Here is a 144179-nt window from a genome sequence, read left to right as displayed (position 1 = left end):
TAGAGGTGTACCGATGGATGTGGTGTATTTAGATTTCCAAAAGGCATTCGATAAGGTGCCACACAAAAGGTTACTGCAGAAGATAAAGGTACGCGGAGTCAGAGGAAATGTATTAGCATGGATCGAGAATTGGCTGGCTAACAGAAAGCAGAGAGTCGGGATAAATGGGTCCTTTTCGGGTTGGAAATCGGTGGTTAGTGGTGTGCCACAGGGATCGGTGCTGGGGCCACAACTGTTTACAATATACATAGATGACCTGGAAGAGGGGACAGAGTGTAGTGTAACAAAATTTGCAGATGACACAAAGATTAGTGGGAAAGCGGGTTGTGTAGAGGACTCAGAGAGGCTGCAAAGAGATTTAGATAGGTTAAATGAATGAGCTAAGGTTTAGCAGATGGAATATAATGTCGGAAAATGTGATGTCATCCACCTTGGGAAAAAAAACAGTAAAAGGGAATATTATTTGAATGGGAGAAATTACAATATGCTGCAGTGCAGAGGGACCTGGGGGTCCTTGTGCATGAATCCCAAAAAGTTAGTTTGCAGGTGCAGCAGGTAATCAGGAAGGCGAATGGAATGTTGGCCTTCATTGCGAGAGGGATGGAGTACAAAAGCAGGGAGGCCCTGTATAGGGTATTGGTAAGGCCGCACCTGGAGTACTAAGTTCAGTTTTGGCCACCTTACTTAAGGAAGGATATACTAGCTTTGGAGGGGGTACAGAGACGATTCACTAGGCTGATTCCGGAGATGAGGGGGTTACCTTATGATGATAGATTGAGTAGACTGGGTCTTTACTCGTTGGAGTTCAGAAGGATGAGGGGTGATCTTATAGAAACATTTAAAATAATGAAAGGGATAGACAAGATAGAGGCAGAGAGGTTGTTTCCACTGGTCGGGGAGACTAGAACTAGGGGGCACAGCCTCAAAATACGGGGGAGCCAATTTAAAACCGAGTTGAGAAGGAATTTCTTCTCCCAGAGGGTTGTGAATCTTTGGAATTCTCTGCCCAAGGAAGCAGTTGAGGCTAGTTCACTTAATGTATTCAAATCACAGATAGATAGATTTTTAACCAATAAGGGAATTAAGGGTTATGGGGAGCGGGCGGGTAAGTGGAGCTGAGTCCACGGCCAGATCAGCAATGATCTTGTTGAATGGCAGAGCAGGGTCGAGGGGCTAGATGGCCTACTCCTGTTCCTAATTCTTGTGTTCTTATGTTCTTATGTAAATCGAAAGGGAAGATTTGGCATTCATTTTTTGGGTCAAGAAGTTCCACAAATACTTGTATGGTCGAACGTTTACCATCGTTACGGACCATAAGCCCCTGACAGCAATCCTCCATCCAAAGTCCCCAGTTCCAACATTAGCTACAGTCGAATGCAGAGATGGGCTATGATTTTGTCAGCATATACATATGATATTGAATACAGACGATCAGCTGATCACAGTAATGCTGATGCTATGTCTAGATTGCCTTCCCCATCACAAGTTACACCCGATAGGGAAGAAGTGTTTTATTTTTCATACATTGATTAACTGCTAGTCACAGCTGAAGAGATTGGCAGAGCAACCAAACGTGACCCAGTTATGTCAAAGGTGTACGATTATATTGCAAATGGCTGGCCAAACCAGGTAACATACAAAGATTTCATCCATTCTTCATTCATAGGAATGAATTATCAGTCGATAAAGATTGTATCATGTGGAGTGCAAGAGTGGTTATACCAAATAAATACCAAATTATTAGGAGACCTCCATGATCAGCACCTGGGAATGTGCTTGACCAAGAGTTTTGCATGCAGTTACTTATGGTGGCCAGGTCTAGATAAAGATATAGAGTACATCGTCAGTCAGTGTACGACACGTCAATCGGTAAGCAAGAAACCACCATCAGTACCATTACAGCTATGGAAATGGCCTCCCAGGGTGTGGCAAAGGCTACATATCGATTTTGCTGAGCTAGAAGGACAACAATTGTTCATTGTGATTGATAGCCATTCAAAGTGGATCGAGGTATTTCCAATGTGGAAAATAACAAGTAAAACATTAGACATTTTACGAAGATTATTTTCTTCATTTGGCCTCCCAGAAGAAATTGTTTCTGATAATGGACCACAATTTTGTTCAGAATAATTTGCACAGTTCACAAGCAAAAATGGTGTGAAACATACCAAAGTTGCACCGTACCACCCTGCTTCAAATGGTGTAGCAGAGTGCAGAGTACAAATTGTAAAACGTGCCCTCATCAAACAGATGTTGGATCCAAATCCAAAGAAACGACACGTTGTCATTGGACCACAAATTGGCTAATTTTCTAATTACGTATCATAATACTCCTCAACACCAGCAGAGTTGTTTTTCAAACGACAGCCACAAACCAGATTCTCGTTGTTGAAACCAAACTTGGCACTGTCCGTAGAAGAGAAACAATTAAGACAGAAAGAGAATCATGATAGAGGTAGAATAAAAGAGAGAAGTGTGAAATTAAATCAGAAGATGAAAGTGAAGAACCATCATCATAAAAGGTTAAAGTGGTTACCAAGAAGAGTTGTGAAAATATGTGGTCCTCACACATATTTGTCAAGATGTTTGATCTGGACAGCTTAAGTTTGTTCACATTGATCATATTTTACCTACAGACTTGAAAGTAGTTGAAGGTGGGAATGATTCAATTATTTCTGACTCATCAGATAGTTTTGATATAAGTAAAGTACCAGTAGCAAATCCTACATCAAATGTACTGGAAACAAATCCAAGAGGAAGTCAGAATTTAAGTCTGAGTCCGAGCCAGGCAGACAAACAGTCTGAAGTTAGAGAGAGTTCAAATGGAAATCAAGGCCATCCCTTGGAAGAAAACTTTCCTCAGGATCAGCCGAGAATGAATCTAAGTTCGACACCATGTTTGAAAGGTTCTGTTCGAGAGCGAATGTATCTTCATCGAAACAGAAAACAACTGGTTAAGCTTGATTTGTAAATATGGCAAAATAAGTCCATATCTTTTGTTATGTATAACCATACAAGTTATGTATGATGATTATTTTGTTATGAGTACTTCTTCATTAAGGAGGGAGAAGTATAACATATATTTAGCTTCATCTGGTAGACCACTGTGACACTGCAGCCAGTGCTGTTTACAACAATAAAGAGGGAACAGGTCACCTGACTAAGGTTCTGGATGTTAGCAGCCATCTTACAGCTTGTTTGTGTTTGTGAGTTTTACTGAAGATATAACAGTTCTGATTGTAATTCTCATCAGTTTAATCTGTGTAGTGAGATGGATTCTTAGACAATACGTTAAAGACTTGTATGCTTTGCGTCATGAAAAATTGTTATGAGAGTTTGGTGCAGCGTGATTACTTAATGCAGTATTGGATGGAGAGTTGTACTCAGGAGGATCGTGATGAAAGCGGATATTGGACATGGCCCATTCCCACTTGAGGAGGGATTGAAGTGTACCTGGTCCTTCAGTAACATCAGTGAACATGATGGGCTGCTTGTCTGCTATGTGCAAGAGCTTCTTGTTACTTCATGAGGAAATGCTGAGATTTCAAAGCAAATTGATGTCAATGCCACATACAACAATCAATGGTCCAGATGATTATCAAGAGGAAATGTGTCAACAAAGCTATACGTGTGGTGAAGTCATGTCTTTCAATTAGCACCACTGGAATAGATTGTACAAAACAATGACTACAGAAGATTTTAATCTATCCCTTTCTTAATCGGAGCTAAAACGAGAGATGAGGTATAAAGAAGGCATGACAAGCTAAAGTGGGCACCCATAACCAAGAGATTCTGAAGAAGAGGAGACATCAGTGGATGTCTGGAAACACTGGTAAAGAAGCAATGCCATTTTGAGACCAACGCCCCTTCCAGAATCCTAGACAGCTCCCAAGACTGAGAATCTGATCAACCTGAGGTCTTAGAACATCCATGTTAAGTTATGTATGAAAAGAATGGATAAAGGTAATGTGCTATCTTATAGCATGTGAGCTGTGTTATTCTCCATTGTCTACAGACAGTGTGGGCAGGGTTGTTCTCCATTCTCCAAGGACTTGTAGTGTCTCCTTGCCTGTAGAGCACAGCTGTTTCTGGGTGTTCTCTTGCTTTAAACGTGCTGTTCAAATTTCTCATTTCCTGAAACAAGATTGATAAATTGTTTTATTTCAGGCAAGGATCCAGTGGACGCCTGGTATGATGAAATTAAAGATTATGATTACAGCAATCCAGGATTTGCTATGGCAACTGGTAAGTGTTCATCTTATAACCTGCCTCTGATTACAGCCGTTCTCAGTACATCCATTTGCGCCTCACCATTGTAGACCTTGGAATACCCTGGGAATGGCAGCATCCTTTGCTCACTTGCTCTCGACATTTCCTGAGATCTACGCGTACTGCCATGCGCCGCCACATTCACACCTCCACCTCTTCAGCAGCCGCGACTCACTCTATCTCAGAGCTGACCTGGTCCTCAGTTCCATTTCATCCTTCGGCTCAACAGGTGCTTTAACAAAAAGCTTTTCCTCTTCCTGTCAGGATCGCAAACTGCAACGCCACCTTGAGACCAACACCTCTCCTGGTCCTTCTTAGAATCATACAATCATACATTGTGTCCGCACCGGATGACCAAGAGCTATCCAACCTAATCCCACTTTCCAGTTCTTGGTCCGAGGCCCTGTAGGTTATGGCACTTTAAGTGCATATCCAAGTATCTTTTAAATGTGGTGAGGGTTCCTGCCTCTACCACCCTTTCAGGCAGTGAGTTCCAGAGCCCCACCACACTCTGGGTGAAGAAATTTCCCCTCATAATCTCCTCTAAACCTCCTCTAAATCTATGCCCCCTGATTGTTGATCCCTCTGCCAAGGGAAACAGGTCCTTCCTATCCACTCTATCCAGGCCTCTCATAATTTTATACACCTCAATCAGGTCTCCCCTTAGCCTCCTCTTTTCCAAAGAAACAGACCTAGTATCTCCAATCTTTCCTCATAGCCAAAATTCTCCATTTCAGGCAACATTCTTGTAAATCTCCTCTGCACCCTTTCCAGTGCAATCACATTTTTCCTGTAATGTGGTGACCAGAACTGCACACAGTACTCCAGCTGCGGCCTAACCAGTGTTTTATACGGTTCAAGCATAAACTCCTTGCTCTTGTATTCCACGCCTCAACTAATAAAGGCAAGTTTTCCATATGCCTCCTTAACCACCTTATCTACCTGCTACCTGGCCTGCTACCTGCACTCCAAGGTCCCTCTGTTCCTCTACACTTTTCAGTGTTGTACCATTTAATGTGTATTCCCTTGCCTTGTTAGACCTCCCCAAATACATTATTCGGATTGAATGCCATTTGCCACTGTTCTGCCCACCTGACCAGTGCATTGATATCTTCCTGCAGTCCGCAGCTTTCTTCTTCATTATCAAACACAGTTTCATCTGCAAACTTCTTAATCATACCCCTAATATTTAAGTCCAAGTCACTGATATATACCACAAAAAGCAAGGGACCCTGCACTGAGCCCTGCGGAACCCCACTGGATACAGCCTTCCAGTCACAAAAACACCCATCAACCATTTCCCTTTGCTTCCTGCCTCTGAGCCAATTTTGGATCCAACTTGCCACTTTGCTCTGGATCCCATGGGCTTTTACTTTCGTGACCAGTCTGCCATGTGGGACCTTATCAAAAGCTTTGCTAAAATCCATATACACTGCCCTCATCAATCTTCCTGGTTACCTCCTCAAAAAATTCAATCAAGTTAGTCAGACACGACCTTCCCTTGACAAATCCATACTGACTGTCCTTGATTAATCCATGTCTTTCCAAATGAAGATTTATCCTGTCCCTCAGGATTTTTTCCAATAATTTTCCCACCACCAAGGTTAGGCTGATTGGCCTATAATTACTCGGTCTATCCCTTTCCCCCGTTTTAAACAAAGGTACAACATTATCAGTCCTCCATCCTCTGGCACCACACCTGTAGCTAGAGAAGATTGGAAAATGAAGGTCAGAGCCTCTGCTATTTCCTCTTTTGCTTCTCATAACAGCCTGGGATACATTTCATCCGGGCCTGGGGATTTATCCATTTTCAAAGCTGCTAAGCCCCTTAATACTTTCTCTCTCACTATGTTTATCCCATCTAATATTTCACATTCCTCCTCCCTCATTGCAAAGTCTGCATCACTCCTCTCTTTTGTGAGTATTCATTAAGAATCATACGCATGTCTTTCGCCTCCACACACAGATTTTCTTTATGGTCTCTAATAGGCCCCACTCTTTCTCTAGTTATCCTCTTGCTCTTAATGTATTTATAAAACATCTTTGGGTTTTCCCTGATTTTATTTGCCAACATTCTTTCATGCTCTCTCTTTGCTTTCCTGATATCCTTTTTAATTGCACCCCTGCACTTCTTATTATCCTCTAGAGTTTCTGCAGTATTGAGTTATCGGTATCTGTCATAAGCTTTCCTTTTTTTTTATCTTACCCTGTATGTCCCTTGACATTTGGGGGGCTTTAGATTTGTTAGCCCCACCCTTTTTTTTTAAGGGAACATACTTGCTCTGTACCCTCAGGAGCTCCTCCTTGAAAGCCTCCCACTGCTCTGACACTGATTTAACATTAAGTAGCTGTTTCCAGTGCACTTTGGCCAAATCCCATCTCAGCTCAGCAAAATTGGGTTTACCCCAAATGAGAACTTTTATTCCTGGTGCCCCTTTGTCCTTTTCCATAACTTACCCTAAATCTTACTGAATTGTGATCACTAGCACCATAATGCTCTCCCACTGATACCCCTTCCACCTGCCCCTCTTCATTCCCAAAACCAAGTAGAACCGCCCCCTCTCTTGTTGGGCTTGTTACATACTGGCTAAAGAAGTTCTCCTGAATGCAGTTTAGGAATTCCGCATCCTCTGTACCATTCACACTACTTTTTTCCCAGTTAATATTAGGGTTGTTGAAATCCCCCACTATCACAGCTCTATAGTTTTTGCACTTCGCAGCAATTTTCCCTCATATTTGTTCTTCCATCTCCCTATGACTGCTTGGGTGTCTATAGTACACTCCCAGTAATGTGATTGCCCCTTTCTTGTTCTCTATATGGCCTCGTTTGATGATCCTAACATATCATCCCTCCTCACAGCTGTAATTGTTTCTTTAATCAATAATGTGACCCCCTCCTTTTTAACCTCCTCTCTATCCTGTCTGAAAACCCTGAAACCAGGAATGTTGAGCTGCCATACCTGTCCTGCTTTCAGCCATGTCCCAGTAATAGCTACAATATCATACTCCCAAGTGTCAGTCTGTGCTCTCAGTTCATCTGCCTGATTTCCAATACTCCTTGCATTGAAATACATACCATTTAGTATTGCCAAACTCCCCTGTTTTCTATTTTCCAGCCCTTGTCTCCTCTGTCTTCCAAATTCACTTCCTACTTCTACTTCTCTGCTGCCCAATTCCAGCTTTGCTTCACTCCCACTGGTTCCCATCCCCTTGCCAAGCCAGTTTAAACCCTCCCCAACAGCACTAGCAAACCTCCCAGGAGGCTATTGGACCCGGCTCTGTTGAGGTGCAACCTGTCCGGCTTATACAGGTCCCACCTCCACCAGAAATGGTCCCAATACCTCAGGAATCTAAAGCCCTCCCGCCAGCACCATCTCTTCAGCAGTAATCCGGAGATTATTATCTTTAAGGTCCTGCTTTTTAATCTCTCTTAGTTCCCGAAACTCTGCCTGCAAGACTTCATGCCTCTTTCTACCTCTGTCATTGGTACCGATATGGACCACGACCTCTGGTTGTTCACCCTCTCGCCCCAGAATTCCCTGCAGCCGCTCGGTGACATCCCCTTGACCCTGGCACCAAGGAGGCCACATAACATCCTGGAGTCACGTCTGCGGCCACAGAAACGCCTGTTTGCTCCCCTGTCGATTGAATCCCCTACCACTATTGCTCTTCCGTTCTTCTTCCTCACCCCGCTGTGCAGCTGTGGACTTGTCCCTGGCCGCATTCCCCAGAGGCACCATCGCCCTCACCAGTATGCAGAACAGAATAATGGTTGGAGAGCGAGATGGACTCGGGGACTCCTGCAATACCTGCCTAGTCCTCCTCTTCTGTCTGGTCGTCGCCCACTTCCTCTCTGCCTGCACATTCTTAAGCTGCGGGGTGACCACCTGCTGAAACGTGCTATCCACAAAATTCTCAGTCTCGCGGATGCACCACAGTGACTCCAGCCGTCGCTCAAGCTCCAAAACGCGGAGCTCGAGTTGCTGCAGCTGGAGACACCTCCTGCACACAAGGTCGTCCAGGCTGCGTGAAGCGTCCAGAACTCCTCACATGCCACAGGATGTGCAATCCACGGGACTGAGCTGCCCTGCCATGTCTCTAGTTAATAGACTCGGAACTATTGAGCAGAAATAAACTGTAAAATTTAGCGAAACATACCTAGCAACTACTCTGCATTCAGCTGATTTAATTAATGAGGTTTTTTTAGATTAGAAATATCACTTATCTATGTTTACTTTTTAAATTACAGTTCTTAACTTATACCAGTGCCCAAGGTTTAAAAAAAAGAGAAATGGAGAAATACTCAACAACCAACCAGCCAATCACTTACCTGATTGGCTGAAACATCACACTTTGATTTTGTCCCCCTCTTTGCTCCTCTCGCGCTGCTTCCGGCTCCAAGCTCCCAGCAGCTAGCTCCTTTTATCCCCATCGCTCGGACCTCGAGTTACTGCTCCTTTTATCCCCATCGCTCAGGCCTCGCTCTCGCTCTGATCTCGGGCCTCGAGTTACTGCTCCTTTTATCCCCATCGCTCAGGCCTCGCTCTCGCTCTGATCTCAAGCCTCGAGTTACTGCTCCTTTTATCCCCATCGCTCAGGCCTCGCTCTCGCTCTGATCTCGGGCCTCGAGTTACTGCTCCTTTTATCCCCGGCGCTCAGGCCTCGCTCTCGCTCTGATCTCGGGCCTCGAGTTACTGCTCCTTTTATCCCCATCGCTCAGGCCTCGCTCTCACTCTGATCTCGGGCCTCGAGTTACTGCTCCTTTTATCCCCGGCGCTCAGGCCTCGCTCTCGCTCTGATCTCAAGCCTCGAGTTACTGCTCCTTTTATCCCCATCGCTCAGGCCTCGCTCTCGCTCTGATCTCAAGCCTCGAGTTACTGCTCCTTTTATCCCCATCGCTCAGGTATCGCTCTCGCTCTGATCTCGGGCCTCGAGTTACTGCTCCTTTTATCCCCATCGCTCAGGTATCGCTCTCGCTCTGATCTCAGGCCCCGAGTTACTGCTCCTTTTATCCCCATCGCTCAGGCCTCGCTCTCGCTCTGATCTCGGGCCTCGAGTTACTGCTCCTTTTATCCCCATCGCTCAGGCCTCGCTCTCGCTCTGATCTCGGGCCTCGAGTTACTGCTCCTTTTATCCCCATCGCTCAGGCCTCGCTCTCGCTCTGATCTCAAGCCTCGAGTTACTGCTCCTTTTATCCCCATCGCTCAGGTCCCTCTCTCGCTCTGATCTCGGGCCTCGAGTTACTGCTATTTTTATCCCCATCGCTCAGGCCTCGCTCTCGCTCTGATCTCGGGCCTCGAGTTACTGCTCCTTTTATCCCCATCGCTCAGGCCTCGCTCTCGCTCTGATCTCGGGCCTCGAGTTACTGCTCCTTTTATCCCCATCGCTCAGGTCCCACTCTCGTAATCAGCCCCTTCCCTTTTGCTGATTTCACTTTTGGTTTCTGACTTCACTCCTGTGTTGAGTTACTATCGGCTCTCCACCTGCTCGCTGCTGCCGCTGCTCCAGTCTGCCCCTCTTTCTTCCCCGAATTCCCACTCTTTCCTTCGCTTCACTTTTCTCCAACCCCATCCCTCCTTCCACTCTCACCCTTTGTCGTGTTTTCACCAGAGAGGAAACCTTCCCCTCTCTGACCCCAAACAATCAGTCCTTAGGAAAGGCCTCAGCTTCATCCCCTTATGCCTCCACCTTAATGAACTTCAAGCTTGGCACAATGCTGAGCTCTTCTTCCATTGCCTCCACTTCCACTTCCTCCCTGTCCGCTTCCTGTAAGGGTTCTCTCTATTCCATTCTTCCAGTTTCTCTGTCTCCATCGCATCTGTTCCGACGATGCTACCTTCCATACCAGTGTTTCTGATATGTCTTTCTTTATCTTCACCCAAGGATTCCCCTCCACCGTGGTCGTCATTGTCCGTCCCATTTCCCACACTTCTGCTCTCACCGCTTCCCCTCTCTCCAAGAACCATGATAGGGATCCCCTTGTCCTCACCTTGCAACCCACCAGCCTACACATTCAATGGATCATCCTCTGCCATTTCCACCACCTGTCCCATCTCCAGCGCAATGCCATCACCAAACACATTTCCCGTCCCCTTCCCTCCTCTTTCAGCATTCCTTCTGCGACACTCTAGTCTACTCTTCAATCACCTCGAACCCATAGCACCTTCCCGTGCAAGGGCAGGAGATGCAACACCTGCCCTTTTACCTCCTCCCTTCCCACTGTCCAGGGCCCCAAACACTCCTCCCAGGTGCAACAGCGATTTATTTTACTTCATTCAATGTAGTCTACTGTATTCGCTGCTCACACTGAGGTCTCCTCTACATTGGGGAGACCAAAAGCAGATTGGGTGATCGCTTTGCTGAACACCCACGTTCAGCCTGCAAGCATGACCCCGAGCTTCCGCTCGATTGTCATTTTTGACATTTTACTTCCCCATCCCAATTCCACTCTGACCTCTCTGTCCTCGGCCTCCTGCACTGTTCCAATGAAATTCAATGGAAGCTCGAGGAACAGCACTTTATCTTTTGGTTCGGCACTTTACAGCCTTCCAGACTCAACATTGAGTTCAACAACTTTATTTGCTTAAAAGCTGTTAAATCTTTAACATCTTCCAGTTTTGATGAAAGGTCAAGGGCCTGAAACATTAACTGTGTTTCTCTCCCCACAGATACTGCCTGACCTGCTGAGTATTTCTGGCAATTTCTGTTTTTACGTCAGATTTCCAGCACCCACAGTATTTTGCTTATTGTATTCCTCTGCTCATAGTATGGCCTCCCCCTCACAGAGTGGCTGCTCCACATGCTTCTGGCCTTTTCTACACACCCGTCCTTCCAGTCCGAGAGGCTCGGCTGCTCTCTTGTGTGCGAAAAAGGCCCCGTTGACTAAGAATGGCCTGTCTGCTGGGGCTGGAGGGGTAGGGATGGAGGGAGGTGGTAGGGGTTTGGAGGGAGGGGTGGAGGGGATGGAGAGAGAGGGTGGGGGGGGTTTGGAGGGAGGGGTGGAGGGGATGGAGGGAGAGGGTGGGGGGGAGTGGAAGGGTGCTGTTGCTGTGTAGTCGTACACCTCGATGCAAAGTCATCGCAGCACCATGGGGTTGGGCTTACTTTCACACACATCCTCACACACACGGCGTTGAAATGGGCTCAGACATGCACTTGTGGCCACACATGTACACACATATGTACACGCACAAACACATATACACCAATGCATATGTACACACCTGTACAGGCACACATATGCACTGACGGATTCATACATACACACCAGTCATCATCATAGGCAGTTCCTCAGAATCGAGGAAGACTTGCTTTCACTCTTAACATGAGTCCTTAGGTGGCTGTATAGTCCAATACAAAAACCACAGTCTCTGTCACAGGTAGGATAGATAGTCGTTGAGGGAAGGGGTGGGTGGGACTGGTTTGCCGCAGTCTCTTTCCGCTGCCTGCGTTTGATTTCTGCATGCTTTCGGCGACGAGACTCAAGGTGCTCAGCGCCCTCCCAGACGCACTTCTTCCACTTAGAGCGGTCTTTGGCCAGGGACTCCCAGGTGTCAGTGGGGATGTTGCACTTTATCAGGGAGGCTTTGAGGGTGTCCTTGTAACGTTTCCGCTGCCCACCTTTGACCCGTTTGCCGTGAAGTAGTTCCGAGTAGAGCGCTTTCTTTGGGAGTCTCGTGTTTGGCATGCGGACAATGTGGCCTGCCCAGCGGAGCTGATCAAGTGTGGTCAGTGCTTCAATGCTGGGGATGTTGGCCTGGTCGTGGACGCTAATGTTGGTGTGTCTGTCCTCCCAGGGGATTTGCAGGATCTTGCAGAGACATCGCTGGTGGTATTTCTGCAGCGACTTGAGGTGCCTACTGTACATGGTCCATGTCTCTGAGCCATACAGGAGGGCGGGTATTACTACAGCCCTGTAGACCACGAGCTTGGTGGCAGAAAAACACACCAGCGCACACTCACACACATAAGCATACAGTCACACGCATGCACGCACCTACTAACACACCTCACATTAATTGTGAACTTGTTTTGTCTCCACTAGGCCATTTTACCCAGCTGTTATGGAAGGATACCAAAGAAATGGCAATTGCCTACTCGGTGAGTGGGCAGACAGCAATGTCAGTGGCCCATTACTTCCCAGCCGGGAACATCACAAACGAGGGGTATTTTGAGAGCAACGTACTGCCCCTCGCCACCCCCGCTGAGCCGCCAGCGGAGACTGCAGCCGAGAGCGAGGAAGCAGCCGCACCAGGTAGGAGCTGGAGTGGGTGGCAGTAGGGGCAACCGCACCCTCACAGTCGCAGACGAGGAACAGTTCAGTCCAGGTCCCGCTCGTTGGCTTGACCGCCACCACTGACCCCAACCAGTGGGAGATTATCATAACAGGCAGCTGAGGCCATTGCTGGTCATCTGACGCACTTGTTGGTCATCACTGATACCATCCGGTCCCTGGGACAGAAGACGCTATGGCCACTTAGAACCCCTTTATAAGGGGGCGCCAATATCAGCAACAAAATTTAAATATACCCGAACAGTTTTCAGATCTTCGGGTGTCCACTGCTCAGGCTGGCCCCCGAATGGTGAGGCAACCTGCTGTCCTTCAGCAATAGCGTCCTTCAACTCATGCAGCATACCGGCCTCTAAACTGATGCCAGGTCTCCTTAAAGCTAAGGAACTCCGAGTGTAGAGAGGCTCTAACATAAGAACATACATAAGAATTAGGAACAGGAGTAGGCCAACTAGCCCCTCGAGCCTGCTCCACCATTCAACAGGATCATGGCTGATCTAGCCGTGGACTCAGCTCCACTTACCCGCCCGCTCCCCGGAACCCTTAATTCCCTTATTGGTTAAAAATCTATCTATCTGTGACTTGAATACATTCAATGAGCTAGCCTCAACTGCTTCCTTGGGCAGAGAAATCCTCAGATTCACAACCCTCTGGGAGAAGAAATTCCTTCTCAACTCGGTTTTAAATTGGCTCCCCTGTATTTTGAGGCTGTGCCCCCTAGTTCTAGTCTCCCCGACCAGTGGAAACAACCTCTCTGCCTCCATCTTGTCTATCCCTTTCATTCTTTTAAATGTTTCTATAAGATCACCGCTCATCCTTCTGAACTCCAACGAGTAAAGACCCAGTCTACTCAATCTATCATCATAAGGTAACCCCCTCATCTCTGGAATCAGCCTAGTGAATCGTCTCTGTACCCCCTCCAAGGCTAGTATATCCTTCCTTAAGTAAGGTGACCAAAACTGCCCCCAGTACTCCAGGTGCGGCCTGTCAGGTCACCCCTCAGGCTTCTCATTTCTAGAGAAAACAGCCCCAGCCTTTTCAGTGTTTCCTGACAGTTACCCTTGTAAATATTTTTTGCACCTTCGTCACTGCCTCTATATCCTTCTTATAATATGGAAACCAGAGTATTGTGTACACAGTTATCAGCACTCCAATATAAGGAGGGCATAGCAGCGACAGCAATGGTCCACTGTATTTCGACCTGGAGGTTACCAGGGATGAGGAGCTACATTTATGAAGAGAGAATTTGGGGGGTTTTCATTCGAAGTAAGAAAGCTAAATGGGCAACTTTATGGAGGCCTCTCAGATCCGAGATGAGGTTAATAGTGAGAGACTGGGCACTGACAAAGAGGGCACATGTTCAAGATCATCAATTAAAGGCAAGGTTAGAAAAAGACCTTTACACAATGGGAATTAGAATGTGAAATTCACAAACTGGTCGAATCCATCCATTCTTTTAAAAGGAATTAGGTAATTGTTTGAAAAACGGGAATATGGAAAGTGTGTAGGCGAGCAGGCAGGCCTTGGCATTCGACTAGATGATTCACCTGGAGAAAATGACCAGCACAGAGGCAATGGGGTGAATGGCCTGTTTCTGTGATGGAACTTACTATGATTGTCCATGTGTGTGTCCACAGCTTCGGCTGCCCCAGAAGCTGAAGTCCAACAAGAAACAATTGAACCCGAAGACAAGGAGGAAGCTCCACCAGCTGAGCCAGAAGCTGCAGGTAGGGACACAGATAATGAGGAGCAACTTGAGCAACCACATAAAGACCGTGGCTACTAGGTCAGGCTATTCTGTGGTGAGTGACTGATCTTCTGACTCCCCAAAAACTCGCCACCACCTACAAGGCACAAGTCAGGAGTGTGAGGGAATATTCTCCACTTGCCTGGGTGGGTGCAGCTGCAAAGACACTCAAGAATTTTCACAACATCCGGGTCAAAGCAGTCTGCTTGATTGACACTCCATCCACTAACTTAAACATCCACACTCTCCACCACCCTGGCTACAGTGTGTCCTATCTACAGAATGCATTGCAGCAACTCTCACAGGCTTCTTTACCACTCCCCAAACCTGCAACCCCCTAGTACCTAGAAGTACAAGGGCAACAGGTGCATGGGAACACCACCGCCTCCAAGTTCCCCTCAACACCACCCACCAGCCTGACTTCAACATGAATCGCTGTTCCTTCATCGTTGCTGGGTCAAAGTCCTGGAACACCTTCTCCAACAGCACTGCGGAAGTACCTTCACCACACGGGCTGCAGCAGGTTCAAGTGGACAGGGCGGGTGCCATCTTCTCAGGGGGAACTAGGGATGGCCAATAAATGCTGGCCTTACCAATGACACCCATAAGGCAAATAATTATGTGAAGTAATGAACACCTTGACAGGGAATATCAAATTCTCGGAACATAAAACATTCTAGCAACATGAAAATTGCTGGGGCCAATCAACACAACTCTTCACCAGATATCAACATAATCTAGTCACCCATTCATGCGCCCAAAGACCCATCTTCTCACCCACTCACCCTCCCACTCACTCACCTTCCACCCACTCACCCTCCCACCCACTCACCCTCCCGCTCACTCACCTTCCACCCACTCACCCTCCCACCCACTCACCCTCCCACTCACTCACCCTCCCACCCACTCACCCTCCCACCCACTCACCCTCCCGCTCACTCACCCTCCCACTCACCCTCCCACTCACTCACCCTCCCACCCACTCACCCTCCCACCCACTCACCCTCCCGCTCACTCACCTTCCACCCACTCACCCTCCCACCCACTCACCCTCCCACTCACTCACCCTCCCACCCACTCACCCTCCCACCCACTCACCCTCCCGCTCACTCACCTTCCACCCACTCACGCTCCCACCCACTCACCCTCCCGCTCACTCACCCTCCCACCCACTCACCCTCCCACCCACTCACCCTCCCACTCACTCACCCTCCCACCCACTCACCCTCCCACCCACTCACCCTCCCGCTCACTCACCTTCCACCCACTCACGCTCCCACCCACTCACCCTCCCGCTCACTCACCCTCCCACCCACTCACCCTCCCACCCACTCACCTTCCACTCACTCACCCTCCCACTCACTCACCCTCCCGCTCACTCACCCTCCCACCCACTCACCCTCTCAATGACCCATCTTGCCACTCATTCACCCTCCCACCCACTCACCCATTCTCCCAACAACCCATCTATCCACTCATTCACCCTCCCATTCACTCACCCTCCCACTCACTCACCCTCGCACCCACACACCCTCCCACCCACTCACCCTCCCACTCACTCACCCTCCCGCTCACTCACCCTCCCACCCACTCACCCTCTCAATGACCCATCTTGCCACTCATTCACCCTCCCACCCACTCACCCATTCTCCCAACGACCCATCTATCCACTCATTCACCTTCCCATTCACTCACCCTCGCACTCACTCACCCTCCCACCCACTCACCTTCCACCCACTCACCCTCCCACTCACTCACCCTCCCGCTCACTCACCCTCCCACCCACTCACCCTCCCAATGACCCATCTTGCCACTCATTCACCCTCCCACCCACTCACCCATTCTCCCAACGACCCATCTATCCACTCATTCACCCTCCCATTCACTCACCCTCCCACTCACTCACCCTCCCACCCACTCACCTTCCACCCACTCACCCTCCCATTCACTCACTCTCCCACTCACTCACCCTCCCATTCACTCACCCTCCCAACCACCCATCTTCCCACTCATTCACCTTCCACCCACTCACCCTCGCACCCACACACCCTCCCACCTACTCACTCTCCCACCGCCTCACCCACCGACTCACCCTCCCACTGACTCACCCTCCTACAAACTCATCATCATCATCATAGGCAGTCCCTCGAACAAGGATGACTTGCTGCCACGAGTGCACAGGTGTTTCGATGAAGGACCCGATGTTCCAGTCCTGAACTCCAATTGAGGTAGTGGAAGATGCCTGTGCGTGAATTTTTTTAACGTGTGGTGACCGTTGCACACCAGCCACCACACGGGCTTGACAAAGCTAGGTCTTGGTCCAGTGGCAAGGATTAACCAAGATGACTGGAGACCTGCTCTGCTGCACAGACCTAGTGCACACGTATCGCAGTGTGGGCTGGCCTGTGCTGCCCCTGGCCCCTCGGCTCTTCTGGGCCCCGTACCCTCATCTGTCGCACCTCCGCCACGATCTCTTGCCGCTCCTCTGCCACAAACATTCACCGCATCTCGCCACAAACACTCGTCGCTCATCTGCCCCGACCTTCCCACTTCTCCATCCCTGGGCCCTGCCGATGTTCCTGCCCACGCTCCAAAATGGCAACCAGGGTTTTGATGACGTCACCTAGTCGCCCATCTCAAAATTGTTGTACACTTGGGGCAGCTCGCACTGGAGGTTGAAGTGGTACTCCGCTCCAGCTCTTTTATGGCCCGACCTGTGGAGCTGTTCTCTCGCAGGTCGGGGGGGGGGGGCCACAAACTCACCCTCCCACCGACTCCCCCACCCATCACACACCCACCGTCTCAACCTCCCATCTACTCACTCACCGACTCACCCTCCCACCCACTCACCCTCCCACCCACTCACCCTTCCACACCTCACCCTCCCACCCACTCACCCTTCCACCCCTCACCCTCCCACCCACTCACCCTCCCACCCACTCACCCTTCCACACCTCACCCTCCCACCCACTCACCCTCCCACCGACTCACCCTTCCACACCTCACCCTCCCACCCACTCACCCTTCCACACCTCACCCTCCCACCCACTCACCCTCCCACCGACTCACCCTTCCACACCTCACCCTCCCACCGACTCACCCTTCCACCCACTCACCCTCCCACCCACTCACCCTTCCACCCCTCACCCTCCCACCCACTCACCCTCCCACCCACTCACCCTTCCACACCTCACCCTCCCACCCACACACCCTCCCACCCCTCAGCCTTCCACCCACTCACCCTTCCATCCCTCACCCTCCCACCCACTCACCCTCCCACCCACTCACCCTTCCATCCCTCACCCTCCCACCCACTCACCCTTCCACCCCTCACCCTCCCACCCACTCACCCTTCCACACCTCACTCTCCCACCTACTCACCCTTCCACCCCTCACCCTCCCACCCACTCACCCTTCCACCCCTCACCCTCCCACCCACTCACCCTTCCACCCCTCACCCTCCCACCCACTCATCCTCCCACCCACTCACCCTTCCACCCCTCACCCTCCCACCCACTCACCCTTCCACCCCTCACCCTCCCACCCACTCACCCTTCTACCCTCACCCTCCCACCCACTCACCCTTCCACCCCTCACCCTCCCACCCACTCACCCTTCCACCCCTCACCCTCCCACCCACTCACCCTTCCACCCCTCACCCTCCCTCCCACTCACCCTCCCACCCACTCACTCTTCTACCCCTCACCCTCCCACACACTCACCCTTCCACCCCTCACCCTCCCACCCACTCACCCTTCCACCCATCACCCTCCCACCCACTCACCCTTCCACCCCTCACCCTCCCACCCACTCACCCTTCCACCCCTCACCCTCCCACCCACTCACCCTCCCACCCACTCACCCTCCCACCCACTCACCCTCCCACACACTCACACTTCCACCCATCACCCTCCCACCCACTCACCCCTCCACCCTCACCCTCCCACCCACTCACCCTTCCACCCATCACCCTCCCACCCACTCACCCTTCCACCCACTCACCCTCCCACACACTCACCCTTCCACCTCTCACCCTCCCACCCACTCACCCTCCCACCCATTCATCCTCCCACCCACTCACCCTCCCACCCACTCACCCTCCCACCGACTCCCCCACCCATCACGCACCCACCGTCTCAACCTCCCATCTACTCACTCACCGACTCACCCTTCCACACCTCACCCTCCCACCCACTCACCCTCCCACCCACTCACCCTTCCACCCACTCACCCTCCCACCCACTCACCCTTCCACACCTCACCCTCCCACCCACTCACCCTCCCACCGACTCACCCTTCCACACCTCACCCTCCCACCCACTCACCCTTCCACACCTCACCCTCCCACCCACTCACCCTCCCACCCACTCACCCTTCCACACCTCACCCTCCCACCGACTCACCCTTCCACCCACTCACCCTCCCACCCACTCACCCTTCCACCCCTCACCCTCCCACCCACTCACCCTCCCACCCACTCACCCTTCCACACCTCACCCTCCCACCCACACACCCTCCCACCCCTCACCCTTCCACCCACTCACCCTTCCATCCCTCACCCTCCCACCCACTCACCCTCCCACCCACTCACCCTTCCATCCCTCACCCTCCCACCCACTCACCCTTCCACCCCTCACCCTCCCACCCACTCACCCTTCCATCCCTCACCCTCCCACCCACTCACCCTCCCACCCACTCACCCTTCCATCCCTCACCCTCCCACCCACTCACCCTTCCACCCCTCAATCTTCCACCCACTCACCCTTCCATCCCTCACCCTCCCACCCACTCACCCTCCCACCCACTCACCCTTCCATCCCTCACCCTCCCACCCACTCACCCTTCCACCCCTCACCCTCCCACCCACTCACCCTTCCACCCTCACCCTCCCACCCACTCACCCTCCCACCCACTCACCCTTCCACCCACTCACCCTTCCATCCCTCACCCTTCCACCCACTCACCCTTCCACCCCTCACCCTTCCACCCACTCACCCTTCCATCCCTCACCCTCCCACCCACTCACCCTTCCACCCCTCACCCTCCCACCCACTCACCCTCCCACCGACTCACCCTTCCATCCCTCACCCTCCCACCCACTCACCCTCCCACCCACTCACCCTCCCACCCACTCACCCTTCCACCTCTCACCCTCCCACCCACTCACCCTCCCACCCACTCACCCTTCCACCCCTCACCCTTCCACCCACTCACCCTCCCACCCACTCACCCCCGCACCGACGCAGCCCTGACTCACCCTCCCACCCACACCCACCGACTCACCCACCCACTACTCACCCACCCACCGACACAGCCCTGACTCACCCTCCCACCCACACACCCCTTGACCTATGTACCTTACCATCTACCCATTTACTCTCCTTCACAAGTATCTACTTTGCCACCCTACCCTTCAATATATTCTCCCTTTCGTCTTTCGGATGAGACATTAAACTGAGGCCCCATCTGCTCTGCCAGTTGGAGATAATAGATCCCATGGCACTATTTCAAAGAAGAGCAGGGGAGCTATCTCCGGTGTCCTGGCCAATAATTATCCCTCAATCAACATAACAAAAAAACAGGTTATCTGGTCATTAGCATGTTGCTGTTTGTGGGAACTTGTTTGTGCGTAAATTGGCTGCCGCATTTCCTACATTACAATAGTGACTACACCTCAGAAGTATTTCATTGGCTGTAAAGCGCTTTGAGATGTCTGGTGGTTGTGAAAGGCGCTATATAAATGCATGTCTTTCTTTCTTTTTTCTTTCTCTAATTGTATGATTGTCCCTGTGTGTTCACCTCCTGCAGAAACAGAAGCAGAACCAGAATCAGCCGCCGAAACCGAGGAACATACACCAGCAGGTAGTGACTGATACTGGCAAACACTTTAAAAACTAACAGAGGCTGACATAGAACATCAAATCCTCAGAAAATGAACATTTCTTGGATCAGGACTTATTAGGGCCAACCAGCTCAACTGTTTTACAGAGATCAACCTGAGCTACTCACCATCCACCCAACTGAGACTCCAACTTATGCATCTTCTCAACTACTCATCATTTTCTCTACTCACCTTCTAACCTAATGAAACTGCGCACCTTCTCAGCTTTTCGCCAACTCACCTAATCACCATCTCACCCACTAAAACCACCCACCTTCTTAGTTTATCGCCTGCTCACCTACAGAACCCTCCTAACTACTCAGATTCTCAACTACTCAGATTAACATTCTCACCTACGCACCTTCTCACCGACTGAACCTTCCCGTCTACTCATCTTCTCACCTACTCACGTTCTCACCCACTCACACTTACTATGATTATATTTCCCTCTTTCTCTGTGGAGATACAGTTGCCTTGAACTCCCGAACACAATACATAGCCTACATTCTCATGCTCATCAGAAAGCTGTTTGAACACATTATGCACTGGTCCCACAGACAGCTCAGGACATTGTACTCAGGTAGTGTTCTCGTTCCCATACTCTCCCGATTCGAGTACGCAATCCACAGTAAATCAAAATTATCAGCCCAATTAGCTGAAACAGCACCAGCATAAAACCGGGTGTATCATTGTGTTCATCACATAAGTTGCTGTCGTGCTCCATCTCACCAGCTCACATGTCCAATCTGATCCAAAGTTGTGTGAACATTTTCAATTTCAACAGTGTGATGGTTAATGTCCACAACAATCGCTTGAGTCAAACGCTGAAGCCGCTGAAACCTTGTTATTCATTTCCACATCTCTTTCTTCCAAATAGCAGCACGATTAGGGTCAAAGTAGGGTTGCTGCAGACTGAGATTCTCAGGATGTAACTTTAAAGTCCGTCGATCTGTGACTACGTTGTGTCAATAGAATTACAAATTACCACACGGCAAAATTAGAAGGAAATGAACTAGAACAGGAAGATACAACTTCCGACATATATTTATCTGTATCTGGTCATTAGCGACAACAAAATCCTTACAAGGATGCAAATGATGTGCATATAATCACCTAAATCCCACATCCACAATTACCGGCACAATTAACTGAAACAGCACCAGCATAAGAACTGGGTGTATCATTGTGTTCATCACACCAGTTGCTGTCGGACTCCATCCAAACAAGCACCGAACTTCAACATTGCACGAATGAGCTTGTTCTGTGCAGGATGTTAAATTACCATTGACCTGATGGATATGTCACACGCATACTTGTCCTCAAACTTCTGATCAATTGCTGAATATGACCAAATACCTTCATTGTATAAAGCGTACATTGGGCTCTCGGTGGCTCTCTTTGTGACATTGTCATTCAAATATCCAAATATCCAAAATTTACAATGGGAAATGCAACTCAAAAGTCCCGACATCACCCATAGCCACAAATATCAGTTCACACACCGTGTCATAGTTCCCGATCCTGAAAGGGTAAACATGTAAAAACAGCATAACCCAACATTTTCCGCCTCCTCGCTTAATTTACCACATAAATCCGTGCACGCTCCAGCATTTTCCAGAAGATTTCAGTTGCATCGCATGTTTCCAGACAAGTGCAGTAGCCATCTGGATCAAACACATAGAGCAACCCAATTTGTCAATCACTCTGTAAAGCCCATCCTAATCTTCCTTGGATCCTATCTTTGATCACCATAACCTGATCCCTGATCTGACAGGCATGAAGGTCAGCCTTCTGATCAAATTTCTTTTTCATGCATGCTACCTGTTCAGCATCAATGTGTCCTGCCAATCCATTGATCAAATATAGGTGCCTCTGGAGCGAAATGACCTGACCGCATCAGGAATATTCCCTGATCCTCCCATCGTTAACTGGAGATCCCTTTAGGTCGCAACTCTGAAGAGAATACTCACCTCGCGAACTGATGTGTGAGAAACACTTCCTCGAACCAAATCCAACTTAATGAAATTTGAAAATATCATGTTGCGGTGACCAAGATGTTGGACTGCTTTCTTGTTCGAATTTGTCTCATCACCTTACACAACAACTCACACAACACATGCAGTTGTAGCAATGCAAGATCAGGTCTTTATTGAGATAACCGTACTCACGATTCCCATATGAGTACTTCTATACAGTGATTCACTCATTCATATACCATTTTTACCACTGATTACTACATTCCATGCATACCACCAATAAATCATAGTACAACAAAGATACATACATGTGACAATAGAAGAACAAACATGGACCCAGCAAAACTGTACTTAACCCATCTGATCTCTTCTAATCATTTTATTACCTTGGTTATATTGCCCTTTTGAATCTGTAGCGATACATTTGCCTTAAACCCCCTAACACAGAACATAGCTTACAATCTCATGCTCATCAGAAAACTGTTTGAATTCAGCGTGCACTGGCCCCACAGACTGCTTAGGACATTGAGATCCACAGGTAGTGTGGAATCTTGTTCCCAGCATCTCAATGTTTCAGCTAGTCAACCATCTCACTTACTCACCTACTCGCCCACTCACCTTCTCACCCACTCAGTCTCACCGACTCATGTTGTCACCTACTTGCCCTTTACACCTACTTACATTCTCACCTGCTCAACATTTTCACCTGCTCACCTAATCACTTTTTTCACCTATCCACCTTCACACCTTCCCTCATTCTCTCCTTCTCATGTTCTGAACAACATACTTCCTCACTAACTGACCTTCTCATCTACACAACCACTCACCAAATCATCGACTCCCCTTCTCATCTATTGAATCCTCCCATCTACTCAGCATCTCAGCTTTTCACCTACTCAACCTTCTCACTTACTCACCTACTGAACCCTCCCACTACTCACCTCACATACTGAACCCTCCCCCTACTCACCTCACCTACTGAACCCTCCCCCTACTCACCTCACATACTGAACCGTCCCATCTATTCACCTCACCTACACAACCCTCCGCCTACTCACCTCACCTACTGAACCCTCCCCCTACTCACCTCACATACTGAACCGTCCCATCTATTCACCTCACCTACTGAACCCTCCCCCTACTCACCTCACCTACTGAACCCTCCCCCTACTCACCTCACATACTGAACCGTCCCATCTATTCACCTCACCTACACAACCCTCCGCCTACTCACCTCACCTACTGAACCCTCCCACTACTCACCTCACCTACTGAACTGTCCCATCTACTCACCTCACCTACTGAACCCTCCCATCAACTCACCTCACCTACTGAACCCTCCCCCTACTCACCTCACCTACTGAACCCTCCCCCTACTCACCTCACCTACTGAACCCTCCCCCTACTCACCTCACCTACTGAACCCTCCCATCTACTCACCTCACCTACTGAACCCTCCCACTACTCACCTCACCTACTGAAACTGTCCCATCTACTCACCTCACCTACTGAACCCTCCCCCTACTCACCTCACCTACTGAACCCTCCCCCCTACTCACCTCACCTACTGAACCCTCCCCCTACTCACCTCACCTACTGAACCCTCCCATCTACTCACCTCACCTACTGAAACTGTCCCATCTACTCACCTCACCTACTGAACTGTCCCATCTACTCACCTCACCTACTGAACCCTCCCCCTACTCACCTCACATACTGAACCCTCCCCCTACTCACCTCACCTACTGAACCCTCCCCCTACTCACCTCACCTACTGAACTGTCCCATCTACTCACCTCACCTACACAACCCTCCTCCTACTCACCTCACCTACTGAACCCTCCCACTACTCACCTCACCTACTGAACTGTCCCATCTACTCACCTCACCTACTGAACCCTCCCCCTACTCACCTCACCTACTGAACCCTCCCCCTACTCACCTCACCTACTGAACCCTCCCCCTACTCACCTCACCTACTGAACCCTCCCCCTACTCACCTCACCTACTGAACCCTCCCCCTACTCACCTCACCTACTGAACCCTCCCATCTACTCACCTCACCTACTGAACCCTCCCATCTACTCACCTCACCTACTGAACCCTCCCATCTACTCACCTCACCGACTGAACCTTCCCAACTACTCACCTCACCTACTGAACCCTCCCATCTACTCACCTTACCTACTGAACCCTCCCCCTACTCACCTCACCTACTGAACCCTCCCCCTACTCACCTCACCTACTGAACCCTCCCCCTACTCACCTCACTGACTGAACCCTCCCCCTACTCACCTCACCTACTGAACCCTCCCCCTACTCACCTCACCTACTGAACCCTCCCCCTACTCACCTCACTGACTGAACCCTCCCCCTACTCACCTCACTGACTGAACCCTCCCCCTACTCACCTCACCTACTGAACCCTCCCATCTACTCACCTCACCTACTGAACCCTCCCCCTACTCACCTCACCTACTGAACCCTCCCCCTACTCACCTCACCTACTGAACCCTCCCCCTACTCACCTCACCTACTGAACCCTTCCCCTACTCTCCTGACCTACTGAACCCTCCCCCTACTCACCTCACCTACTGAACCCTCCCCCTACTCACCTCACCTACTGAACCCTCCCATCTACTCACCTCACCTACTGAACCCTCCCCCTACTCACCTCACCTACTGAACCCTCCCCCTACTCACCTCACCTACTGAACCCTGCCCCTACTCACCTCACCTACTGAACCCTCCCCCTACTCACCTCACCTACTGAACCCTGCCCCTACTCACCTCACCTACTGAACCCTCCCCCTACTCACCTCACTGACTGAACCCTCCCCCTACTCACCTCACTGACTGAACCCTCCCCCTACTCACCTCACCTACTGAACCCTCCCCCTACTCACCTCACCTACTGAACCCTCCCCCTACTCACCTCACCTACTGAACCCTGCCCCTACTCACCTCACCTACTGAACCCTCCCCCTACTCACCTCACCTACTGAACCCTCCCCCTACTCACCTCACCTACTGAACCATCCCAACTACTCACCTCACCTACTGAACCCTCCCCCTACTCACCTCACCTACTGAACCCTCCCAACTACTCACCTCACCTACTGAACCCTCCCATCTACTCACCTCACCTACTGAACCCTGCTATTTACTCATTTTATCAGCTACTTACATAACCTACGCACCTTCTCACCAACTCAGCCTTTCACCTACTAATTTTCTCACCTATTCACATACTCACCGACTCAACTAATCACCTTCTCAGCAACTCAATTTTCTCACCTTCTCACCTACTCCCTACCTACCTTCTCAGCCATCTCAGGCTGCTCAACCCACTCATCTACTCATCTGCTCACCATTCTCACCCACTCACCTATTCTCCTACACAACCTTCTCAGCTATTCAACCTTCCCACCTTCTCACCATCTTATCCACACCACACTTTCTCACGTTCTCCCCACTCACCTTCTCGGCCCTCTCAGTCTTCTCACCTGGTCACCTTCTCGCCTTCACAGCCTCTTCTTTCGTATAGTAGTAGCAAAGCAAATCAAATGTCAATATCCAAGTCAGAAATCCAGGCCAAAGCTTTCGGTGTAACAGCGTGGATATCTTGTCGGCTGCCTGCGAATTTCCTCTGAGAGCAGTGTTCAATGATGTGCTCCAAGTTTAATTAGGAGCTCCACAGTCGCCTGATGGGGATGCTTTAAACTGGCAGCATCTACCATGACCAGTTCTGAGGCGGTTGATGGTTACCACTGTTTGCGAGGAAGGTTTGCCTTGTCAACCGAATAAACCTATTCACCTACTAAATCTGCTGAAACGTCTCACCTTCTAACTAACCTACACACCTGACTCATCTACTAAACCTAATAAACCTTCTCATCTGCTCACCTACACAACATTCTCATCTACACAACCTATTCACCTACTAAACCTTCTCACCTACTAAACCTATTCACCTACAGTATCTAATCACCTTCTCACCTGCTCACCTATAAAACCTACTCACCTACTGCTATCTAGAGCTGGTCTTCAGTCGTCTTGGTTAACCCTTGCCACTGGACCAAGGCCTAGCTCTGTCAAGCCCGTGTGGTGGCTGGTGTGCAATGGCCACCACACGTTAAAAAAATCCACGCACAGGCATCTTCCACCCTTCATGATTTAGTTCGGGATCTGAAATTTTAGGTCCTTCATCTGTGAACTTTTTGACATGTAAGCAAGTCATCCTCGATTCGAGGGACTGCCTATGGTGATGGCTCATCTACTAAAGCTACTAAACGTTCTCACCTACTAAACATACACAACCTTCTCACCATTAGAACCTTCTCACCTACTCACATACTAAACCTTTCCACCTCCTCCCTTACTAAATCTTCTCACCTTCTCAACTGCTCATCTACACAATCTTCTCACCTACACAACTTCATCATCATCATAGGTGGTCCATCAAAACGAGGATGACTTGCTTCCACGCCAAAAAAGGATGAGTTCACAGGTGTTTCAATGAAGGACCCGAACTACATCCTGAAGGGTGTTAGATGCCTGTCCGTGGATTTTTTTAACATGTGGTGGCCGTTGCACAGTGGCAAGGATCAGCCAAGACAACTGGAGACCAGCTCTGCTGCACGGACCGAGTGCGAACACATATCGCACTCCACAGTCTACTGGGCCCCGATCACGTCCCTCTACATTCTCTCGCCGCTCCTTCGCCCTGACCTCGCCACTCCTGCTGTATCTGCCCACGCACCAATCACCCACCTGGACCTTGATGACGTCACTTCTCGCTGCTGTCACCCTCCTGCACCAGCTCGCGCTGCCCCGTGGAGTAGTTTGCCTCCACGCCGCTCCCGAGGCCTCCACTCCTCTCCTTTTATGGCCCCGACCTGCCACTGGTGTTCTCACGCACGTCGGGGTGACACGCCGCTATTAAACCTACAAAACCATCTCACTTTCTCGTCTACTCATCAGAAACATTCTTCTCACCCACTTATCTCACGAAACCTTCTCACCCTATAGTGCCCTACTCCCCTTTCTCAACGACACAATCTACACAACTAAAATATATTTTTGTCCACTCACCATCTCACCTTTCTCTCCCATCTAATCCTTTCAACCTTCGCACCGACCTACCCCCTACCCCTCTCCCCCCACTCCCCCAATCCCCCCACGCCCCCACCCCTCACTCCCCAATTCCCCCCACTCCCCCCACTCGCCCACTCCCCACTCCCCCTACTCCCCCACATCCCCACCCCCAACTCCCCCCACTCGCCCACTCCCCATACTCCGTCCACTCCCCCACTCCCCCCACTCTGCCACTCCCCCTATTCCCCCACCCCGCCAATCCCCCAAATCCCCGCCCCCCCATCCTCACTCCTCCACTTCCCCACTCCTGCACACCCCTCACTGCCCCACCCCCCCCCACTCCCCCCCACTCGCCCACTCCCCACTCCCCCTACTCCCCCACATCCCCACCACCCACTCCCCAACTCCCCCCACTCGCCCACTCCCCATACTCCGTCCACTCCCCCACTCTGCCACTCCCCGCACTCCCCCTATTCCCCCACCCCGCCAATCATCCAAACCCCTGCCCCCACACCTCACTCCTCCACTCCCCCACTTCTCCACTCCCGCACACCCCTCACTGCCCCACCCCCCGCCCCACTCCGCCACTCCCCCTACTGCCCCACTCCCCTTCTCCCCCTAATCCCCCTAATCCCCCCACTCCCCTACTCCCCCCACTTCCCCTCCCCCTACTCCTCCTACTCCCCTCACTCCTCCACTCCCCTACTCCTACTCTCCCCCACATCCCCACCCCCCCACTCCCCTCCCCCACCCCTATCCCCCATTCCCCTCCCCCACCCCTACCCCCACTCCCCCTCCCCCACTCCCACTCCCTCCATCCCCCTACTCCCCCACTCCCGCCACTCCCCCACCCTCCCACTCTCCAACTCCCCCACCCCCCCACATCCCCAGACCCCCCCACATTCCCACCCACCCACATCCCCACTCTCCGCAACCCCCACTACCCCACAATCCCACCACCCCCACTGCCCCTACTCCCCCACTCCCCACTCCCCCTACTCCCCCCAGTCTACCAACTCAACCGCTCCCCGCACTCCAGCAACCCCCCACTCGCCCCGACTCTCCCCGCTCCCCCCACTCCCGCATTCCCCCCACTCCCCCACTCCGCCCTCCCCCACTCCCCCGACTCTCCCCACTCCCCCACCGCCCTCCCCCACTCGCCCCACTCCCCCGACTCTCCCCACTCCCACACTCCCCCCACTCCGCCCTCCCCCACTGCCCCACTCTGCCACTCCCCCACTTCGCCCTCCCCCCACTCCCCCACTGCCCCACTGCCCCCACTCCCCCCACTCCCCCCACTCCCGCACTCCCCAATCCGCCACTCCCGCACTCCCCCCACTCCACCCACTCCCGCACTCCCCCATGCCCCCTACTCCCCCCTCCCCTACTCCCCCCCTCCCCGCACTACTCCCCCCTCCCTACACTCCCCCACTCCCCCTACTCCCGCACTCCCCCTACTCCCCACTCCCCCCACTTCCTCACTCCCCCTACTCCCCCCACTTCCGCAATTCCCCCTACTCCCCCCACTCCCGCACACACCCCCACTCCCCCACTCCACCACTTCCCCCTCCCCCTACTCCCCCCACTCCCCCACTCCCCTACTCCCCTCAATCACCCACTCCCCCTACTCCCCTCACTCCTCCACCCGCTCCACTCCCCCTACTCCCACACTCCCCCACATCCACCCCCCTCCACCACCCCCTACCCCCCACTCCCCCTCCCCCACCCCCCCACTCCCTCCCTCCCCCCACTCCCTCCCCCACCCCCCACTCCCCCTCTCCCACTCCCCCACTCCCCCTCCCCCACTCCCTCCATCCCCCTACTCCCCCACTCCCCCACCCTCCCACTCTCCAACTCCCCCACCCCCCCACATCCCCAGACCCCCCACATCCCCATCCACCCACATCCCCACTCCCCGCAACCCCTACTCCCCCACAATCCCCCCACTCCCATACTCCCCCTACTCCCCACTCCCGCTACTCCCCCCAGTCCCCCAACTCCACCACTCCCCGCACTCCAGCACCCCCCCCACTCCCCCTACTCCCCACTCCCGCACTCCCCCACGCCCCCTACTCCCCCCATCCCCTTACTCCCCCCACTCCTGCACTCCCCCCACTCCCGCACTCCCCCTACTCCCGCACTCCCCCTACTCCCCCCTCCCCCTACTCCCCCCTCCCCCTACTCCCGCACTCCCCCACGCCCCCTACTCTCCCCTCCCCCTACTCCCCCCTCCCCCTATTCCCCCCCACTCCCCCCACTCCCGCACTCCCCCTACTCCCGCACTACTCCCCCCCCCACACTCTCCCTACTCCCGCACTCCCCCTACTCCCCACTCCCCCCACTTCCGCACTCCCCCTACTCCCCCCACTCTCACACTCCTCCCCACTCCCCCACTCCCCCCACTCACCTGCTCCCCAAACCCTCACTCCCCCACACCCCCCACTCCTACTTCGCCACTCACTTACTCACCTACTCCTCCACTTACCCTCTCTCCTACTCAGCGTTCGCACCTACTCAAAAATTCAACCTTCCCACCGAGTCACTTTCTCAGCTACTCAGCTATTCACCTTGTCACCTGCTCAACAACTCACAAATTCAACAATCTTATCTCACCTACTGCATTGCTACTCACCTTTTAACTTACTCAACCTTCCACTTTCTCACCTACTGATTCCTCCCACAGACTCACCTTGTCACCTGCTCACCTTGTCATCTACTCACCTGCTCACTTTCTTACCTACTTACATATTCAATCCACTCACCTTCTCACCTACTGAACGCTGCCACATATTCACCTTCTCGACTACTCACATTCTTACGTTCTCACTTTCCAGCTCTCACCTACTCACCTTCTCACCTACTCAACTGCTCAACTATTCACTTTCGCACCGACTGAACCCTCCCACCTTCTCTCCTGAATATGACGCCAAAGTGGGGTGGATAGTCAATACTGAGGAGAACTGCAACACAAAAATATTAATAAACTTGAAGAATGGGCATAAATTGGCAAATGGATTTCAACATAGGTAAGTGTGAGGTTTTACATTTTGGTAAGTAAAATAAGAAGGTCACAGATTACTTGGAAAATAAAGATCTGAAAGGGATCTGGGAGTACAAATACACAAATCACTAAAAGTAGGTTAAGAAGACCACATAAAAGCAAACCAAGCACTAGGATTGATTTCTAGAGGGATTGAATTGAAAAGTAGAGAAGTTATACTAAAATTTGTATTGAACCTTAGTTAGTCCCCACTTGGAGTACTGCATACAATTCTGGTCGCTGTATTATAAGATTCTTAGGGGGATTGACAGGGTAGATGCTGAGAGGTTTCTTTCCCTGGCTGGAGAGTCTAGAACTAGGGACCATAGTCTCAGGATAAGGGATCAGCCATTTAGGACTGAGATAAAGAGGAATTTCTTCACACAGGAGGGTTGTCAATCTTTAGAATTCTCTATCCCAAAGGGCTGTGGATGCTGAATCATGGAGTATACTCAAGTCTGAGATAGATACATTTTCTGGATTCTAGGGGAATCAAGGGATATGAAGATTGGGAAGGAAAGTGGAGTGGAGGTTGAAGATCTTATTGAATGACGGGGGAGGCCCGAGGGGCCATATGGCCTACTCCTGCTCCTATTTCTTATGTTGCATTGTTTTTATAAAAGGTTATAGAGGCACTGAAAAGAGTGTGCAAAAAAGATTTACAAGGATGATACCAGAAATGCGAGGGTATACCTATCAGGAAAGGATGAATGGGCTGGGTCTCTTTTCTCTTGAAAAGGCTTAGGGTGACCTAATAGAGGTCCTTAAAATTATGGAAGGTTTTGATTGAGTAGGCATAGTCTCCACTTGTGGGGAAGACAAAACTAGAGGCCATCAATATAAAATAGTCACCAAGCAATCAAATGGGGAATTCAGAAGAAACTTTTTTTATCCCAGAGAGTGGTGAGAATGTGGATTTCGCTCCCACAGGGAGTGGTTGAAGTGAATAGTATAGATGCATTTAAGGGGAAGCTCGTTACGCATATGAGGGAGCAGGGAATAGAGGGTGATGCTGATAGAGTTAGAGGAGGAAAGATGGGATGAGGCTCGAAGGGAGCATAAACATTGGCATGGTCTGGTTGGATCAAATGACCTGTTTCTGTGCTGTATATTCTATGTAACCTACTCATCTCACCTACCCACCTACTCACCAAGTATTTTACCTTGCCACCCGACCCTTCAATCTCTTCTCTTTCAAAAAGTATTCTACGTTTGTCCCTATGTGTCACAGGTTCACCTCCTGCTGAAGCAGAACCAGAAGCAGTGCCAGAACCAGCATCAGAACCAGAAGCAGTGTCAGAACCAGAAACAGCACCAGAACCAGAAGCAGAAGCAGAACCAGAAACAATAGCAGAACCAGAAGCAGAAGCAGAGACAGCGGCTTCGCCCGAACCCGAGGAACTGCAGGCTCTAACAACTGAGCCAGTATCCCCAGGTAGGTCCACAGCAAGTGAGGAGCAACTTAACAGCTAAGAAAAAGGCTGACAAGTGCGGGATCTTTATTTAAATATTTTTAAATGAGGCTTTATAGCATGTGAGGAATGATGCGCGCCTGCCATATTGGATCCTTAGGCCTAGAATGGATGTGGGGTGATCTAATGTCTTGGCCTTATTCTCAGGTGAAATTTGCTGGCTGTCCTACCCGTTCCCATTGGTGGGAGGCCCTAGCCAGCCATGATCTCACTCGGGACCCTTGGCAGTTACGCCTTCTATGATGAGGCGTACCTGTGCCAACCTATACTATCTTCCCTTGAAGGCCTTCGAACTCCCAATGTTGAGAATGCCTATCCTTGATCCCCACCTCCCTTCAACGTTAATGACCTTGTGAGGTGCAGGTGGAGGCTTGTGTCTCCAACAGGCAATCCAGATCTTCCAACACCGGGCCAGGGACTAAGAGTAACTCAGTCCCAGCCTCGTTTCCCTTTGCCCTGGCAAACTCCCAATTGCTACCATGGCACAACTCCATACCGGAATGTCTATGTATATTTGGCCATAGTATCTTCACCAAAGGCCATGAATAACACGGAAAGCACAACTTTGCATCTCTATTCCCAGCAAAGAGCCTAAGTCGGTGATTGAGCAGCTCTGAGTGCCCCTCGCTTACACCATTGGTGCAGATCCAACAACTGCCATCAGCAGCCCTTCTCACACTTCTTGCATTAATACATCCGCTCATCCATCAATAGCCTTGTCCTTTTGCCATTGGAAAATGAAACACCCCCTGGTAGCCTTTACTTTAACTGCAGAAAGAGATATGCGTACATCACAACATCAAATCTGCGAAAGTCGGCCAATACTTTCACCATCTGTCCAATGTGTGTTATTGTTGCTTGGTCTCAGCAATCTTATGGACAATATTGCTCTTGGTTTCCCTCATTACCACATTGCCTACTTTTGTTTGTCTTTCTCATTTACACAATTGCCAACCGGATCCCTTGTATATTCTGGAAGCCTATCCCTGTACTTTACACCCCTACTTAACAAAACAAACAATATTTGAGGGCATGGGTGAGCCTGCATTGTATAAGGTACTTATTTGTCATAATTTCTGAACATGTATGGCGCGTTGAAATTCATGGTGTGTGTTGTGTATGGAGAAAGAGTCAGACTGAACACTGTGAGCTCAAAGTAAAGTGTGACCTTAGTATTTTATTGCAGGTCTCCAGAGTGCCTCTCCCAACCTGTGAAGCCTTCTTAAATACTTATGCTCTCAAGGGATTATGGGATCTCTTGGGACTCTGGGTAATGAGCCCTCTGGTGGCTGTACAGAGTAAATACAAGTCCACAGATATAACAACATTCCCCCCCAAAGTCAATAGTGTAACTATTTACAATATGAGTTGATCTGGGGCCCTTCTTGCCCTGGTTGATCGTCTCGGTGTAAAAGCTGGTGTTGTTGAATCATTTGTTGGGCCCTCACTAGGCTGCTGTGCAGCTGGCCTTGCTGGGCTGCCTGGTGTGTTGGGCCCTGCAGGGCTGCTATGGCTGATGGGTTCTGCTTCGTGGTCAACTGTGGTGTTGGTTGCCACTGGTGTGTGCGTTGGGGGATCAAAAAAGATAGGGTCCAAGGTGGGTTGCTCACGGTAGTCTGTGAATCTGAGTTTGATTTGGTCCAAGTGTTTCCGGTGAATGAGTCCATTTGAAAGTTTGACCCAAAACACCCTGCTCCCCTCTTTGGCCACAACAGTGCCGGGAAGCCATTTGGGACCTTGTCCATAATTTAATAAAATACAGGATCATTGACTTCAATCTCGCATGATTTGCGCTATCATGGTATGCACTTTGTTGAAGACGCCTGCTCTCTACCTGTTCATAGTGAACTAACGAGAGCCATGTCTTAAGTGCTCTTTTCATGAGCAGTTCAGCAGGTGGGATCCCAGTGAGTGAGTGGGGTCTCGTGCGGTAGCTAAGCAGGACTCGGGATAGGCGAGTCTGCAGTGAGCCTTCAGTTACCTCTTCAAGCCTTGCTTGATGGTTTGCACTGCTCTCTCTGCCTAACCATTGGACGCTGGTTTAAATGGGGCAGATATGACATGTTTGATCCCGTTATGGATCATGAATTCTTTGAACTCAGCACTTGTAAAACACGGCCCGTTGTCGCTTAACAGGACATTGGGTAAGCCGTGTGTGGCAAACATGGCCCGCAGGCTTTCAGTGGTGGCAGCGGACGTGCTAGCCGACATTATCTCATATTCAACTTGGAGTACGCATCTACAACCACAAGGAACATTTTACCCAAGAACGGGCCTGCATAGTCGACGTGTAACCTAGACCACGGTTTGGAGAGCCAAGACCATAAACTTAGCGGCGCCTCCCTGGGTACATTGCTTAACTGCGAGCATGTATTACATCTGTGAACGCGGGACTCTAAGTCCGCATCGATACCAGGCCACCACACGTGGGATCTGGCTATCGCTTTCATCATTACAATGCCTGAGTGGGTACTGTGGAGGTCATTGATGAAGGTATCTCTGCCCTTCTTGGGGACCACTACTCGATTACTCACAGAAGGCAGTCTGCCTGGATAGTCATTTCATCTTTGCGCCGCTGGAACGGCTTTATTTCTTCCTGCATTTCCACTGGGACACTGGACCAGCTCCCGTGAAGCACACAGCTTTTGACAAGAGATAATAAGGGGTCCTGGCTTGTCCAGATTTTGATCTGCCGGGCAGTGATGGGTGATTGCTCACTCTCAAATGCTTCCATAACCATGGCTAGATCTGTGGGCTGCACCATTTCCACCCCCGTGGTGGGCAGTGGCAGCCTACTGAGAGCATTGGCGCAGTTTTCTGTGCCTGACCTGTGGCAGATGGCGTAGTTGTATGCGAACAACGTGAGCGCTTATCTCTGGATGCGGGCCGATGCGTTGGTATTTATCCCTTTACTCTCGGAAAACAGGGACATAAGTGGCTTATGGTTAGTTTCCAATTCGAATTTTAGCCCAAACAGGTATTGATGCATTTTCTTTACCCCATAGACACACGCTAACACTTCTTTTTCAATCATGCTGTAGGCTCTCTCGGCCTTGGACAGACTCCTGGATGCATAAACAACCGGTTGCAGTTTCCCGAAATCATTAGCTTGTTGCAATACACACCCGACGCCATATGACGACGCATCACATACTAGTACCAAACGCTTACATGGATCATACAACACAAGCAATTTGTTTGAGCATAACAATTTTCTCACTTTTACAAAGGCATTTTCTTGGCTTTTGCCCCAAACCCATTCACCCCCTTTTCGTAGTAAGACATGTAGTGGTTCTAACAGTATGCTGAGACCCGGTAAGAAGTTACCCAAGTAGTTCAAGAGTCCCAGAAACGACCACAGATCCGTCACGTTCTGTGGCCTCTGTGCGTTCTCGATTGCCTCTGTCTTCGTGTTGGTGGGCCTGATGCCGTCCGCTGCAATCCTCCTTCCCAGGAACTCCACTTCAGGCACCAGGAAAATGCACTTCGAGCATTTTAACCTAAGCCCCATGCGGTTGAGTCGACTAAGAACCTCCTCCAGATTCTGCAGGTGCTCGACTGTGTTCCGACTTGTGACCAAGATGTCGTCCTGGAAGATCACAGTATGCGGGACTGACTTCAGTAAACTTTCCATGTTTCTCTGGAATATCACCGCCGCTGATCGGATTCCAAACAGGCATCTGTTATAAATAAAAAGACCCATGTGCGTGTTGATGCAGGTGAGGGCCTTCGATGATTCCGCCAGTTCCTGCGTCATGTGGGCTGAAGTCAGATTCAGCTTCGCGAACGTCTTTCCTCCTGCCAGCATTGCAAAGAGGTCATCAGCCTTTGGTAGTGAGTATTGGCCCTGCAGGAAGAAACGATTGATAGTTACTTTGCAATCGCCACAGATTCTGACGGTTCCATCTCCCTTGAGGACTGGGACAATAGGACTGGCCCACTCGCTGAACTCGATCGGTGAAATGATGCCCTCTCGTTGCAGCCGGTCTAGCTCGATCTCTATCTTTTCTCTCATCATGTACGGTACTGCTCTCGCCTTGTGATGAATGGGTCATGCCCCTGGAATTTGATGGATCTGCACTTTTGCTCCTTGGAATTTTCCGATGCCTGGTTCAAAGAGCGAAGGAAATTTGTTTAAGACCTGGGCACACGAAGTGTCGTCAGCAAGCGATAGCGCTCGGACGTCGTCCCAGTTCCAGCGTATCTTTCCCAGCCAGCTCCTGCCAAGCAGCATGGGACCATCGCCCGGTACCACCCAGAATGATAGCTTGTGCACCACTCCATCGTAGGAGACCTTTACGGTAGCACTGCCGATTACAAGAATCAGTTCTTTCGTGTAAGTTCTTAGTCTCGTGCGAATTGGAGTTAAGACTGGCCTTGAGGCCTTGTTGCACCACAACTGTTCGAAAGTCTTTTTGCCCATGATGGACTGGCTCGCGCCCGTGTCCAGCTCCATTGACACCGGGAGTCCATTTAGTTCAACATTCAGCATTATCGGGGGACAATTTGTGGTGAATGTGTGCACCCCATGTACCTCTGCCTCCTCTATCTGAGGCTCTGGTTCGTAGTGATCCTCCGTGGATCTGTCCTCCACTGCAACGTGGTGGTTTGCAGGTTTAACAGGCTTAGCAGCTCGCCTGCACACTCGTTGGAGGTGTCCCATTGTTCCACAGCCCTTGCAAACGTATCCTTTGAATCGGCATGAATGGAAACGATGAATGGAAAGGTGTAAATGGCCTTGCATTCATCAGCCTTGATGGTGGACTCTGAGACATCTGCGGACGTGTAGCTGCAGGTATATGTGACCTGCCCTCTACGTTGCGATTTGAAAATAACATCACTTTATTCACAGTACTTGTAGCAGCACTTGTGTGCTGAAAGATTTGCTTAGTATTGTCACTGTTGGCAATGAACGCCTGGGCTATCGCTATGGCCTTACTCAAGGTTGGGGTCTCTACAGTCAAAAGCTTGCGAAGTTTTGTGGCCAATGCCAAGTACGAAAAAGTCTCTGAGCATGTGCTCCAAATGTCCTTCAAATTCACAATGTCCTGCAAGGCGTCTCAGCTCGGCAACATAACTCGCCACTTCTTGGCCTTCAGACCTTTTGTAGAACCAGTACTTCGCAATCAGAATGCTTTCCTTCAGGTTCAAATGCTCTCGGACCAGAGTGCACAAATCGTCGTATGATTTCTCCGTGGGTTTCGCTGGAGTGAGCAGATTTTTCATGAGGCCATACGTTGGTGACCCACAGACGGTGAGGAGGATCGGTCTACATTTGGCAGCGCTCTCTTCCCCATCTAGCTCGTTGGCCACGAAGTATTGATCGAGTCGCTCCACAAATATTTCCCAATCATCTCCCTCTGAAAATTTTTCCAGGATGCCCACTGATCTCTGCATCTTTGGGTTAACTATCTGTATCTCATCGCCAGTTGTAGTGTATGGAGAAAGAGTACAGACTGAACACTGTGAGCTCAAAGTAAAGTGTGACCTTAGTCTTTTATTGCAGGTCTCCAGAGTGCCTCTCCAACCTGTGAAGCCTTCTTAAATACCTGTACTCCCAAGGGCTTATGGGATCCCTTGGGACTCCAGGGAATGAGCCCTCTGGTGGCTATACAGAGTAAATACAAGTCCACATATATAACTGTGTATGCACATATTTCCAACAACACCATCTCCAGTTCACGGGGTTGAAGAGGGAGTGGTCACACCAAAGTCTGCAGGTAAGTGCTCAAGTAAATGGTGAGCAACTTCATCCCTTTTTGTAGCATGTCTATACCAGCCCCCTCACTAAACTGGTCTTTGGGATGCTCAAACAGTGTTTCAGCTGTTTGGAGTGTGCATTACAAGCCAGAGACGGTATCCTGAATGCTAATCATGTGCTGCATGCCACACTGTGCACCTATGGAAAGAGTCCTCATCTGGGCAGATGCTGAGGAGCAGCGATAAGCCCTAGAGAGGAGCAAGAGAATGGTTGCTGGTTGGAGGTAGCAACAGCCAGTGCAGGAAGGGAGACTTTTTTTTATCATCCATCGGGAATATGGGCATCGCCGTTAAAGCTGGCATTTATTGCCCATCCCTAGCTGCCCTTGAGAAGGTGATGATGGGCCTTCTCCTTGAACCACTGCATCTGGTGCTGTGGGCGCATTGTCGGAACTCCTCTCATGTCTGAATGTGGTTGGTTGCCTGTATATGGATGGCTATCTGCACAGGGTTTCATAGCTGCACCGGGCTGGACAGTGTTAAGTGCATGGACTACGCTATGTGCCTGGGCAGTGTTATGTGTATGGTTTGCAATGTGTGGCTGGGCAGTGCATTGTGCATGGATGGCCTTCTGTCCATTGTGTGTTATTGTTACTTGGTCTCCGCAATCCTATGGACAATGTTGCTCTTGGCTTCTCTCATTACTGCATTGCCTACTTTTACTTGTCTTTCTCCATCACACAATTGCCAACCGGATCCCTTGTATGTTTTGGAAGCCTTCTACTTATCCGTGCTCTTTACTCCCCTACTTAATCAAACAAACGATATATAAGGGCATGGGTGAGCCTGCATTGTATAAGGCGCTTATTTGTCATAATTTCTTAACATTTATGGCGCGTTGAAATTCATGGTGTGTTTTATACGTGTATCCCACAGCACCATCTCCAGTTTCCTTGGCTGACGAGAGAGTGGTTACACCAAAGTCTGCAGGTAAGCGCTCAAGTAGATAGTGAGCAACTTCATGGGCTGGATTTTCAGTTTTTGCAATTTCGGGGAGCTAATCACATCGGGGCGTTAAAAATAGCAATGGAGAATAGTTTGCACCCTTGACTGCAAGTTTCAGCAAAAATGTAAGTTGCAGGAGCTTTGGTGTTAACTCAGGCATTGCACAACGGATTTTGTGCGCCCAAGTCGAAATTGCGGTGGTATAGAAGTTTCAATATTGTTTAGTGTCCTGTAACATAACATTTTATATTGTATGGTTTTATTTTTGTGACTTTGTTGCAGTGAAATTTATGACCCATCATTTGCCATTGGTGTCTTGTGCATCATTCCAACGTTCACTGGAGAGGTGCCTTTATCTGGCATAACAGTGCCCTTACAACTTCAGTGAGAAAATTTAATGGGAGCGTTACTAGTTTGCCAGCATATCATGCTCCATGCTATTGCAAAGCAGCGTCAAGCTAGAAGAAGGGCTCTTGGCCATGCTGGCCCACGGATGAGGAGAGGCCGAAGACATCCGGGGAGAAGGCCTGACCTCCCACGGGTTTACAGGCAACAACGCTCATACCTCCAGCTCTCTGAGGAGCAGTGTGTGAAAAGACTGAGCTTTCGAAAAGAAGGACTGACAGAGATATGCCATCTCCTACAGGCAGACCAATGCCTGGACCGCTCTGGAAGCACTCTAGGAGATGGCATTAATTGCACAACCTTTGCAGTTAATGTGACCTGTGATGTAGGATCCTCATCCTTCCATTCAAAAATGCTGCCAATACTGCCAGCCACACCCTGGGACCGCCTGTTTTTTTCAGGCGTTTCCTGGGATGGGCGTTAAATGAGGTGTTAGGCCCGAAAGTTCCATCCAGGGCGCTAGCGCAACCTTGCATGACGATCGACGTCATACTCACGGTCAAAACGGAGGGCGGGCAGTAAGTTTTTGCACCGGCTCAAAACCATTGCCCAAACTTCTGGCCGGGTGCTAAATTGTGAACACCCCGTTTCACACCCAGAAACGGCATTTACCACCGAGCCAGGGCGCAAAGTGAGCCGCAAAATAGCCGAAAATCCAGCCCCATCCCTTTTTGTAGCACGTTTATACCACGCCCCCTCACTGAGCTGGTCTTTGGGACGCTCAAACAGTGTTTCAGCTGTTTGGAGTGTGCAGGGTGTGGGGACTGCATTACAAGCCAGAGGGGGTATCCCGAATGCTAATCATGTGCTGCATGCCACACTGTGCACCTATGGAAAGAGTCCTCATCTGGGCAGATGCTGAGGAGCAGCGATAAGCCCTAGAGAGGAGCAAGAGAATGGTTGCTGGCTGGAGGCAGCAACAGCCAGTGCAGGGAGACTCTCTTTTTTATCATCCATCAGGAATGTGGGCATTGCCGTTAAAGCTGGCATTTATTGCCCATCCCTAGCTGCCCTTGAGAAGGTGATGATGGGCCTTCTCCTTGAACCACTGCTATCTGGTGCTGGGGGCTCATGGTCAGAACTCCTTACATGTCTGAATGTGGTTGGTTGTCTGTATATAGATAGCTATCTGCAGGGGGTTTCATAGCTGTACCGGTCTGGGCAGTGCTTTGTGCATGGTTTGCATTGCGTGGCTGGGTAGTGCTTTGTGTATGGATTGTGCTCTGTGGTTGAATATCGTGACATGGTTATATGCTGGCTAGTGTTTAGGTAGCACCTGCTGCATCTATTGAACCTGATGCGATATGCTCCTGTTTACTGACATTCCTTCGTATGACTACATGATGCCACTGATTGAGATACTGACAGGTGATCAAATGGGATGTTACGTACCTAGCGTGAGGAAAGACCATCAGGTCAATACGGGCTCACTCCATTTCTTTGTTGGACTGTACTTACTCTCCTTCCCCACTCCCCCACATCTTCTAATAGAGAGGCAAAGGAAAACACAGAGATCTGTCACCAGTTCGGGAATCCTCTGTCAAGAAATTGCTCTCCAACCCAGTCAGGCAAGTCATAGGAGGCCCCAAAAGCCATTAATTATTTTGGCGAATAATTCATCCCATGGTTCCTCCTGCCACAACAACAAACATCAACAGCAACTTGCATTGATATAGTGCCTTTAAAGTAGTAAAACATCACAGGACCGTTATTAAACAAAATTTGACACCCAGACAGATAAAGGGACATTAGGACAGGTGCTTGGTCAAAGAGATCGGTTTTAAGGAGTGTCAGAAAGAGAGAGGTTTAGGAAGGAAATTCCTGAGTTTAGGGCTGAAGACGCAGTTACATTGGTTTTAGAAAATGTGTCTAACGTCTAACTGCAAGCAACCAGTCCTCACTGCAACACTGCAATATGATCAGATATGGTTGTGTGGTTAGATGCAGCCTTAGATTTAGTTTCGATGCCAGTTGTGATGGGAGTCTGGACTGCCCTGTATTTAGGCGTGAGTATCAGTTTTGATGTGTTCATATGTTATGAGACTGCAGGTGTTGACTGCTTACCCTCTGACAATGGGACTGCTGCTGCACTGATGACTGCATTTCATTTTCAGATACTGAGATGAGCACGTTTGAGTTGGAAGCCTTGGAGGCCCACAATCACTACAGAAGCATGCATGACGCACCCAACCTCACGTACAATGCCAAATTAAAACAAGATTGCCAAAATTGGGCAGAGTACCTGGCAACCACTGGAGTTATAGAGCAAAGTCGTACCAAGAATGGAGAGAACATCTGGTCTGCAGCCAAAATCGAGGAAGAAATTTCAGGTCTGCATTTCCCTTTCTTTTTACTCATTTTTAAAATTTTCCCTCCTTGTGACTCTACCGGCTCTGATACTAGCTCTATGCCATGCTGTGTGGTGTTAGTCTGATACCAGCTCTGTGCCATGCTGTGGCATGGCTCTGATACCAGCTCTGTGCCATGCTGTGGCTCTGATACCAGCTCTGTGCCTTGTTCGCATGTTGTGTGCATTGTTCGATAAAGTTTCCTGCAGAGTACGTTTCCCGGTGTAAACCTCTACTTCCAGCAAAAAAGGCACTGTGAAAAAGAAAGAACAACTTGCATTTATATAGTGCCTTTCACAACCTCAGGATGTCCCAAAGTGCTTTACAGCAATGAAGTACTTTGAAGTGTAGTCACTGTTTCTGGTCTCAGCTCGGGACATAAGAACATAAGAAATAGGAGCAGGAGTAGGCCATTAGGTCCCTCGCGCCTGCTCCGCCATTCAATAAGATCATCAACCTCAACTCCACTTTTCCGCCCAATCACCATATACCTTGGTTCCTCTAGACTCCAGAAATCTACCTGACTGAATTGTAGACGTCACAGGGAGTTGTCGTCACTCCTTGAGATTTAGCACTTAAACTAATGAACCACATGTGAGCAAATTCCACCATGTCGGTTTTCCTATTTTGCTGACGTACCTCACAAGTTTCACCAGTTGAGATTGACAATGTATTGTCTCATTTCAGGCAAGGATGCGGTGGTTGCTTGGTATAAAGAAATCAATGACTATGACTTTAACAGTCCTGGTTTTAGCACTCTGACAGGTAAGTGGTTTCAGTTTTACTCCTAATGGTGAAGAATAGAGAACAGATAATGGGGCCCTCACAGCTCACTAGTGAAGAGCTCCTCTCATGAGTAGCATCACCTTAAGTGAACAGCGTGGGTAATCGTCCCCCGCCTGATCTCAGTGAATCTAGGTATTGGAAAGCATTGTGGAGGGGGGTGGGGGGGCAGGGCTGTACCAGTGAGAGCTTTGTAATGTTGAAATATTTGTAAAGGTTTTCCTCTTACAACCAAAAGACTAACGCCAGAAGATCTGAAACATCGGTCCAAAAATTGCAGTCGTCAGCTTACCTCGACCGACCTGAAAAATGTATAAGAATCTACCTGGTGGTCCGGGAGGTTCGGAGACTTGTTGTCCTGGGCCTCTATGCGAAGGCCTGCATAGAGGTCCACGTATCCCAGGGATGTAAGCGCTTCGTATGTGTCCCTGGAATCACGTGACCGACCCAACCAATCCAAGTAGAGCTATTCCCATTCATACTTGTGGTGAATCACCATAGGTATGAATGGGGTACCCCCAAAAATACACAAACACTTAAAATATATATATTTTTAAAATCACATATTTAAAGTTAAACAAAATGGAATTTAATTAATTATTAAAAACAGAAATTTAATTTTTTGAAAAATAAATTTACATATTTTAAAGGGGCTAAAAATAAACTTACCTTATTTAACAGGATTTTAAATGTTTAAATGATTCAAAAAAATTTATTTTTTTGTCCTTTAAAAGTCTTATGCCTGCTTTTATCTGTTGTAAGAATTTCAAGAGCATTCGCTGGGCAGGAGTTGGGCAAATCGCCCAATCGCGGAGGCCCTTTACTTCCGGATGCCTGCATTTGTGGGGATGGGTGGGAAGGAAATCTCTGGCACTTCTGTGGAATGCCATATATTCAGTGTATAAGCTTCGTTGGGCCTTTGTTTTTTATTGATGTGTTTTTTTCCCATGCTTTCTTCCACTCTTCCTTTATTCTTTAGTGACAAACTCTAAATAACAGGCCCCCTTGAGGCTTCCTTACAGTCTATTCATGTGTGCAGTCGGCACAAATGCACACAATATTCATGTAGGCACACCTAAGTGGACACATAAGCCGGGAGATTGCATGGCTGTGGAGGTCGGGGGAGGGAGGAAGTATTCAGTCATGATACTACGGCCATCATTGTACGTGGGGCTGGCTTTTTTTTAAATTTGTTCCAGGATATGGGCGTCGCTGGCCAGTATTTTATAGAATCATAACAATTTACAGCACGGAAGGAGGCCATTTTGGCCCATTGTGTCCGTGCCGGCTGGCAAAGAGCTATCCAGCCTAATCCCACTTTCCAGCTCTTGGTCCGTAGCCCTGCAGGTTACGGCACTTCAAGTGCACATCCAAGTACTTTTTAAATGTGGTGAGGGTTTCTGCCTCTACCACCCTTTCAAGCAGTGAGTTCCAGACCCCCACCACCTTCTGGGTGAAGAGATTTCCCCTCATATCTCCTCTAAACCTTCTACCAATTACGTTAAATCTATGCCTCTGGTTGTTGATCCCACTGCTAAAGAAAATAGGTCCTTCCTAACCACTCTATCTAGGCCCCTCATAATTTTATATATCTCAATAAGGTCTCCCCTCAGCCTCCTCTGTTCTAAACAAAGTAAACCCAGTCTATCCAATCTTTTCTCATAGCTAAAAATCTCCAGTCCAGGCAATATCCTCGTAAATCTCCTCTGTAGCCTCTCTAGTGCTTTATACAGTTCAAGCATAACCTCCCTGCTCTTGTATTCTATGCCTCGGCTAATAAAGGCTAGTATTCCATATGCCTCCTTAACCACCTTATCTATCTGGCCTGCTCCCTTCAGGGATCTGGGAACCTGCACTCCAAGGTCCCTTTGTTCCTCTACACTTCTCAGTGTCCTACTATTTAATGTGTGTTCCCTTGCCTTGTTAGCCCTTCCCAAATGCATTATCTCACACTTCTCCAGATTGAATTCCATTTGCCACTGCTCTGCCCATCTGACCAGTTGATTGATATCTTCCTGCAGTCTACAGCTTTCTTCTTCACTATCAACCACACAGCCAATTTTAGTATCATCTGCAAACTTCTTAATCATACCCCCTACATACAAGTCTAAATCATTGATATATACCACAAAAAGCAAGGGACCTAGTAGTGAGCCCTGCAGAACCCCACTGGAAACAGCCTTCCAGTCACAAAAACACCCATCAACTATTAACCTTTGCTTTCTGTCTCTGAGCCAATTTTGGATCCAACTTGCTACCGCTGTTGTTGCTTGGCGAACCGACCTCTACCTTGCAGAGGCTGATCGTCAACTCTCTGACACCTCCTCCTACCTCCCCCTGGACCATGGCCCCACTACTGAACATCAAGCCATAATTTCCCAGACTGTCACTGACCTCATCTCCTCTGGAGATCTTCCCTCCACAGCCACCAGCCTCATAGTTCCCCAACCCCGCACAGCCTGCTTCTACCTCCTTCCCAAGATCCACAAACAGGACTGCCCCGGTAGACCCATTGTTCTTGCCCCACAGAACTTATTTCTTCCTATCTCAACTCTATTTTTTCTCCCCTTGTCCACTCTCTTCCCACCTACATCCATGACTCCTCCGACTCCCTCCGTCACTTTAACAGTTTCAAGTTTCCTGGTTCCAACTGTCTCCTTCTCACCATGGACGTCCAATCCCTCTACACTTCCATCCCCCACCAGGATGGCCTGAGGGCGCTCCGCTTCTTCCTCGAGCAGAGGCCCAACCAGTCCCCATCCACCACCACCCTCCTCCGCCTGACTGAATTTGTTCTCACATTGAACAACTTCTCCTTTAACTCCACTCACTTCCTCCAAATTAAAGGTGTTGCTATGGGAACCCGAATGGGTCCTAGCTATGCCTGCCTTTTCATGGGCTATGTGGAAAATTCTTTGTTCCTGTCCTACTCTGGTCCCCTCTCTCACCTCTTTTTCTGGTACATTGATGCCTGTATCGGTGCCGTTTCCTGCTCTCGCCCTGAATTTGAACATTTCATTCACTTTGCTTCCAATTTCCACCCTTCCCTCACCTTCACATGGTCCATCTCCAAATCTTCCCTTCCCTTCCTCAACTTCTCCGTCTCCATCTCTGGGGATAGGCTTTCGGCCAGTATCTACTATAAGCCCACTGACTCCCACAGCTACCTGGACTACACTCCCTCCCACCCCGCATCCTGTAAGGACTCCATTCCATTCTCCCAGTTTCTCCGTCTCCGTCACATCTGCTCTGACACTAGTGCCTCTGACATGTCTTCCCTTTTCCTCAACCTATGATTCCCCTCTGCCATGGTTAACATGGCCCTCGACCGTGTCTGTTCTATTTCCTGCACCTCTGCTCTCACCCCTTCCCCGCCCTCTCAGAACCACGACAGGGCTCCCCTTGTCCTCACCTTTCACCCCACCAGCCTCCACGTTCAACGGATCATCCTCCGCCATTTTCACCACCTCCAGTGTGATCCCACCACCAATCACGCCTTCCCCTCCCCTCTCAGCATTCCGAAGGGACCGCTTCCTCCGTGACACCCTGGTCCATTCCGCAGTCACCCCCAACAACCCCTCCCCTTCCCACGGCACCTTTCCGTACAAGCTCAGGAGATGCAACATCTGCCTTTTTACCTCCTCCCTTCCCACCGTCCAGGGCCCCAAATACTCCTTCCAGATGAAACAGCGATTTACTTGTACTTCTTTCAATTTAGTCTACTGCGTTCGCTGCTCACGATGTGGTCTCCTCTACATTGGGGAGACCAAGCATAAATTGGGAGACCGCTTTGTACAGCATCTCCGTTCAGTCCGCAAGTGTGACCCTGAGCTTCCAGTCACCTGTCACTTTAATTCACCACTCCATTCCCACTCTGATCTCTCCGTCCTCGGTACTTTACAGCCTTCCGGACTCAACATCCCGAGTTTTAAAATTTCAGAGCGTAACCACTGCTAATCTTTGGCTCCTTTTCCACCCCCTGCGCCCCCCCTACCCCCCTCCCCCTGTTTCTTTCTTTTTTTCTCCTTGTCTCCAATGGCAGTTGGTCATTATCCCACCATTCACACTCTATCTTGACGGTGGTGGATGGAGAAAGCACAGGAGATACAGCAGCTGGCTGACAGCCATGATATGCGAGGATTCTTCATCGCAGTCAAGGCCACCTACGATCCAAACACCCAAGGCCCCACCCCACTCCTGGCCAAGAACAGGGAAACACTCATTAAGGACACCGAGGCAGTCAGGGCCCGCTGGAAGGAGCACTTCGAAGATCTCCTCAAATCGAGACGCTACCTTTGACCCGAGTGTTCTCGATTCCATCCCGCAGCATGCTACCTGCCACCACCTCGGCAAAACCCCAACACTGCACGAGGGAGAAAAAGCCAGAAGACAGCTTAAAAACAAGGCTACAGGATGGAATCCCTGCTGAGGCACTGAAATATGATGGAGAGGCACTGTTGGCACGAATACATGACCTCATCTCTCTCATCTAGAGGGAGGAGAGGATGCCGGGAGATCTCAGAGATGCAGTGATCGTGACCATCTTTAAAAAAGGGGACAAGTCCGACTGCGGCAACTACAGAGGAATCTCCCTGCTAATCAGCCACTGGGAAAGTTGTCGCTAGCGTCCTCCTCAACCATCTTCTCCCCGTGGCCGACGAACTCCTCCCAGAGTCACAGTGCGGATTTCATCCCCTACGGGGCACAACGGACATGATTTTTGCAGCGCGACAGCTGCAGGAAAAATGCAGGGAACAACGCCAGCCCTTATACATGGCCTTCTTCAATCTTACAAAGGCCTTTGACACTGTCAACCGCGAGGGTCTATGGAGAGTCTTCTTCCGCTTCGGATGCCCCCAAAAGTTCGTCACCATCCTCCGCCTGCTCCACGACGACATGCAAGCTGTGATCCTTACTGACAGGTCTATTACATACCCAATTCATGTCCAGACCGGGGTCAAACAGGACTGCGTCATCGCCCCAACCCTCTTCTCAATCTTCCTCGCTGCCATGCTCCACCTCACAGCCAATAAGTGGAACTAAACTACAGAACCAGTCGGAACCTGTTCAACCTTCGCTGCCTCCAGGCCAGGTCCAAGACCACCCCAACCTCTGTCATTGAGCTCCAGTACGCGGACGACGCCTGCATCTGCACATATACAGAAGCTGAACTCCAGGACATAGTCAACATATTTACTGAGGCGTACGAAAGCATGGGCCTTACGCTAAACATCCATAAGACAAAGGTCCTCCACCAGCCTGTCCTCACTGCACAGTACTGTCCCCCAATCATCAAGATCCATGCCGCAGTCCTGGACAATGTGGACCATTTCCCATACCTCGGGAGCCTCTTATCAACAAGAGCAGGCATTGATGACGAGATTCAACACCGCCTCCAGTGCGCCAGTGCAGCCTTTGGCCACCTGAGGAAAACAGTGTTTGAAGACCAGGCTCTCAAAACTGCCACCAAGCTCATGGTCTCCAAGGCTGTAGTAATACCCGCCCTCCTGTATGGCTCAGAGACATGGACCCTGTATAGTAGACACCTCAAGTCGCTGGAGAAATACCACCAACAATGTCTCCGCAAGATCCTGCAAATCCCCTGGGAGGACAACATTAGCATCCTCGACCAGGCCAACATCCCCAGCATTGAAGCACTGACCACACTTGATCAGCTGCGCTGGGCAGACCACATTGTTCGCATGCTTGACACAAGACTCCCAAAGCAAGTGCTCCACTCGGAACTCCTTAACGGCAAATGAGCCAAAGGTGGGCAGAGGAAATGTTACAAGGACACCCTCAACCCTCCCTCATAAAGTGCAACATCCCCACTGACACCTGGGAGTCCCTGGTCCAAGACCGCCCTAAGTGGAAGAAGTGCATCCGGGAGGGCGCTGAGCACCTCGAGTCTCATCGCCGAGAGCATGCAGAAATCAAGTGCAGGCAACGGAAAGAGCGTGCAGCAAACCAGTCCCACCCACCCCTTTCCTCAACGACTATCTGTCCCACCTGTGACAGAGTCTGTGGCTCTCGTATTGGACTGTTCAGCCACCTAAGAACTCATTTTAAGAGTGGAAGCAAATCTTCCTCGATTCCGAAGGACTGCCTATGATGATGATCTTGACTAATGTTTTTCTAACTCCTGGCATTACCATTTGAATTTGCGCCATCATCCCTTTTGTCTCTCCAATCTCTCCTGTCTGCCAACTTATCACAGACCTTCCCTTTTGTTCTTTCTTCCCCTCCCCCTTTTCAGTGCTTGTTAAGAATCTGTTCTTTCTGAACACTCTCCAGTTCTGACGGTGTCATCGACCTGAAACGTTAACTCTGCTTCCTCTCCACAGATGCTGCCTGAACTGCTGAGATATCCAGCAATTTCTGTTTTTATTCCAGATTCCAGCATCCGCAGTAATTTTGCTTTTGGATCCAACTTGCCACTTTGCCCTGGATCCCATGGGCTTTTAATTTCGTGACCAGTCTGTCATGTGGGACCCTATCAAAAGCCTTGTTAATATCCATATACACTACATCAAACACACTACCCTCATCGAGCCTCCTTGTTACCTCTGCAAAAAATTCAATTAAGTTAATCAGATACGACCTTCTCTTAACAAATCCATTCTGACTGTCCTTGATTAATCCGTGTCTTTCTAAATGAAGATTTATCCTCTCCCTCCGGATTTTTTCCAGTAATTTTCCCACCACCGAGATTAGGCTGATTGGTCTGTAATTACTCGGTCTATCCCTTTCTCCCTTTTTAAATAAAGGTACAACATTAGTAGTCCTCCGGTTCTCTGGCACAACACCTGTAGGCAGAGAGGACTGGAAAATGATGCAGAGCCTCTGCTATTTCCACTTTTGCTTCTCTTAACAGCCTGGGATTTATCCACTTTCAAAGCTGCTAAGCCCCTAATAGTTCCTCTCTCACTATGTTTATTTCATCTAAAATTTCACACTCCTCCTCCTTGATTGCAATGTTTGCATCAACCCTCTTTTGTGAAAACAGACGCAAAGTATTCATTCAGAACCAAACACACGTCTTCCACCTCCACACACAGATTACCTTTATGGTCTCCAATAGGCTTTTGCTCTAGTTATCTTCTTGCTCTTAATATATTTATAAAACATCTTTGGGTTTTCTTTGATTTTACTTGGCAACATTTTTTCAAGCTCTCTCTTTGCTTTCCTAATATCCTTTTTAATTGCCCATCCCTAATTGCATTTATTGCTTCATCCTTAATTATTTGAGAAGGTGGTGGTGAGCCACCTTCTTGAACCTCCACAGTCCTTGTGGTGAAGGTACTCGCACAGTGCTGTTATGGAGGGAGTTCCAGGATTTTGACCCAGCGACGATGAAGGAACGGCAATATACTTCCAAATCAGGATGTTGTGTGACTTGCAGGTAATGGTGCTCCCATGTTGTCATAGTATTTATATGGCTGATCCAGTTAAGTTTCTGGTCAATGGTGATCCCCAGGATGTTGATGTTCGGGGATTTGGCAATGGTAATGCCATTGATTATCAAAGGGAGGTGGTTAGACTCCCACTTGTTGGAGGTGGTCATTGCCTGCCACTTGTGTGGCGCGAATGTTACTTGCCACTTACCGGCCTAAGCCTGAATGTCGTCCAGGTCTTGCTACATGTGGGCATGGACTGCTCCATTTTCTGAGGTGTTGCAAATGGAACTGAACACTGTGCAATCATCAGCAAACATCCCCACTTCTGACCTTATGATGGAGAGAAGGTCGTTGATGAAGCAGCTGAAGATGGTTGGTCCTGCAGCAATATCCTGGGGCTGGGATGATTGATCTCCAACAACCACAACCATCTTCCTTTGTACCAGGTATGACTCCAGCCAGTGAAGAGTTTTCCCCCTGATTCCCATTGACCAGTTTTACTCGGGCTCCTTGATGCCACACTCGGTCAAATGCTGTCTTGCTGTCAAGGGCAGTCACTCTCACCTCACCTTGGGAATTCAGCTCTTTTGTCCATGTTTGGACCAAGGCTGTAATAAGGCTTGGAGCCGAGTGGTCCTGCCGAAACCCAAACTGAGCATCGGTGAGCAGGTTATTGACGAGTAACCTGCCGCTTTATAGCACTGTCTACAACACCTTCCATCATTTTACTGAAGATTGAGAGTAGACTGATGGGGCGGTAATTGGCCAGATTGGATTTGTCCTGCTTTTTGTGGACAGGACATATCTGGCAGTTTTCCACATTGTCGGGTAGATGCCAGTGTTGTAGCTGTACTGGTACAAGTTAGTGGCTAGTTCTGGAGCACAATTCTTCAGCACGACAGCCGGGATGATTTTGTGGCCCAGAGCCTTTGCTGTAACCAGTGCACCCAGCCATTTCTTGATATCACGTGGAGTGAATCGGATTGGCTGAAGTCTGGCTTCTGTGATGGTAGAGACCTCAGGAGGAGGCCATTATTGATCATCCACTCAGCACCTCTGGCTGAAGATGGTGCAAACGCTTCAGTCTTGATTTTGCACTTACTTGCTGGGCTCCGCCAACATTGAGGATGGGGATATCCATGGAGCCTCCTCCTCCCAGTAGTTGCTTAATTGTCCACCGCCATTCACGACTCGATGTGGCAGGACTGCGGAGCTTTGATCTGATCCGTTGATTGTGGAATCGCTTAGCTCTGTTTATAGCATGCTGCTTCCGCTGTTTAGCCTGCATGTTGTCCCGTGTTGCAGCTTCCCCAGGTTGGTATCTCATTTTTAAGTACACCCGGTGCTGCTCTTGACATGCTCTTCTGCACTCTTCATTGAACTAGGGTTGTTCCCCTGGCTTGATGGTAATGGTAGAGTGAGGGACATGCCAGGCCATGAGGTTGCAGATTGTGGTGGAATACAATACTGTTGCTGCTGATGGCCCACAGCCCCTCATGGATGCCCAGTTTTGAGCTGCTAGATCTGTTCTGAATCTATCCCAATTAGCACGGTGGTAGTTCCACACAACACGATGGAAGGTGTCTTCAGTGTGAAGATGGGACTTTGTCTCCACAAGCTGGTCTTTTCCTGCCCATCAATTTTGTAGGACTACATTGATGCACATGGATATAAATCACACAGCACATGCATGTACAAGCATACTTGCATACGCATCTGTAAATGTTCACACACATGCACAGGATATATATCTAAATTTTTTTGTTTCATTCTCGACAGGCCAATTTACCCAACTGGTCTGGGTGCAGACCAGACAGATGGGCATTGCATGGGCAAAAGGTGACAGCAGGGTATTTGTGGTGGCACAGTACAGCCCAGCTGGAAACATCATTGACCAACATTCCTTCCAAACAAACGTTCTGCCGAAAGACTCACTCTCCATGGATTCCAGAGATAAGCAAGATTCATCTTCCGAACAAACCACCAGTGACGAAGGTGGAGCAGGTAGGAGCAAGAATAGGAATGGCATGAGATGTTACGTAAGAGTATGGGGAAATATGAGGGGTTTTGATAGAGTAAAAAGGGAGAAATAGTTTCCACTGGCAGCAGGGTCAGTAACCAGAGGACACAGATTTACAATAATTGGGGAAAAAACCAGAAGGGAGATGGGGAGAATATCTATTTACTCAGCGAGTTGTTATGATCTGGAATGCACTGGTTGAAAGGGTGGTGAAAGCAGATTCAATAGTAACTTTCAACAGGTAATTGGATAAATACTTGAAAAGGAAAGATAAGCAGGGCTATGAGGAAAGAGCAGAGGAGTGGGACTAATTGGATAGTTCTTTCAAAGAGCCAGAACAGGTACAATGGGACGAATGGGATCCTTCCGTGCTATATCATTCTATCATTTTATGAATGCATATACCCACCTCTGAGGCACAAAACACTTTGGTTTTGTTCTTAACATGTCTGCACCTGTATGTATCTGAGTTTGTCAGTCTCATGTATGACTATGAACCTGAGTGTGCGCGTTTCTGTATTGTGTTTGTATTGTGTAAATGGACCCTCACACTCCCTGCCTTTGATCCTCACCTGGACCTTCACCATTTCATTCTCATGGGAGGTTGGGAGTGAGATTGAGGATATACATGAAAGTGAGCAAGAGCAAGGATGAGAGACAAGAGTGAGGAAGAGCACTGGTGACCATTCCCAACTCACTCATTTTGATTTTCTCACTCACCATCATCATCTCCTTTCTTACTCTTACTTTCCTTGCCAATCATTCTTGCTTCCCCTCACTTTCACACTCACCTTTACTCTCCCTCATTCCCATCCTCACTCTTACTTTCACTCTTATTCTCCCTCAGACTCACCCTCACTCTCCTAGTCATTCTCTTCATTGCTGTGCGACACGATTAATCTCATCCTCACTCCTGCACCCATCCACATTCTTTCTCTCATCCTCACACTCACTCACTGATGCTCCTAGCCTCACTCTTGTGTCTATTCTCGCTCTCATCCTCACTCTCTCTCTCATGTACTCCCGTCCTCTCACTCCCTCACTCATGCTCATCCTTGCTCACATCCTCACTGTCTCACTTGCACCAATCTGTAGTCTAGCTCCCATTTAAGAACATAAGAAATAGGAGCAGGAGTAGGCCATTTGGCCCCTCGAGCCTGCTCCAACATTTAATAAGATCATGGCTGATCTGATCATGGACCCAGGTCCATTTTCCTGCCCGCTCCCCGTAACCCTTTATTCCCTTATTGCTCAAAAATCTGTCTATCTCCGACTGAAATATATTCAATGATCCAGCCTCCACAGCTCTCTGGAGCTGAGAATTCCACAGACTTACAACCCTCAGAGAGAAGAAATTCCTCCTCATCTCAGTTTTAAATGGGCGGGCCCTTATTCTGAGATGTCCCCTAGTTTTAGTTTCCCCTATAAGTGGAAATATCCTCTCTGCATCCACCTTGTCGAGCCCCCTCATTATCTTATATGTTTCGATAAGATCACCTCTCATTCTTCTGAACTCCAATCAGTATAGGCCCAACCTATTCAATCTATCTTCACAAGTCAACCCACTCATCTCCGGACTCAAGCTCGTAAACCTTCTCTGAACAGTCTCCAATGCAAGTATATCCTTCCTTAAATACAGAGACCAAATCTGTACACAGTACTCTAGATGTGGCCTCACCAATAACCTGTACAGTTGTAGCAGAACTTCTCTGCTTTTATACTCTATCCCCCTTGCAATAAAGGCCAACATTCCATTTGCCTTCCTGATTACTTGCTGTACCCGCATACTAACTTTTTCTGTTTCATGCACAAGGACCCCCAGGTCCCTCTGTACTGCAACACTTTGCAATTTTTCTCCAAAGTACTTGTCTGGCTTTAGTCCCATTATTTTACCAAATACTTCTTCTTTAGGGATAGCGATTGTATTAAGTTCCTCCCTCCCTATAGCCCCTTGATTATCCACTAATGGGCGTTTTTAGTGTCTTCTACCGTGAAGGCTGATATAAAATATTTGTTCAAAGTCTCTGCCATTTCCTTGTTCCCCATTATTAATTCCCCAGTCTCATCTCTCCCTCACACTTGTAAATCCTCACTCTCATCTTCACTCTTCCTCAATCTTGCACCCTTCCACACATTCCTTCACTCTTTCCCCCATTCTCGCCCACCCTCACTCTCACTCTCCTTCCATACATTCATTCACCCTCTCTAATTTGTCCTCATCTGTGCTGTCCCTCACTCTCATTCTCAACTTTGCTTTCATTCATTCCCACTCTCATCCACTCACCCTCAGTCTCATACTCATGTCCCTTACTTTCACTCCCATCCTCAGTCTCGCACTCTCTCGTTCACTCTCCACAACTCACTCCCAACCTTGCTGTTCCTCACCTTAATTTTCATGCTCGTTTTCCCTCACTTCACTCTCTGTGAAGATTCTGTATGGGTTCTAATGGGTGTGTGCGTTCTGCTGACTATGCAGGTGGGTGTGGTGGAATTGGGGAGTATGGTGGGATAGGGTTGGGTAATGGGTTGGGGGCGTTTGATGGGATGGAAAGGTGATATGGGATGGGATGTGTGATGGAATGGGGAAATGTAAGGCGATACTGGATTGATGAGATAAGGTGATAGGACAGGAGACTGTATTGAAGTGGGCGTGTTTGATGGCATAGCATAGTGTAATAGGATGGGGGTATTTGATGGGTTTCAGTTTGATGGTATCATGGTATGGTTAATGAGATGGGATTGGGGAGGGTGATAGGCTGGAAACATGATGGATGGGAGTGGGTATGAAATGGGGTGTGTGATGGGATGGGGTGTTTGGTGAGATGGAGGTGTGTGGTGGGTTGGGATGGTGGATCAGGAGGAGTATTATCTATTAGGGTGGTGGATCAGGCGGAGTGTGATGGATTGGGATGGTGGATCAGGAGGAGTATTATCTATTAGGGTGGTGGATCAGGCGGAGTGTGATGGATTGGGATGGCGGATCAGGAGGAGTGTGATGGAATGAGGTGGTGGATTGAGGAGTGTGATTGATTGGGATGGTGGATCAGGAGGTATGTGATGCTGGTTGAGATGGAGGAGTGTGCTGGGATGAGGTGGTGGATAGGATGGTTAATGAAATGGGATGGTTGATGCGATAGGGACTATGATGGACTATGGGTGGGAAATAGGGTGAATGTTCAGGACCTACCCATTGCTGCAGTACTGATGACAGTCTGGATTTCATTTACAGGTTTGAATAAGTTTGAGAAAGAGGCGTTAGATAGTCACAATGAGTACAGGGCACATCACAACACTGCACCTCTCTCATTCAGTAAGGAGTTGAGTAAGGATTGCAAGGTGTGGGCAAATGTCCTTACGCAGGATGGCGTCGTTGCGCAAAGTCCCACCAACTTTGGTGAGAATATCTGGTTCAAATCGGACATCACTGAGGAAGAAATCTCAGGTTTGTGTCGCCTCCATTGTTTTGTGCTTTTCCTCCATTGTCAGCCCCAGTGACATTGTCGTAAGGGAATTCTTTTGATAAGAGTATTGCATCACATGTTCTGTGGGCTATTGAATCAGATGTTCTGTGGAGTATTGGATCACATGTTCCACTGAGTAGCGGATCACATATTACTTGGAGTACTGGATCACACATTCTGTGGAGTATTAGATCACAAGTTCTATTGTGTTGTGGATCACATGTTCCATGGAATATTGGATCACATGCTTCCCATGAAATATTGAGGCTTAATCATGCTCCAGGCTCACTGTCACATGGATATTTATCTCGCTGTTATTTTGAAGGAATTAACACCATATTTTCTGCTTTTGCACAAAGTTGGTCCTGCCTGTAACTATGAAGTGCTATTTAAAAAAATCCCCTTAAAACTAGATTAATTTGTCAGATTGTTCATGTTCTGCTTGTGCCTCTAGGCCTGCACTCTCTTTCCAAATTAATAATCATGCTTTGCCTCATTTTCAATTCATTTTAGGCAGAGAACCTGTGCATGTCTGGTACCATGAAATTAAGTACTACGACTATGGAAATCCTGGTGACTCAATTCGGACAGGTAAATATTTACCATTCCTAACATTACCAAATGAAAACAAGAGCAACACCCTCACAGCTTACTGGTGAAAGGCTGACTTAATGGCCGGATATTTCCTGTTGCTGAGCATGCAGGTTTGGCGGTGGGTCAGCAGTAAAAATCGCCAAAATTGCCAGCGCGTTGGGAACCCGCCGTCATCCCGCCTCCTCGGGAATTGAACTCAGGCCCCTTTGAAGGCGTGCCACGGACCTGATTGGCAGAGGCGGGCGACCTCATTCAAGTCATTAACTGCTCGTTGTGAGACCCTAAAGAGGGTTTTTAAACAGCAGCTTTTGAATTTAACGGCATGAGCATGGGATTCACGCAGCTCAGGAACCTCGCCTGTGATGGGGAAACACAAACTCAGTGACCATTGTGTGAGTTCATTAATTGAGAGCTGGGGAAAGCACATCAATTCTCCCACATGACACCCCATTACTTGCCTACGGCTCTTGCTGACCCCATTTTGTCCACAGATATAGGGGTCAGCAGTTTGCAGATCATGTCTGAAACCTCGGAAGCCACGCTCACCACATTGCTACTCAGTATCAGAACATTGAGGGATTGGCCCTCTGATCTCCACTTGACCTGCCATCTACATCATCAGCACTGGTGCTGTTTATACTGTCTCACCGTGGTCCTCAGAATCGGACCAAGATGAGCCCCACTAGCAACAACAGTAGCCACACCAGCAGCAGCAGCAACAACAGCAACCTTCTCCTCAACAAACTGATGCTCCACAGGAGAGAGAGAGCACCAAAGGGGTGCCCACGTCGGAAGCGATACCCCCAACACAGGCTATACCGGCAGAGGATGAGCTTCCTCAACGTGACTGAGCAGCAGTGCTTCAGGAGGGAGGCTCCAGCTATAGCGCCAAGTCATCGCAGACACTTGTAGCTTGCTAGAACTAGACCTACTGTCCAGCAGACCTGGTGGACATGGCTTACCAGTGGCTGTCAAAGTCACCATTGCCCTCAACTTCTTCGCCTCAGGCTCCTAACACTCCTGAGTACTGAGGCCAAGGAGCATTATAATGAGAGCCACATGTCCACCAGATGTGTCGCAGAGCAAGCAATAGGCATGCTGAAGATGCGCTTCAGGTGCCTTGACAGATCTGGAGAAGTCCTTCAGTACGCACCAGCCAGGGTCGTCAGAATCATCGGTGTTTGCTGCACACTGCACAACATAGTGCAGCAGCAAGGATTGGAACTGCAGGAGCAGCAAGGCGCAGAGCACACAGCCTCTTCAAAGGAGGAACCTGAGGTGGAGATGGCACCAGCACATGGCTGCCTCCAATGCACCCATATGGCTGCCACATGTTCTCTCTGCAATAACACCACAAAGCATCCCTCCAATGACCAAGCTATTCCTCTCACCCAAACCCCTAGTGCTCGAGATTAAGTAATGTCTCACCATTCACTCCAAGTGACAAAGCCACTTCACAGCTAACAGACAAGACCGGAAAGTGGTGCAAAGAAATACATATATCTGTGTCATCAACATAACTGAAACTTAACACTAGCATTTATTCATGCACCCGTATGCATAGCCTTGTGCATCTACTTTTGTGTCATTTTTCTTTTCCAAATGCTTCTATGAGGTGCGACCCTTATAGCTTCAATTGAGGTGGAGGCAGGCTGCTCACTTCCCTGCGGTGACTCCTTTGACACTTTTGGCAGACGTCCTCTGGGTTTTGGAGCCTGTGAGGGCCCCGCCAAAGACTGCTCCTCCTGCAAATTGTACAGGGGCAGACTCGTCCATTGGGATTTGAGGAAGCAGGTGTGGCTCTGACTGAGGGGTAGGCAACGGGAGAGAAGTGTGAGCGCTTTGGGAAGAGCCCCCACTTCCATGTCCCTTCTCACCATCATCCCTCTCATGGGCCATCCCCACTTCTCTGCTAGCAAGGAGCTGGAGAGCACCTTGCTGCACAGCAGTGGGGCGATGAACCCCCAAGTCTACGTTTATATCCCTCCTAGAGATGAGGTCTGTGAGCGGCTAACATTTGTCGTCTACAGCTAGCATGTGCTCAGGTGACTGGTGCATTAGCTGCTCCATGCAGGTGGCCATCCTTTCCATGGAAGAGCACATCATCGCCATTGACTGCAACGTGGTGGTGCACATGTTGGAGATGCACTCCTCCATTCTCTGTGCATTTGCAGATGTCACGGCTGCAAAAGCTGCCAGAGCCTCATGCAATTGTTGCTGCCCCTCCAAGATCACCCTCTTTCTCAATGGCCTCCGAGGCTCAGAGCCTGCATGAAGCTCAACAGAGCTTGGAATGTCCTACGCCCTCCAGCGAGGACTCTCCACTGACCCTGTCAACACCATCTGCTATTGCTCACGTGTGAAGTGTGAGACACCAGGTGACAACGCTACTCTATCTCGCACAGGACCCACTGAGGTGAGCGTATCTGCGCTGGTGCTGGGTGTGCTTGGGTCTGCTAATGGTGCACCCTCAGAGCATGGAGCTTCCTCTGAGGAATCATCTTTCTTCTGCGGCTAGACAGTCGGGGGTGGTGGGGGGCACTTGATGGACCTTTGGGAGAGTAAAGAGATTATTTAGAAATGTTATACCATTACATCAATTACATCAAGTTTACAGCGTAGAAACAGGCCATTCAGCCCAACAGGTCCATGCCGGTGTTTATGCTCCACACGAGCATCCTATTAGTTCACCTCACCCTATCATATCCTTCTCTTCCTTTCTCCCTTATGTACATATCCAGCTTCCCTTTAAAGGCACTCTGCTACTCACCTTAACTACTTCATGTGCTAGCAAGGTCAATATTCTAACCACTCTCTGAGTCAAGAGGTTTTGCCTGAATTCCTTATTGGGTTTATTAGTGAGTATCTTCTGTTTATGACCCCTAGTTTTGGATTGCCCACACGTGGTAACATCTCCTCTACATCGATCCTATCAAACCCTCTTCATCATTTTAAACACCTCGATCACCTTCATCAGAGAGAAAAGAGCCTCAGCATGTTCAGTCATTCTGGATACTTAGATCCTCTCAGTTCTGGTATCATTCTTGTCAATCTATTTTGCACCCTCTCCATGTTATTTTTGTAATATGGTGACAAGAACTGTACACGGTACTCCATGTGATCAAACAAAGATTCTATTCACATTTAGCATAACCTCTCTGCTATGCAATTCTTTTACTCTAGGAATAAATCCCAGTGCATTAATTGCATTTTCCTGGCTTTGTTAACCTGCTTTTAATGATTTGTGCATCTGTCCTCCTAGATCCGTTTGCCCCTCTGTCCCATTTAGACACTTACTTTCCAAGGAGTATTTGGCCTCCTTAATCCTCCTTCCAAAATGCACTACTTCACTTACCTATATTGAAATTCATTTGCCATTTACACAGCAAACTGCCAGTTTAACATCATCTTGTATCTTGTCACAGCCCTCAGTGTTAACTATATATCCGAATTTGGTGTCATCCGTAAATTTGGAAATTTTACTAACTATCCCCAAGTATATAATTGTGCATCTGCTCTCACTTCCCTTGCTTCTCTTAGTATCGGGTTTTTGTCCTCTCTAACTTTTGACAGTTTATTATTTTCCTCCTTTCTATTTTAAATGGCTTGATATATTTTTGGATCTCCTCTTGCAATGTCATATCCACCTTGTTAGTTTACCTGAGAAAAACTGAGGCAAAGTAATTCTCCAATATTTCTGCCATTTCACTGTCATTACCCGTGAGTTTATCTTGTGTATCCTTTAGTGGCCCTATCCATATCCTAAATTTCCTATTCTTATTTATGACTATATCCTTTTATATTCCTTGATAATTTAATGCTGTGGATCCTCTTCACCTTCCCAATAGTTTTTTTACTTTCTTCCCAACCTCTTCCTATTCCCTTTTGTCATCCTCTCCTTTATTGTCATTGTACTCAGTGTCTCTCACTGCTCTTCCGCCAAACATTCGCCTCACCTCTGCCGCGATCTCACACTGCTCCTCTACCACGATTGTGGCGGAGATGCGGTGAATGTTTGTGGTGGAAGAGCGGCGAGAGATTGTGGCGGAGGTGCGACGAATGAAAGTACGGGGCCCAGAAGAGGCGAGGGTCCAGGGGCAGCACGGACCAGCCCATGTGCGATATGTGTGCACACTAGGTCTGTGCTGCAGAGCAGGTCTCCAGTCGTCCTGGTTAACCCTTGCCATTGGATAAACGCCTAGCTCTGTCAAGCCCATGTGGTGGCTGGTGTGCAACGGTCACCACACGTTAAAAAAATTCACCACCAGCAATTTCCACACCCCCAATTGGAGTTCAGGACTGGAATATCGGGTCCTTCATTGAAACACCTGTGAACTCGCGGAAGCAAGTCATCCTCGTTCGAGGGACCACCTATGATGATGATGATGATGACTCAGTGTCTACCTTTTTCTTCAGTTTCAATTTTGCCCTTATCTCTTTATTCATCCATGGCATTTCATTATTGGCTAGTTTGTTCTTGTTTTGTAGTGGAATACATTTCTCCTGAACTCTATTGATCACCTTTTTAAATATTTCTCACTGGTGTTCTATCTCTTTGTTTGTCAATATTCTGTTCCAGTTTATCTACCCCAGTTCCATTTTCATCAACTTAAAATCAGCTTCTTCCAATCTATTATTATTGTATTTTCTCAATCTTTATCTTAAACCTTATTATGTTGTGATCGATATTGCCTAGATTTTCACCTAAGCTTATTTCCCTTATCTGTTCTGGTTCATTACCCATTGTAGATCCATCAGTGATTCCTCTCTTGTTGGGCTTCTTACATACTGGGTAAGAAAGGAGTCCTGAACCCACTGTAAATTCTCCTTTCCCTTTTCCCCTTTCCCTATCTCTTGCCAGTTTATTTGTAGTTAAATTCTCCCATGATTATAGTGATATGTATTTTACTCATTTTATAGATTTGCTTACATATTTTCCCTCCAGTTTTGTTCCACTGCTCGGTGGTCTGTAGAATAATATTTTTAAGCATTATTTTAACCTGACTGGGAACACTGCTTCCCTGAGGCATCTGTGGCCTATATGGAAATATGCTCAGCAGATCAGTAGGAATTGCTTGCCAATTATTCAAACATTTCAGATAATGTACAAAATGACCAAACAGATTCAATTAAAGAAACAGGCTGTCAAAAATAATGATAAACAAGTCCCAGGTGATTTACAGGGAGGAACACATCGTGTACATAAACGGGTGGATATGTCACTGGACGATGAAATGTAATAAAAATGAATTCAGGAATGGGGCTGGATGAGACATGGAGTTAGAGGTGCACCAGAAGTTACAACCTAAAGCAAGCTTCCCTCTAGATTAACAGCAAAATCTTGCATGACTCCAAGCTGCTAGTGGTACGTGGCACATAATGGGCAACTAATTTTAAAACTGGGGTTGCAAAAGCTGTGATCAGCTTATTTATGTGCTCAGAGCACAGGCTGGGCTCAGTGTTAAAAAGTTTGCATTCTAAATTTGCGAATGACACCAAATTGGGGGCGATAATCAATACTGAGGACATTAATAAACTTGCAGAATTGGCATATAATTGGCAAATTAAGTTCAACACAGATAAATGTGAGGTATTATATTTTGATAGGAAGAATATGGAGGTCACCTATTACTTGGAGGGGGAGAGTCTAGGTGGGGTAGAGGAACAAAGGGATCTCGGAGCACAAATACACAAATCGTTAAAAGTTGTGACACATGTTAGCAAGGCCATAAAAAAAACGCAAACCAAGCGCTAGGGTTTATTTCTAGAGGTTTCGAGTTGAAAATGAGGGAGGTTGTGCTAAACCTGTATCGAACCTTGGTTAGACCACACTCAGGGGCCGAAATTGCCCCTTTCTATAAGGCCTCTGGCCACCTGAATCAGCGGCCATGGGTTGGTGCGGAATGGCCGCTGGCTCTCCGCGGAGGGGCTGCCATTTTAAAAATTGCCCTTCCTCAGGTTTGGAACAGTGTAGGGGACGACTCAGCCCGTTTACCCGCCGCGGCGTGCACGCGCCAACCCCTTACCGACCGGTGGGGAACCCTTGCCGAAATTGCCCCGTGGGAAATTGTCCCTTTTCCGGAATTGCCCCGCGGGAGTGGCGCACTGGTCGGTGCCACTGAGAGCTTTTGCTGTCGGTACACTCTCTGTGGCTTGGCGGCGCGGCCGTCCTTAAAGGGGAGGTGGCTGCTGGCGACACCATGCTATTTTTTTTTTTTTTAATCGGCCGACTGCCAGGTTGGGCCAACAATTATGGCCACAGGTTTAGCCGGGCCGCCAATGGGTAGCCTGGCACCCCGTTGACCCTGCTGAAACCCTCCCTGGTGGCCCAGTGTTTGCCACTAAAGTGGCTGCAGAGTTCGCAGTGGCCCTCCCCTTTAACTGATGGGGAGGGATGTTGTGACCCGCCAGCACGGTGACGTTATCAGCACGGCGCTCCGCCAGCTCCACTTCCGCCCCGCTAGTGATGGCTACTCTGCCCCACCTCCAGTCTCCCCACGATAATGAGGCCATTTCCACCCTGTTCCAAAAAAAAACCCAAAGTGTTGAATTTCGACGATTAGGCCGCCCCATGCACGAGGCCGGAACACTTCAAGAGGGGTAGGTGTGACTCTTTTCGGGCGAGTGTCAATTTCGGCCCCGTAGAGTACTGCGTACCGTTCTAGTCGCTTTTATGAAAAGGATTTGGAGGCACTGGAGAGAGTGCAGACAAGATTTACAATGATGATACCAGAAATGCGAAAGTATACATCAGGAAAGGATGAACAGGTTAGGTCTCTTTTTCACTTGAAAAAAGAAGGCTGAGGGGTGACCTAATAGAGGTCTTTAAAATTATGAAAGGTTTTGATAGAGTCGATACAGAGAGAATGTTTCCACTTGTGGGGAAGAGCATAACTAGTGGCCATCAATATGAGATAGTCACCAAGAAATTCAATCGGGAATTCAGAAGAAAATGATTTACTCAAAGAGTGGTGAGAATGTAGAACTCGCTACCACAGGGAGTGGTTGAAGTATAGATGCATTTAAGGGGAGGCTAGACAAGCATCTGAAAGAGAAGGGAATAGAGGGTTATGCAGATTGATTTAGATAAGGAAAGACAAGCGGAGCGTCGAGTGGAGCATAAACACCAGTATGCACTGGTTGGACCGAATGGCCTGTTTCTGTGCCGTATATCTTATGCAATCCTATGTAATCCTATGAATAGGAGAGTAAACAAGACAGGGAGAGAGTGAAAGAAACAGAGGCAGGGAGATGAGAGTGAGGCAAAGAGAAATGATGCAGATAGGAGACATAAAGTGAGGCAGATGGCGAAAGAAAGAAAAAACGAGATAGAGGAAGCACGGGTTAGATAGAGAGAGTAAACCTCAATCTACATTGTCCCATCAAACGGTCTGTGTGTTTGAAGCAATGAATAAATATTTCCAATCTGCCTGAAGAAACCCGTTCAAGCGAGATGGTTCTGCTTCTGACCTACGGTGACCTCCAACTTCGTGGGAACTTGGCCATCATCTTCCTGCACTGAAACCGACTCTCATTACCACGGCAATAACAATCCTTCAATTATCGACCCTTCAAATAGCTTCTGGAATTCTCTCGCCTGCTACTCCTGTTTCCGAACTTGGACAACAATTCGTTGATGCTCCAAACCAATTCCATCCTACCGATGTCAACGTTTGCCCTCCATGGGACCTCCAACTTTAATTCTGGACTCCTTACTATTGTCACCTGTTAATACCAGGAAATATGCATCCCTATAATTGTTACATAACCAGGCCTATGTAACTTGAGTTTTTCCCGGTGTCCATTTGTGAGCGCATTTTGGCTGCCACTTCGGACCCGAGCCATTCACTTGTTTTTCCACTTCTTTCTCCCGCTTTTTTCCCTCCCTGACCAGTCTCTCCTGTCATCATGCTACCTTTCATCTCTCCTCTCTCGGATACTCTGTCCTCCCAAATTCCTACCCCAATCCCTTCATTACTCTTCGACCTTCCCACTCTCCTGCTGCGGTCCCATGCTCGACTCCCCCTTAGATAAGCCTGCAGCTTCCCTCTGGCATCCTCCGAAGGGCCAACCATGGCACTCGTCACTATCTCCTCACGAGTAGCAACCCCAACTGTCGCATTATACTCTCTCACCGACCTTGCCAATCACCTCCCCATCCAACTCATCCCTCCAAACGCTGACCCTGTGGTTACTGGCAGTGGATCAGCCATCACCAACCCCTTCTGCATCTCCCTCCAGAACATCCGTTCACTTGCGAACAAGGCCCTTGCCATTGATGAGCTTATCATGAATGATTGCATCGGCATCATGAACCTGAAGGAAACTTGGCTGAGGGGTGATGACACCTTACCTTTAAATGAAGCCTCCCCTCCCGGCTATACCTTCCACCACTTGCCCCACCCAGACCGCCGTGGTGGCGGTGTGGCTCTCATCACCAAATCACACCTTGGTCTGTCCCGCTACTCCTCCGGTACTTTCTCCTCCTTTGAACATCTCATCTTATTCCACCCCTCTCATCTCATTTAAAATTTGCGTTCTCTACTGCCCACACAAGTACCATAAAAATGTCATCACCGAGATATCTTCACTGCTTTCCTCCCTCAGCCTCTGCACCGAGCGACTTCTCATCCTCAGCAATTTCAACATCCATTTCAATTCATCATGCTCTCTCTCCTCTGAGTTCACTACTTCCTATCCTCCGTTAATCTCTCCCTCCATGTGAATTCCCCAACCCATATTTAAGGCCACCCCTTTGACCTTGCCACCTCTCGTGGCTTCGCATCTCTGACCACTTCCATGTATCACTTTCCACCCCCAAACCTACTTCTTTCTGCGTCCACCTCTGGAAAAAGCTCTCTCCTGACTCTCTTACAACTGCACTGATCAACTCCAACCTGTCCAGCCTTTGGCCCTCCATTCACCATGACATTTTTGCAGCCACCAAGCTACTCAATCACACCATCATCACCACCTTTGATGCCCTAGTCCCTATTAAAACCATTCATCTCTCTCTCCCACCCTAGCCATTCCCTCTGGTACAGCCCTCATCTTCGGTCCCTCAAGTCCAAGGAACGCAGACTTGAACGGATGTGGCAGACAACTGGTTTAGTCATTCACCGCCAGATCTGGCTGCACCACGTAAAGCACTATTGGGTCCTACTCTTGTCTGCCATATCTGCCCACTATTCCATGATCATTCTGCAATGCAAAGATAATATCCGACTACTACTCTCTACTGCTAACCTTCTTCTTAAACCCCTCTCCCCTGTCTCCACCCCAATCACCTCCGACAATAAGTGTGAGGAGCTCGTGAACTTCTTTGTCTCAAAGATTGAGACCATCCGATCAGCTGCCTCTGTGAGTTCCCTTCCTTCCCCTAGCCCACTGGGACAAACTTCCTCTGAGGTTTCCCCCTGCCCTAGCCCTGAACTCGCATCTCTCTCCAATTTCTCTCTGATCTTCCCTCTTGACCTCTCCATGCTCACCTTATCCATGAGCCCCATTTCCTGCTCCCTTGGCCCTATTCACACTAAACTGCTGACCAGCCAACTTCCTTTTCTGGCTCCCGTGTTAGCGGACATTGTTAGCGGTTCTCTTTCCTGAGGTACTGTCCCCCCCTCCTTCAATTTGCCGACATCACCCCTCTCCTCAAAAAAAACAACCCTTGACCCCACTGTGCTTGCAAGCTACCGCCCAATTTCCAACCTCCCTTTCCTCTCCAAAGTCCTTGAATGTGTTGTCATCTCCCAAATCCGTACCCATCTTTCCCCAAACTCCATGTTTGATTCGCTACAATCTGGTTTCCGATTGGCTCTCATCAAAATCACAAATGACATCCTATATGACTGTGACAAAGGTAAACTATCCCTCCTCGTCCTTCTCGACCTGTCTGCAGCCTTTGACACGGTTGATCACTCCATCCTCCTCCAACGCCTCTCCACCATCGTCCTGCTGGGTGGGACTGCACTCGCTTGGTTCCATTCTTATCTATTCTAATCTTAGCCAGAAAATCACCTGTAATGGCTTCTCTTCCCACTCCCACTTCGTTACCTCTGGTGTCCCCCAAGGATGTATCCTTAGCCCCCTCCTATTTCTCATCTATATGCTGCCCCCCGGCGACATCATCGAAAAAACGGCATCAGTTTCCACATGTACGCTGACAACACCCAGTTCTACCTCACAACCACTTATCCCAACCCCTAAATTGTCAGACTGCTTGTCCGACATCCAGTACTGGATGAGGAGAAATTTTCTCCAATTAAATATTGGGAAGACCGAAGCCATTGTCTTTGGTCCCAGCCACAAGCTGCGTTCCCTAGCCTCCAATTCCATCCCTCTCCCTAGGACCTATCTAAGGCTGAACCAGACTGTTCACAACCTACGTGTCATATTTGACCCTGAAATTAGCTTCTGGCCATATGTCCATGGCATAATTAAAACCGTCTCATTCCACCTCCATAACATTGCCTGTCTCCGCCCTGCCTCAGCTCATCGGCTGCTGAAACCCTCATCCATGCCTTTGTTACCTCTAGACTTGACTACTGCAATGTACTTTTGCTTGGCCTCCCACATTCTACCCTATGTAAACTTGAGGTCATCCAAAACGCAACTGCCCATGTCCCAACTCGCACCAAGTCCCGTTCACCCATCACCCCTGCGCTCACTGACCTACATTGGCTTCCAGTTAAGCAACCGTTCGATTTCAAAATTCTCATTCTTGTTTACAAATCCCTCCATAGTCTCACACCTCCCTATATCTGTAATCTCCTTCAGCCTCATAACCCCCCCCAAAATGTCTGCGCTCCTTAAGTTCTGCCCTCTTGAGCCTCCCTGATTATAACTGCTCAACCATTGGTGGCCGTGCCTTCAGCTGCCTGGACCCTAAGCTCTGGAACTCCCTCCCCAAACCTCTCTGCCTCTCTATCTCTCTATCTCTCTTTCCTCCTTTAAGACGCTCCTTAAAACTTACTTCTTTGACCAAGCTTTTGGTCATCTGCCGTAATTTCTTCTTATGTGGCTCGGTGTCAAATTTATTTGTTTTGTCTCATAACACAACCCGTGAAGTGCCTAGAGACGTTTTATTACGTAACAGGCACGATATAAGTGCAAGTTGTTGTTGTTGTTGTTGTCGAGATATCTTGAACCCAACAGTCAGAGTGCTAACACTCTGAGACACTTGTCTTATCACAGTATATGCACTTGATGAAAATTGACTGGCTGCTCACATCAGTCACCATGTGAGCCACATGGCTGTATGAGATGTGATTCTGTCACCAGGTTGCTGGGGTGTACCCCTCTCTCCATCTCCCACCACCAGCAGCTCTGCACCTCGTGATATCTCAAACGCCTCCTCCTCTGCTGAAGTCAATGATGTCAATACTGGAGTGCCACTTCCGGTTCTCTGCCTTTCCATATTGTTGTGGGCTCTGTTCTCCTGCAAGGAGGGAAAGAAGAGAACTTTTGAGTGAGAGTGATGGAATGGATGGATGGGTTACATCTGTAGGGGGTGCCTATGAAGGAGTGGGGTGACAATGTCAAATGGCCTCCTTCAGTGGTGGTACTTGCTATGGTTGCATTAGGATGAGGATGTATGTCAGGGGTGGTTAATCAGAAGCGGATGTGAGTACGTACATAGAGAGTGATGGATGGACCTGGAAGGTATGTTGGTGTGAGGAATGATGTGCAGGAGTAGGCTTGGAAAGGCACAGTGATGGGGATGTGGTGACAGGCACATCAGGATATGGGCAAGTGTGGCATTGCCCTCATGTTTACTGACCTCATCAGATCAGATCACTTGGACCATGTACATTAGACACCTCAAATTGCTGGAGAAATACCACCAAAGATGTCTCCGCAAGATCCTGCAAATCCCCTGGGAGGACAGACGCACCGACATTAGCGTCCTCGATCAGGTCAACATCCCCAGCATCGAAGCACTGACCACACTCGACCAGCTCGGTTGGGCGGGCCACATTGTCCGCATGCCCGACACAAGGCTCCCAAAGCAAGCACCCTACTCAGAACTCCTACACGGCAAGCGAGCCCAAGATGGGCAGAGGAAACATTTCACGGACACCCTCAAAGCCTCCCTGATAAAATGCAACATCCCCACTGACACCTGGGAGTCCCTGGCCAAAGACCGCTCCAAGTGGAGGGAGCGCATCCGGGAGGGCATTGAGCACCTCAAGTCTCATCGCCGAGAGCATGCAGAAATCAAGCGCAGGCAGCGGAAGGAGCGTGCGGCAAACCAGTCCCACCCACCCATTCCTTCAACGATTGTCTGTCCCACCTGTGACAGAGACTGTAATTCTCGTATTGGATTGTTCAGTCACCTAAGAACTCACTTTTAGAGTGGAAGCAAGTCTTCCTCGGTTTCGAGGGACTGCCCATGATGATGATGAAATCATTGAATCGTTTCCTGCACTGGATCCAGGTCTTCCTGACACCATCATTGCTGCAGACCTCCTCTGTTATCACTAGTCAGGTCCTTTTGGTGTCTTTAAGATGTCTCTTGCGCCTGTCTTCAGGGAACAGGACCTCCCTGCATACTCTCACTGCCTCCACCAGAGTATGCAGGGATGCATCACTAAATCTGGGTGCAGCCCTCTGCCGTTGTGTATCCTTTTAACGTTTGGGACGGTACACAGACGTTTGTAATCGACCTTGCACACTCCTCTAGCAACCTTCAAATGAATTGAGTGCAAGGCTGCTTTAAATATCAGCGCTGGAAATGAGTCATCGATGACATCATCAGACATGCTCCCTTTAATTGGGCTGGGAAACGTGCAAGACTGCTTTAAGTGGGGCCATTAAGTTAAAGTAGCACTGAGCAAAACATTGCGGTCCCGACCTGCTACGTGACCCGCATGCACCCGACCCGACTCCATGGTAAAAATTCCTGCCATGAGTGCCAACAGCACAGTGAGCAGTGCGGGTAATCCTCCCCAGACCGGTTTGAGTTCCAGTTCGTGGGAGCTTTGTATCAGTGGGGGGTGGGGGAGGAGGGCAGTCTTGAAGCTCTGAACGCTGTACATACAGCATACATAATAGTGATGGATTTCAGTTCAAGTTTATAATCTCTTTGCAAACGCTCACACATGCACACACACACACAGATAAACATAGACATGCAAACACACACAAGAGTAATGCAAGTGATAGAAAAACAGATTAAATGTTTGATTTACCTCTATCTGTCCCATTAGAACGCTTCACTCAGATGATATGGCGGGAAACCACGGACATGGGGATTGCGTATGCCATGAGCGACAAAGGGTCCTTTGTGGTGGCTCAGTACCAGCCACGCGGGAACACCAGCAAGCCAGATTCCTTTGTCAACAATGTATTGCCACTGGACTCTGCGTTCGCCAAGCTTGACACAACGCCTAAACAAGCTACACCTGCTGAGGAGGAGGTAACTCCAGCACCAGCCGAGGAACCTGCAGGTAGGGAGCAAGTGAGAGGGGGCCAGGGAAGAACAAGGATTGTCATTATTTACACTGACCTGCAGGGTCTAAGAAAAACATTTCTGACATGTTCTAAAGTGTAGTGTTATATACATGCCTCTATATGTCTGTGTCTGCTTGTGTACATGGATCTATGTATAATAACAACAACTTGTATTTATATAGCGCCTTTAACTTAGTGAAACGTCCCAAGGTGCTTCACAGGAGTATGATGAGATAAAAATTTGATACCAAGTCACACAAGAAGAAATTAGCGCAGGTGACCAAAAGCTTAGTCAAAGAGATAGGTTTTCAGGAGAGTCTTGAAGGAGGAGAGAGGTAGAGAGGCGGAGTGGTCTAGGCCAGGAGTTCCAGAGCTTGGGGCCTAGGCAACAGAAGGCACGGACACCAATGGTTGAGCGATTACAATCAGGGATGCTCAAGAGGGCAGAAATAGAGGAGCGCAGACATCTCCGGAGTGGGGTGGGGCCGGGCGGGGATGGAGGAGATACAGAGATAGGAAGAGGCGAGGCCATGGAGGGATTTGAAACCAAAGATGACAATATTGAAATCGAGGCCTTGCTTAACTGGGAGCCAATGTAGGCCAGCAAGGACAAGGGTGATGGGTAAGCGGGACTTGGTGTTGGTTAGGACACGGGTAGCCGAGTTTTGGATCAACTCTAGTTTATGTAGGGTAGAATGTGGGAGGCCAGCCAGGAGTGCGATGGAATAGTCAAGTCTAGAGGTAACAAAGGCTTGGATGAGGGCTTCAGTAGCGGATGAGCTGAGGCAAGAACGGAGATGGGCGATGTTACGGAGGTGGAAATAGGCGGTCTTAGTTATGCTATCGATAAGTGGTCGAAAGGTCATTTCAGGGTCATATATGGCACCAAGGTTGTAAAAAGTTTGGTTCAGGCCCAGATAGAGGTTGGGGAGCGAGATGGAGTCAGTGGCTAGGGAATGGAGTTTGTGGCAGGGACCAAAAACAATGGCTTTGTTCTTCCCAATATTCAATTGGAGAAAATTTCTGCTCATCCAGAACTGGATGTCGGTCAAGCAGTCCGACAATTTAGAGACTGGAGGGGTTGAGAGAAGTGGTAGTGAGGTAGAGCTGGGTGCCGTCAGCGTACATGTGGAAACTGATGAAGTGTTTTCGGATGCTGTCACAAAGGGGCAACATGTAGATAAGAAATAGGAGGGGCCAAGGGTAGATTCTTGGGGACTCCAGAGGTAAACATGCAGGGGGTGGGAAGGGAAGCCATTGCAGATGATTCTCTGGCTACGGTTAGATAGATAAGAATGGAGCATAAGGTGTAGTCCCACCCAGCTGGACGACGGTGGAGAGACATTGGAGAAGGATAGAGAGATCAACTGTTGCAGACAATCAAGAAAGATGATATATATTGATATATATGTATGTGTCTGTGTATGTAACTCTATGTCTATGTATGGATGTATTGACATGTGCGCCACTGTTCACCCTAAACTGCATGAGTGCCCAACCACGCAGCTCCTTCGAGGCGGCCGCGCAGGTGCTCTTTTCAATCGCATCCCACAGGCTTGTTCTTTCGGCCAGCAGGAGCAGTTTCCAGCGCCTGCGTGCTGGAGCCCACTACAGGCCTGACCCTGAGCCCCGAGGTACTGAATGCAAACGATATGATTATCCACACGGACATTTCTGCGGCCCTCTGTGCCTGCATGCGGTATCCCAGAGCCGTGCATGAGCATCACCAAACAGAGACTGGAGCAGAGAGAGAGAGAGAGACTGGGGGGAGAGAGAGAGAGAGACTGGGGGGAGAGAGATAGACTGGGGGGAGAGAGAGAGAGAGAGAGAGAGAGAGACTGGGGTTGAGAGAGAGGGGGGGAGCGAGAGAGAGAGACTGGGGAAAAAAGAGAGAGAGTGAGAGAGACTGGGGCGGGGGGGAAGAGAGAGACTGGGGGGGGGAGAGAGAGACTGGGGTGAGGGTGGGGGAAGAGAGAGACTGGGGGGGGGAGAGAGAGAGAGAGACTGGGGGGGGAGAGAGAGAGACTGGGGGGGGAGAGAGAGAGACTGGGGGGGGAGAGAGAGAGGGAGATTGGAGGGGGAGAGAGAGAGGGGCGGGGGGGGGAGAGAGAGACTGGGGCGGGGGGGGAAGTGAGAGACTGGGGGGGGAGAGAGAGACTGGGGTGGGGGTGGGGGAAGAGAGAGACTGGGGGGGGGAGAGAGAGAGACTGGGGGGGGGAGAGAGAGACTGGGGGGGGAGAGAGAGAGGGAGATTGGAGGGGGAGAGAGAGCGAGATGGGGGGGGAGAGAGAGAGAGAGAGATTGTGGGGGGAGAGAGAGAGAGATTGGGGGGGAGACAGAGAGAGATTGGGGGGAGAGAGAGAGAGAGATTGGGGGGAGAGAGAGAGAGAGATTGGGGGGAGGAGAGAGAGAGAGAGAGAGATTGGGGGGGAGAGAGAGAGAGATTGGGGGGAGAGAGATAGACTGGGGAGAGAGAGAGAGAGAGAGAGAGAGAGACTGGGGAAGAAAGAGAGAGAGTGAGAGAGACTGGGGTGGGGGGGGAGAGAGAGACTGGGGCGGGGGGGGAAGAGAGAGACTGGGGGGGGAGAGAGAGAGACTGGGGGGGGAGAGAGAGAGACTGGGGGGGGAGAGAGAGAGGGAGATTGGAGGGGGAGAGAGAGAGAGATGGGGGGAGAGAGAGAGGGATTGGGGGAGAGAGAGAGAGAGAGATTGTGGGGGGAGAGAGAGAGAGATTGGGGGGGGGAGACAGAGAGAGATGGGGGGAGAGAGAGAGAGAGATTGGGGGGAGAGAGAGAGAGAGAGATTGGGGGGAGAGAGAGATTGGGGGGGAAGAGAGAGAGAGATGGGGGGGGAGAGAGAGAGAGATGGGGGGGAGAGAGAGAGAGATTTGGGGGGAGAGAGAGAGAGATTGGGGGGGAGAGAGAGAGAGAGATTGGGGGGGAGAGAGAAAGAGATTAGGGGGGAGAGAGAGATTGGGAGGGAGAGAGAGAGATTGGGGGGGGAGAGAGAGAGATTGGGGGGGGAGAGAGAGAGATTGGGGGGGAGAGAGAGAGATTGGGGGGGAGAGATAGAGAGAGATTGGGGAGGGGAGAGAGAGAGAGCGATTGGGGGGGAGAGAGAGAGAGAGAGATTGGGGGGGGGGAGAGAGAGAGACTGCGGGGAGAGAGACGGGGGGAGAGAGAGAGAGACTGGGGGAGAGAGAGAGAAAGAGACAAGAGGGAAAGAGAGACTGGGAGAGAGAGAGAGAGAAAGACTGGGGGAGAGAGAGAGACTGGGGGAGAGAGAGAGAGAGACTGGGGCAGAGACTGGTGGAGAGAACAAGACTGGGTGGAGAGAGAGACTGAGAGAGAGAGCGAGACTGGGGGGGGGAAGAGAGAACGAGACTGTGGGGGGGGGAAGAGAGAGCGAGACTGGGGGGGGGAAGAGAGAGCGAGACTTGGGGGGAGAGAGAGAGAGCGAGACTGGGGGAGGAGAGAGAGCGCGAGACTATGGGGGGAGAGAGAGCGAGACTGGGGGTGGAGAGAGAGAGAGACTGGGGGAGAGGGAGAGAGAGAGAGAGAGAGACTGGGGGTGGGGGAGGGGGGAGAGGGGAGAGAGAGACTGGGGCAGACACTGGGGGAAATAGAGAGACTGGGTGGAGAGAGAGAGAGACTGAGAGAGAGAGCGAGGCTGGGTGGGGGGAGAGAGAGAGAGAGAGAGAGAGCATGGGGGGAGAGAGAGAGAGCCTGGGGGGAGAGAGTGAGAGCCTGGGGGGAGAGAGAGAGAGCCTGGGGGGAGAGAGAGAGAGCCTGGGGGGAGTGAGAGAGAGAGACTGGGGGAGAAAGAGACTGGAGAGAGAGAGAGAGAGAGAGAGAGACTGGGGGGAGAGAGAGAGGGAAAGACACTGGGAGGAGAGAGCGAGACTGAGGGGAGAGCGCGAGACTGGGGCAGAGACTGGGTGGAGAGAGAGAGACTGGGTGGAGAGAGAGACATTGGGGGGTGGGGAGAGAGAGAGAGAGATTGGGGGGGGAGAGAGAGAGAGATTGGGGGGGGAGAGAGAGAGAGATTGGGGGGGGAGAGAGAGAGAGATTGGGGGGGGAGAGAGAGAGAGATTGGGGGGGGAGAGAGAGATTGGGGGGGAGAGAGAGAGAGATTGGGGGGGAGAGAGAGAGAGATTGGGGGAGAGAGAGAGAGAGAGATTGGGGGAGGGGGAGAGAGAGAGATTGGGGGGGAGAGAGAGAGAGAGATTGGGGGGGAGAGAGCGAGAGAGAGAGATTGGCGATGGGAGAGAGCGAGAGATTGGCGGGGGAGAGAGAGAGAGAGATTGGGGGGTAGAGAGAGAGAGATTGCGGGGGAGAGAGAGAGAGATTGGGGGGAGAGAGAGAGAGATTGGGGGGGAGAGAGAGAGAGAGATTGGGGGGGAGAGAGAGAGAGAGAGAGAGAGAGATTGGCGGGGGGAGAGAGAGAGAGAGAGATTGGGGGTGAGAGAGAGAGAGATTGGGGGGGGAGAGAGAGAGAGATTGGGGGGGTGAGAGAGAGAGAGAGAGATTGGGGGGGAGAGAGAGAGAGATTGGGAGGGGAGAGAGAGAGAGAGATTGGGGAGGGGGGAGAGAGAGAGAGAGATTGGGGGGGGAGAGAGAGAGAGAGATTGGGGAGGGGGAGAGAGAGAGAGATTGGAGGGGGAGAGAGAGAGAGATTGGAGGGGGAGAGAGAGAGAGATTGGAGGGGGAGAGAGAGAGAGATTGGAGGGGGAGAGAGAAAGAGATTGGAGGGGGAGAGAGAGAGATTGGAGAGAGAGATGGGGGTGGGAGAGAGAGAGAGATTGGGGGGGCGAGAGATTGGGGGGAGAGAGAGAGAGAGAGATTGGGGGAGAGAGAGAGAGAGATTGGGGGGAAAGAGAGAGAGATTGGGGGGAGAGAGAGAGAGATTGGGGGAAGAGAGAGAGAGAGATTGGGGGGGAGAGAGAGAGAGAGATTGTGGGGGGAGAGAGAGAGAGAGACTGGGGGGAGAGAGAGAGACTGGGGGGAGAGAGAGAGAGAGAGACTGGGGGGCGAGAGAGAGAAAATGAGACTGGGGAGAGAGAGAGAGAGACTGGGAGGAGAGAGAGAAAGAGAGACTGTGCGGAGAGAGAGACGGGGAGGAGAGAGAGAGAGACTGGGGGAAAGAGAGAGAGAGAGACTGGGGGAGAGAGAGAAAGAGACGAGAGGGAGAGAGAGACTGGGGGAGAGAGAGAGACTGGGGGAGAGAGAGAGCTGGGGCAGAGACTGGTGGAGAGAGCAAGACTGGGTGGAGAGAGAGAGAGAGAGAGAGAGCGAGACTGGGGTGGGAGAGAGAGCGAGACTGGGGGGGGAAGAGAGAGCGAGACTGGGGGCGGGCGAAGACAGAGCGAGACTGGGGGGGAGAGAGAGAGCGAGACTGGGGGTGGGGGAAGAGAGAGACTGGGGGAGAGAGAGAGAGAGACTGGGGGAGAGGGAGAGAGAGTGAGAGAGAGACTGAGGGGAAGAGAGAGAGACTGAGGGGAAGAGAGAGAGACTGGGGGTGGGGGAGGGAGGAGAGAGAGACTGGGGCAGACACTGGGGGAGATAAAGAGACTGGGTGGAGAGAGCGAGACAGAGAGAGAGCGAGGCTGGGTGGGGGGAGAGAGAGAGAGAGAGAGAGAGAGAGCCTGGGGGGAGAGAGAGAGAGAGAGCCTGGGGGGAGTGAGAGAGAGAGACTGGGGGAGAAAGAGACTGGAGAGAGAGAGACTGGGAGAGAGAGACTGGGGGGGGGTGAGAGAGAGAGAGTGACTGAGGGAGGGAGAGAGAGAGCGAGGGAGAGAGAGAGAGAGACTGAGGGAGAGAGAGAGACTGAGGGAGAGAGAGAGAGAAAGACACTGGGAGGAGAGCGAGACTGAGGGGAGAGCGCGAGACTGGAGCAGACACTGGGTGGAGAGAGAGAGACTGGGTGGAGAGAGAGCGACTGGGTGGAAAGAGAGAAATTGGGGGGGAGAGAGAGACTGGGGGGAGAGAGACTGGGGTAGAGAGAGAGAGAGGAGAGACTGGGAGGAGAGAGAGAAAGAGGGGGACTGGAGCAGAGGGAGAGAAAGAGACTGGGGGGAGAGAGAGAGAGTGAGAGAGAGAGACTGGGGGAGAAAGAGACTGGAGAGAGAGAGCGAGAGAGACTGGGGGAGAGAGAGAGACTGGGGGAGAGAGAGAGACTGAGGGAGCGAGAGAGAGAGAGAGAGAGAGAGACTGAGGGAGAGAGAGACTGAGGGAGAGAGAGAGAGAAAGAGACTGGGAGGAGAGAGCGAGACTGGGGGGAGACAGCAAGATTAGTGCAGAGACTGGGCGGAGAGAGAGAGACTAGGTGGAGAGAGGGAGAGACTGTGGGGGGGAGAGAGAGAATGGGGGGAGAGAGAGACGGGGAGAGAGAGAGAGAGAGAGAGAGAGAGACTGGGGGAGAGAGAGAGAGAGAGAGAAAGAAGGGGACTGGAGCAGAGGGAGAGAAAGACTGGGGGGGGAGAGAGAGAGAAAGAGAGAGATGGGGGGGAGAGAGAGAAAGAGAGAGATGGGGGAGAGAGAGAGAGAGAGGCTGGGGGAGAGAGAGACTGGGTTGAGAGAGAGAGAGATGGGGAGAGAGGCACTGGGGGAGAGAGAGAAAGACTAGGGGGAGAGAGAGAGAGAGATTAGGGGGAGAGAGAGAGAGACTACGGGGAGAGAGAGAGAGAGACTAGGGGAGAGAGAGAGACTAGGGGAGAGAGAGAGAGACGGGGAGAGAGAGAGAGACGGGGGAGAGAGAGAGAGAGAGACTGGGGGGGAGAGAAAGAGAAAGAGAGACTGAATGCAGGGAGAGAGAGAGAGAGAGAGAGAGAGAGAGACTGACTGCAGGGAGAGAGAGAGAGAGACTGACTGCAGGGAGAGAGAGAGAGAGAGAGAGAGAGAGAGACTGACTGCAGGGAGAGAGAGAGAAAGAAAGAGAGAGAGAAAGAGACTGGGGGGAGAGAGAGAGAGAGAGAGAGAGAGAGACTGGGGGGAGAGAGAGAGAGAGAGACTGGGGGGAGAGAGAGAGTGAGAGACTGGGGGGAGAGAGAGAGAGAGAGAGACTGGGGGGAGAGAGAGAGCGAGAGAGACTGGGGGGAGAGAGAGAGTGAGAGACTGGGGGGAGAGAGAGAGAAAGAGAGACTGGGGGGAGAGAGAGAGAGAGAGACTGGGCAAGAGAGAGAGAGAGAGAGAGACGGGGGGGAGAGAGAGCGAGAGAGAGATTGGGGGAGAGAGAGAGAGAGACAGGGGGATCAAGAGAGAGAGAGAGAGACAGGGGGAGCAAGAGACAGATTGAGACTGGGGGATAGAGAGAGAGAGAGACTGGGGGAGAGAGAGAGACTTTGGGGAGAGAGAGAGAGATATATACTGGGGAGAGAGAGAGTCTGGGGGAGAGCAAGAGCAAGAGAGAGAGAGAGTGACTGGAGGAGAGTGAATGAGAGAGAGGCTGGAGAGAGAGTGAATGAGAGAGAGACTGGGGGAGAGAGAGAGAGAAACTGGGGGAGAGATGATATGTCCTTACTATACAGTACAAATGCACACGAGGCCCATGCTTGAGAGACGGTCACTCTGAAGGTGCGTGGAGCTTCCCCTTTTATACCTGAAAGACCAGGTTAGGAGTGTCTCCCACAAGTTCACCACCTAGTGGTCAATGTTCTCACAGTCTACAACTTAGGTCAGTTGTGTTACATGGGTTCAATGACAGTTAAATATATGACATCACCTCCCCCCCAAAGTCTTATTGGGATCACAGGTTGAGTCTCTCTGGTGGTTTACGCTCTCTTGTAGAGCGCCTGAGTTGGGGCTCCGGTTGTTGGGCGCTGGCCTGAGTGTCTGCTGTTTGCGGTGCCTCAGGCCTGTCCGGACTACCCACAGTTACTGGGCTCTCCTCCCTTTGGTTCCGGTGTTCGGCCACCTGTGGAGGAGTGAACTCTACATCATATTCTTCCTCTGCTTCTTCTATGGGGTTGCTGAACCTCCTTTTTGTTTGATCCACATGTTTGCGGCAGATTTGTCCACTGGTAAGTTTAACTACCAGAATCCTATTCCCCTCTTTGGCAATCACACTGCCTGCGAGCCATTTGGGCCCTGCAGCGTAGTTGAGAACAAAGACAGGGTCATTGACATCAATACATCGCGCCCTCGCATTCCTGTCATGGTCGTCACATTGTGATTGGCGCCTGCTCTCAACAATTTCTTTCATGGTGGGGTGTATAAGGGATAACCTGGTTTTGAGCGTCCTTTTCATTAGCAGCTCTGTGGGTGGAACCCCTGTGAGCGAGTGTGGTCGGGATCTATTGGCCAACAGGAGGCGTGATAAGCGGCTTTGTAGGGAACTCCCTTGGATTCTGAGCATCCCCTGTTTGATTATCTGCACTGCTCGTTCCGCCTGGCCGTTTGAGGCCGGCTTGAACGGTGCCGTTCTGACATGGTTGATACGATTTCCTGCGATGAAGTCCTGGAATTCAGTGCTTGTAAAGCACAGGCCATTGTCACTGACCAAGACGTCAGGTAGACCATGGGCGGCGAACATTGTCCGTAGACTTTCTACCGTGGCAGAGGATGTGCTTGAATTGAGAATGTCACACTCGATCCATTTGGAGTAGGCGTCTACTACAACCAAAAACATTTTTCCCATGAAAGGACCTGCGTGACCATGGTTTGGCGGGCCAGGACTAGGGGCTAAGGGGGGCTTCCCTGGGCGCATTGCCCAGCTGGGCGCACGTGTTGCACCTGCGAACACAAAGTTCCAGGTCTGCATCTATCCCTGGCCACCAAACGTGTCATCTGGCAATTGCCTTCATCATGACAATGCCCGGGTGCTCATTGTGGAGTTCTCTGATGAGCATCTCTCTGCCCAGCTGGGGCATGACTACTCGGTTTCCCCATAGTAGGCAATCAGCCTGAATCGAGAGTTCATCCTTGCGCCTGTGAAATGGTTTGAATTCCTCGGCATGCCCCATACGTGGCTGCCCAGTCCACATTTCCAATTCATGACAGCCAGCCAACTCCTCCCCAGCAGTGCGGGACCGTCCCCAGGAACAATCCAGAGTGGCAACCTGTTCTCCGAATCTTTGTGGGTCACGACTACTGTGGCGCTGCCTAGCACCGGAATGATCTCCTTTGTGTATGTCCGTAGCTGTGCATCAATTGGCAATAATTTCGGCCTCTTGCCCTTGGACACCCACAACTTGTCAAACTGTTTGATACCCATCAGGGATTGGCTGACTCCATTGATACAGGGATACCATTGAGGAGCACTTTCATCATTATCGGTGGCGTCCTAGTGTATGAACTCGCTGAACTTCAGCTTCCAGCGATTTCTCCCAGTGTCCATTTGGCCCCGTAGGGCTTACATTGTCCTCGTCCTCCTCGTACATCAACCTGGCCGCAGCCTTCCTGCACATATGCGGCAAGTGAACGCTGACATTGCAGTTTCTGCAGGTGTATTGCTGATACCTGCAAGCTCTGGCTGTGTGTTTGCCTCCACACCTCCACCATGAGCCGTTGTTGGAAACAAAAGGCCCATTACCAGTCGATCGTCTCTGACTGTCTGTGTAACTGTTTTTAAGCACACCATTAACAGGCATTGATGGCCCCATTACTGGCCGCATTGTCCCTTGCGATGGCGTGAATCGCTGTTCAGCTAGCCATTGTCTCTGTTGAATTCCCCCTTTGGGTTCGACTACATGCTCGGGCATGTCCGATTGCCCCTGTCTGCCTGGAGAACTGTGTGCGGCGTTAACAGTGTTGACTCCCTGTCCATTTGCTGCATTTAAACCAAGATTTTTGTCAAACATCAATCTGGTCTGTTCCTCCCCTGAGATAAATGTCTGGGCCATCAAAGCCGCTGTTTCCAGGCTCAAGTCTTTGGTCTCGATCAGTTTCCTGAAAACCCCAGCGTGCCCGATGCCCTCAATAAAAAGTCTTGCAGCATCTCCGCTCTGCATGCATCTGGGAACTTACATAGGCTCGCCAGTCGCCGTAGGTCTGCCACGAAGTCTGGAACGCTTTGTCCTTCTCGCCGCCGGTGCATATAAAACCGGTGTCTCGCCATGTGCATGCTGCTCTCCGGTTTAAAGTGTTCCCCGATCAACTTACTGAGCTCTTCAAAAGTCTTGTCCGCCGGCTTCTCTGGCGCTAGAAGGTCCTTCATCAGGGAGTACGTCCTGGACCCACAAACCGTCAGGAGATGAGCCCTGCGTTTGTCGGCCGAATCCTGTCCCAGCCATTCCTTAGTGACGAAACTTTCCTGTAGTCTCTTAATAAAATTGTCCCAATCATCACCAACACAGTACCTCTCGTCTGTGCTGCTAGTGGCCATGCTCGTGTGGTTTAAATCCCAGTTTCTCATCGCCAATGATATGTCCTTACTATACAGCACAAATGCTCACAAGGCCCTTGCTTGAGAGAAGGTCACTTTGTGACCAGTAACCTTTATTTGCCAGCACTGAAGTGATGAAGGTGGGTGGAGTTTCCCCTTTTATACCTGAAAGTCCAGGTTAGGAGTGTCTCCCACAAGTTCACCACCTAGTGGTCAGTGTTCTCATGGTGTACAACTTAGGTCAGTTTATACATAGGTTCAATGACAGTTAAATACATGACAAGAGAGAGAGACTGATGGGAGAGAGAGAGAGAAAGAGACTGTGAGGGGAGAAAGAGACTGGGGGAGGGGGAGAGAGAGACTGGGGGGGGAGAGAGAGACTTTGGGGAGAGAGAGAGAGAGACTGGGGGAGAGAGAGAGAGAGACTGGGGAGAGCAAGAGAGGGAGAGAGACTGGGGGGGGGAGAGAGAGAGAGTGAGACTGGGGGAGAGCGAGAGACTAGGGGGAGAGAGAGAGAGACTGGAGGAGAGAAAGAGAGAGAGAGACTGAGGAGAGAGTGAATGAGAGAGAGACCGTGGGGGAGAGAGAGAGACTGATGGGAGAGAGAGCGATAGAGAGACTGGGGGTGGGGGGGGGGGGGAGAGAGAGAGAGAGAGACTGGGGTCAGAGAGAGAGTTGGGGGGAGAAAGAGAGAGATTGGGAGAGAGAGAGAGAGAGAGAGAGATACTGGGGGGGAGAGAGAGAGAGAGAGAGAGAGAGAAAGAGAGAGACTGGGGGGAAAGAGAGAGGGAGATACTCTGGGAGAGAGAGAGAAACTGGGGTGAGAGAGAGAGACTTTGGGGAGAGAGAGAGAGAGAGAGATACTGGGGAGAGAGAGAGACTGGGGGAGAGAGTGAGAGAGCCTGGGGAGAGCAAGAGAGAGAGAGATTGGGGGAAGAGAGAGAGAGAGAGAGAGACTGGGTGAGAGTGAGAGAGAGAAACTGGGGGTGGGGGGAAGAGAGAGAGAGCGAGACTGAGGGAGAGAGATTGGGGCGAGAGAGAGAGAGAGAGAGAGTGAGAGAGAGAGAGAGCCTGGGGGGGAGAGAGAGAGAGCGAGAGACTGGAGGAGAGCGTGAGAGGAAGACTGGGGGGGGGGGGGGAGTGAATGAGAGAGAGACTGGTGGGAGAGAGCGAGAGTGAGAGAGAGAGACTGGGGGGAGAGAGAGAGAGAGAAACTGGGGGAGAGAGAGAGACTGATGGGAGAGAGAAAGAGAGAGAGACTGGCGGGTGGGAGAGAGAGAAACTGGGGGAGAGAGAGAGAGAGGGAGACTGGGGGGAGAGAGGGAGAGGGACGGGGGAGAGAGAGAGAGAGAAACTGGGGAGAGAGAGAGAGACTGGGGGGGAGAGAGAGAGAGAGGGAGAGAGACTGGGGGGGGGAGAGAGAGAGACTGGTGGGGGGGGGAGAGAGAGAGACTGGGGGGGAGTGCGAGAGTCTGGGGGGAGAGCGAGAGACTGGGGGGGAGAGAGAGAGAGACTGAGGGGGGAGAGAGAGAGACTGGGGGGGAGAGAGAGAGAGGGACAAAGGGAGGGGGTGAGAGAGAGACTGGGGGGGGAGAGAGAGAGACTGGGGGGGAGAGAGAGAGTGTCAGACTGGGGGAGAGAGAGCGATGGAGGGAGAGAGAGAAACTGGGGGGGGAGAGTGAGAGAGACTGGGTGGAGAGAGAGAGGCTGGGTAGAGAGAGACTGGGGGAGCGAGAGAGAGAGACTGGGAGAGCGAACGAGAGAGACTGGGAGAGAGACTGAGGGGGAGAGAGAGAGAGATACCGGAGGGGCGGGGGGAGAGAGAGAGACTGGGGATGAGAGAGAGAGAGACTGGGGGAGAGAGAGAGAGGGACTGGGGGAGAGAGAAAGAGACTGAGAGAGAGCGACTGGCGGAGGGGGGGGGGGGAGAGAGAGTGAGGGTGGAGGGAAAGAGGGAGCGAGAGAGAGACTGGGAGAGGGAGAGAGAGCAACTGGGCGAGAGACTGAGGAGGAGAGAGAAAGAGAGACTGGGGAGAGAGAGACTGAGGGAACAGGGACAGACTGGGGGGAGAGAGAGAGTGACTGGGTGGAGAGAGAGAGGCTGGGGGTGAGAGAGGGACTGGGGGAGAGGGAGAGAGAGACTGGAGGGAAAGAGATAGACTGCGGGAGGGGGAAAGACACTGGGGGAGAGAGAGCGACTGGGGGAAGAGAGTTTCTACCATAAACAAACTTGCAGAATGGGAATATAAATGACGAATGAATTTCAATATAGAATAGTGTGGTGCATATTCGTAGGAGGAATAAGAAAGCTACCTACTCCTTGGATAATAATAATCTAAGTGGGGTGGAAGTGAAAAGGGATCTGGGGATATAGCTTCACAAATCATTTAAAGTAGCAACGCTTGTTTAAAAAGCCATAAAAGTGCAAATATAGCATTGGGGCTCATTTCTAGAGGACTAGAATTTAAAAGCCATGTTAAACCTGTATAGAACCTTGTGTGATTTTCTCATGATTTGAGACAGCGAGGTTGCTGCTGTTGTTGTAAAAGTTGTTGTTGTAAAATTTGCACACAGACAAAAAGGTCGCGCTCAAAGGAGTGCATGGTCTGCTCAGTACAAAAATAAATTAGAGGGAACATTGATGAGCACATGCAGTTATGCCTATGTATTTGTCTCTTTCTGTGCTACAGTGTATATGTTTACCTGCATATATAGTGCGGATCTATAGAAAGAAAGACTTGCATATATATAGCACCTTTCACATCTCAGGACGTTCCAAAGTGCTTTACATCCAATGAAATACTTTTGAAGTGCAATCACTTGTAATGTAGGAAATGCGGCAGCCAATTGCACAAGCATGCTCCCACAAACAGCAATGTGATAATGAGAAGCTAATCTGTTTTAGTGATGTTGATTGAGGGATACATATTGGCCAGAATACCGGCGATCACTCCCCTGTTCTTCTTAGAAATAGTGCCATGGGAATTTTTACATCCACCTGAGAGAGCAGGCCTCAGTTTCACGCCTCATCTGAAAAATGGCACCTCCGACAGTGCACTCCTTGAACACAGCACTGGAGTGTCAGCCTGAATTTTTATGCTCAAGTATCTGGAGTGGGACTTGAACCCACAACCCTCTGACTCGGTGGCGAAAGTGCTACCCCACTGAGCCACGGCATGCATAACTTTGTATCTGTATGTGTGTGACTTTGTGTATTTACATGTGTCTGTACTTGTTTTCATATCTGTGTATGTATCTCGGTGTATGTATCTACTATGTCTGTATCTGTGTGTGTGTCTCTCTGTATGTATATTTACAGTGTCAAAGGTCTTTGTAAGGTCGAAGAAGGCCATGTATAAGGGCTGGTGCTGTTCCCTGCATTTTTCCTGCCGCTGTCGCGCTGTAAAGATCATGTCCGTTGTGCCCCGTAGGGGACGAAATCCGCACTGTGACTCCGGGAGGAGCTCCTCGGCCACAGGGAGAAGACGGTTGAGGAGAACTCTAGCGATAACTTTCCCAGTGGCTGATAACAGGGAGATTCCTCTGTAGTTGCCGCAGTCGGACCTGTCCCCATTTTTAAAGATGGTCATGATCACTGCATCTTTGAGATCTCCCGGCTTGCTCTCCTCCCTCCAGATGAGAGAGATGAGGTCATGTAGCCACGCCAATAGTGCCTCCCCGCCATACTTCAGTGCCTCAGCAGGGATTCCATCCGCTCCTGTAGCCTTGTTGCTGTTTTATGGCTTTTTCTACCTCGTGCAGGGCTGGGGTTTTACTGAGATGGTGGTGGGTAGCATGCTGCGGGATGGAGTCGAGAATATTCGAGTCATCGTATTTACTGAGGATTACGAAAGCATAGGCCTTACGCTAAACATCCGTAAGACAAAGGTCCTCCACCAGCCTGTCCTTGCCACACAGCACTGCCCGCTAGTCAATAAGATCCATGCGCAGCCCTGGACAACGTGGACCATTTCCCATATCTCGGGAGCCTCCTATCAACAATAGCAGACATTGACGACGAGATTCAACACCACCTCCAGTGCTGCCTTCGGCTGCCTGAGGAAAAGAGTGTTTGAAGACCAGGCCCTCAAATCTGCCACCAAGCTCATTACTACAGGGCTGTAGTAATACCCGCCCTCCTGTATGGCTCAGAGACATGGACCATGTGCAGTAGACACCTCAATTCGCTGGAGAAATACCACCAACAATGCCTCCGCAAGATCCTACAAATCCCCTGGGAGGACAGACACACCAACATTAGCGTCCTCGACCAGGCCAACATCCCCAGCATTGAAGCACTGACCACACTTGATCAGCTCCGCTGGGCAGGCCACATTGTTCGCATGTCAGACACGAGACTCTCAAAGCAAGCACTCTACTCGGAACTCCTTCACGGCAAAAGAACGTTACAAGGACACCCTCAAAGGCTCCCTGATAAAGTGCAACATCCCCACTGACACCTGGGAGTCCCTGGCCAAAGACCGCCCTAAGTGGAGGAAGTGCATCTGGGAGGGCGCTGAGCACCTCGAGTCTCATCGCCGAGAGCATGCAGAAATCAAGTGCAGGCAGCGGAAAGAGCGTGCGGCAAACCTGTCCCACCCACCCCTTCCCTCAACCTAAGGTCTCATTTTTAGAGTGGAAGCAAGTCTTCCTTGATACCGAGGGACTGCCTATGATGATGATTTACACAATGCGTATGTGTGTGTGTGTGTGTGTGTGTGTGTGTGTGGGTATGTGTGTGTGTGTGTGTGTGTGTATGTTTCAAACACTATTGTTTTACTCCATCTCCGAAGATCTGTGCTACTTGAAAGGGGATAGAACTTTACGAGCATCCTCTCAGCCTGTCACAACATGAGAGTAGTTCAACGCGTCCCGCAAACTGACAGCAAACCGGAACAATCGCTGCTGGTCAGGGAAGTGTTGTAAGTGACAGAATTGCAACACACAGAACAATGATTTTCAATTCCACTTTCCTTCTGTTCCTCTGCACCTCATTGACCCCTCACCTTGCTCTGTTACCCTCGCTCTATGTCTCTTTTCCCTTTCCTTTCCCGTATCTTTTACATTCTGTTTCATTTAGCACCCCACCCCCTCCCCATCTGCCAACTCTATTGCTTACTGTCCTTTGGGAATGGAAAGCCCTTACCTGGTCTGGGCCTACATGAGACACCAGTCCCTCAGCCACGTTGTTGACTTTTAACTGCCCTCGGAAGTGAGTCTAATAAGCCACGCCAGGGTAATTAGGGATGGTCAATAAATGCCAGCCTTGCCAGTGATGCACACATCCCAATAATGAATTTTACAAAAGCAGAAACTGACTGGTACATCATATGCACAAACAAAACTGATGGAAGAAAAGACCGGCTGGTCCATCCAGCCATCAAAACACTCAAGCTACTTGGAGCATCATGACGAGTCACCAGTCTCCTTCCCTGGTAATCAGACACTGATTGGTAAGTACGGATACAAAAGCAAAATACTGTGGATGCTGGAATCCGAAATAAAAACAGAAAATGCTGGAAGTCTCAGCGGGTCAGGCAGCATCTGTACAGAGAGAAACAGTTAACGTTTCAGGTCAATGACCCTTCTGATGGTATATAGAGTCACTGACTGGTATATAGAGACACTGACTGGTATATTAATCACACACTGACTAGTGTATACACACACTGGCTGGTATATACATACACTAACTGATATATTTAGACACTGAGTGGTATATTAATCGGACACTGACTGGTAGATACAAACACTGACTGGTATATATACTCGCTGACTGGTATATCCAGACACTGACTGGTGTGTACAGACACTGACTGGTGTATACACTCACTGACTGGTATATCCAGACACTGACTGATAGATACAAATATTGACTGGTATAAACAGACACTGACTGGTGTATACACTCACTGACTGGTATATTCAGACACTGACTGCTGTATACACTCACTGACTGGTATATCCAGACACTAACTGGTGTATACACTCACTGACTGGTATATCCAGACACTGACTGGTGTGTACAGACACTGACTGGTGTATACACTCACTGACTGGTATATCCAGACACTGACTGATAGATACAAATATTGACTGGTATAAACAGACACTGACTGGTGTATACACTCACAGACTGGTGTATACAGATACTGACTGGTATATACAGACACTGACTGGTGTATACACTCACTGACTGGTATATACAAATTCTGACTGGTATATCCAGACAGTGACTGGTGTATACACTCACTGACTGGTATATCCAGACACTGACTGGTGTATACACTCACAGACTGGTATATACACTCACAGACTGGTGTATACAGACATCGACTGGTATATACAAATACTGACTGGTATATACAGACACTGACTGGTGTATACACTCACTGACTGGTATATACAAATTCTGACTGGTATATCCAGACAGTGACTGGTGTATACAGTCACTGACTGGTAAATACAAATACTTACTTGTATATCCAGACACTGACTGGTATATACAGACACTGACAGGTATATACAGACACTGACTGGTATATACAAATACTGACTGGTATATACAGACACTGACTGGTATATACAGACACTGACTGGTAAATACAAATACTGACTGGTATATACAGACACTGACTGGTAAATACAAATACTGACTGGTATATACAGACACTGACTGGTAAATACAAATACTGACTGGTATATACAGACACTGACTGGTAAATACAAATACTGACTGGTATATACAGACACTGACTGGTAAATACAAATACTGACTGATATATACAGACACTGACTGGTATATACAAATTCTGACTGGTATATCCAGACACTGACTGGTATATACAGACACTGACTGGTATATACAGATACTGACTGGTATATCCAGACAGTGACTGGTGTATACACTCACTGACTGGTATATCCAGACACTGACTGGTGTATACACTCACAGACTGGTGTATACAGACACTGACTGGTATATACAAATACTGACTGGTATATACAGACACTGACTGGTGTATACACTCACTGACTGGTATATACAAATTCTGACTGGTATATCCAGACAGTGACTGGTGTATACAGTCACTGACTGGTAAATACAAATACTTACTTGTATATCCAGACACTGACTGGTATATACAGACACTGACAGGTATATACAGACACTGACTGATATATACAAATACTGACTGGTATATACAGACACTGACTGGTATATACAGACACTGACTGGTAAATACAAATACTGACTGGTATATACAGACACTGACTGGTAAATACAAATACTGACTGGTATATACAGACACTGACTGGTAAATACAAATACTGACTGGTATATACAGACACTGACTGGTAAATACAAATACTGACTGGTATATACAGACACTGACTGGTAAATACAAATACTGACTGGTATATACAGACACTGACTGGTATATACAAATTCTGACTGGTATATCCAGACACTGACTGGTATATACAGACACTGACTGGTATATACAGACACTGACTGGTATATACAGACACTGACTGGTAGATATAAATACTGACCAGCATTCTTAGGCAGTCCCCCAGAGTCGAGGATGACATGCTTCCACACTAATATGAGTTCTAAGGTGACTGTTGAGTCCGATGCAGGATCTGCAGACTCTGTCACAGGTGGGCAGGTGGTGGTTGGAGAGACTGGTGGGTGGAGTGCTTGGTTTGTCATACGCTCCTTCCGCTGTTTGTGCTTGGCTTCTGCGTGCTCCCGACGAAGAGACTCGAAGTGTTCGGCACCTTCCCGGATGCTTCTTCTCCACTTTGAGCGGTCTTGGGCCAGGGATTCCCAAGAGTCGGTGGGGATGTTACCCTCAAAGCCCCCCTGAAAAAATGTGTCTTTGCAGCGTTTTCTCTGCCCTCCTGGGGCTCGCTTGCCGTGGCGGAGCTCGAAGTAGAGACTTGAATCAGGCATGCAGACAAAGTGACCCATTCATCGGATCTGGTTGAACATGATCAATGCCTCGATGCGGGGGATGTTGGCCTGAGAGAGAGCACTGACGTTGGTATGCCTATCCTGCCAATGGATTTGCAGGATTTTGTGGAAGCAGTGATGTCGTCTCTCAGGACGACAGGCTCGACGCGGTGCTACTCCCCCGGGGCTGAGCCTCATCATCTGCAGCAATCTGGGTGAGCACAGATTGCTGCTCTGGTTCGGCCAAAGTTAGGTCCCCGCTGAACCGATAGGGTCCCAGACAGGATGGCAGCGGTCAAGGAATCCATGGAATCAAGTTGCCTCTGCATTAAGACTGACTGCGACTGCAGCACAGTACAAAGCTGATTGATGCCACCACGCACTGACAACATTACAGTCTGCAGGCCTACAATAGCATCGGCCTGGTGCTCAATGGACACTGCAACGTCAGCCAAAACCCGTACCACCATGCCTGGCACCCCACGGTCACTGCATCCAACATCCGTTGGTATCTACCAAGGATGGGCTCGGTGGGCTGCTGAGAGGCAGGTGCAATAGTTGAGGCAGACTCTTCCATCCTCACAGCTAGTGCATCAAGACTCTGTGGCACCCTTGCTAGTGCACCCAGCAGATTGCTGTGCATGCGCAATGATTGTCTTGCAACAACCTCTAGTTCAGATTCATCAACAAAGCGCTGCTGAGCATCACTCAGGCGCACAATCACCCTCCGGGGAACTGGCCCCCGACCTTCCCATCCCCTGCAGGCCACTGGGTCCCGGAGCATCACCCAGCTCCACCTCCCCAGCCACCCCTTCGTCAACAAAGTTGCTGGCCCTGCTCTCAGATACCACTGGCTCCTGCGTTACAGCGAGGAGGAGTCCTCCTCCTCCTGCTCCTCCTCCTCGGCAGCATCTCCACCAGTGGAAGGCTGACGTGAAGGCTCCGGTGCATCTGGTTGATCATCTGAAAGCACAAACACATAGAAGACTGGTTACCTGCAGGAGAGGGGTCCAGGAGTGGTAAAGGCATTCGAGAATGTCAGGCTTATGGAAAGAGCTAAAGGATTGAGGTATCAGGCCTAAGTGGCCTGCTGGATGCTGCAAAGGAACTCAACATACCGTCAATGTTCCGAGGGGGTTCGACCTCACCCATCGCCAATGCACCAACTTGAACGCCCATCAGGGCATTCCTCCAACGGAGTCAGGTCCTGGAGTTCAAAGTCCCATCCTCTTGTCCTCATCTGCTCCCTGCGGTTGGGGGAGAGCTTCGCCTGTAAGATTAAAGAGAACATCTGAGTTAGAGCCCTTCTATCAGTGTGTCCCAAATGCCTTGCATAATTTAGTAGACGTTACTGTGTGAGAGTCTTCATAACTTCCATTCGCTGCATGGACTTGCTATGGCAATGGTGACGATCAACTCCGCTGGGCAGGCCACATAGTCCACATGCCAGACACGAGACTCCCTTTATATATTCAAAAAGGAGTTAGATGTAGTCCTTACTACTAGGGTGATCAAGGGGTATGGCGAGAAAGCAGGAATGGGGTACTGAAGTTGCATGTTCAGCCACGAACTCATTGAATGATGGTGCAGGCTCGAAGGGCCGAATGGCCTACTCCTGCACCTATTTTCTATGTTTCTATGTTTCCCAAAGCAAGCGCTCTACTCTGAGCTCCTTCACAGCAAACGAGCCAAAGGTGGGCAGCGGAAACGCTACAAGGACACCCTCAAAGCCTCCCTGATAAAGTGCAACATACCCACTGACACCTGGGAGTCCCTGGCCCAAGACCGCCCCAAGTGGAGGTAGTGCATGCGAGAGGGCGCTGAGCACCTCGAGTCTCAACGCCAAGAGCATGCTGAAATCAAGCGCAGGCAGCGGAAAGAGCATGCGGCAAACCTGTCCCAACCATCCCTTTCCTCAACGACTATCTGTGCCACCTGTGACAGAGTCTGTGGCTCTCGTATTGGACTGTTCAACCACCAAAGAACTCACTTCAGGAGTGGAAGCAAGTCTTCCTCGATTCCGAGGCACAGCCTATGATGATGCTGGGAATGTTAGCCCGAATGAGGACGCTGATGTTGGTGCGCCTGTCCTCCCAGGGGATTTGTAGGATCTTGCGGAGACATCGTTGGTGGTATTTCTCCAGCAACTTGAGGTGTCTACTGTACATGGTCCATGCCTCTGAGCCATACAGGAGGGCAGGTATTACTACAGCCCTATAGACCATGAGCTTTGTGGCAGTTTTGAGGGCCTGGTCTTTGAACACTCTTTTCCTCAGGCGGCCGAAGGCTGCACTAGCGCACTGGAGACGGTGTTGGATCTCGTCGTCGATGCCTGCTCTTGTTGATAGGAGGCTCCTGACATATGGGAAGTAGTCCATGGTATCCAGGGCCACGCCGTGGATCTTGATGACTGGGGGGCAGTGCTGTGCGGTGAGGACAGGCTGGTATATTAATCAGACACTGACTGTTATTTACGGACACTGACAGGTATATTCATAGGCAGTCCCTCGTATCGAGGATGACTTGCTTCCACGCCAAAAAGGGATGAGTCCACAGGTGTTTCAATGAAGGACCTAATATTCCAGGTCATGAACTACATCCTGAAGGGTGGAAGATGCCTGTGTGTGGATTTTTTTAACGTGTGATGGCCGTTGCACACCAGCCACCACACGGGCTTGACAGAGCTAGGTCTTGGTCCAGTGGCAAGGATTAACCAAGACAACTGGAGACCAATTCTGCTGCAATATTAATCTGGTATATTAATCAGATACTGACTGATATACAAATCAGACATTGTCAAGTATATACGGACATTGACTGGTATATTAATGAGACATTGACTCGTATATACAGACACTGACTGGTATCTTAATCAGATACTGACTGGGATATTAATCAGACACTGGTATATTAATCAGAAACTGACTGGTATATACAGACACTGACTTGGATATTAATCAGGCACTGACTTGGATATTAATCAGACATGGACTGGTATATTAATCAGACACGGACTGGGATATTAATCAGACACTGACTGGTATATTAATCAGACACTGACTGGTATATTAATCAGACACTGACTGGGATATTAATCAGACACTGACTGGTATATTAATCAGACACTGACTGGTATATTAATCAGACACTGACTGGGATATTCATCAGACACTGACTGGTATATTAATCAGACACTGACTGGTATATTAATCAGACACTGACTGGTATATTAATCAGACACTGACTGGGATATTCATCAGACACTGACTGGTGTAATAATCAGACACTGACTGGTGTAATAATCAGACACGGACTGGTATATTAATCAGGCACTGACTGGGATAATATTAATCAGACACTGACTGGGATATTAATCAGACACGGACTGGGATATTAATCAGGCACTGACTGGTAAATACAGACATTGACTGGTATATACGGACACTGACTGGTATCAGCTGTGGCTCAGTGGGTAACCCTCTTGCCTCTGAGTTAGAAGATTATGGGTTCAAGTCCCAATCCTGTGACTTGAGCACAAAAAAATCTAGGCTGACACTCCAGGCTGAGGGAGCACTGCACTGTCAGAGGTGCTGTCTTTTGGATGAGACATTAAACCGAGGCCCCGTCTGCACTCTTGTGGACGTAAAAGATCCCATGACACTATTTCGAAGAAGAGCAGGGGAGTTATCCCCAGTGTCCTGGCCAATATGCATCCCTCAATCAACATAACAAAAAAAAGATGATCTGGTCTTTATCACATTGCTGTTTGTGGGAGCTTGCTTGTGCGCAAATTGGCTGCCGCGTTTCCTACCTTACAACAGTGACTGCACTCCAAAAGTACTTCATTGGCTGTAAAGCGCTTTGAGTCGTCCGGTGGTTGTGAAAGACACTGGGCCTGATATTCAGTACTGCTGGAAAGCTGGTGCTCCTCCCCACCTTTTTGTGACCATTAGCGCTGAAATTTTTGAGTGGATGGGCCACCCCATATTCAGCTCCAAAAGTGAACAAATGGGTTCCAGCGCTAATAAACCCTTCCAAAGTGGATTTTTCAGCGGTGTGGCTGTCTTAATATGAGCATTATCACCACCGAGAAATTCAGCATGCAGGTAAGGGTTTCTAATGAGCCAGCTGTAAAAAGGCCAGGACTTTCAGCAAGGCCCTGAGGGGGGAAGGAGGCTGGCGTAAGAGGTGCAAAGAGAGCCAACAGGTTCACTGAAAGAGAGCTGGAGACACTGATGGATAGTGTGGAGGACAGAAGAAGAATACCGTTTCCTGACATGGGGAGACCTGGCAGACAGGTACATAATGCATGGTGGGAGATTGCGGGGGAGGTGTCAGGCACCTCCATATATTTGAGGACGGACCCTTCCAGGAGGGTGCTGGCCAGTCTGCACCCGGCCCTTCCAGGGTGGCGATGGGTCGACGCCTCCTAGCTCTGGGGTGACGGGGATTCTCCTCCTCCTGCGCCATCTCCTCTTCCTCCTCCTCCTCGGTTGGTACTGCTGGCTCGACCTCCAGTGGCTGTCCCCTCATGATGGCCAGGTTGTGCAGCATGCAGCAGACGATGACTATGATGGAGACCAGTTGAGGAGAATACTGCAGGGTGCCAGCAGAGCGGTCCAGGCACCGGAACCTCTGCTTAAGGACGCCTAAGCACTGCTCGATGATGCACCTGGTCACACAATGAGCGTCATTGTATGCATTCTCTGGCACTGTCCTGAGGTTCCGCAGTGGAATGAGCAGCCAAGTGCACAGGAGATATCCCTTGTCCCCAAGCAGCCAACCACAATCCTGATTCGGGCCGGTGAAAACGGCGGGCTCACTGGTCTGGCGCAGAATGAACGAATCATGGCTGCTGCCTCCCTTGCCTACTGCCTCTCTGCACGGTGCTGATGGCGACACCTTCTCCTGTGTGCCGCCCTGCTTCTGACCAGGTGTACCTGGTGTCGCTCTCCCAACACTCCTCCCATCCTCAGGGTGAACCCTGCCAAGCAGGTCTCTGCAGCCCACAGGCCTCCACTAAAGAGTCAGACCCGAAAGTTGTACAAAAGTATGTGCAAACCTCTGAGCAGCACTCAGCAATTTGAATGGAGCCAAAACAATTAATAAAACTATTAAAAGATAAATACAGTGGCTGCTGTAATCTTAAATAAAAATATAAAATTAATAAAACTATTTCCCTACCAAAGGGCCCTAATCGCGGCAACACTCCAGCGGTGTCCAGTTCGAGCACCGACTCGAATACCTCGCGGAGGCACAGCGCTTGCGACACTGGTTTCCCTCACGCACCTCGTTGGTCGCCGACAAGACCACCTCGGCTATGTCGGCCCATATCTTCTGGTAGACCTTTCGGGTGGGCTTCCCGCACACACCCCGGGCCAATTGACCCCAGCGTGACTCCACTTCCTGCAGGAGGGAGGCATTTGCCTCGGCGGAGAATCTCCTCGCTCGTTTGCGTCCTCCCAATTGTTCCTCTCCCAGCTCACTGCTTTTGCCAGCATCCTCAGTCTCCACAGCATGCTGTATCGCCTCCTCCATACCTTATATTTTACCTATATTTTTTTCCCCCAAAACTCCGTGAGAACGACGTTATTTGTGCTTGCAAGTCTTTCTGCTGCTGATAAATCTCCCAATAAATTAGGGATGCATGCAATAAAGGTACAGCAGTTATCATGGGCGACTTTAATCTACATATTGATTGGGCTAACCAAACTGGTAGCAATACGGTGGAGGAGGATTTCCTGGAGTGTATTAGGGATGGTTTTCTGGACCAATATACCGAGGAACCAACTAGAGGGCTGGCCATCCTAGACTGGGTGATGTGTAATGAGAAAGGACTAATTAGCAATCTTTTTGTGCGAGGTCCCTTGGGGAAGAGTGAACATAATATGGTAGAATTCTTTATTAAGATGGAGAGTGATACAGTTAATTCAGAGACTAGGGTCCTGAACTTAAGGAAAGGTAACTTCGTTTGTATGAGACATGAATTGGCTAGAATAGACTGGCGAGTGATACTTAAAGGGTTGACGGTGGATAGGCAATGGCAAATATTTATAGATTACATGGATGAACTTCAACAATTGTACATCCCTGTCTGGAGTAAAAATAAAACGGAGAAGGTAGCTCAACCGTGGCTAACAAGGGAAATTAAGGATAGTGTTAAATCCAAGGAAGAGGCATATAAATTGGCCAGAAAAAGCAGCAAAGCTGAGGACTGGGAGAATTTTATAATTCAGCAGAGGAGGACGAAGGGTTTAATTAGGAGGGGGAAAATAGAGTTTGAGAGGAAACTTGCTGGGAACATAAACACTGACTGCAAAAGCTTCTACAGATATGTGAAGAGAAAAACATTAGTGAAGACAAACGTAGGTCCCTTGCAGTCAGATTCAGGTGAATTTATAACAGGGAACAAAGAAACGGCGGACCAGTTAAACAAATACTTTGGTTCTGTCTTCATGAAGGAAGATACAAATAACCTTCCGGAAATACGAGGGGACTGTGGGTCCAGTGAGAAGGAGGAACTGAAGGAAATCCTTATTGTGTGGGAAATTGTGTTAGAGAGATTGATGGGGTTGAAGGCCGATAAATCCCTGGGGCCCGATAGTCTGCATCCCAGAGTACTTAAGGAAGTGGCCCGAGAAATAGTGGATGCATTGGTGATCATTTTTCATCAGTCTATCGACTCTGGATCAGTTCCTATGGACTGGAGGGTAGCTAATGTAACACCACTTTTTAAGAAAGGAGGGAGAGACAAAACGGGTAATTATGGACCAGTTAGCCTGACATCAGTAGTGGGGAAAATGTTGGAATCAATTATTAAAGATGAAATAGCAGCGCATTTGGAAAGCAGTGATAGGATCGGTCCAAGTCAGCTTGGACTTATGAAAGGGAAATCATGCTTGACAAATCTTTTTGAGGATGTAACTAGTAGAGTGGACAAGGGCAAACCACTGGATGTGGTGTATTTGGACTTTCAAAAAGCTTTTGACAAGGTCCCACACAAGAGATTGGTGTGCAAAATTAAAGCACATGGTATTGGGGGTAATGTACTGACGTGGTTAGAGAACTGGTTGGCAGACAGGAAGCAGAGAGTCGGGACAAACGGGTCCTTTTCAGATTGGCAGGCAGTGACTAGTGGGGTGCCACAATATACATTAATGATTTAGATGAAGGAATTGAATGTAATATCTCCAAGTTTGCAGATGACACTAAGCTGTGTGGTGGTGTGAGCTGTGAGGAGGATGCTAAGAGACTGCCGGGTGACTCGGACAGGTTAGGTGAGTGAGCGAACGCATGGCAGATGCAGTATAATGTGGATAAATGTGAGGTTATCCACTTTGGTGGCAAAAACACTGAGGCAGAATATTATCTGAATGGCGGCAGATTAGGAAAAGGGGAGGTGCAACGAAATCTGGGCGTCATGGTACATCAGTCATTGAAAGTGTCATGTATTCAACTGTCACTGTAACCCATGTATAAACTGACCTAAGTTGTACACTGTGAAAACACTGACCACTAGGTGGTGAACTTGCGGGAGACACTCCTAACCTGGACTTTCAGGTATAAAAGGGGAAGTTCTACCCACCTTCTTCACTTCAGTGCTGGTGAATAAAGGTTGCTGGTCACAGAGTGACCTTCTCTCAAGTATGGGCCTCGTGTGCATTTGTACTGTATAGTAAGGACATATTGGCGACGAGAAACTAGGATTTAAACCACGCGAGCATGGCCACTAGCAGCACAGACGAGAGGTACTGTGTTGGTGATGATTGGGACGATTTTATTGAGAGACTACAGCAAAGTTTCGTCACTAAGGAATGGCTGGGACAGGATTCGGTCGACAAATGCAGGGCTCATCTCCTGACGGTTTGTGGGTCCAGGACGTACTCCCTGATGAAGGACCTTCTAGCGCCAGAGAAGCCGGCGGACAAGACTTTTGAAGAGCTCAGTAAGTTGATCGGGGAACACTTTAAACCGGCGAGCAGCATGCACATGGCGAGACACCGGTTTTATATGCACCGGCGGCGAGAAGGGCAAAGCGTTCCAGACTTCGTGGCACACCTCCGGCGACTGGCGAGCCTATGTAAGTTCCCAGATGCATGCAGAGCGGAGATGCTGCAAGACTTTTTATTGAGGGCATCGGGCACGCTGGGGTTTTCCGGAGACTTGACCCTGGAAATGGCGGCTTTGATGGCCCAGACATTTATCTCAGGGGAGGAAGAGAACAAAATGATGTTTGACAAAAATCTTGGTTTAAATGCAGCAAATGGACAGGGAGTCAACATTGTTAACGCGGCACACAGCTCTCTAGGCAGACAGGGGCAATCGGACATGCCCGAGCATGTAGTCGAACCCAAAGGAGGAATTCAACAGAGACAATGGCTAGCTGAACGGCGAATCATGCCATCGCAAGGGACAATGCGGCCAATAATGGGGCCATCAACACCTGTCAACGGTGCGTTTAAGGACAGTTACAGAGACAGTCAGAGACGATCAACTGGTAATGGACCTTTTGTTTCCAACAGTGTTGGAGATGTGGAGGCAAACACACATCCAGAGCTTGCAGGTATCAGCAATATACCTGCAGAAACTGCAACGTCAGCGGTCACTTGGCGTGTATGTGCAGGAAGCCTGCGGCCAGGTTGATGTATGAGGAGGACGGGCCCGATGTAAGCCCTACGAGGCCAAATGGACACTGGGGGAAATCGCTGGAAGCTGAAGTTCAGCGAGTTCATGTGGAGCACATATACAGTTCATACACCAGGACGTCACCGATAATGATGAAAGTGCTCCTCAATGGCATCCCAGTATCAATGGAGCTAGACACGGGGACCAGCCAGTCCCTGACTCGTATATTAATCAGACACTGGCTGGTATATTAATCAGAACCTGACTGGTATATTAATCAGACACTGCCTGGTATATTAATCAGACACTAACGAGTATATTAATCAGATACTGGCTGGTATATTAATCGGATGCTGACGGATACATTAATCAGAAACTGACTGGTGTATTAATCAGGTGCTGACTGGTATATAAATCAGACATTGACTGGTATATTAATCAGATGCTGACTGGTATATAAATCAGACATTGACTGGTATATTAATCAGATGCTGACTGGTATATAAACAGACATTGACTGCTATATTAATCAGACACTGACTGGTATATTAATCAGACACTGACTGGTATATTAATCAGACGCTGACTGGTCTATTAATCAGATGCTGACGGATACATTAATCAGACACTGATTGGTATATTAAGCAGACACTGATTGGTATATTAAGCAGACACTGACTGGTATATTAAGCAGACACTGACTGGTATATTAATCACACATTGACTGGTATATTAATCAGACACTGACTGTTAGATTGATGATTCACTGGCAGAGATATACGAACACTGGTATATTAATCAGACACTGACTGGTGTATTAATCAGACACTAACTAGTATATTAATCAGACACTGGTATATTAATCGGATGCTGACGGATACATTAATCAGAAACTGACTGGTATATTCATTAGACACTGACTGGTATATTCATTAGACACTGACTAGTATATTAATCAGACACTGACTAGTATATTAATCAGACACTGACTGGTATTTTAATCAGACGCTGACTGGTATATTAATCAGACACTGACTGATATATATGGATACTGACAACTATATTACGCAGACACTGACTAGTATATTAATCAGAAACTGACTGGTATATTAATCAGGTGCTGACTGGTATATAAATCAGACATTGAGTGGTATATTAATCAGATGCTGACTGGTATATAAATCAGACATTGACTGGTACATTAATCAGACATTGACTGGTACATTAATCAGACACTGACTGGTACATTAATCAGATGCTGACTGGTACGTAAATCAGACACTGGCTGGTATATTAATCAGACATTGACTGGTACATTAATCAGACACTGACTGATACATTAATCAGACACTGACTGGTATATTAATCAGACATTGAGTGGTATATTAATCAGATGTTGACTGGTATATAAATCAGACACTGACTAGTGTATTAATCAGACACTGACTGGTATATTAATCAGACACAGATTGATGTATCAGGCACTGCCGGGGATATTAATCAAACGCTTACTTGTACATTAATCAACCACTGACTGGTATATTCATCTGAAACTACTGCTATATTAATGTCACTGACAAGTATATATGGGCACTGACTAGTATATTAATCAGATACTGACTGATATATTAATGAGACACTGACTGATATATAATATAGTATATTAATCAGATACTGACATGTATATTAATGACATACTCCCAGATATATATGGACACTGATCGGTATATTAATCAGACACTGACTGGTATATTAATCAGACACTGACAGATATATATGGACACTGACTGGTATTTTAATCAGACGCTGACTGGCATATTAAGCAGACACTTATTGTGTTCCTAACACAGATGAGACTGCACACAGGGAGGTTAAAGTAACAGTGACCTCAGTCTTTATTAAGACACTCCAAAGTGAGGAACAGGCCTTAGGGGCCGGCTTATATACAGCGCTCCCAAGGGATGCTGGGATCCCTTGGGACTTCAGGGGATGCGCTCCCTGGTGGCGGAACATGGGAGTGCATGTTTTACAGATACACAACATCACTCCCCCCCCAAAGTCAAAGTGAAAACTATTTACAAGGTGAGGCGGTCGGGAGCCTTTCTTTCCCTGGTGGACCGCCTCGGTACAAATGTCTGTTCTGGTGTGTTGGCTGTGCCCTCGCTGGGCTGGCATGTTGTTGGCTAGGTGAGCCTGGCCTTGCTGGGCTGTTGGGTGTGATGGGTTCAATTTCCTGGTCCGGCGTGGTGTCGTTGATCCTTTGGGTGTGTGTTGTGGGCTCGAAAAAGGTGGTGTCAGCTGTGGGTTGATCAGGGCAGTCTGTGAACCGCAGCCTCGTTTGGTCCAGGTGCTTTCTGCAAATTTGTCCATTGTCTAGTTTGACTACAAACACCCTACTCCCTTCTTTAGGTATCACCGTGCCCGCGATCCACTTGGGACCATGTCCATAGTTTAGCACATACACAGGGTCATTCAGATCAATTTCCCGTGACACAGTGGCGCGACCATAGTTCACATTTTGTTGCTGCCGCCTGCTCTCTACCTGATCATGCAGGATGGGGTGAACCAGCGAGAGTCTGGTTTTAAGTGTCCTTTTCATGAGTAGCTCAGCCGGGGGGGACCCCTGTGAGCGAGTGGGGTCTCGAGCAGTAGCTGAGCAGTACTCGGGACAGGCAGGTTTGGAGTGAGCCTTCTGTGACTCGTTTAAGGCTCTGTTTGATGGTATGCACTGCCCGCTCTGCCTGCCCATTGGAGGCTGGTTTAAACCAACCGAGATGACATGTTTGATCCCATTGCGGGTCATGAATTCTTTAAATTCAGCACTGGTGAAACATGGCCCATTGTCACTGACCAGTATGTCAGGCAGGCCGTGGGAGGCAAACATGGCCCTCAGGCTTTCAATGGTGGCGGTGGCGGTGCTTCCCGAAATTATTTCACATTCAATCCATTTTGAAAAAGCATCCACCACCACCAGGAACATTTTACCGAGAAACGGGCCTGCATAGTCGACATGGATCCTCGACCATGGTCTGGAGGGCCAGGACCACAAACTTAGTGGTGCCTCTCTGGGCGCGTTGCTCAACTGAGCACACACGCTGCATTGCTGTACACAGGACTCTAAGTCAGAGTCGATACCGGGCCACCACACATGGGGTCTGGCTATCGCTTTCATCATTACTATACCCGGGTGTGTACTGTGGAGATCAAAGATGAACGTCTCCCTGCCCGTTTTGGGTAGCACTACGTGGTTACCCCACAACAGGCAGTCTGCCTGAATGTACAGCTCATCCTTTCGCCGCTGGAACAGCTTGATTAGCTCTTGCATTTCAACGGGGATGTTGGCCCAGCTCCCATGCAGTACACAGTTTTTTACTCGGGGCAGCAGAGGATCTTGGCTGGTCCAAGTCCTAATCTGGCGGGCCGTGACAGGTGATTTATCATTTTCAAATGCTTCCATGACCATCAACAAATCTGCGGGCTGCGCCACCATCAACAAGTTTGCAGGCTGCGCCATTTCCACCCCTGTGCTGGGCAATGGTAGCAGACTCCGTACGACGACGCATCACATGCTAGCACAAGTCTTTTACACGGGTTATACAATACAAGCAGCTTGTTGGAGCATAAAATGTTTCTTGCTTTCTCAAAAGCAATCATTTGATTTTTTCCCCATACCCAGTTCTCACCTTTACGCAATAACACATGTAGGGGCTCTAAGAGGGTGCTTAACCCCGGTAGGAAGTTACCAAAATAGTTGAGGAGTCCCAGGAACGACCGCAGCTCCGTGATGTTCTGTGGCCTGGGCACGTTCCTGATAGCCTCTGTCTTGGAGTCTGTGGGCCGAGTGCCGTCCGCCACGATCTTTCTCCCCAAAAACCCCACTTCTGTTGCCATGAAGACACATTTCGAGCTCTTTAGCTGCAGCCCTACACAATCCAGACGCTGGAGGACCTCCTCCAGGTTTTGCAGGTGCTCGACAGTGTCCCGACCCGTGACCAATATGTCGTCCTGGAAAACCACCGTGCATGGTACCGACTTGAGTAGGCTCTCCATGTTTCTCTGGAGGAGCGCTGCAGCTGACTGAATTCCAAACGGGTATCTGTTATAGATGAACAGTCCCTTGTGCGTGATGATGCAGGTGAGGCCCTTCGAAGACTCCTCCAGCTCCTGCGTCATGTAGGCCGAAGTCAGGTCGAGCTTGGTGAATGTCTTGCCTCCTGCCAGCGTCGCAAATAGGTTGTCTGCCTTAGGTAGCGGGTATTGGTCCTGTAGCGAGAAATGATTAATAGTTACTTTATAATCGCTGCAAATCCTGACCGTGCCATCACTTTTGAGTATTGGAACAATCGGGCTGGCCCAATCGCTGAATTCCACTGGGGAGATGATGCCCTCGCGTTGCAGCCTGTCCAGCTCGATTTTCACTCTCTCCCTCATCATGTGAGGTACCGCTCGCGCCTTGTGCTGAATGGTTCGTGCCTCTGGGACCAAGTGGATCCGCACCTTCACCCCGGAAAAGTTTCCAATGCCTGGCTCAAAAAGAGAAGGAAATTTGTTCAGAAGCTGGGTACATGAGGCCTCATCGACATGTGATAGCGTTCGGATGTCATCCCAGTTTCAGCGGAATTTGCCCAGCCAGCTCCTTCCAAGCAGTGTGGGGCCATCACATGGGACAATCCAGAGTGGCAGTTCGTGCACCATGCCCTCGTAGGTGACCTTGACCACGGCGCTGCCCAGGACAGTGATGAGCTCTTTGGTGTATGTTCTCAGTTTCGTGTGTATGGGGCTCAGGGCTGGTCTGAATGCCTTGTTGCACCACAGTCTCTCAAACATCTTTTTACTCATAATGGATTGGGTAGCGCCAGTGTCCAGTTCCATGGCTACGGGTAAGCCATTCAATTTTACATTTAGCATTATAGGTGGACATTTCGTCGAAAATGTGTGCACCCCGTGTACTTCAGCACCTGCCTCCTCTCTCTGAGGCTCGAAATTGCTTTGATCCACCATGGACCGATCTTCCTCTGCCACGTGGTGGTTAGCAGGTTTTGCAGAGCTTGCAGCTCATCTGCAAGCTCATTGGAGGTGCCCCATTGTTCCACAGCTCTTGCAAACATACCATTTAAAGTGGCATGAATAGGCTGAATGGAAGCCTCCACAACACCAACAAGGTGAGAATTGCCTTGCATTCATCCTTTGTTGCAGACTCTGAGTCATCTGGGTCACCTGAGGCCTGCTGGCAGTTGCAGACTCGTGGATTCTGCCCTGTACATTTCTGCTCGCAAACACAGTTTCAGTTCATTTATGAATATTGCTAGCACTTGTGTGCTGAGAGATTTATTTGGTGTTATCACTGGTGGACATTAAAGCCTGTGCTATCGCAATAGCCTTACTGAGGGTCGGTGTCTCTACAGTCAAAAGTTTTCGTAGGATGGTCTCGTGGCCAATGCCCAGCACAAAAAAGTCTCTGAGCATCTGCTCCAGGTAGCCATCAAACTTACATTGTCCTGCAAGTCGCCTTAGCTCGGCGATGAAGCTCGCCACTTCCTGACCTTCAGATCGCTGGCATGTATAGAACCAATACCTCGCCATCAGCACACTCTCCCTCGGGTTAAGATGCTCCAGAACCAGTGTGCACCGCTCCTCATACGACTTATCTGTGGGTTTCACCGGAGCCAGAAGGTTCTTCATGAGGCTGTAGGTCGGTGCCCCGCAGACCGTGAGGAGGACCGCTCTCCTTTTTGCAGCGCTTCCTTCTCCATCCAGCTCGTTGGCTACGAAGTACTGGTCTAGCCGTTCGACATAGGCTTCCCAGTCCTCACCCTCCAAGAACTTCTCCAGGATGCCCACAGTTTGCTGCATCTTTGCGTTGGATTTGTATACTCGTCGCCAGTTATTGTGTTCCTAACACAGATGAGACTGCACACAGGGAGATTAAAGTAACAGTGACCTCAGTCTTTATTAAGACACTCCAGAGTGAAGAACAGGCCTTCGGGGCCGGCTTATATACAGTGCTCCCAAGGGATGCTGGGATCCCTTGGGACTTCAGGGGATGCACTCCCTGGTGGCGGAACATGGGAGTGCATGCTTTACCGATGCAAAACAACATTATATTAATCAGACATTGACTTGTATATTCATCAGACACTGACTGGTATATTAATCAGACATTGACTTGTATATTCATCAGACACTGACTGGTATATTCATCAGACATTGACTGGTACATTCATCAGACATTGACTGGTATATTAATCAGACACTGACAGAGATATTAATCAGACATTGACTGGTATATTAATCAGACACTGACTGGTATATTGATGAGACACTGACTGGGATATTAATCTGACACTGACTGGTATATTAATCAGATAGTAACATGTATATTAATTAAATACTGCCAGATATATATGGACAGTGAGTGGTATGCTAATCAGACACTGACTGATACATTAATCTGACACCGCCTGGTATATTAACCAGACACTGGCAGGTATATTAATCAGACACTGACAGCGAAATTCATCATCATTGGCAGTCTCTCGGAATCGAGGAAGACTTGCTTCCTCTCCCAAAGTGAGTTCTTTGATGGCTGAACAATCCGATACGAGAGCCATAGACCCTGTTACGGGTGGTTGGGGGAAGGGGTCGGTAGGGCTGGTTTGTCGCATGCTCCTTCCGCTGCCTGCGCCTGGCCTCATCATGCTCTTTGCATCGAGATTCAAAGAGCTCAACGCCCTCCCGGATGGACTTTCTCCACTTAGGGCGGTCTGCGGCCAGGGTGTCCCAGGTGTCAGTGGTGATGTCGCACTTTACCAGGGAGGCTTTGAGGGTGTCCTTATAACGTTTCCGCTGTCCTCCTTTGGCTCATTTACCATAAAGGAGCTCTGCAAAAAGCATTTGCTTTGGGAGTCTCGTAACTGGCATGCGTACTATGTGGCCTGCCCAGCGAAGCTGATCGAGTGTGGTCAGTGCTTCAATACTGGGGATGTTAGCCTGGACGAGGACACTGATGTTGGTGCGCCTGTCCTCCCAGGAGATTTGCAGGATCTTGCGGAGACATCGTTGGTGATATATCTCCAGCGACTTGAGGTGCCTCCTGTACATCGTCCATACCTCAGATCCATACAGGAAGGCGGGTATTACTACAGCCCTGTAGACCATGAGTTTGCTGGTAGATTTGAGGGCCTGGTCTTCAAACACTCTTTTCCTCAGGCGGCCGAAGGCTGCACTGGTGCACTGGAGGCGATGCTTAATCTCCGCATCAATGTCTACCTTTGTTGATAAGAGGCTCCCGAGATATGGGAAATGGCCCACGTTGTCCAGGGCCGTGCCATGGATCTTGATGACTGGGGGGCAATGCTGTGCGGCGGTGACAGGCTGGTGGAGGACCTTTGTCTTAGGGATGTTAAGCGTAAGGCCCATGCTTTCATATGTCTCAGTGAATACATTGACTATATCCTGGAGTTCAGCCTCTGAATGTGCGCAGACGCAGGCGTCGTCCGCGTACTGCAGCTCAACGACAGAGGTTGGGGTGATCTTGGACCTGGCCTGGAGGCGGCATAGGTTAAACAGCTTCCCACTGGTTCTATAGTTTAGTTCCACTCCAGTGGGGAGCTTGTTGATTGTGAGGTGGAGCATGGTGGCGAGGAAGATTGAGAAGAGGGTTGGGGCGATGACACAGCCTTGTTTGACACCGGTCCGGACGTGGATTGGGTCTGTAATGGAACCGTTGGTAAGGATCATGGCCTGCATGTCATCGTGAAGCAGGCGAAGGATGTTGACAAACTTTTGGGGGCATCCAAAATCGAGGAGGACACTCCATAAGCCCTCACGGTTGACAGTGTCAAAGGCCTTCTTTGTAAGATCGAAAAAGGCCATGTATAAGGGCTGGCGCTGCTCCCTGCATTTTTCCTGCAACTGGCACGCTGCAAAGATCATGTCTGTTGTGCCCCGTAGGGGACGAAATCCGCATTGTGATTCCGGGAGGAGCTCCTCGGCCACAGGGAGAAGACGATTGAGGAGAACTGGAGCGACAACTTTTCCAATGACTGAAAGCAGGGAGATTCCTCTGTAGTTGCTGCAGTCGGACTTGTTGCCTTTTTTAAAAATGTTCACAATCACTGCATCTCTGAGATCTCCCGGCATGCTCTCCTCCCTCCAGATGAGAGGGATGAGGTCATGTATCCACTCCAACAGCGCCTCTTCACCATATTTTAGCGCCTCAGCACGGATTCCATCCGCTCCCGTAGCCTTGTTATTCTTCAGCTGTTTTATGGCTTTGCCAACCTCGTGCAACGTTGGGGTTTCACTGAGTTGGTGGTGGGTGGCATTCTGCGGGATGGAACCGAGAACACTCGAGTCAAAGGCAGAGTCTTGATTGAGGAGATCTTCAAAGTGCTCCTTCCATTGGGCCCTGACAGCCTCGGTGTATTTGATGAGTGTTTCCCCGTTCTTGGCCAAGAGTGGGGTGGGGCCTTGAGAGTTTGGACTGTAGGTAGCCTTGACTGCTGTGAAGAATCCTTAAATATCGTGGCTTTCGGTCATTTGTTGTATCTCCTGTGCTTTCTCCATCCACCACCTGTTCTTTAGGTCCCGAGTTTTTTGTTGGACCTGAGCCTTGAGCCGTCATAATGTTGTTTTGCAGCTCCTGACTTGGGTTGTTGCTTGAGGCTCAGAAATGCTTTGCGCTTGCGATCTATTAGTTCTTCAATCTCCTGATCATTTTCATCAAACCAGTCCTGATGTTTTCTGGTTGAGTGACCAAGTGTCTCTTCACAGGCACTGGTTATAGAGGCCTGGAGGGCAGACCAAGCGCTGTGGGCATTCAGCATCTCAGGGTCATCAAGGCACGCCAGATTAGCTGTGAGGCGCTGGCTGTATAGGGCTCTCTTAGCTGGGTCTCTCAGTGCCCCGGCATTAACTTTTTTGCGGCACTGCTTCTGCCGTCCCCTCTGCTTTGGGGCAATGTTAATGTTGATGATGGATCGGATTGGGCGATGGTCCGTCCAGCAGTCGTCAGCTCCTGTCATGGCGTGGGTGATGCGCACATCCTTGCAATCCCTGGCTCGGACGATGACATAATCAAGCAGGTGCCAGTGTTTGGAGCGAGGGTGTTGTCACGATGCCTTGTATTTGTCTCTCTGGCAGAACAGAGTGTTGGTAATGAGGAGTTCAAGTTCCAGACATTTTGTCAGGAGTAGGGTACCGCTGGAATTGGCTTTCCCTTTCCCCTCTCTGCCAATCACGCCTCTCCAGAGGGCTGTGTCTTTGCCAACCCTGGCATTAAAGTCACCCAGGAGGATCAATTTGTCGACCGTGGGGACGCGGGACAGGGATGTCTCGAGGTTAGAATAAAAACCCTCTTTAGCCTCATCCGTTGCATTGAGTGTGGGGGCGTACGCACTGACGACTGTGGCACATTGGTTCCGAGGTAGGGTGATACGGAGAGTCATGAGGCGTTTGTTGACCCCACAGGGGGAGTCTCTGAGGCGGTTGACCAGCTCTTTCTGACGGCAAAGCCGACTCCATGAAGGCTGCGTTCTGCCTCTGGTTTCCCTTTCCAGAAGAAGGTGTAACCTCCACCATGTTCCTTGAGCTGGCCTTCCCCTGCCCGCTGGGTCTCGCTTAGGACGGCGATGTCGATGTCAAAACATCTAAGTTCCTGGGCAACTATGGCGGTGCGGCGTTCCGGCCTGTTGCTGTTGGAATTGTCCACGAGGGTCCTGACGTTCCAGGTCCAGAACTTCATATCAGCGAAGTGGAAGATGCCTGTGCTTGAATTCTTTTAATGTGGGGTGGCTGCTGCACACCGGCAACCAGACGGGCTTAGCTGAACAAGGTCTTGGTCCAGTGGCAAGGGGGTCGAAGACAACTGGAGACCAGGCACAGCTCGATAAGTCTAATTGCCTACGACGAAGTGTTGGCCGCAAGCTCAGCGCCGGGTAGCGCCATTGATGGTAGATGGCCCGAGGCCAGGTTGGGGGGCAGGCATTAGGAAGGTGACTTCCAAAGTTATTTTAAAAGATTAAAAGTTGATAAAGGTTCCCAATTTATTTCAAAAGTTTCTAAGAGTCGTTAAAACGTTTTAAGAAGTTTCTAAGAATTGTTACAAATCTAAGATGTATATCAATAATAGATTATAAAAGTTTCCCCAATTTCGACAGCGAAATTAGTCAGACACTGACTGGGATTTTAATCAGACACTGACTGATATATTAATCAGACACTGACTGGTATATTATTCAGACTTTGACTGGTATGTTAATCAGACACTGACGGGTATATTAATCAGACACTGACTGCTCTGTTAATCAGACACAGATTGGTGTATCAGGTGCTGCCGGGGATATTAATCAGACGCTTACTTGTACATTAATCAGATACTGACTGGTATTAATCTGAAACTGACTGCTATAGTAATCAGTCACTGGCAGATATATACGAACACTGACTGGTATTAAACAGATACTGTCTGGTGTATTAATTGGACAGCGACGGATATATATGGACACTGACTGGTATGTTAATCAGACACTGACTGCTATATTCATCAGACACTGACTGGTATATTAATCAGACAAAGAGTGGTATATTCATCAGAAGTTGATGGGTATATTAATCAGACATTGGCTGCGCTGTTAATCAGACACAGACTGGTGTACCAGACGCTGACTGGGATATTAATCAGATGCTTACTTGTATATTAATCAGACACGACTGCGATATTAATCAGGCACTGACAGCGATATTAATCAGACACTGACTGGTATATTAATCAGACACTGACTGGGATATTAATCAGACAGTAATGTGTATATTAATTACATACTACCAGATATATATGGACACTGACTGGTATATCAATCAGATGCCGACTGGTATATTAATCAGACACTGGCGGGTATATTAATCAGATACTGCCAGCGATATTAATCAGACATTGACGGGAATATTAATCTGAAACTGATTGCTATATTAATCAGACACTGAATGGGATATTAATCTGTCACGGACTGGTATATTAATCAGATGCTGACTGATACATTAATCAGACACTGACTGGTATATTCATCAGACACTGACTGGAATATTAATCAGACATTGACTGGTATATTAATCAGACACTGACTGGTACATTAATCAGACACTGACTGGTATATAAATCAGATATTGACTGGCATATTAATCAGACACTGACTGGTATATAAATCAGACATTGAATGGTATATTAATCAGACACTGACTGGTATATAAATCAGACATTGACTGGTATATTAATCAGACACTGACTGGTATGTAAATCAGACATTGATATATTAATCAGACATTGACAGGTATATTAATCAGACACTGACTGGTACATTAATCAGACACTGACTGGTATATTAATCAGACATTGACTGGTATATTAATCAGACACTGATTGGTACATTAATCAGACACTGACTGGTATATAAATCAGACATTGACTGGTATATTAATCAGACACAGACTGGGATGTTAATTAGACACTGACTGGTACATTAATCAGATGCTGACTAGTATATTAATCAGACACTGACTTGGATATTTGTCAGACAAAGACTTGTATATTAATCAGACACTGGTGGGTATATTAATCAGACACTGACTGGGATATTAATCAGACACTGACTGGGATATTCATCGGGTACTGACTGGTATATTCATCAGGCACTGACTGGTATATTAATCAGATGCTGACTGGTATATTCATCAGACACTGACTGGTATATTAATCAGACACTGACTGATATATTAATGAGACACTCACTGGTATATTCATCAGACACTTACTGGTATATTAATCAGACACTTACTGGTATATTAATCAGACACTGACTGGTATATTTATCAGACACTGACTCGGATATTTATCAGACAAAGAGTGGTATATTCATCAGAAGTTGATGGGTATATTAATCAGACATTGACTGGTGTACCAGATGCTGACAAGGATATTAATCAGACACTGATTGGGATATTAATCAGACACTGACTGCGATATTAATCGGATAGTAACATGTATATTACTTACATACGGCCAGATATATATGGACACTGACTGATACATTAATCAGACACTGACTAGTATATACACTGACAGACATTGACGGCTATATTAATCAGACACTAGCGGGTATATTAATCAGACACTGACAGCGATATTAATCAGACACTGACTGGTATATTAATCAGACACTGACTGGTATTTTAATCAGACACTGGCGGGTATATTAATCAGACACTGACAGCGATATTAATCAGACAAAGACTGGTATATTCGTTAGAAGTTGACAGGTATATTAATGAGACACTGACTGGGATATTAATGAGACACTCACTGGTATATTAATGAGACACTGACTGGTATAGTCATCAGACACTGATTGATATATTAATGATACACATAGAAACATAGAAAATAGGTGCAGGAGTAGGCCATTCGACCCTTCGAGCCTGCACCGCCATTCAATAAGATCATGGCTGATCATTCCCTCAGTACCCCTTTCCTGCTTTCTCTCCATACCCCTTGATCCCTTTAGCCGTAAGGGCCATATCTAACTCCCTCTTGAATATATCCAATGAACTAGCATCAACAACTCTGTGGCAGGGAATTCCACAGGTTAACAACTCTCTGAGTAAAGAAGTTTCTCCTCATCTCGGTCCTAAATAGTCTACCCCTTATCCGAAGACTATGTCCCCTGGTTCTGGACTTCCCCAAAATCGGGAACATTCTTCCCGCATCTAACCTGTCCAGTCCCGTCAGAATCTTGTACGTTTCTATGAGATCCCCTCTCATCCTTCTAAACTCCAGTGAATACAGGCCCAGTTTGATCTCCTCATATGACAGTCCAGCCATCCCTGGAATCAGTCTGGTCGACCTTCGCTGCACTCCCTCAATAGCAGATTAGGAGACCAAAACTGAACACAATATTCCAGGTGAGGCCTCACCAAGGCCCTGTACAACTGCAGTAAGACTTCCCTGCTCCTATACTCAAATCACCTAGCTATGAAGGCCAACGTACCATTTGCCTTCTTCACTGCCTGCTGTACCTGTATGCCAACTTTCAATGACTGATGAACCATGATACCCAGGTCTCGTTGCACCTCCCCTTTTCCTAATCTGCCGCCATTCAGATAATATTCTGCCTTCGTATTTGTGCCCCCAAAATGGATAACCTCATTTATCCACATTATACTGCATCTGCCATGCATTTGCCCACTCACCTAACCTGTCCAAGTCACCCTGCAGCCTCTTGGCATCCTCCTCACAGCTCACACCGCCACTCAGTTTAGTGTCATCTGCAAACTTGGAGATATTACACTCAATTTCTTCATCTAAATCGTTAATGTATATTGTAAATAGCTGGGGTCCCAGCACTAAGCCCTGCGGCACTTCACTAGTCTCTGCCTGCCATTCTGAAAAGGACCCGTTTATCCCGACTTTCTGCTTCCTGTCTGCCAACCAGTTCTCAATCCACGGCAGTACATTACCTCCAATATCTTTGATTTGATTTTGCATACCAATCTCTTGTGCGGGACCTTGTCAAAAGCCTTTTGAAAATCCAAATACACCACATCCACTGGTTCTCCCTTGTCCACTCTGCTAGTTACATTCTCAAAAAATTCCAGAAGATTTGTCAAGCATGATTTCCCTTTAATAAATCCATGCTGACTTGGACCGATCCTGTCACTGCTTTCCAAATGTGCTGCTATTTCATCTTTAATAATTGATTCCAACATTTTCCCCACTACTGATGTCAGGCTAACCGGTCTATAATTACCCATTTTCTCTCTCCCTCCTTTTTTAAAAAGTGGTGTTACATTAGCTGCCCTCCAGTTCATAGGAATTGATCCAGAGTCGATAGACTGTTGGAAAATGACCCCCAATGCATCCACTATTTCTAGGGCCACTTCCTTAAGTACTCTGGGATGCAGACTATCAGACTCTGGGGATTTATCGGCCTTCAATCCTATCAATTTCCCCAACACAATTTCCCGCCTAATAATGATATCCTTCAGTTCCTCCTTCTCACTAGATCCATTGACCCCTAGTACATTTGGAAGGTTATTTGTGTCGTCCTTCGTGAAGATAGAACCGAAGTATTTGTTCAATTGGACTGCCATTTCTTTGTTCCCCATTATAAATTCACCTGAATCTGACTGCAAGGGACCTACGTTTGTCTTCACTAATCTTTTTCTCTTCACATATTTATAGAAGCTTTTGCAGTCAATTTTTATGTTCCCTGTAAGCTTCCTCTCGTACTCTATTTTTCCCCTCTTAATTAAACCCTTTGTCCTCCTCTGTTGAGTTCTAAATTTCAACCAGTCCTCAGGTTTGTTGCTTTTTTTAGCCAATTTATATGCCTCTTCCTTGGTTTTAACACTATCCTTAATTTCTTTTATTAGCCACGGTTGAGCCACCTTCCCCGTTTTATTTTTATTCCAGACAGGGATGTACAATTGCTGAAGTTCATCCATGTGATCTTTAAATGTTTGCCATTGCTTATCCACCGTCAATCCTTTAAGTGTCCTTTGCCAGTCTATTCTAGCCATTTCAATCCTATTACCGTCGAAGTTACCTTTCCTTAAGTTCAAGACCCTAGTTTCTGAATTAACTGTGTCACTCTCCATCTTATTGAAGAATTCAGCCATATTATGGTCACTCCTCCCCAAGGGGCCTCGCACAACAAGATTGCTAATTAGTCCCTTCTCATTACACACCACCCAGTCTAGGATGGCATGCTGCCTAGTTGGTCCAGAAAATCATCCCTAATACACTCCAGGAAATCCTCTTCCACCGCATTGCTACCAGCTTGGTTAGTCCAATTGATATGTAGATTAAAGTCGCCCATGATAACTGCTGTACCTTTATTGCACACATCCCTTATTTCTTGTTTGATGCTGTCCCCAACCTCACTACTACTGTTTGGTGGTCTGTACACAACTCCTACTAGCGTTTTCTGCCCTTTGGTATTCCGCAGCTCCAGCCATACCGATTCCACATCATCCAGGCTAATGTCCCTCCTTACTATTGCGTTAATTTCCTCTTTAACCAGCAACGCCACCCCGCCTCCTTTTTCTCTCTGTCTATCCTTCCTAAATGTTGAATACCCCTGGATGTTGAGTTCCCAGCCCTGGTCACCCTGGAGCCATGTCTCTGTGATGCCAATTACATCATATCCATTAACTGCTGTCTGCGCAGTTAATTCGTCCACCTTATTCCGAATACTCCTCACATTGAGGCTCAGAGCCTTTAGGCTTGTCTTTTTAATACACTTTGCCCCTTTAGAATTTTGCTGTAATGTGGCCCTTTTTGTTTTTTGCCTTGGGTTTCTCTGCCCTCCACTTACACTGTTCTCCTTCCTATCTTTTGCTCCTGCCTCCATTTTATTTCCCTTTGTCTCCCAGCATAGGTTCCCATTCCCCTGCCATGTTAGTTTAACTCATCCCCAACAGCACTAGCAAACACTCCCCCTAGGACATTGGTTCCGGTCCTGCCCAGGAGCAGACCATCCGGTTTGTACTGGTCCCACCTTCCCCAGAACTGGTTCCAATGTCCCAGGAATTTGAATCCCTCCCCTCTGCACCACTGCTCAAGCCACGTATTCATCTGAGCTATCTGGTATATTAATCAGACTGGTATATTAATCAGAAGCTGACTGATACATTAATCAGACACTGACTGCTATATTAATCAGACACTGACGGTGATATTAATGATTTTGACGAGGGGATTAAATGTAGTATCTCCAAATTTGCGGATGACACTAAGTTGGGTGGCAGTGTGAGCTGTGAGGAGGATGCTATGAGGCTGCAGAGTGACTTGGATAGGTTAGGTAAGTGGGAAAATGCATGGCAGATGAAGTATAATGTGGATAAATGTGAGGTTATCAATTTTGGTGGTAAAAACAGAAAGACAGACTATTATCTGAATGGTGACAGATTAGGAAAAAGGGAGGTGCAACAAGACCTGGGTGTCATGGTACATCAATCATTGAAGGTTGATATGCAGGTACAGCAGGCGGTTAAGAAAGCAAATGGCATGTTGGCATTCATAGCGAGTACAGGGGCAGGGAGGTGTTATTACAGTTGTACAGGGCCTTGGTGTGGCCACACCAGGGAACTATTGTGTACAGTTTTGGTCTCCTAACTTGAGGAAGGACGTTCTTGCTATTGAGGGAGTGCAGCGAAGGTTCACCAGACTGATTCCCGGGATGGCGGGACTGACATATCAAGAAAGACTGGATCAACTGGGCTTGTATTCACTGGAGTTCAGAAGAATGAGAGGGGATCTCATAGAAACGTTTAAAATTCTGATGGGTTTAGACAAGTTAGATGCAGGAAGAATGTTCCCAATGTTGGGGAAGTCCAGAACCAGGGGGTACAGTCTAAGGATAAGGGGTAAGCCATTTAGGACCGAGATGAGGAGAAACTTCTTCACCCAGAGAGTGGTGAACCTGTGGAATTCTCTACCACAGGAAGTTGTTGAGGCCAATTCACTAAATATATTCAAAAAGGAGTTAGATGTAGTCTTTACTAGTAGGGGGATCAAGGAGTATGGCGAGAAAGCAGGAATGGGGTACTGAAGTTGCATGTTCAGCCATGAACTCATTGAATCGTGGTGCAGGCTAGAAGGGCCGAATGGCCTACTCCTGCACCTATTTTCTATGTTTCTATATTCATCAGACACTGACTGGGATATTAATCAGACACTGACTCGGATATTTATCAGACAAAGGCTTGTATAATCATCAGAAGTTGACTGGTATATTAATCAGACATTGACTAGGATATTAATCAGACACTGACTGCTTCGTTAATCAGACACAGATCGGTGTGTCAGACACTGACTGGTATATTAATCATTCACTGACAGCGATATTAATCAGACACTGACTGGTATATTAATCAGTTAGTAACATGTATCTTAATTACATACTGCCAGATATATATGGACACTAACTGATATATTAATCAGATGCTAACTGGTATATTCATCAGGTAGGGACTGGTATATTCATCCGACACTGACTGGTATATTAATCAGACACTGACTGGTATAATAATAAGACACTGACTGGTATAATAATAAGACACTGACTGGTATATTAATCAGACACTGACTGGTACATTAATCAGATGCTGACTGGGATATTTATCAGACAAAGACTTGTATATTCATCAGAAGTTGACGGGTATATTAATCAGACATTGACTGAGATATTAATCAGACACTGACCGGCATATTAATCAGATCGTAACATGTATATTAATTACATACTGCCAGATATATATGGACACTGACTGGTATATTAATCAGACACTGACTGGTACATTAATCAGACACTGACTGGTACATTAATCAGACACTGACTTGGATATTAATCTGAAACTGACTGCTATATTAATCAGACACTGACTGCTATATTGATCAAACACTGACTGGTATATTAATCAGATAGTAACATGTATAGTAATTACATACTGCCAGATATATATGGTCACTGACTGGTATATTAATCAGTCACTTGCGGGTCTATTAATCAGACACTGACAGCAATATTAATCAGACACTGGCTGGTATATTAATCAAACACTTGCAGGTATATTAATCAGACACCGACAGCGATATTAATCAGACACTGACTGGTATATTAATCAGACATTGGCTGGTATATTAATCAGACAGTGGCGGGTATATTAATCAGACACTGACAGCGATATTATTCAGACACTGACTGGGATATTAATTAGACACTTACTGGTATATTAATCAGACACTGACTGCTCTGTTAATCAGACACAGACTGGTGTGTCAGACGCTGGCTGGTATGTTAAGCAGACACCGACGGGTATATTAATCAGACACTGACAGACATATATGGGCACTGACTGGTATATTAATCAGATTTGACTGGGATATTAAGCAGACACTGACGGTATATTAATCAGACACTTTCAGACATATATGGGCACTGACTGGTATATTAATCAGACATTGACTGGTATATCATCAGACACTTACTGGTATAATAATCAGACATCGACTGGTATATTAATCAGACATTGACTGCTATATTAAACTGACACTGACATCGATAATAATCAAACACTGGCTGGTATATTAATCAGACACTGACAGGATATTAATCAGATTTTGACTGGTATATTAATCAGACATTGACTGGTATATTAATCAGACACTGACTGGTACATTTATCAGACACTGACTGGGATATTAATCAGACACTGACTGGTATATTAATCAGACACTGACTGGTATATTAATCAGACATTGACTGGTATATTAATCAGACCCTGAATGGTACATTAATCAGACACTGACTGGGATATTTATCAGACAAAGACTGGTATATTCGTCAGAAGTTGACGGGTATATTAATCAGACATTGACTGGGATATTAATCAGACACTGACTGGTATGTAAATCAGACATTGATATGTGAATCAGACATAGACTGGTATATCAGATGCTGACTGGAATATTAATTAGATGCTTGATTGTCTATTAATCGGACATTGACAGCGAAATTAATCAGACACTGACTGGTATATTAATCAGACACTGGCGGGTATATTAATCAGACACTGTCAGCGATATTAATCAGACAAAGACTGGTATATTCGTTAGAAGTTGACAGGTATATTAATGAGACATTGACTGGGATATTAATGAGACACTGATTGGGATATTCATCAGACACTGACTGGTATATTAATGAGACACTCACTGGTATATTAATGAGACACTGACTGGTATATTCATCAGATGCTGACTGATAACATTAATCAGACACTGACTGGGATATTCATCAGACACTTACTGGTATATTAATCAGACACTTACTGATATATTAATCAGACACTTACTGGTATATTCATCAGATACTTATTCGGATATTAATCAGACACTGACTGCCATATTCATCAGACACTTACTGGTATATTAATCAGACACTGACTGGTGTATTAATCAGACATTGACTGGTCTATTAATGAGACATTGACTGGTTTATTAATCAGGTGCTGACTGGTATATAAATTAGACATTGACTGCTACATTAATCAGACACTGGTGGTTATATTAATCAGACACTGACAGTGATATTAATCAGACACTGACTGGGATATTAATCAGACACTTACAGCGATATTAATCAGACACTGACCGAGGTATTAATCAGACGCTGAATGCTATAGTAATCGGACATTGACTACTACTTTAATCAGACACTGACATCGATAATAATCAGACACATACTATTATATTAATCAGACAGTGACTCGGATATTTAGCAGACAAAGACTGGTATATTCATCAGACGTTGATGGGTACATTAACAGACATTGACTGGGATATTAATCAGACACAGACTGGGATATTAATCAGACACTGAGTGGTATATTAATTAGATAGTGACATGTATATTAATTACATACTGCCAGATATATATGGACACTGACTGGTATATTAAGCAGACACTGAATGGTATATAAATCAGACACTTACTGGTATATTAATCAGACAGTTACTGGTATATTACTCAGACATTTACTGGTATATTAATCAGACACTCATTCGGATTTTAATCAGACACTGACGGGTATATTAATCAGACTCTGACTGCTCTGTTAATCAGACACAGATTGGTGTATCAGACGCTGACTGGGATATTAATCAGACGCTTACTTGTACATTAATCAGACACTGACTGGTATATTAATGAGACACTGACTGATACATTAATCAGACACTGACTGCTATATTAATCAGATGCTTACTGCTATATTAATCAGGCATTGACTCGGATATTTAGCTGAAAAAGACTGGTATATTCATCAGAAGTTGACTGGTATATTAATTAGACATTGACTGCGATATTAACTAGACACTGACTGCTCTGTTAATCAGACACAGATTGGTGTATCAGATGCTGACGGGTATATTAATCAGACACTGACTGGTATATTAATCAAACACTGACATATATATTAATGACATACACCCAGATATATATAGACACTGACCGGTATATTAATCAGACACTGACTGGGATATTAAGCAGACACTAACGGGTATATTAATCAGACATTGACAGACATATATGGGCACTGACTGGTATATTATTCAGTCACTGACTGGGATATTATTCAGATACTGAATGGTATATTAATCAGACACTGACTGGTACATTAATCAGACATTTACTGGTATATTAATCAGACATTTACTGGTATATTAATCAGACACTCATTCGGATATTAATTAGACACTGACTGACATATTGATCAGACACTGACTCATATATTAATCAGACATTGGGATATTAATCAGACACTGACTGATATATTAATGAGACACTGACTGGTTTATTAATCAGATGCTGACTGGTATATAAATTAGACATTGACTGCTATATTAATCAGACACTGACAGCGATATTAATCAGACACTGATTGGGATATTAATCAGACACTGACAGCGATATTAATCAGACACTGACCGGGGTATTAATCAGACGCTGAGTGCTGTATTAATCAGATGCTGACTGCTATATTAATCGGACATTGACTGCTATATTAATCAGACACTGACATCGATAATAATCAGACACATACTGGTATATTAATCAGACAGTGACTCGGATATTAAGCAGACAAAGACTGGCATATTCATCAGACGTTGATGGGTAAATTAATCAGACATTGACTGGGATATTAATCAGACACAGACTGGGATATTAATTAGACACTGAGTGGTATATTAATTAGATAGTGACATGTATATTAATTACATACTGCCAGATATATATGGACACTGACTGGTATATTAATCAGATGCTGACTGGTATATTAATCAAACACTGACCGGTATATTAATCAGACACTGATTGGGATATTATTCAGACACTGACTGGGATATTAAGCAGACACTGAATGGTATATAAATCAGACACTTACTGGTATATTAATCAGACAGTTACTAGTATATTACTCAGACATTTACTGGTATATTAATCAGACACTCATTCGGATTTTAATCAGACATTGACGGGTATATTAATCAGACTCTGACTGCTCTGTTAATCAGACACAGATTGGTGTATCAGACGCTGCCGGGGATATTAATCTGACGCTTACTTGCACATTAATCAGATACTGACTGGTATATTAATCAGATAGTGACATGTATATTAATTACATACTGCCAGATATATATGGACACTAACTGGTATATTAATCAGGCACTGACTGGTATATTAATCAGACACTGCCGGGTATATTAATCAGACACTGACTGCTCTGTTAATCAGACACAGATTGGTGTATCAGGCGCTGCCGGGGATAATAATCTGATGCTTACTTGCACATTAATCAGACACTAACTGGTATATTAATCTGAAACTGACTGCTATATTAATCAGACACTGACTAGAATATATGGACACTGACTAGTGTATTAATCAGATACTGACTGATATGTTAATGAGACACTGACTGGTATATAGGGATACTGAATAGTATATTAATCAGACACAGATGGGTATATTAATCTGACACTGGCATGTATATTAATGACATAATCCCAGATATATATAGACACTGACCGGTATATTAATCAGACACTGACTGGTATATTAAGCAGACACTGATGGGTATATTCGTCAGACACTGACAGACATATATGGCCACTGACTGGTATATTGATCAAACACTGATGGATATATTAATCAGACACTGACTGGGATATTAAGCAGACACTGATGGGTATATTAATCAGACACTGTGGTATATAAATCGGACCCTGACTGGGATATTATTCAGATCCTGACTGGTATATTAATCAGACACTGACTGGTATATAAATCAGACACTGACGGGTATATTAATCAGACATTTACTGGTATATTAATCAGACACTCATTCGGATATTGATCAGATACTGACTGATGTATTCATCAGACACTGACTGGTATATTAATCCGATACTGACTGGTATATTAATCAGACACTGACTGGGATATTAAGCAGACACTGAATGGTATATTAATCAGGCACTTACTGGTATATTAATCAGACATTTACTGGTATATTAATCAGACAATGATTCGGATACTAATCAGACACTGCCTGCTATATTAATGAGATACTGACTGATGTATTAATCAGAGACGGACTGATGTATTAATCAGACACCGACTGGTGTATATGCAGATTCTTTGCTGTATATTAAATAGAATAGATGAATGTATTTTACAAGAGATTATTTAGATACAGATGGGTTTATTACACTGTGGTCTTGCATTATATGTAGTTATATATACGGACTCTCACTGTTTTATTCCACTGCCTTCAGTGGTCACTCCTCCAGCAGAACCGACAGCAGAGCAACCAGCTGCCGAGGAAACAGCTGCCAAGGAGATAGCTCCTGAGGCACTAACTGCCAAGGCGAAAGAAGCTGAGGAGAAACCGGCTGAGGAAAAGGCTGCAGTCCCAGAATTAGGTAAATCACTGGATAAAACAGAGCACCGAAAAACATTCCCAGAATACAAGAAATGTCATTTAGACTTACAAAGTGTAATGATGACAGAAGTACATCATCTAGCAGGAGTATGATGAGTCTGGGCCCTCTATAGTCCACCGCAAGTACTTCTAACTTGCCCACCTGGTCTTGTCCACTTGCCATATGCTCATCAGCCTCTACTTTTTCACCAGGTCCTTTCTAACTGTCTTTGGCCAGTGTGGATTATTGTGTACACATGCCTCCATTGATTTCCCCATTAGAGCTAACTTGAAAAAAGTGCCTTTAATTAAATTGGATAATGCTGACAAGGTTAAAAAAAACACCGATGCAGACTGGGGATAATACACACCAATACTGTCTGAGTAATGCACACACCAATACTGACTGGGGAGTAATTTACACCTATACTGAATGGGACAAATCTACCCCTATACTGAATAGTGGCATTACTACAACTTAACACTGACTGGAGTAATATTCACCGATATTGACTGAGTAATGCGCACCGATTCAGTTGTGGAGTAATGCCCACCAATACTGACTGGTAGTAATAAGAGCATAAGAACAGAAATGGGAGCAGGAGTGGGCCATTGGATTATTCAAGCCTGCTCCGCCATTCAGTAAGATCATGGCTGATTTTCTACTTCAACACCTTCCTGCTCTATCCCCATATCCCTTCATTACCTTAGTAATCCAAAAATCTATCAATCTCAATCTTGAATATACTCAACGACTGAGCAGCCACAGCTTTCTGGGGTAGAGAATTCCAAAGATTGACAACCCTTTGAATGAAGACATTTTTTCTTATCCAAGTACTAAATGGCCAATCCCTTATTTTGAGAGGGTGCCCCCTAGTACTAGACTCTCCAGCCAGGGGAATCTCAATCTATCTTCATCGGACCATCCCCTCCATCCCAGAAATCAGTCTGGTGAACCTTCATCTCTATGGCAAGCATATCCTTCCTTAGGTAAGGAGACCAAAACTGGACACAATACTCCAGGTGTGGTCTCACCAGCACCCTATATGATTGCAGTAATGCATCTTTACTCTTATACTCCAATCCTATTGTAATAAAAGCCAACATACCATTTGCTTTCTTAATTGCTTGTTGTACCTGCATGTTAACTTTCAGTGATTCGTGTGCGAGGACACCCAGGTCTCTCTGAACATTATCATTTCCCAGTCTCTCACCATTTAAGAAATAGATTCATGGAAAAGAATCATAGAATCATAGAATGGTTACAGCATTGAAGGAGGCCATTTGGCCCGTCGAGCCCGTACCGATTCTCTGCAAAAAACATAGAAACATAGAAAATAGGTGCAGGAGTAGGCCATTCAGCCCTATTCAATAAGATCATGGCTGATCATTCACCTCAGTACCCCTTTCCTGCTTCAGCTAGTCCTATTCCCCCGCCCTTTCCCCGTAGCCCTCCAAATGATCTGCTTCGGGTAGTTATCCAACTCCCTTTTGAAAGCAGTGATTGAGTCTGCCTCCACCAACCTTTCAGGCCGTGCATTCCAGATCCTAACCACTCGCCTCTGGTTCTTTTGCCAATCATCCTAAATCTATGTCCTCTGGTTCTCGACCCTTCTGCCAATAGGAACAGTTTCTCTCTGTCTACTCTGTCCCGACCCCTCATGATTTTGAGCATCTCTATCAAAGCTCCTCTCAACCTTCTCTGCTCTAAGGAGAACAATCCCAGATTCTCCAGTTTATCCACGTATCTGATTTCTCTCATCTCTGGAATCATTCTCTTAAATCTTTTCTGCGCCCTCCCTAAGGCCCTCACATCCTTCCTAAAGTGCGGTGCCCAGAATTGGACACTCCAGCTGAGGTCGAACCAGTGTTTTATACAGGTTCATCATAATTTCCTTGCTTTTGTATTCTGCACCTCTATTCATGAAGCTTATTTAATGGCTTTCTCAACCTGCCCATCTACTTTCAACGATTTGTGCACACATACCCCGAGATCCCTCTTTTCATGCACCCCCTTTAGGATTGTACCCCTTAGTTTATATTTCCTCTCCTCATTCTTTCTACCAAAATGTATCACTTCACACTTTTCTTTGTTAAATTTCATCTGCCACGTGTCCGCCTATTCCATCAGCCTGTCTATGTCCTCTTGAAGTCTATCACTATCCTCCTCACTGATCACTGTACTTCCAAGTTTTGTGTCATCTGTAAGTTTTGAAATTGTGCCCTCTACACCCACATCCAAGTCATTAATATGTATCAAGAAAAGCAGTGGTTCTAGAACTGACCTTTGGGGTGCACCACTGTATACCTTCCTCCAGTCCGAAAAACAACCGTTCACTGCTACTCTATTTCCTATCACTTAGCCAATTTCTTATCCATGCTGCCACTGTCCCTTTTATTCCATGGGCTTCAACTTTGCTGGCATGCTTATTATGTGGCACTTTATCAAATGCCTTTTGGAAATCCATGTACACCATGTCAACTGCATTGCCCTCATCAATCCTCTTCAGGTGAACTTTCTTGATCAGTATGTTTTTTCCATAGCTAATCGAAACCTTATATTACTGTGATCACTGTTCCCCAAATGTTCACCTACTGACACTTGACCTTCCTCATTCCCCAGAACCAGATCCAGCAATGCCTCCTTCCTCTTCGGGCCAGAAACATACTGATCAAGAAAGTTCACCTGAACACATTTCAGAAATTCTTCCCCCTCTTTGCCCTTTACACAGTTACTACCCCAGTCTATATTAGGATTGTTGAAGTCCCCCATTATCACTACTCAATAGAGCTTGCATCCATCTTTAATTTCGCTCCTCCATATGTTTCCCACTCGATGGTGGCCTATAGTATACACCTAGTAGTGTAATGGCACTTCTATTATATCTTAACTTTAACCAAATAGATTCCGTCATTGACCCCTCCAGGACATCCTCTCTCTCCAGCACCGTAACATTGTCCTGAACCAATACTGCCATACTACCTCCTTTTTTTCCTTCCCTATCTTTCCTGAACATTCTATATCCAGGAATATTTAATACCCAATCCTGCCATTTTTTGAGCCAGGTCTCTCTTATTGCCACAACATCATAGTCCCTGCTTTTCTATTTTTCCTACCGAAGTGCATAACTTCACATTTCTCCACATTATATTCCATTTGCAAAGTTCTTATTCGCTCACTTAGCCTGTCTATATCCCCTTGAAGCCTCTTTGCAATCTCCTCAAAACTTATATTTCCACCTAGCTTTGTATCATCAGCAAACTTGGATATATTACATTTGGTCCCCTCATCCAAATCATTGTTATAGATTGTGAATAGCTGGGGCCCCAGCACGGATCCTTGCGGTACACCACTAGTTATAGCCTGCCCACCAGAAAATGACCCATTTATTCCTATGTATTCTGTCCATTAATCAATCCTGAATCCATGCTAGTATATTACCCCCAATCCCATGAGCCCTAATTTTGTTTAATAACCTCTTGTCTGGCACCTTATCGAATGCCTTCTGAATATCCAAATACATCACATCCACTGATTCCCCCTTATCTATTCTGCGAGTTACAACCTCAAACAATCGAACAGATTCATCAAACACGATTTCCCTTTCATAAATCCGTGTTGACTTTGCCCAATCCTATTGTTATTTTCTAAGTGCCCTGTTACCACAACCTTAATAATAGATTCCCACATTTTCCTTACTACTGATGTCAGGCTAACTGGTCTGTAATTCCCCGTTTTCTCTCTCCCTCCTTTCTTAATTAGTTACCTTTCAATCTGCAGGAACTGTTCTAGAATCTGTGGAAGTTTGGAAGATGACAACCAATCCACCCACTATCTCTATAGCTATCGCTTTCAAAACACAAGGATGTAGGCCACCAGGTCCAGGGGATTTATCAGTTTTCAGTCCCATACGTTTCTCCAGTACTTTTTTTTTACTTCAGGAGTGAAGTTAGGAATCTTATCTGCACGCAAAGGATGGTAGACGTTTCGAACCCTCTTCCGCAAATGGCAGTTGGTGCTGGGTCAATTGTTAATTTTAAATCTGAGATTGATAGACACTAATTGGAGACTAAAATACACCAATACTGACTGAGTTAATACACACTGATACTAAGTAATCCACACAGATACTGACTGGTGGTTATTACTCGCCGATACTGACTGTGGGGTAATACACCCTGATACTGAAGGGAGAATGATCACCGTTACAGACTGGGGAGTAATACACAGTAATGCTGATCACATAATGCAAACCAAAACTGATGGGGCAATGCATACTAATGCTGACTTGGGAATAGACCACACTGATACTGACTGGGGATATTGCATACAGATATTGATGGGGTAATTCACACAGATACTAACTGGAGACCGATAAACACCAATACTGACTCGGAGTAATACAAACCAATACTGACTTAAGGTTTATTACACAACAATACTGATTGAGTAATATACACAGATACTGAAGTTAAGGATAGTATTATATTAAAAGAAGAGACTTATAATGTTGCCAAACAGAGTAATAAGCCTGAGAATTGGGAAGGTTTCAAAAATCAGCAATGGATGACAAAGAAATTGAAGTACCAAGAGAATGAGAGTAAACTAGCAAGAGATATAAAAACAGATTGTGAGAGCTTTTACAATTATGTAAAACGGAAGAAATTAGTGAAAGTAAACATGGGTCCCTTAGAGGCAGTGACAGGAAAAATTAAAATGGGGAATTACATTAAACAAATATTTTGTGTCTGACTTCACAATAGAAGACACAAAGAACATATCACAAAATATGTGGAACCGAGGGTCGAATGCGAGTGAGGAACTGAAAGTAATTAATATTAATAAAGAAAATGTACTGGAGAAATTACTGAGACTAAAAGTCAACAAATCCCCTGGTCCTGATGGTTTACTCCCTGGGGTTTTAAAAGAAGTGGCTACAGAGATATTGGTGCATTGGTTTTGATCTTCCAGAATTCCCTGGATTCTAAAATGGTCCTCGTTGATTGAAAGATAGAAAATGTAACCATCGCCCCCATTCAAGAAAGGAAAGAGAGAAAAAAGAGAAGTATAGGACATCAGTAGTAGGGAAATGCTAGAATCTATTATTAAGGATGTGGTAACAGGCCACCAGGAAAATCATCATATGATTAGGCAGAATCAACATGGTTTTATGAAAGAGAAATTGTGTTTGACAAATCAATTAGAGATTTTTGAAGGTGTAAGTAGCAGAGTAAATAAGGGGGAAACCAGTTGATGTAGTATATTTGTATTTTCAGAAGGCATTCCATAAGGTGCCGCACAAACGGTTGTTACATAAGATTATCGGGATTGTGATGTAGTACTATGGATTGAGGATTGGTTAACGGATAGAAAACAGAGAGTAGGAATAAACGTGTCATGTTCGGAATGGCAGGCTGTAACTAGTGGGGTGCTGCAAGTATCAGTGCTTTGGCCACAGTTATTTATATCAATATATATTATATATCTAATTCAATGACGTAAATGAGAGGACCAACACAGCGTATATCCAAGTTTGTTGACGATACGAAGCTAGATGGGAAAGTAAGCTGCGAGGAGGACGTAAAGAAACTACAAAGGGATATAGACCGGTTAAGTGATTAGGCAAGAAGGTAGCAGATGGAGTTTAATGTGGGGAAGTGTGATGTTATCCACTTTGGCAGGCAGAATGGAAAATCAGAATATGTTTTAATAGGTGAGAGACTGGGAAATGTTAGTATTCAGAGGGATTTGGTGTTCTTGCACATAAATCACAGAAAGTTAACATGCAGGTACAGCAAGCAACTAGGAAGGCAACTGATATGTTAGCCTTTATTGTAAGGGGGTTGCAGTATAAGAGTAAGGAAGTCTTGCTGCAATGATATAGATTGATACCTGGAATGGAGGGAGTGTCCTATGAGGAGAGATTGAGTAGAATGGGCCTATATTTTCTGGAATTTAGGAGAATGAGAGGTGATCTCATTGAAACATATAACATTCTTAGAGGGCTTGACAGGGTAGATGCTGAGAGGTTGTTTCCCCTGGCTGGAGAGTCTAGAACTAGAGGTCATAGTCTCAGGATAAAGGGTCAGCCATTTACGACTAAGGTGAAGAGACATATCATCACTCAGAGGGGTGTGAATCGTTGGAATCCTCTACCCCAGAGGCCAGTGGATGTTCAATTGATGAGTATATTCAAGACTGAGATCGTTACATTTTTGGACACTAAGGGAATCAAGATATATGGCGATAGAGTGGTAAAATGAAATTGATATAGATCTTCATCCAGGATCTTACTGAATGGCTCGTATGGCCTACTCCTTCTTATGTTCTTGTGGTCTGACTGGGAACAACACACACAGATAATGATTGGGTCGTAAGCCACACCGATACTGACTGGAATTTAATACACACCGATACTGACTGGGTAATACATATCGATACTGACTGGGGAATGCACACCGATACTGACTGGGGAATACATGCAGGTACTGACTGCATAATACACACCGATACTGACTGAGTAGTACACACACTGATACTGACTGGGTAATGCACATATATACTGACTGGGGAATACACACAGATAGTGGTTGGGTAATATACCCCGATACTAACTGTGCAATACACATTGATTCTGACTGGGGAATACACACCAATACTGGCTGGGTAATACACATCGATACTGGCTGTGTAATACACAGTGATATTTACACACCGATACTGACTTAGTAATACACCCATATGATGACTAGGGTATACACATTAATACTGACTGGGTAATACACACCGATACTGGCTGGGTAATACACACCGATACTGGCTGGGTAATACACACCGATACTGGCTGGGTAATACTACAAGACACGGACTGGGTATTAAACACAGATACTGACTGGGTAATACACACTAATGCTGACTGTGTAATACACACAGATACTGACTGGGTAATACACACTAATGCTGACTGTGTAATACACACAGATACTGACTGGGTAATACACACAGATACTGACTGGGTAATACACACTAATGCTGACTGTGTAATACACACAGATACTGACTGGGTAATACACACAGATACTGACTGGGTAATACACACTAATGCTGACTGTGTAATACACATTGATACTGACTGGGTAATACACAAAGATACTGACTGGGTAATGCACATAGATACTGACTAGGTAATACACACAGGTACTGACTGGGTAATACACACAGATACTGACTGGGTAATACACACAGATACTGACTGGGTAATACACACAGATACTGACTGGGTAATGCACACAGATACTGACTGGGTAATGCACACAGATACTGACTGGGTAATGCACACAGATACTGGCTGGGTAATACACACAGATACTGACTGGATAATACGCACAGATACTGACTGGGTAATGCACACAGATACTGACTGGGTAATACACACAGATACTGACTGGATAATACGCACAGATACTGACTGGGTAATGCACACAGATACTGACTGGGTAATACACACAGATACTGACTGTGTAATACACACAGATACCGGCTGGGTAATACACACAGATACCGACTGGGTAATACACACAGATACCGACTGGGTAATGCACACAGATACTGACTGGGTAATAGACACAGATACTGGCTGGGTAATACACACAGATACTGGCTGGGTAATACACACTAATGCTGACTGTGGAATACACATTGATACTGGCTGGGTAATACACACAGATACTGGCTGGGTAATACACACAGATACTGACTGGGTAATGCACACAGATACTGACTGGGTAATACACACAGATACTGACTGGGTAATACACACTAATGCTGACTGTGTAATACACATTGATACTGACTGGGTAATACACACAGATACTGACTGGGTAATACACACTAATGCTGACTGTGTAATACACACAGATACTGACTGGGTAATACACACAGATACTGACTGGGTAATACACACTAATGCTGACTGTGTAATACACATTGATACTGACTGGGTAATACACAAAGATACTGACTGGGTAATGCACACAGATACTGACTGGGTAATACACACAGGTACTGACTGGGTAATACACACAGATACTGACTGGGTAATACACACAGATATTGGCTGCGTAATACACACAGATACTGACTGGGTAATGCACACAGATACTGACTGGGTAATGCACACAGATACTGACTGGGTAATGCACACAGATACTGACTGGGTAATGCACACAGATACTGACTGGGTAATACACACAGATACTGGCTGGGTAATACACACAGATACTGACTGGGTAATGCACACAGATACTGACTGGGTAATGCACACAGATACTGACTGGGTAATGCACACAGATACTGGCTGGGTAATGCACACAGATACTGACTGGGTAATACACACAGATACTGACTGGGTAATACACACAGATACTGACTGGGTAATACACATTGATACTGACTGGGTAATACACAAAGATACTGACTGGGTAATGCACATAGATACTGACTAGGTAATACACACAGGTACTGACTGGGTAATACACACAGATACTGACTGGGTAATACACACAGATACTGACTGGGTAATACACACAGATACTGACTGGGTAATGCACACAGATACTGACTGGGTAATGCACACAGATACTGACTGGGTAATGCACACAGATACTGGCTGGGTAATACACACAGATACTGACTGGATAATACGCACAGATACTGACTGGGTAATGCACACAGATACTGACTGGGTAATACACACAGATACTGACTGGATAATACGCACAGATACTGACTGGGTAATGCACACAGATACTGACTGGGTAATACACACAGATACTGACTGTGTAATACACACAGATACCGGCTGGGTAATACACACAGATACCGACTGGGTAATACACACAGATACCGACTGGGTAATGCACACAGATACTGACTGGGTAATAGACACAGATACTGGCTGGGTAATACACACAGATACTGGCTGGGTAATACACACTAATGCTGACTGTGGAATACACATTGATACTGGCTGGGTAATACACACAGATACTGGCTGGGTAATACACACAGATACTGACTGGGTAATGCACACAGATACTGACTGGGTAATACACACAGATACTGACTGGGTAATACACACTAATGCTGACTGTGTAATACACATTGATACTGACTGGGTAATACACACAGATACTGACTGGGTAATACACACTAATGCTGACTGTGTAATACACACAGATACTGACTGGGTAATACACACAGATACTGACTGGGTAATACACACTAATGCTGACTGTGTAATACACATTGATACTGACTGGGTAATACACAAAGATACTGACTGGGTAATGCACACAGATACTGACTGGGTAATACACACAGGTACTGACTGGGTAATACACACAGATACTGACTGGGTAATACACACAGATATTGGCTGCGTAATACACACAGATACTGACTGGGTAATGCACACAGATACTGACTGGGTAATGCACACAGATACTGACTGGGTAATGCACACAGATACTGACTGGGTAATGCACACAGATACTGACTGGGTAATACACACAGATACTGGCTGGGTAATACACACAGATACTGACTGGGTAATGCACACAGATACTGACTGGGTAATGCACACAGATACTGACTGGGTAATGCACACAGATACTGGCTGGGTAATGCACACAGATACTGACTGGGTAATACACACAGATACTGACTGGGTAATACACACAGATACTGACTGGGTAATACACATTGATACTGACTGGGTAATACACAAAGATACTGACTGGGTAATGCACACAGATACTGACTGGGTAATACACACAGGTACTGACTGGGTAATACACACAGATACTGACTGGGTAATACACACAGATACTGGCTGGGTAATACACACATATACTAACTGGGTAATGCACACAGATACTGACTGGGTAATGCACACTAATGCTGACTGTGTAATACACATTGATACTGACTGGGTAATACACAAAGATACTGACTGGGTAATGCACATAGATACTGACTAGGTAATACACACAGGTACTGACTGGGTAATACACACAGATACTGACTGGGTAATACACACAGATACTGACTGGGTAATACACACAGATACTGACTGGGTAATACACACTAATGCTGACTGTGTAATACACATTGATACTGACTGGGTAATACACAAAGATACTGACTGGGTAATGCACATAGATACTGACTAGGTAATACACACAGGTACTGACTGGGTAATACACACAGATACTGGCTGGGTAATACACACAGATACTGACTGGGTAATACACACAGATACTGACTGGGTAATACACACTAATGCTGACTGTGTAATACACATTGATACTGACTGGGTAATACACAAAGATACTGACTGGGTAATGCACATAGATACTGACTAGGTAATACACACAGGTACTGACTGGGTAATACACACAGATACTGACTGGGTAATACACACAGATACTGACTGGGTAATGCACACAGATACTGACTGGGTAATGCACACAGATACTGACTGGGTAATGCACACAGATACTGGCTGGGTAATACACACAGATACTGACTGGATAATACGCACAGATACTGACTGGGTAATGCACACAGATACTGACTGGGTAATACACACAGATACTGACTGGATAATACGCACAGATACTGACTGGGTAATGCACACAGATACTGACTGGGTAATGCACACAGATACTGACTGTGTAATACACACAGATACCGGCTGGGTAATACACACAGATACCGACTGGGTAATACACACAGATACCGACTGGGTAATGCACACAGATACTGACTGGGTAATAGACACAGATACTGGCTGGGTAATACACACAGATACTGGCTGGGTAATACACACTAATGCTGACTGTGGAATACACATTGATACTGACTGGTTAATACACAGATACTGGCTGGGTAATACACACAGATACTGGCTGGGTAATACACACAGATACTGACTGGGTAATACACACTAATGCTGACTGTGTAATACACATTGATACTGACTGGGTAATACACACAGATACTGACTGGGTAATACACACTAATGCTGACTGTGTAATACACACAGATACTGACTGGGTAATACACACAGATACTGACTGGGTAATACACACTAATGCTGACTGTGTAATACACATTGATACTGACTGGGTAATACACAAAGATACTGACTGGGTAATGCACACAGATACTGACTGGGTAATACACACAGGTACTGACCGGGTAATACACACAGATACTGACTGGGTAATACACACAGATATTGGCTGCGTAATACACACAGATACTGACTGGGTAATGCACACAGATACTGACTGGGTAATGCACACAGATACTGACTGGGTAATGCACACAGATACTGACTGGGTAATACACACAGATACTGACTGGGTAATACACACTAATGCTGACTGTGTAATACACATTGATACTGACTGGGTAATACACAAAGATACTGACTGGGTAATGCACACAGATACTGACTGGGTAATACACACAGGTACTGACTGGGTAATACACACAGATACTGACTGGGTAATACACACAGATATTGGCTGCGTAATACACACAGATACTGACTGGGTAATGCACACAGATACTGACTGGGTAATGCACACAGATACTGACTGGGTAATGCACACAGATACTGACTGGGTAATGCACACAGATACTGACTGGGTAATACACACAGATACTGACTGGGTAATACACACAGATACTGGCTGGGTAATACACACAGATACTGACTGGGTAATGCACACAGATACTGACTGGGTAATGCACACAGATACTGACTGGGTAATGCACACAGATACTGGCTGGGTAATGCACACAGATACTGACTGGGTAATACACACAGATACTGACTGGGTAATACACACAGATACTGACTGGGTAATACACATTGATACTGACTGGGTAATACACAAAGATACTGACTGGGTAATGCACACAGATACTGACTGGGTAATACACACAGGTACTGACTGGGTAATACACACAGATACTGACTGGGTAATACACACAGATACTGGCTGGGTAATACACACATATACTAACTGGGTAATGCACACAGATACGGACTGGGTAATGCACACTAATGCTGACTGTGTAATACACATTGATACTGACTGGGTAATACACAAAGATACTGACTGGATAATGCACATAGATACTGACTAGGTAATACACACAGGTACTGACTGGGTAATACACACAGATACTGACTGGGTAATACACACAGATACTGACTGGGTAATACACACAGATACTGACTGGGTAATACACACTAATGCTGACTGTGTAATACACATTGATACTGACTGGGTAATACACAAAGATACTGACTGGGTAATGCACATAGATACTGACTAGGTAATACACACAGGTACTGACTGGGTAATACACACAGATACTGGCTGGGTAATACACACAGATACTGACTGGGTAATACACACAGATACTGACTGGGTAATACACACTAATGCTGACTGTGTAATACACATTGATACTGACTGGGTAATACACAAAGATACTGACTGGGTAATGCACATAGATACTGACTAGGTAATACACACAGGTACTGACTGGGTAATACACACAGATACTGACTGGGTAATACACACAGATACTGACTGGGTAATGCACACAGATACTGACTGGGTAATGCACACAGATACTGACTGGGTAATGCACACAGATACTGGCTGGGTAATACACACAGATACTGACTGGATAATACGCACAGATACTGACTGGGTAATGCACACAGATACTGACTGGGTAATACACACAGATACTGACTGGATAATACGCACAGATACTGACTGGGTAATGCACACAGATACTGACTGGGTAATGCACACAGATACTGACTGTGTAATACACACAGATACCGGCTGGGTAATACACACAGATACCGACTGGGTAATACACACAGATACCGACTGGGTAATGCACACAGATACTGACTGGGTAATAGACACAGATACTGGCTGGGTAATACACACAGATACTGGCTGGGTAATACACACTAATGCTGACTGTGGAATACACATTGATACTGACTGGTTAATACACAGATACTGGCTGGGTAATACACACAGATACTGGCTGGGTAATACACACAGATACTGACTGGGTAATGCACACAGATACTGACTGGGTAATACACACAGATACTGACTGGGTAATACACACTAATGCTGACTGTGTAATACACATTGATACTGACTGGGTAATACACACAGATACTGACTGGGTAATACACACTAATGCTGACTGTGTAATACACACAGATACTGACTGGGTAATACACACAGATACTGACTGGGTAATACACACTAATGCTGACTGTGTAATACACATTGATACTGACTGGGTAATACACAAAGATACTGACTGGGTAATGCACACAGATACTGACTGGGTAATACACACAGGTACTGACTGGGTAATACACACAGATACTGACTGGGTAATACACACAGATATTGGCTGCGTAATACACACAGATACTGACTGGGTAATGCACACAGATACTGACTGGGTAATGCACACAGATACTGACTGGGTAATGCACACAGATACTGACTGGGTAATGCACACAGATACTGACTGGGTAATGCACACAGATACTGGCTGGGTAATGCACACAGATACTGACTGGGTAATACACACAGATACTGACTGGGTAATACACACAGATACTGACTGGGTAATACACATTGATACTGACTGGGTAATACACAAAAAGGTACTGACTGGGTAATGCACACAGATACTGACTGGGTAATACACACAGGTACTGACTGGGTAATACACACAGATACTGACTGGGTAATACACACAGATACTGGCTGGGTAATGCACACAGATACTGACTGGGTAATGCACACAGATACTGACTGGGTAATGCACACAGATACTGGCTAGGTAATACACACAGATACTGACTGGATAATACACACAGATACTGAATGGGTAATGCACACAGATACTGACTGGGTAATACACACAGATACTGACTGTGTAATACACACAGATACTGACTGGGTAATACACACAGATACTGACTGGGTAATACACACTAATATTGACTGTGTAATACACATTGATACTGACTGGGTAATACACAAAGATACTGACTGGGTAATGCACACAGATACTGACTGGGTAATACACACAGATACTGACTGGGTAATTCACACTAATGCTGACTGTGCAATACACATTGATACTGACTGGGTTATACACAAAGATACTGACTGGGTAATGCACACAGATACTGACTGGGTAATACACACAGATACTGACTGGATAATACACACAGATATTGACTGGGTAATGCACACAGATACTGACTGGGTAATACACACAGATACTGACTGTGTAATACACACAGATACCGGCTGGGTAATACACACAGATACCGACTGGGTAATACACACAGATGCCGACTGGGTAATGCACACAGATACTGACTGGGTAATACACACAGATACTGGCTGGGTAATACACACAGATACTGGCTGGGTAATACACACTAATGCTGACTGTGGAATACACATTGATACTGACTGGGTAATACAAAGAAACTGGCTGGGTAATACACACAGATACTGGCTGGGTAATACACACAGATACTGACTGGGTAATGCACACAGATACTGACTGGGTAATACACACAGATACTGACTGGGTAATACACACTAATGCTGACTGTGTAATACACATTGATACTAACTGGGTAATACACACAGATACTGACTGGGTAATACACACTAATGCTGACTGTGTAATACACACAGATACTGACTGGGTAATACACACAGATATTGACTGGGTAATACACACTAATGCTGACTGTGTAATACACATTGATACTGACTGGGTAATACACAAAGATACTGACTGGGTAATGCACACAGATACTGACTGGGTAATACACACAGGTACTGACTGGGTAATACACACAGATACTGACTGGGTAATACACACAGATACTGACTGGGTAATACACACAGATACTGGCTGGGTAATACACACAGATACTGACTGGGTAATGCACACAGATACTGACTGGGTAATGCACACAGATACCGGCCGGAATAATACACACAGATACTGACTGGGTAATACACACAGATACTGACTGGATAATACACACAGATACTGACTGGGTAATACACACAGATACTGACTGGGTAATACACACTAATGCTGACTGTGTAATACACATTGATACTGACTGGGTAATACACAAAGATACTGACTGGGTAATGCACACAGATACTGACTGGGTAATGCACACAGATACTGGCTGGGTAATACACACTGATACTGACTGGGTAATGCACACAGATACTGACTGGGTAATACACACAGATACTGGCTGGGTAATACACACTGATACTGACTGGGTAATGCACACAGATACTGACTGGGTAATGCACACAGATACTGACTGGGTAATGCACACAGATACTGGCTGGGTAATACACACAGATACTGACTGGATAATACACACCGATACTGACTGGGTAATACACACAGATACTGACTGGATAATACACACCGATACTGACTGGATAATACACACAGATACTGACTGGGTAATACACACAGATACTGACTGGATAATACACACAGATACTGACTGGGTAATACACACAGATACTGACTGGATAATACGCACAGATACTGACTGGGTAATACACACAGATACTGACTGGATAATACGCACAGATACTGACTGGGTAATGCACACAGATACTGACTGGGTAATGCACACAGATACTGACTGTGTAATACACACAGATACCGGCTGGGTAATACACACAGATACCGACTGGGTAATACACACAGATACCGACTGGGTAATACACACAGATACTGACTGGGTAATACACACAGATACTGACTGGGTAATACACATTGATACTGACTGGGTAATACACAAAGATACTGACTGGGTAATGCACATAGATACTGACTAGGTAATACACACAGGTACTGACTGGGTAATACACACAGATACTGACTGGGTAATACACACAGATACTGACTGGGTAATGCACACAGATACTGACTGGGTAATGCACACAGATACTGACTGGGTAATGCACACAGATACTGGCTGGGTAATACACACAGATACTGACTGGATAATACGCACAGATACTGACTGGGTAATGCACACAGATACTGACTGGGTAATACACACAGATACTGACTGGATAATACGCACAGATACTGACTGGGTAATGCACACAGATACTGACTGGGTAATGCACACAGATACTGACTGTGTAATACACACAGATACCGGCTGGGTAATACACACAGATACCGACTGGGTAATACACACAGATACCGACTGGGTAATGCACACAGATACTGACTGGGTAACAGACACAGATACTGGCTGGGTAATACACACAGATACTGGCTGGGTAATACACACTAATGCTGACTGTGAAATACACATTGATACTGACTGGGTAATACACAGATACTGGCTGGGTAATACACACAGATACTGGCTGGGTAATACACACAGATACTGACTGGGTAATGCACACAGATACTGACTGGGTAATACACACAGATACTGACTGGGTAATACACACTAATGCTGACTGTGTAATACACATTGATACTGACTGGGTAATACACACAGATACTGACTGGGTAATACACACTAATGCTGACTGTGTAATACACACAGATACTGACTGGGTAATACACACAGATACTGACTGGGTAATACACACAAATGCTGACTGTGTAATACACATTGATACTGACTGGGTAATACACAAAGATACTGACTGGGTAATGCACACAGATACTGACTGGGTAATACACACAGGTACTGACTGGGTAATACACACAGATACTGACTGGGTAATACACACAGATATTGGCTGCGTAATACACACAGATACTGACTGGGTAATGCACACAGATACTGACTGGGTAATGCACACAGATACTGACTGGGTAATGCACACAGATACTGACTGGGTAATGCACACAGATACTGACTGGGTAATGCACACAGATACTGGCTGGGTAATGCACACAGATACTGACTGGGTAATACACACAGATACTGACTGGGTAATACACACAGATACTGACTGGGTAATACACATTGATACTGACTGGGTAATACACAAAGATACTGACTGGGTAATGCACACAGATACTGACTGGGTAATACACACAGGTACTGACTGGGTAATACACACAGATACTGACTGGGTAATACACACAGATACTGGCTGGGTAATGCACACAGATACTGACTGGGTAATGCACACAGATACTGACTGGGTAATGCACGCAGATACTGGCTAGGTAATACACACAGATACTGACTGGATAATACACACAGATACTGAATGGGTAATGCACACAGATACTGACTGGGTAATACACACAGATACTGACTGTGTAATACACACAGATACTAACTGGGTAATACACACAGATACTGACTGGGTAATACACACTAATATTGACTGTGTAATACACATTGATACTGACTGGGTAATACACAAAGATACTGACTGGGTAATGCACACAGATACTGACTGGGTAATACACACAGATACTGACTGGGTAATACACACTAATGCTGACTGTGCAATACACATTGATACTGACTGGGTAATACACAAAGATACTGACTGGGTAATGCACACAGATACTGACTGGGTAATACACACAGATACTGACTGGATAATACACACAGATATTGACTGGGTAATGCACACAGATACTGTGGGTAATACACACAGATACTGACTGTGTAATACACACAGATACCGGCTGGGTAATACACACAGATACCGACTGGGTAATACACACAGATGCCGACTGGGTAATGCACACAGATACTGACTGGGTAATACACACAGATACTGGCTGGGTAATACACACAGATACTGGCTGGGTAATACACACTAATGCTGACTGTGGAATACACATTGATACTGACTGGGTAATACAAAGAAACTGGCTGGGTAATACACACAGATACTGGCTGGGTAATACACACAGATACTGACTGGGTAATGCACACAGATACTGACTGGGTAATACACACAGATACTGACTGGGTAATACACACTAATGCTGACTGTGTAATACACATTGATACTAACTGGGTAATACACACAGATACTGACTGGGTAATACACACTAATGCTGACTGTGTAATACACACAGATACTGACTGGGTAATACACACAAATATTGACTGGGTAATACACACTAATGCTGACTGTGTAATACACATTGATACTGACTGGGTAATACACAAAGATACTGACTGGGTAATGCACACAGATACTGACTGGGTAATACACACAGGTACTGACTGGGTAATACACACAGATACTGACTGGGTAATACACACAGATACTGGCTGGGTAATGCACACAGATACTGACTGGGTAATGCACACAGATACCGGCCGGAATAATACACACAGATACTGACTGGGTAATACACACAGATACTGACTGGATAATACACACAGATACTGACTGGGTAATACACACAGATACTGACTGGGTAATACACACTAATGCTGACTGTGTAATACACATTGATACTGACTGGGTAATACACAAAGATACTGACTGGGTAATGCACACAGATACTGACTGGGTAATGCACACAGATACTGGCTGGGTAATACACACTGATACTGACTGGGTAATGCACACAGATACTGACTGGGTAATACACACAGATACTGGCTGGGTAATACACACTGATACTGACTGGGTAATGCACACAGATACTGACTGGGTAATGCACACAGATACTGACTGGGTAATGCACACAGATACTGGCTGGGTAATACACACAGATACTGACTGGATAATACACACCGATACTGACTGGGTAATACACACAGATACTGACTGGATAATACACACCGATACTGACTGGATAATACACACAGATACTGACTGGGTAATACACACAGATACTGACTGGATAATACACACAGATACTGACTGGGTAATACACACAGATACTGACTGGATAATACGCACAGATACTGACTGGGTAATACACACAGATACTGACTGGATAATACGCACAGATACTGACTGGGTAATGCACTCAGATACTGACTGGGTAATGCACACAGATACTGACTGTGTAATACACACAGATACCGGCTGGGTAATACACACAGATACCGACTGGGTAATACACACAGATACCGACTGGGTAATGCACACAGATACTGACTGGGTAATAGACACAGATACTGGCTGGATAATACACACAGATACTGGCTGGGTAATACACACTAATGCTGACTGTGGAATACACATTGATACTGACTGGGTAATACACAGATACTGGCTGGGTAATACACACAGATACTGGCTGGGTAATACACACAGATACTGACTGGGTAATGCACACAGATACTGACTGGGTAATACACACAGATACTGACTGGGTAATACACACTAATGCTGACTGTGTAATACACATTGATACTGACTGGGTAATACACACAGATACTGACTGGGTAATACACACTAATGCTGACTGTGTAATACACACAGATACTGACTGGGTAATACACACAGATACTGACTGGGTAATACACACAAATGCTGACTGTGTAATACACATTGATACTGACTGGGTAATACACAAAGATACTGACTGGGTAATGCACACAGATACTGACTGGGTAATACACACAGGTACTGACTGGGTAATACACACAGATACTGACTGGGTAATACACACAGATATTGGCTGCGTAATACACACAGATACTGACTGGGTAATGCACACAGATACTGACTGGGTAATGCACACAGATACTGACTGGGTAATGCACACAGATACTGACTGGGTAATGCACACAGATACTGACTGGGTAATGCACACAGATACTGGCTGGGTAATGCACACAGATACTGACTGGGTAATACACACAGATACTGACTGGGTAATACACACAGATACTGACTGGGTAATACACATTGATACTGACTGGGTAATACACAAAGATACTGACTGGGTAATGCACACAGATACTGACTGGGTAATACACACAGGTACTGACTGGGTAATACACACAGATACTGACTGGGTAATACACACAGATACTGGCTGGGTAATACACACAGATACTAACTGGGTAATGCACACAGATACTGACTGGGTAATGCACACAGATACTGACTGGGTAATGCACACAGATACTGGCTAGGTAATACACACAGATACTGACTGGATAATACACACAGATACTGAATGGGTAATGCACACAGATACTGACTGGGTAATACACACAGATACTGACTGTGTAATACACACAGATACTGACTGGGTAATACACACAGATACTGACTGGGTAATACACACAGATACTGACTGTGTAATACACACAGATACTGACTGGGTAATACACACTAATATTGACTGTGTAATACACATTGATACTGACTGGGTAATACACAAAGATACTGACTGGGTAATGCACACAGATACTGACTGGGTAATACACACAGATACTGACTGGGTAATACACACTAATGCTGACTGTGCAATACACATTGATACTGACTGGGTAATACACAAAGATACTGACTGGGTAATGCACACAGATACTGACTGGGTAATACACACAGATACTGACTGGATAATACACACAGATATTGACTGGGTAATGCACACAGATACTGACTGGGTAATACACACAGATACTGACTGTGTAATACACACAGATACCGGCTGGGTAATACACACAGATACCGACTGGGTAATACACACAGATGCCGACTGGGTAATGCACACAGATACTGACTGGGTAATACACACAGATACTGGCTGGGTAATACACACAGATACTGGCTGGGTAATATACACTAATGCTGACTGTGGAATACACATTGATACTGACTGGGTAATACAAAGAAACTGGCTGGGTAATACACACAGATACTGGCTGGGTAATACACACAGATACTGACTGGGTAATGCACACAGATACTGACTGGGTAATACACACAGATACTGACTGGGTAATGCACACTAATGCTGACTGTGTAATACACATTGATACTAACTGGGTAATACACACAGATACTGACTGGGTAATACACACTAATGCTGACTGTGTAATACACACAGATACTGACTGGGTAATACACACAGATATTGACTGGGTAATACACACTAATGCTGACTGTGTAATACACATTGATACTGACTGGGTAATACACAAAGATACTGACTGGGTAATGCACACAGATACTGACTGGGTAATACACACAGGTACTGACTGGGTAATACACACAGATACTGACTGGGTAATACACACAGATACTGACTGGGTAATACACACAGATACTGGCTGGGTAATACACACAGATACTGACTGGGTAATGCACACAGATACTGACTGGGTAATGCACACAGATACTGACTGGATAATACACACAGATACTGACTGGGTAATACACACAGATACTGACTGGATAATACACACAGATACTGACTGGGTAATACACACAGATACTGACTGGGTAATACACACTAATGCTGACTGTGTAATACACATTGATACTGACTGGGTAATACACAAAGATACTGACTAGGTAATGCACACAGATACTGACTGGGTAATACACACAGATACTGACTGGATAATACACACAGATACTGACTGGGTAATACACACAGATACTGACTGGGTAATACACACAGACACTGACTGGGTAATACACACAGACACTGACTGGGTAATACACACAGACACTGACTGGGTAATACACACAGACACTGACTGGGTAATACACACAGACACTGACTGGGTAATACACACAGACACTGACTGGGTAATACACACAGACACTGACTGGGTAATACACACAGATACTGACTGGGTAATACACACAGACACTGACTGGGTAATACACACAGACACTGACTGGGTAATACACACAGATACTGTCTGGGTAATACACATTGGCCCCGATATTGGTGGCTTTTCCGCGTTTTCCTGCCGGTTTCCACTCCTCAACATTTTCCTCTTGGGCTGCAGTGGGTGGGAGGGGAATACTGCCTGGAATCGCCCGCTGACGTCCTCTGGTGGCCAAGTCACGTAAGTGTCCTCCCGCCCGCCGAGATGTCAGATTGGTGCGGGCGGGAGTCAGCGCCAGCAGTGGGAAGGACTGCTGCATGGAGGCTGTTCTTACACCAACGGTGGGTATGAAGACCTGCAAAAGAAGGTGAGTGAACATCTTTTAAAAAAATTTTTTACAACGTCTGACCTGGATGGGGTCCCCTGAAGGTGTTCCAGTGATTTTTTGTTTTGTTGTGATGTTTTTTCTTTTCAGGTCCTACGCCCTCCATGGGCCCGACTCCACTCTGGGCAGCCCTTGGGCGGCAAGCTCCTTTGCCACTGAGGTTGTGAGCTTTCGCACATTGCCGTCCAGATTGACGACGTAAGCCGTTATTTTGCCGCTGTGCGGTACTGCCACCTCTTTTAGAGGAATCTTTCAGGCTAATTACCGCCCGGTCTCTCGGCGGCCATCGAAAGTCCTTTGGGTGGCAAATGGGTGGGCCTTGCAGCTCATGAAAACCGGGGCCATTGAAACTGAGTGGAGAATATACACTGAAACTGATGGGGAATATACATTGATACTGAGTGGGGAATATACATTGATACTGAGTGGGGAATATACATTGATACTGAGTGCGGAATATACATTGATACTGAGTGCGGAATATACATTGATACTGAGTGGGTAATACACATTGATACTGAGTGGGGAATATACATTGATACTGAGTGGATAATACACATTGATACTGAGTGTGGAATACACATTGATACTAAGTGTGGAATACACATTGATACTGAGTGTGGAATACACATTGATACTGATGGGGAATACACATTGATACAGAGTGGGGAATACACATTGATACTGATGGGGAATACACATTGATACTGATGGGGAATATACATTGATACTGATGGGGAATACACATTGATACAGAGTGGGGAATACACATTGATACTGAGTGGGGAATACACATTGATACTGAGTGGGGAATATACATTGATACTGAGTGGGGAATACACATTGATCCTGACTGGGGAATACACATTGATACTGATGGGGAATACACATTGATACAGAGTGGGGAATACACATTGATACTGAGTGGGGAATACACATTGATACTGATGGGGTAATACACATTGATCCTGAGTGGGGAATATACATTGATACAGAGTGGGGAATATACATTGATACTGAGTGGGGAATATACACTGATACTCAGTGAGTACTATACACTGATACTGAGTGGGGAATACACATTGATACTGAGTGGGGAATACACATTGATACTGAGTGGGGAATACACATTGATACAGAGTGGGGAATACACATTGATACAGAGTGGGAAATACACATTGATACAGAGTGGGGAATACACATTGATGCTGAATGGGGAATACACATTGATACTGAGTGGGGAATGCACATTGATACTGAGTGGGGAATACACATTGATACTGAGTGGGGAATACACATTGATACAGAGTGGGGAATACACATTGATACAGAGTGGGGAATACACATTGATACAGAGTGGGAAATACACATTGATACAGAGTGGGGAATACACATTGATGCTGAATGGGGAATACACATTGATACTGAGTGGGGAATGCACATTGATACTGAGTGGGGAATATACATTGATACTGAGTGGGGAATATACATTGATACTGAGTGGGCAATGCACACAGATACTGACTGAGTAATGCACACTTATATTGACTGGGAATACAAATCAATACTAACTAAGTAATACACACATATACTGACTGGGTAATACACGTAGATACTGACTGGGGACTACACACAGATACTGACTGGGGAATACACACACAAAACTGACTGGGGTTTCGACACATAAAGTGACAGGGTAATACACACTGAAACTGACTGGGTAATATACACAGATGCTTATAGGGAATACACACCGAAACTGACTGTGTATTACATACAGATACTGACTAAGTAATACACCCCGATACTGACTGGGTAATACATGCTGATACTGACTGGGAAATAAACATAGATGCTGACTCGGTAATACACACCGATACGCGCTAGGACACGCCAATGCTGAGAACAAGAACAACTTGCATTCGTATGATGTCTTTAACTTGGTAAATTGTCCTCAGGCGCTCGGGGCGTAATACACAGCAGTGATTTTCTGGGAATAATATAAACCGATAATGACCAGGGAGTATGTCTGACTTGTTACCAAGTTATTGAACCTTTTATTGAACAGATACTGACTGGTATATAACTAAGTTATTGATAGATTTATTTGTCAGATACTGACGGGTTTGTTGAGTTATCGATAGGTTTCTTAGTCAGATACTGACGGGTTTGTTATACTGCCAGCAGTGCCACCTCCTGCGAAGGAAGAGAAGAAAAAAACACATCGTCATTGCCCCAAAAAGAAGGACCCAAAACTGAAGAAGGCCGAACGAAGCCCATGCGAGTAGTGGTAGAATTCAAAGCCATGAAGGTAGAAGGATAAGCATCTCCCTGCTACTACAAATCAAGGGACAGATGTATTGCATTGAGGCATTTCGGCAATAAAGCTTCATTGAACCACATAGATCTTTATTTGTCTTTAGTGAATGTAAGATAATCCCAACTACTTCTGAGCAAACACTTACTGAAGTTACTGACCTCACATGAATATTTATGATACAAAACCCTGGGCGTCCACAGACAGAAAGCGCAATCACACTGTGGGGCTGATTGTGGTTCCATTGAGATACATCGGCCCATGTTTCTTTTTTGACTGACATTCACTACGGAGGACTCACACTTCAAACAAAATGAATGTCTGTCAGTCTGGCTTTGCGCGGCACTTGCTGGGTAAACAGGCTTCATGTTATCACTAACAGGCACTAATTCCACAACGTGATCAGCCTGCATGAGGCCCGGAAACAAATGCAACAATGCAACTGTGAATGCTGTGAATAGTAGAGGCCTGGGGAAGAATCGATCGCTCTTATTGGGTGAAAACAGGCGCTAAGTGGGTGTTGTCCTAATAAGACGCGCCTATTTAAAAGTGTTCTCTCGCAGGTCGGGCGAACCACAATGTTCCAGGGCCTGCCGCTCCAGCTCTTTTATAGCCCGACCTGCGGAGCTGTTCTCCCACAAAAGAGCTGGAGCGGGCAGGCTCTGGAACATCCGTGGCCCCCCGACCTGCGAGAGAGCATCTCTGCAGCTCGGGCTATGAAAAAGCTGGAGCAGCATACCACTACAAATTCCAGCGCGAGCCATTCCAAGTGTGTGACGATTTCGAGGTGCGCAACTGGGGCTGATATCAAAACCCAGGTCACCATTTGGAGCGTGGGCAGCAACATTGGCGGGGCCCGGGTACAGCAGAGGAGCGCGGAGGTCGGGGCAAATGAGCGGTGAGTGATCGTGGCGGAGGTGTGGCGAGTGATTGAGGCGGAGCAGCGATGAGAGATCGTGGCTGAAATTCGGTGAGAGATCGTGGCGGAGGTGCGGCGAATGTTTATGGCAGAGATTCGGCAAGTGATCATGGCGGAGGTGCGGTGAATGTTTGTGGTGAAGGAGCGGTGAGTGATCGTGGCGGAGGTGCGGTGAATGAGCATACAGGGCTCAGAAGAGCCGAGGGCCCAGG

General features: G+C 47.4%; 1 protein-coding gene across 3 annotated transcripts; it reads left to right on the top strand.

The window, feature by feature from the left end:
• Window positions 1-68277: 68277 nt before the first annotated feature.
• Window positions 68278-143125, top strand: LOC139232950 (cytochrome c1-like). 3 transcript variants are annotated; one of them, XM_070863446.1, is made up of 4 exons: window positions 68278-68376; window positions 68694-68933; window positions 118242-118388; window positions 142916-143125. In XM_070863446.1, exons 1-4 carry the CDS (start codon window positions 68355-68357, stop codon window positions 143017-143019), a joined length of 513 nt encoding a protein of 170 aa, XP_070719547.1. In that variant the 5' UTR covers window positions 68278-68354; the 3' UTR covers window positions 143020-143125. The 3 variants fall into 3 exon arrangements, with proteins under 3 accessions (XP_070719547.1, XP_070719546.1, XP_070719545.1); XM_070863445.1 differs by having other exon boundaries at window positions 68278-68422; window positions 142919-143125; XM_070863444.1 differs by having other exon boundaries at window positions 68278-68422.
• The last annotated feature ends 1054 nt before the right edge of the window (window positions 143126-144179 follow it).

This window comes from Pristiophorus japonicus, chromosome 20 (genome assembly GCF_044704955.1).
Source record: "Pristiophorus japonicus isolate sPriJap1 chromosome 20, sPriJap1.hap1, whole genome shotgun sequence".
Classification (NCBI taxonomy): Eukaryota; Metazoa; Chordata; class Chondrichthyes; family Pristiophoridae; genus Pristiophorus; species Pristiophorus japonicus.
This window is presented reverse-complemented; position numbering and strand designations above follow the sequence as displayed.

Bases quoted from the DNA above. Each gene is read 5' to 3' on its own strand.
- LOC139232950 (XM_070863444.1), top strand. From the start codon at position 68,374: ATGGTAAAAATTCCTGCCATGAGTGCCAACAGCACAGTGAGCAGTGCG. The intron at 68,423-68,693 runs GTAATCCTCCCC...CTGTCCCATTAG, and splicing joins CAGCACAGTGAGCAGTGCGG to AACGCTTCACTCAGATGATA. The intron at 118,389-142,915 runs GTAAATCACTGG...TTATACTGCCAG, and splicing joins GGCTGCAGTCCCAGAATTAG to CAGTGCCACCTCCTGCGAAG.